The 144179-nt window shown below is 48.1% G+C and overlaps 3 protein-coding genes across 3 annotated transcripts; all 3 read right to left on the reverse strand.

The window, feature by feature from the left end:
• Positions 1-28038: 28038 nt before the first annotated feature.
• LOC146340955 (vomeronasal type-2 receptor 26-like) lies at positions 28039-108408 on the reverse strand. Its single transcript, XM_084807284.1, has 5 exons — positions 108371-108408; positions 108203-108219; positions 106395-107264; positions 30005-30044; positions 28039-28207 (listed from the first exon to the last, which is right to left on the reverse strand). The coding sequence occupies exons 1-5, from the start codon at positions 108406-108408 to the stop codon at positions 28039-28041; spliced, it is 1134 nt and encodes a 377-aa protein (XP_084663410.1).
• Positions 108409-125726: 17318 nt separating this feature from the next.
• LOC146340956 (vomeronasal type-2 receptor 26-like) lies at positions 125727-126656 on the reverse strand. The gene has a single exon (XM_084807285.1). It carries the CDS (start codon positions 126654-126656, stop codon positions 125727-125729), a length of 930 nt encoding a protein of 309 aa, XP_084663411.1.
• A 135-nt stretch (positions 126657-126791) lies between these two features.
• On the reverse strand, positions 126792-143497 carry LOC146340957 (vomeronasal type-2 receptor 26-like). Its single transcript, XM_084804547.1, has 8 exons — positions 143397-143497; positions 142190-142259; positions 139412-139507; positions 137747-137983; positions 136366-136657; positions 133655-133872; positions 127960-128169; positions 126792-127143 (listed from the first exon to the last, which is right to left on the reverse strand). Exons 3-6 carry the CDS (start codon positions 139480-139482, stop codon positions 133696-133698), a joined length of 777 nt encoding a protein of 258 aa, XP_084660673.1. The 5' UTR covers positions 139483-139507; positions 142190-142259; positions 143397-143497; the 3' UTR covers positions 126792-127143; positions 127960-128169; positions 133655-133695.
• Between the last annotated feature and the right edge of the window lie 682 nt (positions 143498-144179).

Below are 144179 nucleotides of genomic sequence, written 5' to 3' on the forward strand. Positions count from 1 at the left end.
TGTGTAGGATAGCCCACGCCAGTAGATCCGTGTTCAATATTTTGCAAGAAGAAAAACCTCAAGTCTGTAACTAGAAAATATAAACTGTTGAGGGTAAGAACATCACCACAGCCTGTCACCTACAGTGCCTTCCGAATGGGCAATAAATACATAAATAACTCTCTGTCATTTGCTTCAGATGACGCACTTTCTTCAGCGGAGATGTTTTGGTGTAGAGGCTAGGGATGTCAGAGAATTTCGCCACCAGTCTCGGGGAGGTCAAATGCCAGCGCATTCGTCCACCCGAAGTCAGTGGTGAAACGGTCTGCCCCCCCGGGATGGGATTTACCTTGGGCGAATCTCCCTGGAGGCAGTGGCTGTGGCGGCGGTTAGGCGGCAGTGGCGGCTGCGGCGGCTGGTCTTCCAACCAGCTGCTGCCGCCATTTCCAAGTTAAAAAAAAAAGTGATAGGCCACGTAAAGATTTATGTAGCCTATCACGGCTAGATTTTTTAAAAATACTGTGATAGGCTACGTAAATGTTTACATAGACTATCATGGCTGAGTTAAAAAAAAAAACAACACCGACGCGTACGCAAATGGCGGCGCCCATGGTTACCGCCATTTGCGTTCCTTATTTTGGCACGTCTAGTCTATGTAAACATTTACGTAGACTATGGCGAAAATAAGGGGAACGCAAATAGCGTAGCATCTACGCTATTTGCATTCCCCTTATTTTCGCCATAGTCTACGTAAATGTTTACGTAGACTAGATGTTCCAAAATAGGGAACGCAAATGGCGGCACCCATGGGCGCCGCCATTTGTGTACGCGTCGGTGTTTTTTTTTTAAACTCAGCTGTGATAGGCTACGTAAACATTTACGTAGCCTATCACGGCTGACTGCAGGGACGCAAACGGTGGCGGCTATGGCCGGCGCCATTTGCAGACCCGGCCGGCCAGGATTCGCGGCAGGAGGGATGGGTCGCCTCCCCCCCAGCCAGAATTTCGTGGGGGAGGGATGGGGTGCCTCCACCCTGGCCAGAATTTCAGGGGGGAGGGATGGGACGCCTCCCCCCCAGCCAGAATTTTGGGGGGAGGGACAGAGCGCCTCCCCCCTACGAATCGAATTTCATAAAAGGTAAGTGACTTTCATAGCTCCCTAGTAGAGGCTGGGAAATGGGTGACAGAAATCAATCTAGTTTAAACAGCAGTTTCCTTGACATTGGAGTATCATGCTCCAGTCGCTACAACAACTGATCACCGCTCAGCTTCATGTCTAATGCCCATACAACCGAGATTGGAAACATGGTGTTTAAAACACTGTGCATGGAAAGGTGAGCCAATGCAAGTATCTAAGGATAATATTATGATTTATTATTTCAATAGGTTTCTTCAGGAAATTGTGAATACTCTGCAAAACAGTAAACCACCAAGTTATGCAACCCCCAATGGTTTTTATGGAGAAAATATGCATAGGTTAAATGGCCATGTCTTCTCCTTGCCCATGATCTTCCCATGCGAACCCCAGTTTGCTCTCCAATTTGACAAGGCTCTCAATGCTTGAGCTACCTGTCCGGTTAGAAATCGTCCCTTCTGGGCAACAATCACATCTGTAGCAGCAAACAGGCTTCCCCTCTGGAACTTTTCTCTGGTGCCCTGGAGAGCACCATTCCACACACCTCGCAGAGAGAGGCCCCTAAAAGGGAAGAGGGAAATAGTTGAGGGTTTACATGCAATGGATATTGCACAAGATAGGACAGGGTTACCCAACAGAGTTTCCCATTACACAATGGATAGGATCACTAGTTGAGAAAGTCTGAATCTTTTCTGGATTTCTGCAGGTTACTTAGAATCATCATAATGATTCTCAAGTTGTAGAACTATAATATTCTTTGTTCCCTTCATGACATTCCTTCATACCCACCTCTGTAGCCCACACGATTGCATCAGAGTGAATGGTGAAGCCCTGGTCAGGCAGAGCTTCCAGATCCACCTGTCCAACTTTGGTGTGAGCAAAAGATTTATTTGGGAAGAAAACCCAGTTCACAATATCGTATCTCTCTCCCTTTTTAAAGAAAGAGACTTCATCTCCAGCACTGTTGTTAAACTGGACATTCCTCAAAGAGGCAAGAATCTGAAATGGAAGAGAGAATTCTAACCAGGGTAATGGTCAGGGAGGTCTGGTGTCTTCTGACATTCTGTGACTGCCATCAAGTTAGAGACGTCTTCTTTTCTTTACTCCATTGTTTTGATGAACACTGAAGACGCATTAAGAAGGGCTCATAGGCACTAATTGCTCACATGTGCTTGCCCAGTGGTTTGGCCTTTCTTCTTTGGTGTCTACTTGCTGCAAGAGACCCTCATATCCTTGCCTGTGTGCCAGAGGAAGAAGGGTGGTGCCATCAAGGTGAACAACACCTGAGGAGTTCTCACGGTGCCTGGCAAGAAGGAACGTGGGGCAGGGAGGGGGGAGGAGCGGCCTGTTGTTTCTTCCTGGAGATGGGGTGTGTGGAGGAGAATACTATGCTTTTAAGGTGAGAGCTTGCTTGATTCTTCCTCCTCAGTAGGCACAGTTTTAAATACATGATCATCACAGAAGCACCATTGGTCTCCACTGCCTTTTACTCACTTTCTAGTGCTCTTTAAGGGAGCTGATGGGCATGGGAGAATATCTTCGTGTAATGTCTCTATGGGGATCTTTAGACTGGACCAACAGCCCTTCTCCTAGGCTCGACGAGGACATTACCTGCCATGGCTGAAGATTCAGCAGCCTCTTGCCTCCCCCTGCCAATGTATGTTTGGATCCAGATGAGGACACAGCATGTAACATGTGTGCCATGAAATAGACAGCATTGTAGAAGCTGTAGCTGTAACTGGACATGGTCATTTCCAGCATATGGCTCGGCAGGTCCCGTACCTTCTCCTCCCCAGTACAGTTCCTCCATCTGCTCGGAGAGATTTCTCCTGATTTCAGAAACTGGCAGTCAAATGCGAATTCCCACCATTTTTGGAGAAAGATATACCCTTGTGGTCAGTGTGGATTTAAGGCCCAGGGAAAATGTCTGGATTCTAGCACATCCCTGCAGTGGACTCTGAAGTGCAAAGCACCATGGAAGTATTTGGCCTGGTTTAAATTTTGGCATTTCGCAGAAGTTTCCCAACAGGCTGTCAGGATCCAAACCTTCCTAAAGGGGGTCTTGGTCTTTTCTTCATGAATAGCCAAGAACACTCTTAATATGTGTAAAACATTGGTGTTCCCAAAGACAATAATCACTTGGGGTTCAAACCAAGCACTAGGATAGATCCAGATAGTGCTTATTGTAGAAGAAGAGGGTTTGTTGGCTCAAACATGTCAGTGAAGGACACACAGATGTCCTGCTGCCTGAGCGCTGGTGTCAGTGTCTGGATGAAATTTTCACCACTTTCCTCATTTAAGGCAACCAGACCAATCCAGTTCCAATGGAAACGCAGGAGCAGCTGGACAGGGCCCACATATTGAGCAATTTCATTAGTATCAATCTGGTAGAAGAAAGGAAATTATGTTTTTTCTCCCTGAACAAGGTCAACCAAACCAGAACCGAGCTGAAAGACAGATTGTCTTTTTAGTCTACTGCGGTGAATTTTGTGCTGCTTTGAAGGCTGACACATTTTTCATGGCATAATCTTCCATGGACTACTACAGTTGACTTCAGATGCAAGAAGTGCTATCCAGAAGGCAGACATCCATTAGGAACATAGGCATCTAATATGAAATGAAGCTCTCTTTAAGGTTCCCCACTAGTGTGGATATCAACCCAAAAGACAGGGCTGCCCTGAGGTAACCTTGACACAGTTTATAGCCATCATCCTGAAGAGGCTCATGTTGCTATACTGAAGCAATAGGACCCTTTCTAAGTGTGGTGGGGATTTAGGGCCCCTGCCCAAATAGGATAGTTTGGTCAAACAGTTCCATTTTGTGTCAAAATCCATTAGGACACACGGAATGGAAAACGTGACATAATGGTAGTGGGTCTTAATCAGAAAGCCCATACGTTCCAAGGGTCCATCTAGCCCACCATTCTTTTCACACAGTAGCCAACCGGCTGTCACCTGGGTCTATGTAGGAATACTGCCTCTGGTACTGGAGGGAGCACATAGCCATCAGGACTAGTAGCCATCGATTGCCTTGTCCTCTAGGAATCTGTCCAACCCCCTCATAAAGCCATCCAAATTGGTGGCCATCACTACATGTTGTGGTAGCAAATTCCATAGTTTGACTATGTGCTGTGTAAAGAAGCCCTTCCTTTGATCTGTCTTGAATCTCCCACCAATCAGCCTTTTGAGAGAGGAAGAAAAATATCTCCCCATCCAACCTTCCTCATGGGGGAGATGCTCCAGCCCCTTGATCATTTTAGTTGCCCTTTCCTGCACTTTTCCCAGCTCTACAATATCCCTTAATGGCAGTTTTATTCCCTATTCCTTGTCTAATTATGCCAGACATAGAGTTTGCCTTTTTTACAGCGGCCACACACTGGGCTGACACTTTCATCAAGCTGTCCACCTCAACCCCAGCATCTTTTTGTTGGTTGGTCACTGCTAGCTCAGAGCCCATCAGGTTATACTTGAAGTTGGGATTTTTTGTCCCAACATGCATCACTTTGCATTTGCCTACATTGAACCTCATTTGCCTTTTGGATGCCCATTCTCCCAGTCTGGAGAGACCCTTTTGGAGCTCCTCTCAATGCTTTTTTGTTTTAACCACCCTAAATAAGTTGGTGTCATCGGCAAACATGGACAGTTCACTGCACACTCCTTCTTCCAGATTCTTTATGAACAACTCAAAAAGCATTGGTCCCAGTACAGAACCTTGTGAGACCCCACTACTTGCATGCCTTCAATGCAGAAGTTACCATTTATTCCTACTCTCTGCTTTCTGTTCTTTAACCAGCTGCTGATCCATATGAAGAGCTGTCCTTTTATTCCATGACTGCTAATTTTGTGCAGGAGTCTTTCATGCGAGACTTTGTCAAAAGCTTTTTGCAAGTACATGGAGACAATGTCGACTGGATCACTTCTGTCTACATGTCTATTGAAACTCTCGAAGAACTCTAAAAGGTTGGAGATAGGACTTACCTTTTCAGAAGATGTAATGATTCTCTTCCAGCAGGGCATGACCTTCTATATGCTCACTAATTTTATCTTCCATAATGCTTTCAACCATTTTACCCAGAATAAACATTAAGCAAGCGGGCCTGAGATTTCCCGGATCCCCCTTAGATCCAGTTTTAAAAATTGGTGTTACATTGTCCATCTTCCTGTCCTCTGGTACAGAGGCTGATCTTAGGGACATGTGGCATATTCTGGCTAGAAGATCAGCAATTTCATATATGGGGTTTTTGAGAATGTTAGGATGGATACCATCAGGGCCTGGTGATTCATTTGCTTTGAATTTATCAATAAAGTTGAGAGCATCACCTTCTGTCACCACTATTTGCCTCAGTTCCTCAGACATTCTTCCTGGAAACCTCAGTTCAGGCACAGGCATCTATCCTATATCTTCTGCAGTGAAGACAGACAAAATGAATTCATGCAGCTTCTCTGCAATTGCCTTGTCCTCATTTATTCTCCTTTAGGAGGAGGTTTGTTTGTGAATCTTTAAGGTGCTGCAAGACTCCATTTTGTTCTCCCAATCCAAAGCTTTTTCTTATGTAATGGACCCATTGCTGATTGGGACTAGTCAAACAATAGCCCCCTGGGATTCCTGGCTATGACTGTGGTTATCCCAGGGCAGGTTAGCCAAGGTCAGAAGGCCTCCTACTCCTACCATCCAAAATCAAGGCAGCACACCCAGTGCATGGGGGGAAATGGTTTTAGAGATTGGCCTCTCCAGCTGAGAGTTCTTGAGTTCTGCAGATCCCCCACATCTCTCCCCAAATGAATCCCCTTACCTGTGGGATCTTGAAGATGCCCATTACAGAAGCAATCTCCCATGAGGATTTGGAATCGAGACCCCCAATAATGGAGAGCAGTTGATCATGTCTGTGACATTTATAATTAGGAAACATTTGCCCCGACGTGGAGAGCAGAGACAGACTGTTCAAGTGGATCCATCTTGTGATGTTGCTGTGGTCATAGATGCAAAAGCCAAGGGTGTGGTTGGGGAGGAGAATTGTATCCTTGTGGATCTCCTTCATGGCAAACGCCAAGGCCAGGACTTGCTGGTAGTGCTTGAATATTGTCCTGCAATGATGGGAGTTATGTTGGGAGGTGAGTGAAGATATAATGTAATATCAGGTGGGAGGGAGACTTTTGTTGCTGCTATGTTTACAAAAATGTGAGTCAGAAATGTTTGCTCATCTACTTCAGCTCACCCAGAAATCAACGTTCCCCTCCCCTTCCTTACATGAAGTCTGAGGGGGGTGGAAAGGTGGGCATTTCTAGGTCATTATGAAACTCTTAACATGAAGCCCACCCTTTGTTTCGCTCTGCCAACCCTCCTTGCATCAAGCAGCCTCTAGGGGCAGGTCACCTGTTCTCCCAGTTTGCGAGGAAGTGGATATATGTTGGCCAACCCTCCCCAGGTCACCCTGCGTTCAGCTCGATTCAGAGGAGGAGACTGCAAAGCCAGGTTCTGAAAATTATTTATTCCACACTCAGGTACAAGGAGAACACAATCCTGCAACTTCAATGTTAGTGAATCAAAGTATGAAGTGTCCTCCCAACGAATAGGTTGAATGCACAAATCCCAGCTTCCAAGCGCCCCTTCTCTGCCTTACACACACACACACAGAGACACACACCCCTTTCCACATATTTCACCTTGCAGCAGTAGATGCAACAGCAGAGCTTGGCTCCCCCAGTCTCTGGACATTATAGTTCCCAGGGCGTCTGTGTCACTACCATAGTACCATTGATCTTGACAGAAATGGAAAGAGGAATTATGCTCTGGCTTAGAATGGGGCCATACATAGCTCAGTGCCACAAAGCACATACTCTGCATTCTTTGCATGCAGGAGGTCCCAGGATCAATGCCTGGCTTCTCCAAAAGAGGCAGGAAAGCTTCCTGACTGAAACCCTGGAGAGCCATTGCTGCCAGTCAGTGCTGACAATACTGGGCTAGATGGACCAAGTGTCTGACTCAATATACTGCAGCTTCCTATGTTGCTATCCCACTGGAGAAGGACCCCCAAGTCTCTGCTTCTCATTAGAGGTTGACGCCAAATTAGGATCAGCCTGGAAGGAGCCCTCTAACCTGAAAGCAAAGCAGTCAAACATCGGTCCCAGATCCCTCCTGTGGACACTTACAAACCAGAATTGCAGAGTTCTGGTGGTGCTAAATGAACTGGGCATGTTTAGCCTTGAGAAGAGAAGATTGAGGGAGATCTGATAGTGCTCTTCAAGGACTTGAAAGGTTGTCACAGAGAGGAAGGCCAGCATCTCTTCTCGATCATCCCAGAGTGCAGGACACGGAAGAATGGGCTCAAGTTGCAGGAAGCCAGATTCTGGCTGAACATCAGGAAAAACTTCCTGACTGTTAGAGTAATATGACAATGGAGCCCATTACCTGGGGAGGTGGGGCGCTCTCCCATGCTGGAGGCCTTCAAGACGAGGCTGGACAGCCATCTGTCAGGGATGCTCTGACTTGGATTCCTGCACTGAGCTGGGGGTTGGACTCAATGGCCTTGTAAGCCCCTTCCAATCCTACTATTCTATGATTCTATGATTTCCAAGGCTTTGATTTCATTTACCCTAATAAAGCATACAGATGCAAATTGGTAGAGATTCAAAGACTACAAAGGAAACAGCCTTCAAGAAGTTTAAAGAGAAACTGTAACATGAGTTTCCGTTTAGAAGAAAAAGGGGCAGCAAATTCTCCTATGAGGTGAGAGGTAAAGATCCCTCCCACTCTCCCATGATACCTCTAAGCCACCTGTGCTTCTGAAGCCTGAGAAAGTTCCTGTTCCATGTGTTCCAGCTCATTCTCACAATCTGAACTGTTCTGATGTTCCATTTGCTCAGAGGCAAACCTGACACTCTGCCAAAACTCATGCAGCATAGAGTTGCTGATGCAAAAATGGTGGCTTTGAACTCTTTGCTTGTATGAGAATGCCCTTCCCTTGATTTTGATGGGCCCCGACCATGCAGTCAGAGGAGCAGTATAATTGTTAGATCTGTTCCACCATGCCCTATGATCCAAAACAAATGTTTTCCAGTCATGGTGTTGGATTTTAATGATATGAAAATGGTATAAAAGAAGGCAGAAGAAAGTAGCAGACAAAAAGGCTTAAAGAAGAAAGAGAGCTTATCCCAAATGTGTGTTGTCGAGATTAGTAAGAAGGTCTAAGCAAGTGAGTTTCTGTCAAAGCAATGGCAAACAGCCTAACTTGCGGAGAAGGCAAATAAAGAGTTAAAGCTGGTGCATGGCATAGAGAGTTTGAAACATGATCTGCAAAACAGGCAAGCCAAAAGATAAGTGTGCCTGTTACAAGAGGGGGGCTATAGTAGCCATAAAAAGGGGCAAAGCCCCCATATGAAGCTGTAACAAAACTATTACCCACTAGAAGTGGACAATTAAAATAAGAAAGGCTTTTCTTAAATTGAAGCAAGCCTCAATGTCATCCCCTGCTTTAGCCTTATCAGACCCCGGCCAGATCATGAAATTTTTAGATGCCTTGATGAAGCCAAAAGAAGTAGCTATGGTGCACGTGAGAGCACATGAAAAGAGTGCCATTCCTGAAAAAAGGAAAAGGCAATGCTGGCAGCCCCCATGGGCGGAAAGATAAACCGCGGCTTGAGAGCACAGAAGTGACGGGGGGCTGGAAAAGGAAAGGGCCGACCGGGGCTCGATAAATGTGTGTATTGTTGAGAGAAGATACATTGGAAGAAGGATTGTCCAGAGTTGAAGGAGAAGAGAAAGGAGACTCACCCCAAAGGCCGCCAAATGTGGGCAGAGTCCTCTGGGGGGGAGTCTCGCTGAAGGGGACCAGAATCTAAGGCCACCACCCTACGAGCAAACGCTCAGGAGGATCCCATGGTAAAGTTAAGGGTTGGTGGCAGAGACTGTGAGGCCCTAATAGATACTGGAGCCATGTTTTCTATGATCCCTATGAAACCTCCTCTGCCTAAAGAAAGTGGAAAGCACGTGACTGTAGAAGGAATTAAAAAAGAAGAACTAGATTGCCTGTATGTAATCCATAATATGGATTATGTTGACGGTGGGGGGGGCATTCTGTCCCACCCCCCAGAATCCTGGCCGGCCGGCTCCTCTCCACAGGGATTCTGCGGAGCCGCCAGCCGGCTCTGCCAGCAGCCGGACATCCAGCCACTGGCTAGCAGCGACGCAAATGGCAGTGGCCATAGCCACCACCATTTGCATCCCTGCAGTCAGCTGTGATAGGCTACATAAATGTTCATGTAGCCTATCACGGCTGACTTAAAAACAACAACAACAACGCGCGTACGCAAATGGCAGCGGCCATGGCCACCGCCATTTGCGTTCCTTATTTTGGCCTTAATTAGAGAACCACAGGTAACTCTACAGAAAGAGGGCACTCTCATTTCAAGGGTTCCTGATGAACTGAACAAACTGAGTTCCAAAAGTTCAAATTCCAGACTTACACCCAAAAATGTGTTTTTGTTGTCAACATTCTAGTAGCTAGAACAAAGGCGTTCTAGGCCTCACTTGCTGTTTAGAGAAGACCATCAATGCCACAGCAATAATAGTTTGCGCCTTTAAGTAGGGATGTCAGAGAATTTCTCCATGAATCTCTGGGGGGCTGAATGCCAACGCATTCAGCCCCCCGAAATTGGTGGAGAAATGGTCTGCCACACCCTCCCAAGGATGGGACTTACCTTCGGCGAATGTCCCTCGCGGCGGCGGGTCCCGGCGGCGGTTTGGCGGCGTGGTGGCGGCGGTGGCGGCAGCAGCCGGTCTTCCAACCGGCTGGCGCCGCCGCCATTTCCAAGTGAAAAAAACAAACAAACCAACAAACGTGATAGGCTACGTAAAGATTTACGTAGCCTATCATGGCTAGATTTTCAAAAAACACCGTGATAAGCTACGTAAATGTTTACGTAGCCTATCACGACTGACTTTGCAAATCTAGCCGTGATAGGCTACGTGAATCATCATGTAGCCTATCAGGGGGCATTTTTTTTTTCTTTCATTGCAATGGCGGCGGCGGCAGCCGGTCGAAAGACCGGCTGCCACTCCTGCCCCGCTCGAACACCCGCCGAACCGCCGGCCGGACCCGCCGCCGGGAGGGACATTCGGCGAAGGTAAGTCCCGTCCCGGGGAGGGTGCGGGGGGCGGGGGGGGGCGGTGGATTTCTCCCCAAAACTTGTTCGGGGGGCCGAACACGTTGGTGCTCGGCCCCCCGAAGTTTCGGGGAGAAATTCTCCGCCAACCCTAGTCTTGAACACCTCCAGTGTGGGAGAGCTCACTGCCTCCCTAGGGAATTGGTTCCATTGTCATATTGCTCTAACAGTCAGGAAGTTTTTCCTGCTGTTCAGCTGGAATCTGGCTGCCTGTCACTTGAGCCCATTACTCCTTGTCCTGCATTCTGGGATGACTGAGAAGACATCCTTGCCTTCCTTTCTGTGACGACCTTTGAAGTACTTTAAGGGTACTTTCTTTGTTGCCCTCCTCTGAACCCTCTCCAGTTTGTCTGCATCCTTCTTGAAGTGTGGTGCCCAGAACTGGACACAGGACTCCAGATGAGGCCTAACCAGTGCTGAGTGGAGGTGAACGAGTACTTCCCTGGATTTGGAAGCTATACTTCTGTTAATGCAGCCCAAAATAGCATTTGCCCTTTTTGCAACCACATCACATTGTTGGCTCATATTCAGTTTGTGACCTACCACAGTTCCAAGATCCTTCTCGCTTGTAGTATTGTTGAGCCAAGTATCCCCCATTTTGTAACTGTGCATTTGGTTTCTTTTTCCTAGGTGCAGAACTTGGCATTTCTCCCTATTAAATGTCATCCTGTTGTTTTCTGCCCAGTGCTCCAGCCTATCAAGATCCATTTGAATTTTGTATCTGCCTTCCAGGGTATTAGCTATTCCGCCTGATTTTGTGTCATCTGCAAATTTGATCAGCATTCCCTACACCTCCTCATCCAAGTCATTAATAAAAATGTTGAAGAACACTGGGCCCAGGACTGAGCCCCACGGTACCCCACTCATTACCTCTCCCCAGTTTGAGAAGATCCCATTGAGAAGCACTCTTTGAGTCCGACTCTGTGGCCAGCTGTGGATCCCTCTCATGGATAAATCCTCATCAAACATGAATTGAAACAAATTTCTCATATAACCCCACAAGATGGAGATTGGGAGGAGATTACGGATGTCAGAGAATTCCGCCATGGATCTTGGTGAGTCCGAATGCCAGTGCATTTGGCCCCCCAAAATCCATGGCAGAATGAAGCCCCTGGCCCCCAACCCACAAAAGGTGCACGAAACGGAGCACTTACCTACTGCCGTCCACGCTGACGAGCGAACGGCGGCCACCCTGCGCTTCTTCATCATAGCCGTGATAGGCTACGTAAATACTTATGTTGCCTATCACAGCTAATGCAGGGACACCATTTGCGTCACTGTGGAGGCCGTGATAGGCTACATAAGTATTTACGTAGCCTACCACAGCAAAGCAAAACAAACAAAAACAAACCGCGTACGCAAATGGCGGCGGCTACGGCCGCCGCCATTTGTGTTCCCTTTTTTTCACAGTTTTAGCTATTACAGCGAGAATAAAGGGGAACGCAAATAGCATAGTGGGTGTTATTTGCGTTCCTTTATTTTTCGCCATAATATTTACGTAAGCTAAAACTGCAAAAAAAAGGGAACGCAAATGGCGGCCGCCGTAGCCGCTGCCATTTGCATACGCAGTTTTTGTTTTTTGTTTTTTACCTTGCCATGATAGGCTACGTAAATATTTACATAGCCTATCACAGTTAAATACAGGGATGCAAACGGCAGCAGCTATGGCAGCTGCCATTTACGTCCCTGCTGCCCAGTGGCCAGTTGTCCAGCTGCGGGTTGAGCTGGCTGGCGGCTCCGTGGAATCCCCGTGAAGCGGAGCCAGCCATCGAGGATTCCTGGGAGGAGGGATGGAGCGACTCCCCCCCTTCGCGGATTCTGGGGGAAGGGACAGAGCGCCTCCCCCCCTTCTCGAAAGATTCTGTGAAATGGTAAGTGACTTTCGTACATCCCTAGAGGAGATAGTAGACTTATTTGATGAATTAAAACAGGGGGAGACAGTTACAGGAGGTCTGGGGGTATTTTCAAATCTCCTCAAACCATTTTGGTAAAGAACAGTCTGGCTGGGTCAGATATGTCAGAACGTGATCTGCAGACAATGTGGCTTTCATCTGATTCGTATTTATCTTGGTACCGTGTGTGTGAGGTAAGAGGCAGCATGCAATAGCAGGTGGTCTGATGCCCAGGGAAAGCAATAATGGTAAAAGGGGACAATCCTTTCTTCCCATTGGTTCTTTGTTCATTAAAATATCTGGTGCTGAATATGCAGCTTTAACAAATTGGGATGCAGTTCCCATAACATGAAATAAACCAACAAAGAAACACACAAAGAAACACACAAGGCAACAAGAAAATATTCCACTCAGTCAAATGCCTTAAATTGTCTTTTAACAATTTGTCTATTAATAAAACATTCTAGCAAGTGGTTAATCCATGTAACAATTTGGGCTGCAGCATTTTTATGTGCAGCCACCTCAACTCTGAACAGTGAGAAGTTTCAGGGGTTCCAGCACTTTAGGCATGGTTCATTTTCCACAGAAGGAGACCTCTGTGACTGACATTTTATTTCTGCATAAATGCATGGTGAGCATAAGGTGATGAATCATAGAATCATAGGATAGCAGGGTTGGAAGGGACCTACAAGGCCATCCCTGACAGATGGCTCTCCAGCCTCGTCTTGAATGCCTCCAATGTGGGAGAGCCCACTACCTCCCTAGGCAATTGGTTCCATTGTCGTATTGCTCTAACAGTCAGGACGTTCTTCCTGATGTTCAGCCGGAATCTGGCTTCCTGTTACTTGAGCCCATTATTCCATGACCTGTACTCTGGGATGCTCCACGGGGATTCCGCGGAGCCGCCGGTCGGCTCCACCAGCAGCCGGACATCCGGCCGCTGGGTAGCAGGGACGCAAATGGCGGCAGCTGTAGCCGCCACCATTTGCGTCCCTGTATTCAACCATGATAGGCTACATAAAGTCTTACGTAATCACGTCTGGATTAAAAAAAACAACAAATATTTACGAAGGCTAAAACGGCGAATGAAAAAGGAACGCAAATAGCGCCCACTACACTATTTGTGTTCCCCTTTATTTTTGCCGTACTAGTCTACATAAATATTACGTAGACTAAGACGGTGAAAAATAAGGAACGCACATGGCGGCCACCGTAGTTGCCGCCATTTGCATACGTGTTTTGTTTTTTTTTAACCCAGACATGATAGGCTACGTAAGTCTTTACGTAGCCTATCACGGTTGAATACAGGGACGCAAACGGCTATCATGTCTATGTAAAAAAAAACCAAAAAACAAAAGACCAGACTGCAAATGGCGGCGGCAGCCGGTCGGAAGACCAGCCGCTGCCGCTGCCACCAAAGCCGCCACTGGAGCTGCCGCCGTCTGGAACATCCGCCCCAAGTAAGTCTCGTCCTGAGGGAGATCCATGGGGGTGCGAGGGGTGTGGCAGGCCGTTCCGCCCCAGATTTTGGGGGGCTGAATGCCAGTGCATTCAGCCTCACTGAAATCCATGGCGGAATTCTCCACCATCCCTACTATTTGGGGTTTTTTTACTCTCAACCTGCAATTAGGGATGTCAGAGAATTTCTCCACGAATCTCGGGGAGGCCGAATGCCAGCACATTCGGCCCCCCGAAATTGGTGGAGAAACAGTCTGCCACCCCCCTGCCACCCCCCGGGATGGGACTTACCTTGTGCGATTGTCCCTGACGGGGTCGGCTCCGGCGGCAGTTCGGCGGCACCGGCTGCGGTGGCCGGTCTTCCGACCAGCTGCCACCGCCGCCATTTCCAAGTTAAAAAAAACCCAACATGATAGGCTACATAAAGATTTACGTAGACTATCACGGCTAGATTTTTAAAAAACACTGTGATAGGCTCCGTAAATGTTTACGTAGCCTATCACGGCTGACTCTGAAAAAAAACAAAGCAAGTACGCAAATGGCAGCGCCCATAGGCGCCGCCATTTGCGTTCCTTATTTTGGCATGTGTAGTCTATATAAACATTTACGTAGACTACGGCAAAAATAAGGGGAATGTTATTTGCTTTTTTTTTTTTTTCAAAGTCAGCCGTGATAGGCTACATAAACATTTACGTAGCCTATCACGGCTGACTGCTGGGACGCAAACGGTGGCGGCTAAAGCTGCCGCCATTTGCGTCCCGGCAGGAGAGGAGGTTTTGCAGCTGGAGGGATGGGGCGCCTCCCCCCTGGCCAGACTTTCAGAGGGGAGCAACAGGGTTCCTCCCCCCGGCCAGAATTTCAGGGGGAGGGACGGAGCACCTCCCCCCCACCGTGAATCAAGCTTTGGGATCAGGTGAGTGACTTTCGTACATCCCTATCTGCAATGAGCAGCAAGAAAAAGAGGCAGAGAAGCCACCTAGAGTCCCCAACACTCCCTGTTTCAAAGCAATCTAAAATTGATAACTTCATGCTTGGCAGCTCTGATATCCCAGGTGAACTTCCAATTTTCACTACCAACCGATATTCAATCCTGGCTTCCCCTTTGGAGGAAAATGATGAGTACCATGAAAGAAAAAAGGAGGAGCCCCAGGAATGGAGAAAGGAGGAGATGCAAGCAATTACCGGGCTGAACCCAGAAGAGGTGAACACAGCAGCCACTGAAACCATGGCAGAACAGTTGCCAAAACCTGAAATAATATTTTTTGGATCAATTGGAGCTATAGATGAGAAACAAACCCCGATTGCTAGATATACAAAACAACTTGATGAGATTATACAACTCCTTAAGGAGCAGGAAACCAGAACAAAACAAGAAGTGGAATTGGAAGCAAAGCAGAAAGATATTACACCTCCAGCCCTACGACCTTCTCAGGTTTTGGCCCCTTCAACTGTATTTAAACATCAGAACCTCCTGAACTCTGCAGATTGTGGAGAACTTGTAGAGCTGAAAAACTGGGACATCAAGGGGAACTTAATTTTAGCCCCAGACCAGGTGGCTTTTGAAATGTCACCATTATCAAATTGGGTCCTGCCAAGTTGGTGGGGGAAAAACAGAGTTGTGCATAATCTTAATCTATATTGCTGAACTTAAGAGTCCATGTAAGAAATATTAGATCTGTGCATACGCTCCCAGGCTCTCTTTATTTACAGAGGTGTATAACAACTTTTAAATCAACCCTGACTGCTCATTGGAAGGACAGATACTGAAGCTCCAATATTTTGGCCACCTAATGTGAAGAGAAAAGTCACTGGAAAAGACCCTGATGCTGGGAAAGATGGAAGGCAAAAGGAGAAGGGGATGGCAGAGGATGAGATGGCTAGATAGCATCCCCGATGCAATGAATATGAACTTGAGCACGCTCTGGGAGAGAGTGCAGGACAGGAAGGCCTGGTGTGCTATGGTCCATGGGTCACAAAGAGTCGGACACGACTGAACGACTGAACAACAACAATAACAACTTTTAACTCGCCAATGTTGGTTAAAGAAATTTTTGCTGTGTGGTCCCAACAGGGTAAATATGGAGTAAGGGTTAGAAGGGTTTTTTTAAAAAACCCTCTTTAACACCACTATTTAAACAGATACCCAGAAGGAAACCCATAGACCAGTATGTCCCAGAAATAAGCGGACTACATAACCTTCCGAAACAGTCTAAAAATGAAATGCTTAATGACTGTAATTCAGGAGACAGATGCCAGAACTACTGATAAGGATCCTGTTGATCAGGACGCACAGAGAACAAACAAACTGTAGGACTTTATGCTTGCCTAGCTCTCCACTCAAAAGTGATGTTTTGCTAGAACCTGAAATCCCTTTAACCAATACTTTAACCAATACTGTAACTAATCCTAGTATTGATAATTTTAAGTTGATACTGAAAAAAACCCAGAAAACAGTGGTGGCTGAAATCAACACTACAGTAGTCCCAATAGCAAAAAAATTTCAAAGGAAACACATGACTCAGGACCCCATTTTCCGCCTAAATGGCGCCGAGCAGTTTGACCCCTCAATAGATCGAATTATACCTGAATGCTCTCCCTGACAAAATAAGGTTTCGAGGAGCTCACTTAAGTGTGTCTCCTGGAACATTTCTGGATGGTCCAATAAAAGGGCAGGTAACTCATTCAGAAGATACCTTAGATCCTTTGACATCATGTTTCTACAGGAAACATGGTGTACCGGGGAAATACTTCTGAGTGATTATAAAAACTATGAAATCCCTGTGAGCAAACTTAGAGGCACGGGGCGCCCGTGAGGGGGATTAGCCCGCTGTATATCAACCTCACTAGAAGGGGAAAGTTACCTTATTAGCAAATTGCAGTCTTGGGCTCTGGCTGTATTCTTCAAAACCAATTTAACATCATATATTATGGTAAATGTGTATATTCCTCCCTGGAAATCAACCTATCACTGCAAAAATGTTTGGGAAAGCCTCGCAGATTATATACTCGGCCTCCAGACCAAACTACCAGAAGCTCACTTGATATTAGTGGGGGATTTTAATGCCCAGATTGGCCCAAACTGGGATGCAATAGAGCCAGTAGCCACTATTTCCTTGGGTGACTTCCCACTGATAGAGGACAGACAGTCAAAGGACCACACAATTAACATCCAAGGGAAGTTGTTTATTCAAATCATTTGTCAATCTGGACTTTTCATTCTCAATGGCTCTATGCCTGTGGATCTGACAGGGGAATGCACCTTCATCCACCATCTTGGGGCTAGTGTAGTTGATTATATTGCAATATCTCCTACTGCACTTGGGCTGATTATGCTTTTTAGGGTGGATTCATATCCATGTAGTGATCATCAACCTTTGACTGTACAGCTGGAAGGTTTTAAAAATGTCTGGGTAAATCAAGAAAATAAGTTCCTAGTCCCAAGCACGAGGGATGCAACATACTGTTGCAAATGGGCAAATGTGGATCTAAATGCCCTGAAATGCTTATGGCGTTCTGAGAATGTTCAACTTTTGTTGAATACTCTGTCCTTTTCCAAAGAGCCGGAAGTAATGTTAGAATGTTATGCCCAGATTATAGTAGCAGTCAAACCTCTTTTATTTTAGAAAAGTCATTCAAGGAACCAGGGGCCAAAAGATGGCAACCCATGGTTCGACATGGACTGCAGGAAACTTAAGAAGGAAATTAAAAGACAACATAAATCTCTAAGAGGTATAGTCCCTCTACCGCAGTCCTACTTGGCACTGCGTAAACTCTACAAAAAAACAATCAAAGAAAAAAAGCATTTTTTGCACCCATTGCAAAAAATGCAATGGGTGGAATTAACATTAGCACTTGAAAGGAAAGATAGATCCAGATTTTGGTGCCTGACCTCAGATTTAAGATACTCCGGGATCCCATACATAGATTCTGCTATTGCGACATGTGAATGGGAACGGCATTTTCATTCCCTTTTCTATGATGAGAGGGCTTGTCTTCCCCCACTGCAGGAGGATGACCTAGAATCACCTAGTTGGCCCCCAGTTACCTGTGAGGAAGTAGCAATGCTGATACAGACGATGAAGCATGGAAAGGCCCCTGGAAGGAGTGGCATTCCACCAGACTTCTTGATGGATTATCCTCAATGGTGGATTCCAATGTTAGCAGCCTTATTTACATTTATTGACAGAACAGGGAAATTTCCCCAAGATTTGACAGTGGCTATTGTAGTTGTTGTTGTTCAGTCGTTCAGTCATGTCCGACTCTTTGTGACCCCATGGACCATAGCACGCCAGGCCCTCCTGTCCTGCGCTCTCTCCCGGAGCATGCTCAAGTTCATATTCATTGCATCGGTGATGCTATCTAGCCATCTCATCCTCTGCTGTCCCCTTCTCCTTTTGCCTTCAGTCTTTCCCAGCATCAGGGTCTTTTCCAGAGAGTTTTCTCTTCGCATTAGGTGGCCAAAATATTTGAGCTTCAGCTTCAGTATCTGTCCTTCCAATGAGCACTCAGGGTTGATTTCCTTTAGGATGGACTGATTTGACCTCCTTGCAGTCCAGGGGACTCGTAAGAGTCTTCTCCAGCACCACAGTTCGAAAGCATCAATTCTTCGGCGCACCACCTTCCTTATAGTCCACCTCTCACAGCCATACGTTACCACTGGGAAAACCATAGCTTTGATTAGATGCTTCTTACTATGCTGTCTTGCCGACAAAGGTCCGTATAATCAAAGCTATGGTTTTCCCAGTAGTAATGTATGGCTGTGAGAGCTGGACTATAAGGAAGGCTGAGCACTGAAGAATAATCTGGATAATCACCTGCTTGATCAGCTTAACAAACAGAAAAACCTAGGAGTGACATCTCAAAGTTTAGGATCTTGGTCTGAACATTTGAAGGAAATAGTTTGGACAACTAATCTAACAAGTAATACTATACTTCAGTTTGCTGCAGGACCAGGTGATAAGATGGTGGCCCCTTTAATAGAGCTACATAAGGGTAAAATACTTCCCCAAATATTATATGGGGCACCTGCCTGGACCCCTGCAAATACAGCTTCACTGGAGTAGGGATGTCAGAGACTTCCGTGACGGATCTCGGTGAGGCTGAATGCCAGTGCATTCGGGCCCCTGAAATCCGTCATGAAATGAAGCCCCACCCCCCCAACCTACAAAAGGCGCGCGGGACAATGTACCTGCCACCCCCACCTCATGAAAGGCATGCGAAACGGAGCACTTACCTGCTCCCGTCCACGCTGCTGTGCGAATGGCAGCCATCCTGCAGCCACCATTCGCTTCCTCCTCTTCATAGCCGTGATAGGCTATGTAAATACTTACGTGGCCTATCACGGCTAACAGAGGGATGCCATTTGCATCCCTGCAGAGGCCATGATAGGCTACATAAGTATTTACGTAGCCTATCATGGTGGGGGGGGGGAACCCCAGCGTACGCAAATGGCGGCGGCTACCGCCATTTGCGTACGCTGGTTCCCCCCCCCTGCCATGATAGGCTACGTAAGTATTTACGTAGTCTATCACGGAGTGCCTCCCCCCCACCGCGGATGCCCCTGCGTGGAGCCAGGTAAGGGATTTGTACATCCCTACACTGGAGTCATTGCAGCATACATTTCTTTCTAGAGTACTCGGGGTTCCTAGATCTACATCTAGGACCATTGTACAACTAGAACCAGCTTGTCACTCAGTGGGAATGCTTGTCCAAAAAGCTGCCATCTTCTTCTGGTTGAAGATAATGTTTCAACTCCCCCCCCCCCCCGGTTCTATTAGCATATGAAGCAATGGGAAGGAGATCGTGGGCAGATACGATAATTACATCTATCTCTGAGTTGGGTTTTTCACAATCATATTTGCTCACAAGGGGATATGATGGAGCTAGGGATGTGATCTTAAAGAGATTACAAGATGTGGATATCCAAATAGCAATGGCTGGTGCTGCTGAAAGCCGCTCAAATAAAATCTATAAAAGTATCATGACCTCTCGGGGGAAGATTCCCTCGTATCTAATATCTATCACCTCACATGAATTGAGATGGCTCATGACTAGGTGCAGCCTGAACTCACTCCAATTGATGGAGGTGAAGGTACGTTACAAGACCAATCATGGTATGAGTGCAGAATGCCCAGCTGGCTGCCCCAAGAAAGAGGACATGATACACTTCCTAACAGAATGCCCACTGTACACTGATTTGAGGAAGCAATACCTTGAACCTCTATTAGCTGTGCCTGAGGATACCTCCAGCGTAAGCATAACCTGATTATAATTAGCTGGAACAGATCATTATATATCATATAGGACTGCTAAGTTTGTCAGCCGAGCCCTGCAAAGATGAAAGAGATTAACTGTTATAAAAGAACAAAATCTGTAAATATGGTAGCAACATGCCGGCAAATGTAGTTTTAGGAGTTTAATATTGTTTGTAATTTGTTTTTATTAGCTATTTATTAACAATTTGCATCCTGGTTTTCCCTCTGGATGGTATGGGAAATTCTGCCTGTTCTCCATGCAGATGGCCTGGTTGGCTAAAAAGCAATAAACTATGTATGTATGTATGTATGTATGTATAAAAAATATTAAAGCCTTCCATAACTTTAAGCTAACAAACAAAACACCATTCCCCTGAGTCAGTATAAAAATATACAGCAATACAGAAGTGAACAAGGAAGTTTTATTTTAAAATAAAACAAATGGGGATCACAATAAATCCCATAAGAACAAATAGCAAGCTGAATTGTGATTGATGGACTGGAAAAGGAATTAGCAGGGATTTTGTAAGCAATGTACTGTAATCACAGGCTCCTCTCCTTCTTAGGTGATCTTTACAATTGAGACTGGGCCCCAGAGACCAGCCCCAGAGGCCAAGATGGAGAAGATCTCCACAGCCACCATGGACTTCCCCTTGGTACTTAGGTAGGTGGGCACAAAGGAGGCCCAAACACTGCAAAACACCAGCATGCTGAAGGTGATAAACTTGGCTTCATTGAAGCTGTCAGGCAGTTTCCTTGCTAAGAAAGCCACCATGAAGCTGACAAGAGACAGGAAACCCATGTAACCCAAGACAATGTAAAACATGGTGACTGAGCCTTCACTGCATTCCACAATGATCTCTCCAGGCAGGGAATGGAAGTTGAAGTTTAGGAATGGTGGAGAGGTCATCAGCCAGAAAATGCAGGTCACAGCTTGGATGGGGGGAAAGACCAGGACAATGGCGTTTGTCAGTTGTCTCCCCAAGAGTTTTCTGGCCATGTTTCCTGGCTTGGTGGCCATGAAGGCCAGAACTACTGTGACAGTTTTTGCCAAAATGGAAGAAATCACAACAGAGAAGATGATGCTGAAAACACTTTGTCGCAGAAGACAGGTGAGCTTTGTGGGCTGGCCAATAAACAGGAAGGAGCGGAGGAAGCAGAGCAGGAGGGAGATGAGGAGGACATAAGTGAGCTCTCGGTTGTTGGCTTTGACGATTGGTGTGTTACGGTGTTGAATGAAGGTTGCCAGTACTAGAGACGTGATCAAGGAGAGGAAAAGAGCTAGGGAAGCTAAAATTTGCCCAGTGTCTCTTCATAGGAAAGGAAGTGGATCTTCTTGGAGATACACTGGTCTTGGTTCTTGTTTGGGTGTTGACCTTTTGGGCATGGGGCACAGCGAGCTGCATCTGGAATGAGCAACAATGATTGAAATATCACAATCATGACACGATGTTCATTATGTGGAGCCTTGTTCAGCCCTCAAAGACAGGGATAGAAATAGCCATTCTCTACCTTACTTTAAAACTTTGATCATTTCCTGTTTAAGCTTTGGCCATCAGAACACCAGAAACAGAAAAGGTACAAAATGCTACTTTTTCTCCTCATATGATCCCACCCCCATCTCCCACCCGCGGCCCTGTGGCATATGCCCTGGTTCAGACGTTCTCTCAATATATGTTACCAGCATGAAGGCAATGCTGTGTTACCTGATGAGCCATACATATAGAGAACACTCTCAAAACCATCTTAGAGCAAGCTTAATCCCTCATTCTCCAGATGGGTGATACCAGACTCTATTTCTTAAAAAACATCTCAGACAAGATTTGTCTTTTTTTGTCTTTTTACTCCAAAGGTATCAGCATAACATCACTAAATACAGGAGGTTCTGCATGCATGAATTCAAACATTTTCAGTATCCAACATCATGGGCACTACAGACCAGTCAGCCCCATATCAATCCCTGCGAAAATTCAGAAGCAGTTGATAAAACAATCCAGCTGTAAGCACCTTGAAAACAATGACTACTTGAAAACAGTGATTACTTGAAGCCAACATGGATGTGTCGAGAGCAAATCCTGCCAGACAACTCTGATCTCATTTTTTGATCAAGTTACCTCCTTTGTGGACTGTGGGAATGCTGTGGACATCATATACCTTGACTTCAGTAAAGCTTTCGACAAAGTGCTGCATGATATCCTAAAGAGCAAACTAGCTCAAAGCGAGCTAGATGAAAGAACTCTCAGGTGGATCCACAGCTGGGTACAGAATCAGACTCAAGGAGTGCTTCTCAATGGGATTTTCTGGGGAGATCTGGGGAGACATAACGAGTGGGGTACCACAGGGCTCAATCCTGAGCCAAGTGTTCTTCAACATTGTCATTAATGACTTGGAGAAGGAGGTGCAGGGAATGCTGATCAAATTTGCAGATGACAGAAAATTGGGCCGGATAGGTAATGACCTGGAAGACAGGGACAGAATTCAAAGTGATCTTAGAAGATTTCATGGATATCATCCTGTCCTGTGAGCTTGTCTCCTTATTAAACGTCTTGCTGTATTTACATCTGGCCTAGGGATGGGGGGGAATTTCTCCCCGAAACTTCGGGGGGCCGAGCGCCAACGCATTCAGTCCTCCGAAGGTTGTTTGGGGAGAACTTCTCCGCCCCCCCGCCCCCCCCCAGGATGGGACTTACCTTTCACGAATGTCCCTCCCAGCGGCGGGTCCCGGCGGCAGTTTGGCAGGTCTTCGTCAGGGGCGGGGGCGGCAGCCGGTTTTTCGACCGGCTGCCGCCGCCGCCATTAGAAGCAAAGTAAAAAAAAAACAAAACGCCCCTGTGATAGGCTACGTAACGATTAACGTAGCCTATCATGGCTAGATTTGCAAAGTCAGCCATGATAGGCTACGTTAATCGTCACGTAGCCTATCACGGGTGACTTTAAAAAAAAAAAGCGCGTACGGCTAATGGAGGCCCCCATAGGGAGCCGCCATTCGCATTCCTTATTTGGTCCCTGTGGTCTACGTAAAGATTTACGTAGACTATGGCGAAAATAAGGACAACGCAAATAGCGGCCTGAACTTCGAGGGGAGCAGCGAAGCACCTCCCCCCCACTGCGAAGCAAGATGCGAGACCAGGTAAGTGACTTTCGTGCACCCCTAATCTGGCCCAGTTATGCAGCTAATTGTTTTACAGTACTCTCTTGAATGATGCTAATGAAACCCACGACTATATTTTTAACACGGACACCTCCTTATTTGGATTCCTTCTTAATCATTAAAAGGTTCTAATGATTCCTCTCTAATTGCCTGGCACTGCTGTCTCTCATCTGGCAAACCCCAGAGATGAGACCCCTTCACTACTCATGAGCCAGAACGCCTCAGTTGTGTTGCATTAGCCATTGGGATCTCATTTGTAATTCCAGAATTCTCTTGGAGGCATCAGATTACAGAACTTCCTAACTGGGCAGCAGGGCTGAGACGATGCAGATAGGAAAGTTTTGCCTGGTCTGCCACAGTACCAGACTTGTGCTCAATATTCGGCAAGGAAGAAAATCACAAATTCTCTAACTAGAAATGAAAACCTGGCAAATTTAAGAACTCAGTCATGCTCAGTCACCTGCAGTATCTTCTGAATGGCCGAAGATATAGGGAAAGTCCTATCCCTCATCATCTTAATATGACAACATGTCCTCTGAGGAGCTGTGTTGGTGCAGAGGCTGGGGAACAGATTGCAAAAATCACTACAGATAAAAAGGGGAAACCGTCTGACACTGCAGTAGGGGCGGATGGACTCACCCGAGTCTGAGGTTGCTGGCTGTGTGAGGGGCTGCCCCTGCTGCCCACCCACCCAAGCCTGGCCATACAAGCCCTGGTCCAGGAGTGCCCTGCAGCTGCCCACTCCCCCATGTGAGCCACCATTTTGATGCAGGACAGGGGCTCTAGTTTCCATATATCTAGTGTTGTGCACAACGGAGCCTGTAAAGGGCCATTTCCACAACATGACAGGCATCTAATGCTGTGGAAATGGCCATTTCCAGCCATCACTGTGCACAACATTAGATATCTGAAAGACTAGCCCCCCCATCTTGCACTAAAATGGCAGTTCGCTTGGAGGACAGGAAGCCCCCAGGCACAAGAAGATGGGTCCAGCACATCCCAGGGGCTCGCCAAGGCAGGTTGGGGGCAAGTGGTGGTGGGGGACTACAACAGACTCTCGGACCCAGTTGGGCACCCACAGTATCCCTGCATTGGAGTAACATCCTCCAGTTGATATAAGGATGACCAACCACCTACCCTAATCAATGTTCTGTCCGAAACCGATTTTGTACTTTTGAGTATTAGTAATTTCCTGGGAGTCCTTATTTTACTATTTGAATAGGTTTCTTGAGGATGTCATGAATACTTTGCACGGAAGTAAACAACAGAGATACGCCATCCAAAATGGTATTTATAGAGAAAACATTCCTAGGGCAAATGGCACACGTCCCCTTGTCTATGACCTCCCCCTGTCCCCACTTCATTCTTACTCCAGTATGACCCACACTTTTATATGGCTCTCAAAGTCAGAGGTACCTGTGGAGTTAGAAATCGTCCCTTCTGGACAACGGTCACATCTGTAGCAGCAAACCGGCTTCCCCTCTGCAACTCTTCTCTGGTGCCCTGGAGAGCAACGCTCCACACACCTAGCGATGGGCACCTTCTAAAAGGGAAAAGGCAAATGGTAGGGGATTTCCACATGGCGACAACTGCACTGAATGTAGCTACACAACAGAGCCTCCCGTTGCATGATGGAGGGGATTATGAGTTCAGGAGGTGATGGGAATTACGTGGTATCACTGCCTCTTATTAGAAAGGCAGTTAAGACAGAGAGAGGCAAAACAGAATGCAGGTTTGCCAGTCCCACATTCACATGAAGGCTAAAGAACATACAGCGGCCATACTCTACTTTTAGTTAAGAAATAAGACAGCTTTGCTCAGACGTCATCTTGCATATAATGCATGCACAGCTTCCAGTTTCAAACCAAGAGATTGTTCAGTCAATTTCTCTGTGTTCAGGCAGGAGGGAGAGCAAGTCAGGTGCACTCCCAGCAATGAAGAAAGGCGGGGGGGGGGGGAGGAAGAAACAGGAGGCCACTGTGAGCTATAGAGTCCTAAGGCCAGCTATGTCGATGCTTTGACTAGCTAAATGCCAAACTGCCCCCTTCTTTTAACTTGCAGAAGAGGTTGCAATATCCCCAACAGGAGGGCCAAATCTCTCAGAACCATCATAAAAGAGGCTCCTCTGGGAGACACCAATCCTAACGCCAGAACCACCTGTATCCTGATTAGGCTAAGGGGACAGGGAGCCTCCACCCAGCAAATCCCTTCCCCTTCCCATTATATCAGCAAGTTCGGGTCATCCACTTTCCCTCTCAGTGCAGAGAGAGAGAGAGAGCGATGGTGCTCTATACCTCTCTCTGCACAGAGAAGGCGACCTCTGTCCTGCCACGTTCATGTTCCAACTGGGGTGAAAGGTGAACCCCTGAACATTCCCTTCAACCCCACCTCTGTCGCCCATGCAATCGTATCAGGGTGAATGGTGAAGTCTTGGCCTGGGGGAGCCCCTGAATCCACTCCCCCAACTTTCACAGAATAGAAAGACCCATTTGGGAAGAAGATCCAGTTCAGGATTTCCCATCTCTTGCCATTTTCCGAGAAAGAGACTTCATCTCCAGCGCGGTTGTTAAAGTGGATGCTCCTCAAAGAGGTAAGAATCTGAAATGCAAGAGACACTCAGAAAATGAGGGAAATTGTGAATGAGTTCTGGCATCTTCTAACACTCTGTAACTGCCATTAAGTTACGAGGCTGGGTTTTTTTCCTGGACTCCATTAGTAAACTAATGCTTAAGATGTATCTTATTTTGGCATCTCTGCTCGGCTATGCTTGTGCAATGCTTCGGGCTTTTTTGGCTGGTGCCTACTTGCTACAACACACCCTCCTATCTTTGAGTGGGAGCTGGAGGGGTTTTACTCATAGCAGTAAAGAGAGCCGCATCTGGGGTTCTTCAGCTGGCTGTCAAGATGGAACCAGGATGGGGCGGGGGGAGCTGCCTGCTGTTTGCTTTGCAGGGGTGTGCTTGGGAACAGTGACACTTCATGCATAATAACTATATGTCTGGCTGGGGCCTCACAGCCTTCCTCCCTCCTCACTAGTCATAGTTGCAACTGAAAAATTATTCTGGAAGTTCCATGAATCTCCTCTATCCCGGACTCACTTCCCAGTGCTTTTTAAGGGAAAGGATGGCCATGGAAGCATTTCCATGGGGACATGTCCTTCTTCAGAGCTTAAGAAAGGCTAATGCCCCTTCTCCCCGGCCCCCCATTTGCTTCAAGGATCACACCACTGAGAACCAACTGAGGTGCTTTGATACGCTTGCCCAGGGTGAAGGAGGATGTTACCTGCCACGGCTGGATGTCCAGGAGCCTCTTGCCTCCCCCCGTCAGTCCACGTTTGGATCCAGACACAGCATGCAACGCGTGTGCCACAGAATAAACACCATTGTAGATCCTGTAGCTGTGACTTGTCATGCTCATTTCAAACTTGTAGTGTGGCAGGTCCTTTGCTTTCTCCTTCCCAGTACAGGCTCTCTCTCCTCCTGGAGAGGTTTGGCCTGATTTCAGAAACTGACAGCTAAATGCCTTTTCCCACCAGAAACGGAGAGGGACGACTCCTTGTGGTTGGAGTGGATCTAAAGCCCCAAGAAAATGCTTGAATTCTGGCACATCCCTTGTGTGGACTTTGAAGTGCAAAGCACCATACAAGATTTTTAGATACCACCCACCTGAGGGGGCTCCTGCCGCAGCCATTTCCCAATAGGATGTCATGATCCAAACCTTCCTAAATGGGGTCCCGGTCTTTCTTTCATGATTCCTCAAGAACAGTGTTAATTGTGACATAGCACTGGAGTCCCCAAAGAAAATCGTATCTATGATCGTGTCTATGACACTGAAGGGAGCATACAGGCATCAGGACTAGCAGCCAGTAATAGCCTTCTCCTCCAGGAATGTGTCCAATCCCCTTTTAAAGCCATCCCAATTGGTGGCCATCACTGCATGTTGCGGAAGTGAGTTCCATGGTTCAACTATGCGCTGTGTGAGGAGGTCCTTCTTTTTATCTGTCCTGAATCTCCCACTATTCATCCTCATGGGATGACCCCAGGTTCAAGTATTATGAGAGATGGAGAAAATGCCACCCTAGCCACTTTCTCCACACCATGCGTCATTGTGTACACCTCTATCGTTTCTCCACTTACTCGCCTTTTTTTCCAAGATAAACAATCCCAGATATTGTAACTTTCCTGATAGGGAGTTGTTCCAGCCCCTTGATCATTTCAGTTGCCCTTTTCTGCACTTTTCCCACCTCTGCAATGTCCTTCCTTGATGTGGTGACCAGAACTGGACACATTATTCTAAGAGTGGTTGCACCCTAGATTTGTATAAGTGGAGTTTGATTATGGAAGTTTTATTTCCATCTCCTTTGCTAATTATGCCACACATGGAATTTTCCTTTTTCACAGCAGCCACACACTGGGATGACATTTTCATTGAGCTGTCCACTGCAACCCCGAGATCTCTTTCATGGTCAGTCACTGCTGGCTCAGATCACATCAGCTTGTAGGTGAAGTTGGGATTTTTTGCCCCAACATGCATTACATTACACTTGCTTACACTGATCACAGCAAGAACAACAAGAAGTCTTGAGGCGCCTTGTTCTTTATGACTCTTGAAGGTGTCAAGAGAATCTTTCTGATTTCTCCCAGTCCACACACTTTTTCTGACAGAACAGGTCCTCTGCTGGGTGGGATTAGTCATGCAGTAGCCATCTGGGTTTCCTGGCTACCACCAAGGAATGCCAGCTTAGCCAGGGCCCCCGACCCCTCCAATCCAGAATACAGGCAACTCAGGCACTGCAGGGGCAAATCTGTTTCAGAGATCGCCTTTGCATCTTAGTGCTCCTGAGCTCTGCAGGCCCCTCAGATCTATCCCCTGATGGATCCTCTTACCTGTGGGACCTTGTAGATGCCTGTTAGAGATGCTATTTCTCTGGAAGATTTGGAGTCAAGACCCCCAAGAATGGAGAGCAGTTTATCCTGCCGGTCACATTTATAATTGGGCATCATTCGCCCCTAAGTGGAAAGCAGAGAGAGGCTGTTCTGATGCATCCATCTGGCAAGGTCGTTGTGTTCATACATGCGGAAGCCCAGCGTTGTGTTGGGAAGGAGAGCCGGATCCTTGTTGACCTCTGTGATGGCAAATGCCAAGGCCAGGAAGTGCTGGTAGTTCTTGACTCTCTGCCTGTAGTGGAGAGAGAGACATTGGGAGGTGGGTGAGGATCCCAACGGAACTGGTGAGAAGTGCAGTGTTAAAACAGCTTCTGCTTTAAATGTGCCCATTATTTGGAACCATGAGGACTCAAACATTGTTTTATTCTTAGAGGAAGGAGCATAGAATGCCTCCTCTGAAGGTTTCTGGTCCCAGGATCCATCCTTGGCATATACAGGCTATCCTGGGAGAGACAGAGAGAGACACCCTGTCTAACACCCTGGAGAGCTGTTGCTACCTCTGAAAATGGGAAAAATCACAGCCATCACTTTTGGGAAAAATTGCAACGATTAAAATGAATGTATTACCTAGAATGTTATTTTTGTTTCAAATGATACCCATTATTACATTGGATTTACCTTTTAAGCAGTGGCGGAGAGATACAACAGAGTTGATATGGTAAGCAAAAAAACCAAGAGTTCAAATACAAATTTTCCAAGATGCAAAGGAAAGAGATGGCTTGGGATTGCCAGATTTGAAAACCGATTTTTCTGCCTGCTGCTTGATGTGGATGACGGAATGGGTCTTTAGCTCAAAGAATATTACAGAAGACTATAGAATAAAATCTTTCATTGGGACTAACAGATAAACATGTAAAAGAGAAGGAGGAAACCCTCTTTCTCTACATGACAATGGATGCACGGTTATTGTATGCACAGAAGTGGCAGAATGAAACAAGACCAACTGTAGGGATGCACGAAAGTCACCTACCTGGTCTCACAGCTTGCTTCGCGGTGGGGGGGAGGCGCTTCGCTTCTCCCCCCGAAGTTCAGGCCGGGGGGGGAGGCTTCCTGCCTCACCTGGCCAAAATTCAGGCCGGGGAGAAGCACCCCGTCTCCCCGGCCGCGAACTTCAAAAGAAAAGTAAAAAAAAAAAAAAAAAAAGCCCCGTGATAGGCTACATAACGATTTACGTAGCCTATCATGGCTAGATCTGCTAAGTCACCCATGATAGGCTACGTTAATCGTCACGTAGCCTATCACGGGTGACTTAAAAAAAAAAAAAGCACGTGCGCAAATGGCGGCCCCCATAGGGAGCCGCCATTCGCGTTCCTTATTTGGTCCCTGTAGTCTACGTAAAGATTTACGTAGACTACAGCGACCAAATAAGGAACGCGAATGGCGGTTTCCTATGGGGGCCGCCATTAGCGTACGCGCTTTTATTTATTTATTTATTTAAAGTCACCCGTGATAGGTTATGTGACGATTAACGTAGCCTATCACAGCTGACTTTGCAAATCTAACTGTGATAGGCTACGTTAATCGTTACGTAGCCTATCACAGGGGTGTTTTTTTTTTTACTTTTCTTGTAATGGTGGCCCATGGGTGCCGCCATTTGCATATGTGCTTTTTTTTTTTTCAAAGTCAGCTGTGATAGGCTACATAAACATTTATGTAGCCTATCACAGTGTTTTTTAAAAATCTAGCCGTGATAGGCTACGTAAATCTTTACGTAGCCTATCACGTTTTTTTGTTTTTGTTTTTGTTTTACTTGGAAATGGTGGTGGCGGCAGCCGGTCAGAAGACCAGACGCCGCCGCCGCCACCGCCGAACCGCCTGCAAACCGCCACTGAACCGCCGCAGGAGCCGCCGCTGCCACGGACATTCGACCAAGGTAAGTCCCGTCCCAGGGGGGTGGGGGGGCAGACCGTTTCTCCACCAATTTCAGGGGGCCGAATGCGCTGGCATTCGGCCTCCCTGAGATTCATGGAGAAATTCTCTGACATCCCTACATGTCAGTCAGTCCAAGATGGGGGGAAGGGGGCTTTACCTCAGGACATCAAGAGGTGTCATGACACACCTCTCCCCACCTGAGAAACAGAAGGGGTGGTAAACTTAACAGTGAGGAAGAGAAAGAGTTCCAGTACTTATTTTTGATGAGACTATTAGACTCCCTCATCCCTCAGAAAAAAGAAGGGCTGAGTTTCCTCTGTGGAGAGTTTCCTACACACAGACTTCGGCCACCCGAAACCCATGGTGGAACATCCTCCCACCCCCCGCAGAATCCCCCCCCCCTCGACGAAGCTCACCTGGGGCGGATGTTCCGGCTCCAGCGGCGGCGGCAGCAGCTGTGGACTCAAATGGCAGCCACCATAGCAACCGCCATTTGCATCCTTCCAGGCTGCCATGATAGGCTACGTAAGTATTTACGTAGCCTTTCATGGCAAGCAAAAAAAAAAAACATTAAAAACCACATACGCAAATGGCGGCGGCTACAGCGGCTGCCATTTTCGTTCCCTATTTTTCGCCGTTTTAGCCTACATAAATATTTATGTAAGCTATTACGACGGAAAAAAAAGGGAATGCAAATAGCATAGTGGGCGCCATTTGCATTCCCTTCCCCCCCCCCAATAGCTTACTTAAATAGTTACATAGGCAAAAACAGTGGAAAATAGGGAACGCAAATGGCGGCCACCGTAGCCACCGCCATTTGCGTACACTGTGTTGTTTTGGGGTTTTTTTGCTTGCTGTGATAGGCTACGTAAATACTTATGTAGCCTATCATGGCAAACAGCAGACGCAAATGGCAGCCGCAGCAGCCGTCAAAGGACCAGCCGCTGCTGCCGCCGCCGGTGGAACATCTGCCCCAGGTAAGCTTCGTCCCGCGGGGGATTCCACGGGTGGCGGGGGGTGGGAGGCTGTTCCACCACAAGTTTCAGGGGGCTGAATGCCAGTGCATTCAGCCTCACTGAAATCCATAGAGGAATTCTCCGCCATCAGTACCTTAAGGCTTTCTCCTTATTAGATCATCTTTACCATTGAGACTGGGCCTCAGCACTATAATGCAGAATTTGAGGAGGAAGATGCAACCCAGGAGACCAGCCCCAGAGGCCAAGATGGAGAAGACCTCCACAGCCACCATGGGCTTCCCCTTGGTGCTCACGTAGGTGGGCACAAAGGACACCCAAACACTGCAAAACACCAGCATGCTGAAGGTGACAAACTTGGCTTCATTGAAGGTGTCAGGCAGTATTCTTGCTATGAAAGACACCATAAAGCTTACAACAGCCAGAAAACCCATGTAACCCAGGACAGTGTAAAACATAGTGACTGAGCCTTCATTACATTCTACGATGATTTCTCCAGCCAGGGAATGGAAGTCCAAGACTGGGAATGGGGGAGAGGTCACCAGCCAGCAAGCACAGATATTAGCTTGGATGAGGGGACAGTCCGCTGCGCTATTTGCGTTCCCCTTATTTTCGCCATCTTAGTCTACATAAATCTTGACGTACACTAAGATGTGCGAAAATAAGGAACGCAAATGGCGGCGGCCGTGGCCACCATTTGCACACGCGTGTTGTGTGTGTTTTTTTTTTAAGTCAGCCGTGATAGGCTACGTAAACATTTACGTAGCCTATCACAGCTGACTGCAGGGATGCAAACAGTGGCAGCTACAGCCGCCGCCATTTGCATCCCTGCTAGCCAGCGGTTGGATGTCCGGCTGCTGGCAGAGCCGGCTGGCGGCTCCACAGAATCCCTGTGGAGCACAGCCGGCCGGCCAGGATTCCGGGGGTGGGGGAGGAATGGAGCACCTCCCCCCCATCCAGGATTCCAGGGAGAGGGACGGAGCACCTCCCCCCCCACCATCAACATAATCCACGAAAGGTAAGTGCCTTTCGTACATCCCTACACTTGTACAAATGCAGCATGAAGGGAAAGATCAGCAACCTTCTCTTTGTTTGAATAAAAAGCTCACTCTGTACATGCTCAGGGAATGGAGAAAATGAGGAATAAACATACCAGGGAATATGAAGAACTATATTCTTCGTGTGTGTGTGTGTGTGTGTGTGTGTGTGTGTGTAATCTCCCACCATCCATCTGTTCCCTGGAAACACCCCCCCCCCATTCACCCAATGGTCTTCTGAGATAACTAACAGGAGGTTTGATAATGAGCTGGATGTGGAATTACAAAGCTGAGCTGGGGGCAAGTGGGGTGCTGACATGTGTAGGAGTAAGTTGCATTGAACTCAGTAAGTCTTACTTCTGAGTAGACATGCACAGAGTTGGTTCTCCTCTCCGCTATGATCTCTCCAGGCAGGAGATCTCTATGATTGGTTCTCCTCTCCGCTATGATCTCTCCAGGCAGGGAATGGAAGTTGACGTTTAGGAATGGTGGAGAGGTCATCAGCCAGAAAGTGCAGCTCACAGCTTGGATGAGGGGGCAGGCCAGGCCAATGGCATTTGTCAGTTGTCTCCCCAAGAGTTTTCTGGCCATGTTTCCTGGCTTGGTGGCCATGAAGGCCAGAAGCACTGTCACAGTTTTTGCCAACATGGAAGAAATGGCAACTGAGAAGATGATGCCAAAAGCAGTTTGATGTATAAGACACGTGACCTTTGTGGGGTGACGAATGAACAGAAAGCAGCAGAAGAATCAGAGCAGGAGAGAAAGGAGGAGGACATAGGTGAGGTCTCGGTTGTTGGCTTTGACGATGGGCATATCACGGTGCATAACAAAGGTTGCCAACACTACAGATGTAATCAGAGAGAGGAAAAGAGCCAGAGAAGCTAAAATGAACCCCAGTGTCCCTTGATAGGAAAGGAAGTGGGTCTTCTTGGGGAAACAGTGGTCTTGGTTCCTGTTTGGATGTAGGGGTGTACAAAACCCCACTTACCTGGCTCCCCTGGGTTCCGCAGGTGGGGGGAGGCAATCCGTTCCTCCCTCCCGGAATCCTGCCCGGCTGGCTCTGCTCTGCAGCCAGGCCGCGGAGCCACCGGCCAACCCGCAGCAGGGCTACCAGCCGCTGCCAGGCTGGTGCGGATGCAAATGGCTTCGTGTGTAGGGGAATACATTTGCTTCCCTACGCCAGCCATGATAGTCTATGTAAATATTCACATAGCCTATCATGGCAAAACTAAGAGAACACAAATGGTGGCAGCTACGGCAGCCGCTGTTTGCATTCCCTTTTTTTCCCACCATGATAGGTAATGTAAGTATTTATGTAGCCTATCACGGCTAATGGAGGCCCCCGTAGGGAGCCGCCATTCGCATTCCTTATTTGGTCCCTGTAGTCTACGTAAAGATTTATGTAGACTACGGCGAAAATAAGGACAACGCAAATAGCGTAGTCTTTACGTAGACTACAGGGGTCAAATAAGGAACGCGAATGGCGGCTCCCTATGGGGGCTGCCATTTGCGTACGCGCTTTTTTTTTTTTTTCCAAAGTCACCCGTGATAGGCTATGTGACGATTAACGTAGCCTTTCACGGCTGACTTTGCAGATCTAGCCGTGATAGGCTACGTTAATCGTTACGTAGCCTATCACAGGGGCGGTTTTTTTCTTTTTTTTTTCTTTTGAAGTTCGCGGCAGGGTAGACGGGGAGCTTCGTAGACATTTACATAGACTATGGCGAAAATAAGGGGAACACAAATAGCGTAGACGCTAAGCTATTTGTGTTCCTCTTATTTTCACCATAGCTTACGTAAATGTTTACGTAGACTAGACTTGCCAAAATAAGGAACGCAAATGGCAGTGCCCATGGGCGCTGCCATTTCCGTACACATGTTGTTGTTGTTTTTAACTCAGCCGTGATAGGCTACGTAAAGATTTACGTAGCCTATCACGGTATTTTTTAAAAATCTAGCCGTGATAGGCTACGTAAATCTTTACGTAGCCTATCGCGTTTTTTTTAAAAAAAAATCTTGGAAATGGCGGTGGTAACAGCTGGTCAGAAGACCGGCTGCTGCAGCCGCCGCAGCCGCCACCGCCGAACCGCCGCCGAACCTCCGCCGCAGCTGCCGCCGCCAGGGAGATTCGCCCAAGGTAAGTCCCGTCCCGGGGTGGGTCAGGGGGGCAGACCATTTCGCCACCGATTTCGGCGGGCCGAATGCACTGGCATTCGGCCTCCCTGAGATTCGTGGTGAATTCTCTGACATCCCTAATAGGTTCCCTTGAAATGGTCTGTAGACTTACTGAGTAATGTCATCCATTTATTCATATGAGGTTCTCTTCCCTTCTCAGTTCTGTTGTGAGGAAACACAAGAGCACATTCCTTTTCCAAATGGTTGAGGGATCACCCAAGCAGCAGTCCTGGATCCAACTATAAGCGGGGTGGGAGACCTCTAAGTAAACCCCAAGTGTAACTTTTCCAGTACAAACTCCATAATTTGAGAGTCAAGTGAGGTGATGAAACTGTTGACTAAGCTGTCAAAAGAGGTGATAAAAATGTCAAAATTAATTTATGAGTTAAAACAACTGGCAGCACCCAGAAAGAATGCTGCTACTCATGGCGCCATCTTGTTTTCTAACCAGCTCTCTCTCACACAATGAACCGAACGCAGGCTGATCTTCCCCTCCTCCATCACTGTCACTGATCAGAGGCTGCTGGGTTACGTTCAGCTCCAATTTGGCAGCTAGAGCCTGAGGCAGTGAATTGTTGTCCAAAATATGGGTGTTTGAATACTGCCTTATATCTCTTAGTTAGATGCATCTCTGGCAAAAATATGACCTCTGGAGAGTGCTTTGTAATTTTTGTTGTAACCCTTTTCCTTTTAACATCTGTGCCACTTGACCACATTCACACACACACAGAGGTCCCAGAAACGCATCACTTAGAATATGCTGCTGGTTGGGCTTCTCCTCCACACGGCAGTGATTCCCCTGCCCACCACACCCGCACATTCCGAGGTCCAAGTGATGAGACACCCGCAGAATTGCATTATGCTAATAAAAAATATTTTTAAAATAAGGAAATTGCATTTTTAAAAATCAATTCCATCGACAACAGTAGAAAGGAATAGGAAAACATCCATCTTTAAAATAAGGAGCCTATAGTTTTGTTCACAAATGATGGGCACCAAAGGGAGCCAACAAAGGCTTTGAGGAACACTTTTGCATGACTTAGTTTTTTCTTCTTTTTTCTTTTAACTGCCCTTTCCCCCTCAATATTTAACCAATCTCCCTGAAATTTTCCGGTGATGTAAAAGAAACATTTATTTCTGGCACCTGCAAATTTCAGGAGGGTTGGCAAAATCTTCTCAATTTTATACAGCTTAGAACAACCCACCTGCCTGATTTCCATTTAACCTTACAGGACCCTGATTTTATGGATGCGTTATCCAACAGGAGACACAACCATGCTCCCTATATCAAAGAAGTGCATTGTTATTTTTCTAATATTTAATAAAAGGTCCCTTATTTGGAAGGAATCTATTACATTGTTCTCTCAACCTAATTTCCCATTTTTCCACAACAGCATATTCATACATTTTATATTCAAACTCTGAAAATATGGGTGTCACTGACACTCTTCATGATTGAACATAATGTATCCTTGCTGCTAGTATCACTCCTTCTAATAGTGAGCTCACGTGGCAAGTGCCAACAACAACCAAGCCACAACAGGGCTCCTGAGAAACAAGAGAGAAGGATGAACATTCTGGAAGGAAACAGGTTTGCAGAAGTACTGAAACAGGAACACAATTTATTCTATTCATTTTTATTTAGTATTACTTTTATACCCCACCATGTTTCCTCTTGGAAGGAACTCAAGTTCCAAATGCTTTAACAGTGGGCAATTAACAGTAGGCTGGCACAAAGGAGACCCAAACATTGCAAAACACCAGCATGCTGAAGGTGATAAACTTGGCTTTAGGGATGTACGAAAGTGACTTACCATTCTGCGGATTATGCTGATGCTGGGGGGGAGGCGCTCCGTTCCTCCCCCCAGAATCCTGGCTGGCCAGGTGTGCTCCGCAGGGATTCTGTGGAGCCACCGGCTGGCTCTGCCAGCAGCCGGACATCCGGCCGCTGGCTAGCAGGGACGCAAATGGCAGCAGCCGTAGCCGCCAACGTTTGCTTCCCTACAGTCAGCTGTGATAGGCTACATAAATGTTTATGTAGCCTATCACGGCTGATTTAAAAAAAAAAAAAAACACGCATACACAAATGGTGGCGGCAATGGCCACCACCATTTGTGTTCTTTATTTTGGCACATCTTAGTCTACGTAAACATTTACGTAGACTAAGACGACGAAAATAAGGGGAACGTAAATAGCGTAGCGTCTATGCTATTTGCGTTCCCCTTATTTTGGCCGTCGTAGTCTACGTAAATGTTTACGTAGACTAAGATGTGCCAAAATAAGGAAAGCAAATGGCGGCAGCCATGGCCACCACCATTTCCATACACACGGGGTTTTTTGTTTGTTTTTAAGTCAGCTGTGATAGGCTACATAAAGATTTACATAGCCTATCACGGTGGTTTTTTAAAATCTAGCCGTGATAGGCTACGTAAATCTTTACGTAGCCTATCACATCTTTTTGTTGTTGTTGTTTTTTAACTGGAAATGGCGGCGACGGCAGCCAGTCAGAAGGCCAGCCACCGCTGCCGCCAAACCACTGACGGACCCGCCCAAGAGCCGCCGCCGCCAGGAAGATCAGGCCCAGGTAAGTCTCGTCCCGGGGGGGCGGGGGGGCAGACCGTTCTGCCACCGATTTGGGGGGGCCGAATGCGCTGGTATTCGGCTTCCCCGAGATCTGTGGAGGAATTCTCTGACATCCCTACTTGGCTTCGTTGAAGGTGTCAGGCAGTTTTCTGGCCAGGAAAGCCACCATGAAGCTGACGACAGCCAGAAAACTCATGTAACCCAGGACAGTGTAAAACATAGTGACTGAGCCTTCATTACATTCGACGATGATTTCTCCAGCCAGGGAATGAAAATCCAAGACTGGGAATGGGGGAGAGGTCACCAGCCAGAAAGCACAGATAATAGCTTGGGTGAGGGGACAGACCAAGACAATGGAGTTCGTTAGTTGTCCCCCAAGAGTTTTCTGGCCATGTTTTCTGGTTTAGTGGCCATGAAGGCCAGAACCACTGTGACAGTTTTTGCAAGTACAGAAGAAATGGCAATGGAGAGATGATGGCAAATGCAGTTTGGCATAGAAGACATGTGCCCTTCGTGGGGCGACCGATGAACAGAAAGCAGCTGAAGAAAAAGAGCAGGAGAGAAAGAAGGAGGACATAGATGAGGTCTCAGTTGTTGGCTTTGACGATGGGCGTGTCATGGTGTAGAATGAAGGTAGCCAACACTACAGATGTAGTCAGAGAGAGGAAAAGAGCCAGAGAAGCTAAAATGAACCCCAGTGTCTCCTGATAGGAAAGGAAGTGGGTCTTCTTGGGGAAACAGTGGTCTTGGTTGCTGTTTGGATGTTGATCTTTTTGGCATGGGTCACAGTGATCTGCATCTGGAATGAGCAAAAGTGTCTCAAACATAACATAGGTGTTCTTTACATGGGGACGGTGCAGCCCACAAAGAAGGAGATGGAGATATCAATTCCCTAGCTTACTGTACATATAAGCATGCAACGTCCCTTTTAGTATTTTCTCTTTAAGATTCACCAACATAGTACATAAGAGTCAAGAATGGTACAATAGTGCTCCTTTTCACCTATGTAGGATAGCCCATGCTAGCAGACCCATCTTCAATATTCTGCAAGAAGAAAAACCTCAAGTCTGTAACCAGAACTTAAAAACTATTAAGTAAGGATGGACGAAAGGGACTTACCTTGTCCTGCAGCTTGCTTCGCGATGGGGAGGAGGCGCTTCGTTTCTCCCCCCGAAGTTCAGGCGAGGGGGGGAGGCGCCCTGCCACGCCCAGCCAAAATTCAGGCCAGGGGGGGAGGCACCCCATCCCTCGCCGGCGAAATTCAGGCTGGGGAGGAGCGCCCCGTCTCCCCGGCCATGAAAAAAAAAAGTACAATTAAAAAAAACCTCACCCGTGATAGGCTATGTGACGATTTACATAGCCTATCATGGCTAGATTTCCAAAGTCAGCCATGATAGGCTACGTAAATCGTCACGTAGCCTATCACGGGTGACTTTGAAAAAAAAAAGCGCGTACGCAAATGGCGGCTCCCATGTGGACTGCCATTTGCGTTCCTTATTTTGGCACGTCTAGTCTATGTAAAGATTTACGTAGACTACGGCGAAAATAAGGGCAACGCATATAGCGTTCCCTTTTTCTTGCCATAGGCTACGTAAATCGTCATATAGACTACCCCTGTCCAAATAAAGAACGTAAATGGAGGCGCCCATGGGGCGCCGCCATTTGCGTACGCGCTTTTTTCCCCCCAAAGTCACCCGTGATAGGCTACGTGACGATTTACGTAGCCTATCACGGCTGACTTTGGAAATCTAGCCATGATAGGCTACGTAAATCGTCATGTAGCCTATCACGGGTGTTTTTTTTTTTTACTGTACTTTTTTTTTTTGTAATGGCGGTGGCGGCAGCCGATTGGGAGACCGGCCGCCGCCCCCGCCCCTGCCAAAACGCCACCGAAACGCTGCTGGGACCCGCCGCCGAGAGGGACATTCGCCGAAGGTAAGTCCCATCCCGGGGGGGGGGGCAGCGGAGAATTTCCCCACCAATTTCGGGGGGCCGAATGCGTTGGCACTCGGCCTCCCGAAGATTCGTGGAGAAATTCTCCACCATCCCTACTATTAAGTGTAAGAACTAGGGATGGTGGAGAATTCTGTCATGGACTCCAATGAGGCTGGATTCTAAGGATCCGGTGGCCTGGAGTCCGCGGCGGAATGAAAGACTCACCTCTGCCACCCAGGGGATTCCACACTGGCCGGATCTTACCTGCCTCCATCCATCTGCTGCCAGCCGCTGCCAGCCACTGCTGCCTGTCTTCAGACGCAAATGGCATCTGGCATAGCAGACGCCATTTGCGTCCATGCCTTTTGCCATGATAGGCTATATAATGATTTACGTAGCCTATCACAGCAAAGAACAGGGACACAAATAATGTCTGCTACACAATTTGCGTCCCTGCCATTTGCCATTATAGGCTACATAAAGATTTACATAGCTTATCATGGCAAAAGGCAGGGACGCAAATGGCATCCGCTAAGCCAGACGCCATTTGTGTCTGCAGACCAGCTGCGGCCAGAAGTCCAGCAGCGGCCAGAGCCAGACGGCGGTTCCGCGGACCCGCTGCAGAGAGGAGCCGGATGGCGAGGATTCCAAGGGGAGGACTGGATTGCCTCCTCCCCCGGGAACCCACGGGCAAACAAGGGTGACTAAAATCTGTACATCCCTAGTAAGAACATCACCACAGCCTGTTACCTGCAGTGCCTTCCGAATGGGCAAATAAATAAATAAATAAATAAATAACTCTCTGTCATTTGCTTCAGATGATGCACTTTCCTCAGAGGAGATGTGTGGTGCAGAGGCTGGGAAATGGGTGACAGAAATCAATCTTGATTAAACAGCAGTTTCCTTGACATTGGACTATCATGCTCCAGTCACTACTACAACTGATCACAGCTCAGCTTCATCTCTAATGCCCAAACAACCAAGATTGGAACCTAGGGATGGCGGAGAATTCTGCCATGGATTTCAGTGAGACCGAATGCACTGGCATTTGGCCCCCAAAACCTGTGGCAGAATGGCCTCTCACCCCCCGCCCCCCCACAGATTCCCCCCTGGGACGAAGCTTACCTGGGGCAGATGTTCTGGTGGCGGCAGCTCCGGCGGCGGCGGCTCCGGCAGCGGCAGCGGCAGCGGCTGGTCTTTTGAATGGCTGTCACGGCCGCTTTTTGCATCTGCTGTTTATCGTGATAGGCTATGTAGGTCTTTACGTAGCCTATCACGGCAAGCAAAAAAAAAAAAAACAGTGTACACAAATGGCGGCTGCTATGGCGGCCACCATTTGCATTCCATTTTTTTCACTGTTTAACCTACGTAAATATTTATGTAGGTTATTATGGTGGAAAAAAAGGGAAACGCAAATAGCGTAGTGGGAGGTATTTGCATCCCTTTTTGATTCACCGTTTTAGCCCACGTAAATCTTTAGGCTAAAACGTAGGCTAAATTGGCAAATCAAAAAGGGATGCAAATACCACCCGCTACGCTATTTGCATTCCCCTTTATTTTTGCCATCATAGTCTACGTAAATATTTACGTAGGCTAAGATGGCCAGAAATAAGGAACGCAAATGGCAGCGGCCGTAGCCACCGCCATTTGCGTATACGGGTTGTTGGTTTTTTTTAACCCAGCCATGATAGGCTACGTAAAGATTTATGGAGCCTATCATATCATTGTTTTTTTTTTTAACCCAGCCATGATAGCCTACCTAAATCTTTCCGTAGCCTATCACGTCTTTTTTTGTTTTTTGGTTATTTACAGGTCAAATGACAGCGGCGACAGTTGGTCGGAAGACTAGGATGTCAGAGAATTCCGCCACGAATCTCAGGGAGGCTGAAAGCCAGCGCATTCGGCCTCCCGAAATCGGTGATGGAACAGTCTGCCAGCCCCCCGCTACCCCTGGGACGGCACTTACCTTGGGCGGATCTTCCTGGCGGCGGCGGCTCCAGTGGCGGTTTGGCAGAGGCGGCTGCAGCAGCCGGTCTTCTGACCGGCTGCCGCTGCTGCCATTTCCAGTTTAAAAAAAAAATAACAAAAAAAAAGTGATAGGCTACGTAAAGATTTACGTAGGCTATCATGGCTAGATTTTAAAAAAACACCGTGATAGGCTACGTAAATGTTTCCGGAGCCTATCATGGCTGAGTTAAAAGAAAAAAAACAAATGCACGTATGCAAATGGCGGCGCCCATGGGTGCCCGCCATTGCGTTCCTTATTTTTGCCCTCTTAGTCTACGTAAATGTTTACAAAGACTAAGACGGCAAAAATAAGCGGAACACAAATAGCGTAGCGTCTACGGTATTTGCGTTCTGCTTATTTTTGCCGTCTTAGTCTACGTAAATGTTTATGTAGACTAAGAAATCCCAAAATAAGGAATGCAAATGGCGGCACCCATGGGCGCCCCCATTTGCGTACGCACGTTTTTTTTTTCTTTTAAGTCACCCATGATAGGCTACATAAACATTTACGTAGCTTATCACGGCTGACTGCAGGGACGCAAACGGCGGTGGCTACGGCCGCTGGAGCCGCCTCCGCCCGGACGATCCGCCCCAGTTAAGTCTCGTCCTGGGGGGATCTGCGGGGGGGGCAGGCCTTTCCACCACAGATTATGGGGGGGTAAATGCCAGCATTCCTCCTGCCAGCATTCCTGGGGGAGATAGTGACCCTGGCAGTGAGAGAGCGCTGGAGGGGGGCTTGCTGGATGCTTGGCACAGACACAGGGAGCGACAACAGATGAAGGGCGCGGAAAGGAGGCGTAGCGCTTGTTTGGCTCACCAACAATGGTCACGTCCTGAGGACCCAAGGGAAAGAGGGAGGACCTCTCCCTTGCCCATGAGTTCAGGGTCTTCCCATGATTCTCCTTCAGATGGGGACCAACTGCCTTCCCTGGAGCTTAGGCTACTCTGCTATCTTTCCCCAGTGCTGTTCTTTGCTTTGTTGCTAGGGACTTATAATCTGAAAGAGCCATAAAGGTAGGGATGTTGGAGAATTTCTCCACGAATCTCCAGGAGGCCGAATGCCAATGCATTCGGCCCCCCGAAATTGGTGGAGAAATGGTCCGCCACCCCCCCACCACCCCCGGGATGGGACTTACCTTGGTTGAATGTCCCTGGTGGCGGCGGCTCCCGGCGGCGGTGCAGCGGCGGTGCGGCGGCGGCGGCCAGTCTTCCGACCGGCTGCCGCCGCCGCCATTTCCAATTAAAAAACCCAAACAAACATGATAGGCTACGTAAAGATTTACATAGCCTATCACGGCTAGATTTTCATAAAACACCGTGATAGGCTACGTAAATGTTTATGTAACCTATCAGAGCTGACTTTGGGGGGGGAAAGCACATGCGCAAATGGCGGCACCCATGGGCGCCACCATTTGCATTCCTTATTTGGAACACTATTTGCGTTGCCCTTATTTTCGCCGTAGTCTACGTAAATGTCTACGTAGACTACACGTGCCCAAATAAGAAACGCAAATGGTGGCGCCCATGGGCATACGCACTTTTTTTTCCCACAAAGTCAGCTACATTTAAGTAGCCTATCACGGCTGACTGCAGGGACGCAAACAGCGGTGGCTACGGCCGCCGCCATTTGCGTCCTGGCAGGAGAAGAAGTTTCGCGACCGTAGGGACGGGGCACCTCCCTCCCAGCCAGAATTAGTGGTGGTGCTTGCTTATTATTGGATTTCCTGTTGTTTGTTCATTGTTGTGGTTTTGTCTGGTCTGTGTGTGTGTGTATAGTTGTGCATTGTGGTGTTTTTGTCTAGTTTGGTCTGTGTATGTGTGTAGTTAATTTATTTTTATTTATTTATTTATTTATTTCTATACTGCCCAATAGCTGAAGCTCTCTGGGCGGTTCACAAAAATTAAATCCAAACAACACACAATAAAGCAATTTAAAATATACAGAACATTAAAACCACAATATAACAATACAACCATAATAAAACCTAGCAGCAGTGCAGGAGTTTAAAATACAGATTTAAAACAGCAAAGATAAAAATTTACAAAGCTAAAATGCTAAAATGCCTGGGAAAATAAAAAGGTCTTCACCTGGCGCCGAACGGAGTACAATGTAGGCGCCAGGCGAACCTCACTAGAGAGCTCATTCCAGAGCCGGGGTGCCACAACAGAAAAAGCCCTCCTCCTAGTAGCCTCCTGCCTCACTTCCTTTGGCAGGGGCTCAAGGAGAAGGGCTGCTAATGATGATCTTAAGGTCTGGGCAGGCACATATGGGAGGAGGCGATCCTTCAGGTAACCTGGCCCCAAGCCGTTAAGGGCTTTGAATCTTAACACCAGCACTTTGAATCGGGCCCGGAAATGGACTGGCAGCCAGTGCAGCTGGAAAAGTACTGGCGTAATATGAGCTCGCAGGCCAGTCCCCGTTAACAATCTTGCTGCCCTATTTTGGACCAGCTGAAGTTTCCGGACCGTTTTCAAAGGCAGCCCCATGTTAGGGTTGGCGGAGAATTTCTCCCCGAAACTTCGGGGGGCCGAGGGCCAACGTGTTCGGCCCCCCGAACAAGTTTCGGGGAGAAATCCTCCGAACCCCCCCGCCCCCCGCACCCCCCCCGGGACGGGACTTACCTTCACCAAATGTCCCTCCCGGTGGCTGGTCCGGCCGGTGGTCCGGCGGGTGTTCGAGCGAGGCGGGAGCGGCAGCCGGTCTTTTGACCAGCTGCCGCCACCGCCATTGCAATGAAAGAAAAAAAAGAAAACACCCCCTGATTCATGTGGCCAATCACGGCTAGATTTGCAAAGTCAGCCGTGATAGGCTACGTCAATCGTCACGTAGCCTATCACGGGTGACTTAAAAAAAAAAAAAAAAGTGTGTAGGGATAATGGCGGCCCCCATAGGGAGCCGCCATTCCACTTCCTTATTTGGTCGCTGTAGTCTACGTAAACATTTATTTAGTCGACTACAGCGACTAAATAAGGAACGCGACTGGCGGCTCCCTATGGGGGCCGCCATTAGCGTACACGCTTTTTTTTTTTTAAAGTCACCCGTGATAGGCTACATGACGATTGACATAGCCTATCATGGCTGACTTTGCAGATCTAGCCGTGATAGGCTACATGAATCGTCACGTAGCCTATCAGGGGGCGTTTTTTTTTTTTTTAAGTTTTGCGTTCGCGGCCGGGCGAGGCGGGAAGCCTCCCCCCCCCGGCCTGAAGTTCGCGGGGGGACCAGCGAAGTGCCTCCCCCCCACCGCAAACGTCCTTCAAGGACAGGTAAGTGACTTTCGTCCACCCCTACCCCACGTATAATGCATTGCAGTAATTCAGACGAGAAGTTATCAGAGCATGGATAACTGTAGCTAGGCTGTCTCTGTCCCGATAAGGGCATAGTTGGTATACCAGCCTAAGCTGATAAAAAGTGCTCCGTGCCACTGAGTTCACCTGTGCCTCAAGTGACAGTTCTGGATCCAAGAGCACCCCCAAACAACGAACCTGATCCTTTAGGGGGAGTGCAACCCCCTCCAGAACAGGTTGAATATCACCTAGCCGGGCAGACAAACCACCCACTAACAGTACCTCCGTCTTGTCTGGATTGAGTTTCAGTTTATTAGCCCTCATCCAGTCCATTACCATGCCCAGGCACTGATTCAGAACAGTCACTGCCTCACCTGGTTTTGATGAGAAAGAGGTAGAGCTGGGTGTCATCTACATATTGATGGCACCTCAGCCCACACTTCCGGATAACCTCCCCCAGCGGTTTCATGTAGATGTTAAACAGCATGTGGGATAAAATAGAGCCCTGTGGAACCCCATGGCACAATTCCCATGGCACAGAGAAGTAATCCCCCAGCACCACCTTCTGGAATTGGCCATCCAAGTAGGAGCGAAACCACTGTAGTGCAGTGCCTCCTACTCCCAACCCAGACAACCTATCCAGAAGGATACCATGGTCGATGGTATCGAAAGCCACTGAGAGGTCCAGGAGAATCAACAGGGTCGCTCTCCCCCTGTCCCTCTCCCGGCAGAGGTCATCCCACAGGGCGACCAACGCAGTTTCCGTTCCAAAACCTGGCCTCAAGTCCGATTGAAATGGATCTAGATAATCCATTTCATTCAACAGTGCCTGGAACTGTCCTACAACCACCCGTTCAAGCACCTTGCCCAGGGAGGGGATGTTGTCCACTGGCCTATAATTGTTAACATCCTCTGGGTCCAGGTTAGGCTTTTTCAGGAGTGGTCTAATTACTGCCTCTTTTAAAGCGGCAGGCACCACTCCCTCTCTCAAGGAGGAATATACAACCTCTTGAACCCAGCCGGACAACCCCTCCTTGTTTGATTTAATAAGCCATGAAGGGCAAGGGTCAAGCATACAAGTGGTCGATCGGACTTGGCCAAGCACCTTGTCCGCATCCTCAGGCCTCAGTAACTGAAACTCATCCAATAAAACTGGACCAGATGGTGCTCTGAACACCTCTACCAATGGAACTGCATTAATGGTGGTGTCCAATTCATGATGAATCTGAGCGATTTTATCCTCAAAGTGCCGTGCAAACACGTCACAGCGTGCTACCGAGGGTTCCACCATCTCTCTCCCTGGCCCAGAATGTAACAGGCCGCGAACCACTTGGAAAAGCTCCACTGGATGACACTGAGAAGATGCAATGCTGGTGGAAAAGAACTATCTCTTTGCCACCCTCACTGCCACAGAGTGGGCTCGATAGTGGGCTCTTACCTGTGTTCGGTCAGACTCAGCACGAGTAGTTAAGTGGTGGTTGTGTACGTGGCTGTCTTGGTGTGTGCGTGTTTGGGTGCAAAATGGCTACACCAGTGCGTGGCAGGAGGTGGGACCATGAGGAGACCAATGCCCTCCTCACCAACATTAAGCGCAGCGAGGAGGTGGCAGTGCTGTTTGGCAGCTCCTCCTGCCGCAATGAACTTTATTGGGCCCAGATAAAGAGGAGGATGGAGTGAGCAGGCCACCATCGCACAGTTGGGCAATTGAGGTCAAAATGGAAGGCACTCAGGCAGTCCTTCGTCAGAGAGGGGATTGCTGCTGCCGAGCAGAGGGCACCGCTGTCTAACCCCCCTGCCTACTACTGGCGCATCCACAGAGTGTGGGTCAAAGCAGGCTGGCCCCCATTTTTACAGAGGTATATGCCTGGTAAGTTATAGTTATCCCATCCCATCATCAAGCTCAACTAAATATAAAGACAAGGATGTGTACCGAAAATGAAGCTATCTCTTTGTGGTCTCATGCAGAAACAAACAAATCCTGACATTTAGCCTGCAATCCTATGCTTGCTGAACATGGACAGAAAAAGGTCCCATCATCTTCCAGCCACTTTGGCTGGTTGAAGGGATGCTGGGAACTGCATTGTTTTTTCCTGTACAACCACATGCATAGGATTATGTGGGCCTGGCTACATATTACACACTGACACGCTGTCCATTTCCAGGGAAATGCTGCTGCTGCCGTCTCTGCAGCGCACACAAGGGGAATGGCACCAGCCCAGCAGCCAGCAAGAGGGCCAGCCATTCAGTGTGTCTTCCTTCTTCATGTAGTGATTGCTGAATTTTTGCACCCCACCCACCCCACCTTTCTACCAAGACATTGGCACTCAAGTCAACTCATGAGCAAGTGTTCATCGGAGAGCTTGGAGATCTGGGTATAGTCCACTCAGCCATGGAAGCTCACTGGGTGACTTTGGCACAGTCAGAAAGCCCCAGCCTACCTGAGTGTTGTCGTTGTGAGCATTAAATGGAGAGGAAGAGGCTAATGTGAGCCGCCTTGGGTTCCTTGCGCTAGGAAAAAAGGTGGCATTTATGCAATGCATCAATAGAATAAACAGATACCATGGCATTGCAAATGTAAAAATGGGGTGACTAGAAGTGCAATCCTGTGCAAGTTTACAGAAGTCCAACAGTCCCCATCACACCAAAACTGTCAGTACTGTATAATCTGCCTCCCTAATTATCCCCTCATCATTAGACCTTGTGGTGGAAGGACAGAATCAGTGGTTCTTATGGTAGTGGGGATGGTGATAGACAGATCAATGAATGACTGTGGTTTTGTTCACTTGCCACATATATAAATGCATTCATTCTGTTACTGTGACATCCCACAGCTGTGCATCGTGCCTTGCTGGTGGAGGAGGCACTGAGGGCCGCAGAGAGGGAGAGGATAGAGGAGGAGGAGGAGGGGGAAGAGGAAGAGCCAGCAGCAAGAGGAGCAGCATCTGTGGAGCAAGGCCACCCTTCTTCCACAGATGAAGCCTATCCTCTTGTGATCCTGATGCGTCTGATGAGAGACGTCCGGATGCTCAGGAGGACCTGTAAGTACTGCTACAGAATGGCACCTGAGCTGAGCTAACAACTCTGCCTACAAGATGCATATTACCATTGTGCTTTATTCTTCTCTTTCTACACACAGGTGACGACCTTCAAAGAAGGGTGGAGGCCCTGGAGCAGGAAAGGCATCCTCCTACGAGCTGAGGCCTGCAGCCAGCCAGCCCAATGTTGCAATTGTTTCTGTATTTTGTTTTGATCTGTTCTGTTTGTCTTTAAAGTTCTTTCTAAAAATAAGGTAACAATTCCTTGGTTCAAGTCCACAGATATAATTTTTTTAAATCTAGATCATTGTACACAATGATCTCTGTGTTTGCTTACTGTTAACCACAACAAGAATGCCTCCCCAGAATCCCAGCCAAACAAGAACAGCTGCTGTAAGCTTCCCTCATAGGGAGATGGTCAGTCAGCATCCCTGATGTTATGAATGAATGCATTCAAGACGAGGCAGAACAGCCATCTGTCAGGGATGCTCTGACTTGGATTCCTGCATTGAGCTAGGGATGGGGGAGAATTTCTCCCTGAAACTTCGGGGGGCCGAGTGCCAACAAATTCAGCCCCCGAAATCGGCGATGAAATTCTCCGTCCCCCCCGCCCCCCCAGGATAGGTCTTACCTTTCACGAATGTCCCTCCCGGCGGCGGGTCCCAGCGGCGGTTTGTCGGGTGTTCATCAGGGGCGGGGGCGGCAGCCGGTCTTTCGACCGGCTGCCGCCGCCACCATTACAAGTGCAGTAAAAAAAAAAACACAAACCGTGATAGGCTACGTAACGATTAACGTAGCCTATCATGGCTAGATCTCCAAAGTCAGCCATGATAGGCTACGTTAATCGTCACGTAGCCTATCACGGGTGAATTTTAAAAAAAAAAAGCGCATATGGCTAATGGCTGCCCCCATAGGGAGCTGCCATTCATGTTCCTTATTTGGTCCCTGTAGTCTACGTAAATCTTTACGTAGACTACAGGGACCAAATAAGGAACGAGAATGGCGGCTCCCTATGGGGGCTGCCATTTGCATTCACACTTTTTTTTTTCCCAAAGTCACCCGTGATAGGCTATGTGACGACTTTGCAGATCTAGCCGTGATAGGCTACGTAAATCATTACGTAGCCTATCACAGGGGCTTTTTTTTTTTTTTACTTTTCTTTTCAAGTTTGGATGTGTGCTGTTCCAGCGTTTGCACACATCCAAAATGAATTTGTGTTCTGGAAGGCCACGGCTATGTTGGATGGCGCCGATTGCCTCCATTGCTAAGCAGGACTGCCTGAACTGGGTGCAAATGGATCGGGCCACCTTAAGTAGCTTGCCTATTTTAGGAGAGGCGTTGGTCAATCCAGAACGCACCACAAGGTTCAAACAATGCGCAACGCACGGAACGTGGTTTAGCCATGCGATGCGGGCTGCTTTTAGGTAGTTTGAGGCATTGCCTATTGCTACACAGCCCACTGTTAGATTTAAGGGGGCCAACCAGGACTGAACAACACCACTGCTGCTGCTGCTGATGTTTTCTGCTGTGTGTGTCCCTGAGAGCATTGTGAGGGCCAATGTCGCTGTTCTCCAAGTCCGTCGGCTGCTCGCACTGATGGATACCCAGTGCGCGGTGACACACAGATAAGACTTTGTTTGGTTACTTGTCCATGTGTCACTCGTTAAATGTACACTTCCTCCAACTGCACATTTCAAATCCTGTTGGAGCACCCTTCTGATTTCAGAAGCCAGGGCTGGAATGGCTATGCCACTAATGTAGTGACGAGAGGGGACATCCCACCGAGGGCTAGGGTTGGCGGAGAATTTCTCCATGAAACTTCGGGGGGTCGAGTGCCAACGTGTTCGGACCCCCGAACAAGTTTCGGGGAGAAATCCTCCGAACCCCCCCGCCCCCACCCCCACCCCGGGACAGGACTTACCTTCACCGAATGTCCCTCCCGGCGGTGGGTCCAGCCGGCGGTTCGGCGGGTGTTCGAGCGAGGCGGGAGCGGCAGCCGGTCGAAAGACCGGCTTTCTTTCACCGCCGCCATTGCAATGAAAGAAAAAAAAAACACCCCCTGATAGGCTACGTGACGATTCACGTAGCCTATCACGGCTAGATTTGCAAAGTCAGCCATGATAGGCTACGTCAATCGTCACGTAGCCTATCATGGGTGACTTTAAAAAAAAAAAAAAAAAAAGTGTATACGGATAATGGCGGCCCCCATAGGGAGCCGCCATTCGCGTTCCTTATTTGGTCGCTGTAGTCTACGTAAAGATTTACGTAGACTACGGTGAAAATAAGGGCTAAAATAAGGGCAACGCCTGAATTTAAGTGACTTTCGTCCACCCCTACCGAGGGCATATGCTCTTAATGAAGGCCCAAAATGTCTTCATCTTCCACCAGGGAGAAGGGAAGCATACGTGCTGCAATGGCCACTGTCAGGTGGTGGGTCCACATTCGTGCCTGGGCACTGTCAGAATTTCTGTGTCAGCGCAAGGCATTTCTCCAGTGACACCTGCCTCTTAGTGAAGCTGCCTTCTGTGCCCTTCTCACCCAGACCACTTTGCGTGAGGTCTTTGGAAGATGAGGCAAAGAAGGCGGTACTGTTCTTTTTGGATGGTTGTGGCTTCCCGTTGCTATCTTTGGACACAAGAAGCGGATGATGCACCTCCATGTGTCCCCTCATGGCAGATGTGCCCACTCGTCCACAGCCCCATTCTTTTCCTAGCCGCACACGGCTTCTACAAATATTGCAAATCACGACATAGCAGTCGTTCTCTGCATATTTGAAGAAGCGCCACACATAGGAGCTCACCCTGCCACCACCATTTCTTCTTTGGGGAATGGGGGTATCGGTTCCAGATGAGGTGGCATCTGGAGCTGCACGTTTCCGCTCATCTGTGGATGGTGTTGTTGTTGGTGTTGTTGATGGCGCTGACCAGTGCTTAGCAGGGGACGTTTGTTCCTGAGTTTTGGGATTGCTCCCACAGAACCCAGAAGGTTGGAAGTGGAGAACAGTGTCAGACCCAGTCTCAGGAGGGACATCAGTGATATAGAAGAGCTCCTCATCGTCTTCGCTGTCCGGATCACTGATGACGCTAAGTCCTCCGGCCTTTTTTTCAAAATCACATGAGCCGCCGCCCACAAGGTGATCATCAGCAGGCAGCTGTGGACCTGGTTCACCTGTCCCACTTCCGCTGTCTGATGCAGGGAGGATGGTTGTGGGCGTCTCTGTAAAGATTCAAAATAGATAGAAGCAGAGTTTCATGAGAAATGCGACTTTTTCACATTAGTAATAGCCAAGAGAATAAAACTGTGTAGTTGTAGAAATCTATGAAACATAGCTTGGAGGAATTGCAATCAATCAACATGACACAAGGTGCAGATGTAAGCTACTCCTGCACTAGCGAGCACTGAGAAAACACATTAGGTGCAAAAAAAATTTACTGTACAGACTTGGAAACTCAACGAGAGTTATCTAAACGTGTCCTCACTGGTGAGAGTCTGAAAAGCATGGGGTAGGAGATATCTGGCTCCCTTGCAAGGTCCACTCCTTTCATCAGCTCTATTATACCATTGTGTGGGACTCATCACCCACAGGGCTGGCCCAACGCGTTTTGCTTCCTGAGGCAAAGGGTAAAATGGCACCCCTCCATCCTACATAGAGCGATAGCTGAATCTTACTTGAACAGTGACAATGGGAGAGCCTCTTCCACCACACCAGAGGACAACAAGCTGGCTGAGGAGCTACAAGGAAGTCTTACGAGCACCCCGAGTTCTGTGCCCCAACACCTCGCTGCTACCTAATGAAAAGGCTGGTCCTGACCTGAGCACATACTTGGCAAATCCCACTGCCTTTTTCAAGGGTGCATTTGTGGTCCCCCGGGAGCAGTGCCTGATTAGTCAGGCCCTCTTTTTGTAGTAGCCATATCAGGGGTCAGACTAAAGAGACCAAATAAGTCTCTGACTCAGATTTCTGCAACATTTTAAAAACCATCCTCAGAAATGTAATTGCTTAATCAATTCACATTGCAGCTCTAGTTGAAAGAGATCAAGCCCAAACAAGACAGCAAACTATGATGAATGGCTTTGGAAACAAAGCAAGCACAAAACACTGAAGTGTTTTCTTCAGTGAACAACTTTTCACCAAAAAGGTGTATCGTTTGAGAAAGTATTGCAGTTCTTTTAAAGACTTGGGGTTTTCTTTCATACTGGAGCACCATGTAACATTTAAATAATATGAACTATGTTCACAGCAATGAATATGAATGAATTTAAAACAGTCGTGTATGTTTTGTGGTGTTGAAGAAGAAGATCCCTTCCCCAAATGGTCCCCTCCAAAGGTTTTGGACTTCAACTCCCACCAGGCCCAGCCGGCATGACCAATGGTCACTAATGCTGGGAGTTGTAGCACAAAACATCTGGAAGGCTGCAGGTTGCAGAAGGCTAATGTAGGGACTATTCAAATATTCGAAGATATTTATTTGTATCCAGATATTTACAAGCACCTGTGATGACAGAGTCCTACCAGATTCATCCTTTGGAATGAGGTAGATATCTTGACTTTCATCCCGCTACTGTAGAGTCTCCTTGGGAACATTTTCATCCGCTTTGGGTTTGGAGACACTGCCCTTCCGCTCACCATCCAAGAACTTCCTTCCTCTTCATCTGGAGTTGTGGCCGGCTGTGCCTGTGCCACTTTCTGTAGCGGAAATTGGTGGTGTGTGCTGCTTACAGGTGTGGGGTGGACTGGGGCTGGGGCTGCTGGTCACACCTTGGGCTTCCTCCACTTCCATCTCATTCTTAAAATACCACTGAAATGCAACCTCAGCGGTGTATGTTCTTGCCAGGCGTCCATGCCTCTTTTGAGTGCTGGATTGACCACGGGTTCCTCTTTTCTCCATGTTCATGTCTCTGGGCAGGAGACATAAAGGCATGTGGCAAAGCTGAAATCATGTGAACAGCCTACAATCGCAGATATAGTACAGTGTAGAAGTAGATACCCACCAATCCAGCCATTCAATGCTAACTAAATAGGGGTATATTGTACAGCAGACCAGGCTGAAAAGCTCAGGACAGAGGATGTTGTCCATCCATGCCCAGGAGGATGGGGGATGGAATCCTTGCCTTGCAGACTAGACTAGCAATAGCAATGGCCGCTGGAGCATGCCTTCCCCCCCTCCCAGGCCAGTCCCCCCCTCCCCCCGCCCCAGTCCACTCAGAAATACATAGGCAGGCACATGGATTAATCCTGGAAAGCCCAGGAGGATGGGGGATGGAATCCATGCCTTGCCTTGCAGACTAGACTAGCAATAGCAATGGCTGCTGGAGCATGCCTTCCCCCCCCTCCCAGGCCAGTCCCCCCCTCCCCCCACCCCAGCCCACATAGGCAGGCACATGGATTAATCCTGGAAAGCCCAGGAGGATGGAGGATGGAGTCCTTGCAGGATGCCTTCCCACCCAGTTCCCCCTGCTCCTCCATCTCACCCCAAAATCACTAAGCATAGGGGCACATTCAGGTAAAGTAAACATACCTTCACTGTAATAAAGGTTGAACTGCAGTGCCGTAGAACGCGGGGATGCAGAGAAACACACTCCTTGCAGCAGCTGGGACAGACACTCTGTCTGCAGCAGCAGCGCCTGTTCTCGTCTGTCTGGACTCTGCAGTCCCTGGCCTGGAGCAAGTGAGGCTGCTGGACATACACGACCGCCGTCCTATGTGAATTGAAGGTGGGAAATCCACAGGATAAATGGTCAATGATTTCCCTCCCCTCAATGATGTCATCTTCCTGGTGGGGTGGGGGGGTGGCCTGGAGGGATCTCGCTCACCTGACCTCACCTTACCTGAACCTGACCTCACACAGACAATAAAACAAAAGATGAGGGGTCATGACTCAGCCTCAGGGCAAGCAGGCTATGTGCACTTCGTGACCCCGTCCCTCCCAGCGAAAGAAAGCCGCGTTGTTGTAGCAGGAAACTGCTTGTTTATTAAATAGTTTCGTAAAATCCCTTTCACCATCTTTTGTCCAAATTTGCAAAGTTTCCTTCGTAAATACCTTCGTAAAATTTTTGACAGTGAAAAAAAAAAGTGCCGCGTGAGCTCCGGTTCAGGTAGACCGGGGCGCCCCATCCCGGGAGAGGGTTCAGCAGGCCGAATGTGTTTGATTTCGGGTCCATTTCACTTTCAACAGAATTTCTCTGACATCCCTAGTCCTGAGTTGGCTATTGGAGGGGACTGCAAGAGGCAGCTAGGGCACTCCTGACACATAAGCACTAATTGCTCGCATGTGCTTGCCCAGTGGTTTGGCCTTTCTTCTTTGGTGTCTACTTGCTGCAAGCGACCCTCATATCCTTGCTTGTGTGCCAGAGGAAGAAGGGTGGTGCCATCAAGGCGAACAACACCTGAGGTGTTCTCATGCTGCCTGGCAAGAATGAGTGTAGGGCATGGAGGGGGGAGGAATGGCCTGTTGTTTCCTCGGGGAGATGGGGGGTGGGGAGAAGGATACTATGCATTTGGGGTGAGAGCTTGCTTGATTCTTCCTCCTCAGTAGGCACAGTTTTAAATACATGATCATCACAAAAGCACCATTGTTCTCCATTGCCTTTTACTCACTTCCTAGTGCTCTTTAGGGGAAATGATGGACATGGAAGAATATCTTTGTGGATTTTGTCTCTATGGAGATCTTTAGACTGGACCAACAGCCCTTCTCCTAGGCTCAACGAGGACAATACCTGCCATGGCTGAAGATTCAGCAGCCTTTGGCCTCCCCCTGTCAATGCATGTTTGGATCCAGGTGAGGACACAGCATGTAATGTGTGTGCCATGGAATAGACAGCATTGTAGATGCTGTAGCTGTAACTGGACATGGTTGTTTCAAGCATATGGCTTGGCAGGTCCCATACCTTCTCCTCCCCAGTGCAGTTGCCCCATCCCCTTGGAGAGATTTCTCCTGATTTCAGAACCTGACAGTCAAATGCAAATTCCCACCATTTTTGGAGAAAGACATATCCTTGTGGTCGGTGTGGATTTAAGGCACAGAGAAAATGTATGAATTCTGGCACATCCCTGCTGTGGACTCTGAAGTGCAAAGCACCATGGGAGAATTTGGCCTGGTTTAAATTTTGTCCTTTAGCAGATGTTTCCCAATGGGCTGTCAGGATCCAAACCATCCTAAATGGGGTCTTGGTCTTTGCTTCATGGATAGCCAAGAACACTCTTAATATGTGTAAAACATTGGTGTTCCCAAAGACAATAATCACTTGGAGTTGAAACCAAGCACTAGGAATAGATCCAGATAGTGCTTGTTGTAGAAGGAGAGGTTTTGTTGGCTTAAACATTTCAGTGAAGGCCACACAGATGTCCTTCTTCCTGTGCATTGGTGTCAGTGGCTGGATGAAATGTTCACCAGTCTCCTCAGTTAAGGCAACCAGCCCAATCCAGGTCCAATGGAAATGCAGGAGCAGCCGGACAAGGCCCATATATTGAGAAAGTTCATTAGTATCAATCCAGTAGAAGGAAGGAAATTCTGTTTTTTCTCCCTGAACAGGGTCAGCGAAACCATACCCAAGCTGAAAGAATTATTTTCTTGTTAGTCCACTGCAGTGAATTTTGTGCTGCTTTGAAGGCTGACACATTTTTCATGGCATAATCTTCCATGGACTACTACAGCTGACTTCAGATGCATGAAGTGCTATCCAGAAGGCAGACATCCATTTGGAACATAGGCATCTAATATGAAATGAATCTCTCTTTAAGGTCCCCCCTACTGTGGATATCAGCCCAAAAGTCAGGGCTGCCCTGGAGGTAACCTTGGCACAGTTTATAGCCATCATCCTGAAGAGGCCCATGTTGCTATACTGAAGCAAAAGGACCCTTTGTAAGTCTGGTGGGAATTAGGGCCCCTCCCCAAATAGGATAGTTTGGTCAAGCAGTTCCATTGTGTGTCAAATCCATTAGGACAAACAAAATGGGAAACATGACATAATGTTAGTGGCTCTTAATCAGAAAGCCTGTACATTTCAAGGGTCCATCTAGCCCACCATTCTTTTCACACAGTGGCCAACTGGCTGTCACCTGGGTCTATGTAGGAATACTGCCTCTGGTACTGGAGGCAGAACATAGCCATCAGGACTAGTAGCCATTGATTGCCTTGTCCTCCAGGAATTTGTCCAACCCCCTCATAAAGCCATCCAAATTGGTGGCCATCACTACATGTTGTGGTAGCAAATTCAATAGTTTGACTATGTGCTGTGTAAAGAAGCCCTTCCTTTGATCTGTCTTGAATTTCTCACCAATCAGCCTTTTGAGAGAGGAAGAAAAATATCTCCCCATCCAACCTTCCCTCATGGGGGAGATGCTCCAGCCTCTTGATCATCTTAGTTGCCTTTTCCTGCACTTTTCCCAGCTCTACAATATCCCTTATTGGCAGTTTTATTCTCAGTTCCTTGTCTAATTATGCCAAACATAGAGTTTGCCTTTCTTAAAGTGGCCACACACTGGGCTGACACTTTCATCAAGCTGTCCACCTCAACCCCACCATCTTTTTGTTGGTTGGTCACCACTACCTCAGAGCCCATCAGGTTATACTTGAAGCTGGGCTTTTTTGTCCCAACATCCATCACTTTGCATTTGCCTACACTGAACCTCATTTGCCATTTGGATGCCCATTCTCCCAGTCTGGAGAGATCCTTTTGGAGCTCCTCCCAATCCCTTTTTGTTTTAACCACCCTAAATAAGTTGGTGTCATCGGCAAACATGGACAGTTCACTGAACACTCCTTCTTCCAGATCCTTTAAGAACAATTCAAAAAGCATTGGTCCCAGTTCAGAACCTTGTGGGACCCTACTACTTACATGCCTCCAATGGCAGAAGTTACCATTTATTCCCACTCTCTGCTTTCTGTTCTTTAACCAGCTACTGATCCATAAGAAGAGCTGTCCTTTTATTCCATGACTGCTAAGTTTGCGCAGGAGTCTTTTGTGAGGTGCTGCGTCAAAAGCTTTTCGGAAGTACATGTACACAGTGTCTACTGGATCACTCCTGTCTACATGTCTATTGAAACTCTCAAAGCACTCTAAAAGGTTACTGAGTCAGGACTTCCCTTTGCAGAATCCATGTTGATTCTTTTCCAGCAGGGCATGACCTTCTAGATTCTTGCTAATTTTATCTTCCATAATGCTTTCAACCAATTTACCCAGAATAAATGTTCAGCAAGTGGGCCTGAGCTTTCCCGGATCCTCCCTAGATCCAGTTTTAAAAATTGGTTGTACATTGTCCATCTTCCAGTCCTCTGGTACAGAGGCTGATCTTAGGGACAGGTGGCATGTTCTGGTTAGAAGATCATCAATTATATATATGGGGGTTTTGAGAATGCTAGGATGGATACCATCAGGGCCTAGTGATTCATTTGCTTTGAATTTATCAATAAAGTTGAGAGCATCACCTTCTGTCACCACTATTTGCCTCAGTTCCTCAGACATCCTTCCTGGAAACATCAGTTCAGGCACAGGCATCTATCCTATATCTTCTGCAGTGAAGACAGATGAAAAGAATTCATGCAGCTTCTCTGCAATTGCCTTGTCCTCATTTATTTCTCCTTTAGGAGGAGGTTTGTTTTAGGGGTGGACGAAAGTCCCTTACTTGTAGCCTATCATGGCTGATTAAAAAAAACCAACGCGTGTACATAAATGGTGGTGCCCATTGGCGCCGCCATTTACGTTCCTTATTTTGGCACGTCTTAGTCTACGTAAACATATACATAGACGACAGCGAAAATAAGGGGAACAAAAATAGCGTAGACGCTACGCTATTTGCGTTCTCCTTATTTTCGCCATAGTCTACGTAAATGTTTAGGTAGACTAAAACGTGCCAAAATAAGGAACGCAAATGGCGGCGCCCATGGGCGCCGCCATTTGCATACGCGTTTTTTTTGTTTTTTGTTTTTATCAGCCGTGATAGGCTATGTAAACATTTGCGTAGCCTATCATGGCTGACTGGAGGGACGCAAACGGTGGCAGCTACAGCCACCACCATTTGCGTCCCTGCTAGCCAGCAGCCGGATGTCCGGCCGCTGGCAGTCAGCCGGCGGCTCCGCAGAATCCCTGCGGAGTGGAGCCGGCCGGCCAGGATTCGGGGGGGCAGGGACAGAGCGCCTCCCCCCCGGCCAGAATTTCGGGGGGAGGGACGGAGCGCCTCCCCCCCAGCATCATCATAATCCGTGAACAGGTGAGTGACTTTCGTACATCCCTACATTATAGTTCCCAGGGCTTCTGTGTCACTAGCATTGCACCAGTGATCTTGCCAGAGAAGGAAAGAGGAATCATGCTCCAGCTTAGAATGGGACCATACACAGCCCAGTGCCACAGAGCACATGCTTTGCATACTTCGCATGCACGACGTCCCAGGTTCAATGCCTGGCTTCTCCAGAAAAGGCAGGAAAGCTTCCTGCCTGAAACCCTGGAGAGCCGCTGCTGCCAGTTAGTGCTGACAATACCGGGCTAGATGGACCAAGCATCTGACTCGGTATACTGCAGCTTCCTGTGTTGCTATGCAGCTGGAGAACGACCCCCAAGTCTCTGCTTCTCATTACAGGTTGATGCCAAATTAGGATCAGCCTGGAAGGAGCCCTCTAACCAGCAAGCAAAGCAGGCAAACATCGGTCCCAGAACCCTCTTGTGGACACTTACACACCAGAAGTGCAGAGTTCTGGTGGTGCTAAACCACTGAAGTCCTGAGTCTCTTTATAATAATTCATGCCAACCGGTAAATTCCCACCGACAAGGAGGTCTCCAAGGCTGTGATAGGCTTGCAGTTCCTTAGGCCTGGTCAAGAGGCAGGTGGTCCTCAGCATCCTCTGGGTGGCCTGAGGCACCATCCAGAGCAGCAGCAGTGGAATCATCAGCAGAACAGAGCGATCTTCCCTCCTAGTTCAGCGACCAGGCAGAACCGGAAGAAGAGCTGAATATACAGGCCCCAGCAGGGGAATTTGAGCGTGGCCAGAAATGATCAGCCTTCAAGTCATCAGACACCGCCCCACCCCACATGGAAGGTCTCAGGACATATTTATATGAAGTATGTTTTCTCCTGGATTTTGTTGTTCTTGGTTGGGTGGGAGGAAATCCATGGGGGTTCATCAGAAATTACTGTCGTTTCCACAATTCCAGAGTGGGAAAATAGCCACAGCCCCACAGCACTGAGCTCCCTTTGCACAGTGGAGGGTGGATTTTAACTGCTTCTCTTTGGGGCAGACAGGCTCTGAGATTGGATCTGAGTTGTCAAGTTCCAGCCTTGGGCCTGTGTGGAGCTGAGGACCTGAATTAATCTTAAATTCTCTTGTAGGCCAGATGGAAGTTTCTGCGTTAGCTGAACAGTCCATCAGCTAGGTTCTTTTGACAGTTTATATATGATCATGCATTTGACATATTGCTGGCTTGGGATTGATCTTTTCCCTCCCTGTTAAAAGTTTGTCAAGTTCATTAGTAATATTTTCTCATGCCTACTTCAGCTTCCTGTTCAAGTTACTGGCTCACAAGAAACAGCATGTAGGCAATTTGGAGCTCCATTTTCCTTTTAACTCCCTTCGGCTGGGTTGAAAATAGCCAGTAAAGAACCATCAAGGGCGTTTGTCAAGCAAAGCACACATACATAGAGTCCATTAGGGACAGACTCTGAGGGCATCTCTACACCAGCCTAAAATCCTTCCTTTAAAATGGGGCTATCTGCTTCTGTTTTAAATGCAGGATCACAGCTGGCCCCCTTTACACGTGCTTTCTTTACCTCCTCCCTTTTCCCCTCCTTCTTCCCGTGTCTGTCTTCCATGATCTTTCATTGATCTCGCTCCTCTTCTTGCCACTTTTCCTCTTTTCATGGAGGGAACTGATGTGGAGCACAATGTGGTAATTTGATAGCTCATGATCTGAGACCTGTTTAAAATTGGAACAAAGGACATTTAGTGCAGGAGACGCTGTAGTAAAAATGTAACCTAAAAGCCACTGTATGTGCCTTAAGCATCACGTAGTATTGTAAGAGCTGCTCATGCCTGTAATGAGTGAGCAGTAACCCTAAGATAAGGTAGCCAGGCTAGCAACCAATCAAAGTGACACGCTAGCTAAGGAATGCAAGCTGAAGTGATAAAAATGTAGCGCAGGAGTTGCCCAGGGTCGACTTTGCTTTGAGCATAAGCTCCTTTGTCGAACTGTTTGCAAACAATGAAATCGAGTTGGACCCAGCCTGAAGTTGACTCTCCTCTTTGGGGCAAATTGGACTAGCCTCCATGGGGCGACACTAGCAATTTGTGCAACAATCTGGCGAGCAAGTCAGGAGTCCCCTTGGATCACCTTGGAGTCAAACAACAAGACCGGCGAAGGTGCCGGTGGGGTGCGCCGGACCATCTTTGAGGTCTGCCACGGCACCGGAGAACAGGGAACGGGACACCCGTGAGGTTAAAGGTGTGGACTCCATTGATTTAATCAACCAGACTGAACGGATCCGAAGGGATGGTGCCAGGGTTAGGGATGTACGAAAGTCACTTACCTTTTTGAAGGGTGACATTCGCAGTGGGGGGAGGTGCTCTGACCCTCCCCCCCAAATTCTCTCTGGCCGGCTCCGCTCTGCAGAGATTCCGCAGATCCTCCAGCCAGGGCCGCCCGCAGCTGGACATCCGGCCACTGGGCAGCCTGCAGGGATGCAAATGGCAGCTGCCGTAACTGCCGCCATTTGCATCCCTGTATTTTGCCGTGATAGGCTACGTAAATATTTATGTAGCCTATCACAGCAAAAAAAAAAAAAAAACAGCGGACGCAAATGGCGGCGGCTATGGCGGCGGCCATTTGCGTTCCCTTTTTTTGCCATTTTAGCCTACGTAAATATTTACATAGGCTAAAATGGCAAAAAAAAAGGGAACGCAAATGGCGGCCGCCGTAGCCGCCGCCATTTGCGTTCCCTTAGTTAAGCCGTGATAGGCTATGTAAATACTTACATAACCTATCACGGCTTCCGCAGGGATGCAAATGCTTCCGCAGGGCCATGATAGGCTACGTAAGTATTTACATAGCCTATCATGGCTACATGGAAGAAGCGAATGGCGGCCGCAGATGCAGCCGCCATTTGCAAGTCTGTGCAGACGGCAGCAGGTAGGTGCTTCATTCCGGGCCCATTTCGCGGGGTGGGGGGTGGGGGGGCTTTGTTCCGCCATGGATTTTGGGGGGGGCTGAATGCACTGGCATTCGGCCTCTCTGAGATCCGTGGCAGAATTTTCTGAAATCCCTAGCCAGGGTGCTGGGCGGAGTAAGTACTTGATTTCCCTTGTGTCTTTCTGTTTGAGTTGCCTTCAGAGTGTCTGAGGTTTGTCAGTTTCCGTGTATGGTTCTGGATAGAGGTAGGCACAATGGGGTTGGGTAGCTCACAGCAAGACCTCCGCAACCCCATTGGGATGCATGTTTACGAACTTTAGGAATTTCAAAGGAGATTTTGGAGTCAAAATGATTAAAGGCAGACTGATAACTCTTTGCCAATTAGAAGGGCCATCATTCAGTGTTAATTGGCCAGATATAGGATCCTTTCATGTAAATCTTATAAATGCTGTATATAAGATTGTGGTGAATGATGGGCATTGGGATCAATTCCCATATATTGATTGTTAGTTGAATTTGTGCAGAAAGAATCCCCCTTAGTTACAGAAGTATAAAAGTAAAATGTGTAAATGTGTTACTGGCAAAGGACCACAGGGGCAAGAGACCCCGGGTGCTGTCTGAATCAAGTAGTGAGATAGATTTGACTCAGGGAAAATGAGGTTATCGGCATTTGGATAAGTACTGACCAAAATCCACTGAAGGTGAGAAAAGGTGAAATATAAAGTTCAATATTATAAAGTCATTATGGATGCTCTGAGGTGAAGCCAAAGCCCCTGTTCTCCCCAATTCAAGCCCCACAGAAGGAGCTTGAAGATTTGGGAGACCCTGCCCAAGGTGCCCTGAGCTCCCCCCCCCCACCTTATTCAGTCTGTTAGGATGGGAGGAGAGTTTGTTGGGGGAGGGAGGGGGCCCTCCAGAGACTGTTTATCTGCCACTGTATCCAAGTTCGTTAGAAAAAGCAAAAGGAGTTGAAAAAGTTGCAACTTCTGAAGAAAGAGATTTGTTAGTTTTAAAGACTGTTGCAAAATCAAGAAACAAAACCAGAGCAAGTTCTTAAAATATCAGGGTCTGTGTAAGCTTATCTCTGTCAGCCTGCTCAGAGCAGAGCCAAGGGGGAGCTACCTAACCCCCCTCGCCGCTGCTGGTTTAGCCTTAGCAAACAGCAAGGCTGGAAGGTGTCTGTAAGGACCTGACAAAAGAGTGAGATTTGCACATGCACACACACAAAAAGCACCACAGCTGGAAAGCTGAGCAGCACTGCTCTGCTCTTGTCTGTGGAGGAATCTAGAAGGGGTGTAAGATTGCACCTTCCCTATTTGAACTGATGAAGAGACAGAGAGCTTTTGTTTAAAATATCCCATCTTTATGGCTCAAAGCCTTCTTTGTTTAGATCTATCATTGTTCAGACTTTTGAGAGGCACTCTGCACATGGACTGGGACTTTGGACAGTTAAAGGCTTGCCGTAAAAAGTACTCTGAGGCTTGTCATAGCCTTAAGCTCCCTTTATTGTAGATTGTGTGTTTGTTTGTGATCAGCTCAGTGTACAGTTTGATTTGTGATTTCAACACTCAGCTAAAAAGCTGCCTTTGACTGAAAAAACTGGGCATATTTAGCCTTGAGAAGAGAAGACTGAGGGGAGATAGGATAGCACTCTTCAAGTCCTTGACAGGTTGTCCCAGAGAGGAAGAGCAGGATCTCTTCTCGATCATCCCAGAGTGCAGGACGTGGAAAAATGGGCTCGAGTTGCAGGAAGCCAGATTCTGACTGAGCATCAGGAGAAACTTCCTGACTGTTAGAGCAATAATACAATGGAGCCCATTACCTGGGAGGTGGTGGGCTCTCACATGCTGGAGGCCTTCAAGATGAGGCTGGACAACCATCTGTCAGGGATGCTCTGACTTGGATTCCTGCACTGAGCTGGGGGTTGGACTCAATGGCCTTGTAGGCCCCTTCCAACCCTACTATTCTATGATTCTATGATTTCCAAGGCTTTGATTTCATTTACCCTAATAAAGCATACAGATGCAAATTGGTAGAGATTCACAGACTACAAAGGAAACAGCCTTCAAGAAGTTTAAAGAGAAACTGTAACATGAGTTTCCATTTAGAAGAAAAAGGGGCAGCAAATTCTCTTAAGACGTGAGAGGGAAAGATCCCTCCCACTCTCCCGTGATACCTGTAAGCCCAGCTGTGCTTCTGATAGGGATGGGGGAGAATTTCTTGCCGAAACTTCGGGGGGCTGAGTGCCAACGTATTCGGCCCCCCGAAGTAGTTTCAGGGAGAAATTCTCCACACACCCCCGCGCCCCCCCGGGATGGGACTTACCTTTCCCGAATGTCGCTCCTGGTGGCGGGTCGCAGCGGCGGTTCGGTAGGGCTTCGACAGGGGCAGGGGCGGCAATACAGATGCAAATTGGTAGAGATTCACAGACTACAAAGGAAACAGACTACAAAGGAAATTACGTAGACTATGGCGAAAATAAGGGCAACGCTATTTGCGTTGCCCTTATTTTCGCCGTAGTCTACGTAAAGATTTACGTAGACTACAGGGACCAAATAAGGAACACGAATGGCGGCTCCCTATGGGGGCCGCCATTTGCGTACACGCTTTTTTTTTTAAGTCACCCGTGATAGGCTACGTGACGATTAATGTAGCCTATCATGGCTGACTTTGCAGATCTAGCCATGATAGGCTACGTAAATCGTCACATAGCCTATCACGGGGGAGTGTTTTTTTTAACTTTTTATTTCGCGGCCGGGCGAGACGAGGCGCCTCCTTCCCGGCCTGAATTTCAGCCGGGCGCAGCAGGAAGCCTCCCCACCCAGCCTGAATTTTGGCTGGGCGAGGCGGGAAGCCTCCCCCCCGGGCCTGAACTTCAGGCGGAGCAGCGAAGCGCCTCCCCCCCACCGCGAAGCAAGCTGCGAGACCAGGTAAGTGACTTTCATACACTCCTAGCTTCTGAAGCCTGAGAAAGTTCCTGTGCACATTTGTTCCAGCTCTTTCTCAAAATCTGAACTGTTCTGATGTTCCATTTGCTCGGAGGCAAACCTGACAATCTGCCAAAACTCATGCAGCATAGAGTTGCTGATGCAAAAATGGTGGCTTAGAACTCTTTGCATATATGAGAATGCCCTTTCCTTGATCTTGATGGGCCCTGACCATGCAGTCAGAGGAGCAGTATAATTGTTAGATCTGCTTCACCATGCCCTATGATGCAAAACAAATGTTTTCCAGTGATGGTGTTAGATTTTAATGATATGAAAATGGTATAAAAGAAGGCAGAAGAAAGTAGCAGACAAAAAGGCTTAAAAAAGAAAGAGAGCTTATCCCAAATGTGTGTCGTTGAGATTAGTAAGGTCTAAGCAAGTGAGTTTCTGTCGAAGCAAACAGCCTAAGTTTCAGAGAAGACAAATAAAGAGTTAAAGCTGGTGCATGGCACAGAGACTTTGAAACATGATCTGCAGAATAGGAAAGCCAAAAGATAAGTGTGCCTGTTACAAGAGGGGGGCTATAGTAGCCATAGAAAGGGGCAAATCCCCCTATGAAGCTTTAACAAAAATATTACCCACTAGAAGTGGACAATTAAAATAAGAAAGGCTTTTCTTAAATTGAAGCAAGCCTCAATGTCATCCCCTGCTTTAGCCTTATCAGACCCCGGCCAGATCATGAAATTTTTAGATGCCTTGATGAAGCCAAAAGAAGTAGCTATGGTGCATGTGAGAGCACATGAAAAGAGTGCCATTTCTGAAAAAAGGAAAAGGCAATGCTGGCAGCCACCATGGGCAGAAATACAAACTGCGGCTTGAGAGCACAGAAGTGATGGGGGGGTGGAAAAGGAAATGGCCATCTGGGGCTTGATAAATGTGCATATTGTCAAGAGAAGAGACATTGGAAGAAGGATTGTCCAGAGTTGAAGGAGAACAGAAAGGAGACTCATCCCGAAGGCCTCCAAATGTGGGCAGAGTTTTCTGGGGGGGAGTCTCACTGAAGGGGACCAGAATCTAAGGCCACCACCCTATGAGCAAACGCTCAGGAGGATCCCATGGTAAAGTTAAGGGTTGGTGGCAGAGACTGTGAGGCCCTAATAGATACTGGAGCCATGTTTTCTATGATCCCTATGAAACCTCCTCTGCCTAAAGAAAGTGGAAAGCACGTGACTGTAGAAGGAATTAAAAAAGAAGAACTAGATTGCCTGTATGTAAGCCCCTCCTCAGGAAGATTGGAAATAACATACTGGAACATGTCTTTGTAGTTTCATCTGCATGCCCGGTTGCCCTCTTGGGGAGGGACTTGTTAACAAAACTGCAAGCTAAAATCTTCTTCTGTGATAATCAGATTGTAGTACAGCTGCCAATAAAGCAGGGCTCAAATTATCAGATGGCCCTTCAAGCAATCACGATTGTGACAGAGGCCAAAGGGACTGAGATTTTAGAAAATGTTGATCCATGTGTGTGGGCAGACAGAACCCCTGCCCAAGCAAATGCATAACACTAGTTAAAATCTTCTTTAGAAAGGGAGAGAGCCCTGTGTGCATGAGGCAGTATCCTCTGAAGAAAGCCACCTATGCAGGCTTGAACCCACTCATTGAGAAGTTCAAAAAATTATGGTTGGCTAATAAAGGGCTCATCTCCTTTTAACACCCCTATTTTGGATGCGCTTGAGGCAGATAGCACCTCCTTCAGGTTGGTGCAAGATTTGAGAGCAGTGGTTAATTGCCCTTTGTGCCTCAAAAATGATCCAAAGACGTTTGAGCCCCCAGCTCAAATGAAAAGTCGCCCATGGGCCTCCTATCCTTTCCAGAGACTTCAAATTGATTTTTCAGAGTTGCCCCAGACTCATGGCTATCAGTACCTGCTAGTAATAATAAAAACAATTGACTGCACCGCAAAGACAGTAGCCAAGATCCTGCTAAAAAGTAATCCCTAGGTTCTTGTTACCTTAAGAGACTGAATCAAATCAGGGGCCCCATTTTGTTGGACAAGTGACTCAAGTAGTGGCCCAGGCATAACAAATTAACTAGAAGCTACACCCCCCTTGGAAACCTCAATCCACAAGTCAAGTTGAGAGGATGAACCAAACCCTAAAGTCAATGCTTACAAAAATTTGTTCAAAGATTAAGTTGAAATGGCCACAGACCTTGCCAATCGTCTTGACTCAAGTACAGTGTACCCCCAAGGGAAGTATTAAATTGACACCCTTTAAATGTTATATAAGCACCCACCTCGGATAGTACCTATGGCTGATAGCTTAAATGTGAATGTAGAAGTAAGAGTTTTAAGGTTCAAGATTATGTTACGGCCTTGCAGTCTGTTTTGTTTTCACAAGTTTGTGACACCTCATCAATCCTGGCCTTTAGATGTTCCAGTGCATAATCTCAATCCCGGTGATTGGGTGCTGATCTAGTCCTAGAAAGATGAACCTCCTACCTAGGGATGTACAAAAGTCACTTACCTGTTCATGGATTATGTTGTTCCAAAAGTTCAAATTCCAGACTTACACCAAAAAATGTGTTTTTGTTGTCAACATTCTAGTAGCTAGAACAAAGGCATCCTAGGCCTCACTTGCAGTTTAGAGAAAACCGTCAATGCCATAGCAATAATAGTTTGCGCCTTTAAGTGTATAGTCCACCGCTGGACCAAAGAGAGTATAAATTTGAGAAAAGCCTTTTGAGGGGGGAATTGTAGTAAAAATGTAACCTAAAAGCCAGTGTATGTGCCTTAAGCAGCACGTAGTATTGCAAGAGCTGCGCATGTAGGGAAGTCGGAGAATTTCTGCACGAATCTCCAGGAGGCCAAATGCCAACGCATTCGGCCCCCCGAAATTGGTGGGGAAATTCTCTGACACCCCCCACCCCCCCGGGATGGGACTTAACTTGTGTGAATGTCCCTCGCAGCAGGGGGTCTCGGCGGCGGTTCGGCGGCGGTTCGGCAGCGGCCAGTCTTCCGACCAGCTGCCACTGCCACCATTTACAAGTAAAGTAAAAAAAAAAGTGATAGGCTACATAAAGATTTACGTAGCCTATCACGGCCTGATTTTCAAAGCTATTTGTGTTGCCCTTATTTTCGCCGTAGTCTACGTAAATCTTTACATAGACTACCCGTGCCCAAATAAGGAACACAAATGGCGGCGCCCATGGGCGCCGCCATTTGTGTACGCGCTTTTTTTTTTCAGTCAGCCATGATAGACTACGTAAAGATTTACATAGCCTATCACGGCTGACTTTGAAAATCTAGCCATGATAGGCTATGTAAATCTTTACGTAGCCAATCACTTTTTTTTTTTTACACTTTACTTTTTTCTTTTGCGGCTGGGGAGATGGGGCACTCCCCACCCGCCAAGAATTTCGGGGGGAGAACCGGAGCACCTCCCCCTGAAAACAGCTGAGGGAACAAGTAAGGGACTCTCGTCCATCCCTATGCGCATGCTTGGAATGAGTAAGCAGTAACCCTAAGATAAGGTAGCCAGGCAAACATCTAGCAACCAATAAAAGTGACACTCTGGCTAAGGAATGCAAGCTGAAGTGATAAAACTGTAGTGAAGGAGTTGCCCAGGGTCGACTCTGCTTTGAGCGTGAGCTCCTTTGTCGAACTGTTTGCAAACAATAAAATCGAGTTGGAGCCACCCTGAAGTTGACTCTCCTCTTTGGGGCAAATTGGACTAGCCTCCAGGGGGCGACACTAGCAATTTGTACAACAACGCCCTGAAGGGTCACAGCAGGGTCCTGGCATCATGTGAAGAGCCCACAAACTTCCGTGAAGGAGCCATCTCAACCCCAGGATAAAAGCCCAGTGTGAAGGAGCCCTGTGATGGGCCCCCTCAGTGCCAGGGGGAAGGGGACACCAGAGGGGAGAGCCAGTCTCCTGTCTGAGGAGAAACCATTCTGAGATAAACTCTGAGGGGGATTATGGAAGGCCACTGCAGGACGCTAATTCACATACAGAAGAGGCCTCAGCACTGAGACACCGAAGGCCTAGTGCTACTCTTCCACCTCTCCTTAACGGATCTCCCTCAGACGGAGCAGTGGGAAAATACTGGAGGGTTGCAAGATAAAGACAATGATGTCTGGACCCCCTGTAAAAATTCACAGTCTGAGGCAGGATGAGGGCACAAGGAAAGCCTCATCTGGGAGCCCACCTTCTTTGTTTTGTCTGGATTTTTTTAAAAGGGGACTGGCACACCTCATGTTCTTCTGCCCCATAGGGGAAGATCTTAGATTTCAAAATGAAGAGATGGGGGAGGCCTTTGTGGTGCAATTTGCACAGAATGACATGTTACAGATGAAGGCACAGAGCTGTTGGCTCTCTTCACACCTGGCAGTTTATCCCACTACAAACGGTCCTTTGGATCCCAGATCCTTCCCGGGATTTGGACTGGCCCTGTATATGGGCATCTCTCCTAGCGTGTCCCTCTGCTCTGTTCCTTTCCATGACTGCATGGAAAAATCAGAACAGAAGACTGATTTGTGGATCCTTTGGATTCCACAGCAGGAGGGAAGTCGGAAGCCCTTCTCGTGACCTTGAAAGTGGAGGGAGCCCTCCTTCCAGATACTCATGGTGCTGCCACAGGAGGCTTCCCATCTGCTGGTTTTCTCCCCGCCCCACTTCCCCTTTATTCTGGCTTCCAAGTGACCCTGCAAGGTGGGCCCAGAGAAGAGATAGTGGCTGGCTGGCTTCCCCATCTTACGGATATTTTCACAGGCATGAGTCCAAATCCATTCAATGGCTGTGTGCGTGTACATGCCAACCCTGTCCAGATGTCTGCCCCACCTTCTTCCCTGCCATCTGAGATGGTGGCCACTCAGAAGACACAGTTTGAATCAGAGGAGTGCCGCCCTCCCTCCCTGCCATGAGTACAAAAGGGCAGGGCGGGAGGAGTCTTGTTTTCATCTCTTAATTTGCACTTACTGTTTCTTCGCAGCCCCCAGGAAAGCTATGACTTACTTCTGAGTAGACATAAGAGTGGGCTGTAAGTCTGCAACCCTCGGCACACTTACTTGGAAGTAAGCCCCATTGAAATTAATGGGGTGCTCTGAATCAACAGGGGACCTTGATTCTGAGCTCAGTGTGGTGCGGGATCAGATCTGTCTCCCTCTGTTGCAGGGCGGAATTTGACCCTCTTCTCCCTCCCGTCGAGAAATGTGCTCAAGCATTTACGTTGCGGAGACGTGGTTTGAATCCAGGGAAGTCCCTCCTCGGCAAGCCCAGACACAGCGGGTTTTTCCTCTCTTGGAGCAATTCAGAGTGTGATCATGGTGCTCCTGTTCCATCAGCTGGAGAAAATACCACATTCTTTGCGGCTGGGGAAAACCCCGGATAGGCTGGGGGGAGAGGCGGGAGATGCCCTAGAGGTTCCCGACATCACCTAAAGAGGCCGCAACCGTCCGTGGGGGAGCCATCTCAGTAGCAGGATAAAAGCTCTGTGTGAAGAAGCCCTTCTGCTCCCCCTGCCTCCCCGTGACATGTCTTTGCCTCCTATGATGTGAGATGGGCACAGGAGAACATTCGCTCTCAATGGAGACCCACACGCTGGCAGCTGCACTACCCAACGCTGTGGAGCTGCCTTCCCCACACTGGCAGCCTCTACTTGTGTTGGACTACAGCGCCCATCAGCCCCTGCACAGTCCGCATTGTCTCTCTGGATGATTTTACATGTGTGTTGTCAACTTCTCTTCAGGCCAACCCAAGACTGGCAATCCCCCTGCTGGTGCTGGTGAAGGGAGTGGAGCAAAGAAAACTAGCCGTGATAGGCTACGTAAATCGTTACATAGCCTATCACGTGTGTGCGTTTGTTTTTTACATTTACTTTGTAATGGTGGCGGTGGCAGCCAGTCGGAAGACCAGCCGCCGCCCCCGCCCCCGCCGAACCGCTGCCGAACCGCCGCCGGGACCCGCCGCCAAGTGGGACATTCGAAGGAGGTAAGTCCCATCCCAGCGGGGGTGGAGGGGTGGTGGAGAATTTCACCGCCAATTTCGGGGGGCCGAATGCATTGGCATTCGGCCTCCCCAAGATTCGTGGAGAAATTATCCGCCATCCCTAGAAGGCTCTGTCACGGAAGTTTGCGGTCCCTTTAGATGATGCCGTTACCCTCCAGGGTATATCCCACTATTTCTACCAGCCGATCCTGTGTTTTCCCCAAATACAAAAAATGCAGTATTTTTTCCAGCCCATGGAACATCATGACCTCCACGTGAAATTCTCCCATAGCGAAAGAAACCACTCTGTCTGTTTTCTGTTGGCATTTCTTTTTAGTTGTTGGGGACGTCATTAGGATGACAAAGGCATTAAGGATGGGAGCGGAGTTGCAGGGAAGGAGACCCGAACAGATTTGATGGGGGGGCAAGAATCTCCTGCCGATTGCATCTCCTGCCAATTGCATCTCCTACCTCTGCATTTCTCAGTCGGAGGGAGAAGAGGGTGAAATGCCTCCCTGCAATGAAGGGAGACACATCTGATCCTCCATCACACCAAGCTCAGAAGCCATGTCCTCTGTTGTTTCAGAGCACCTTATTAAGTTCAGTGGGGCTTACCCCCAAGTAAGTGTGCCAAGGGTTGCGGACTCACAGGGCGATCTTAGGTCTACTCAGAAGTAAGTCCCATTGAGTTCAATGTGGCTTACTCTGAAGTAAGTCTGCTCAGGATTGCAGACTTAAAGCGTGGTATTATCTCTGCACAAAAGTATGTCAGAGGTTTCCTGGGGGCTGCGAGCTATGAAAACAAGACTCCCTGCCCTCCATTGCACACATGCCAGGGAGGGAGGGAGGCACTCCCTCAGTTCAGACCATATGGCTGCCATGTAAAGAAGCCTTTCCTATTCCTGCCAAGAAACTGAAAGGAAAGGATGTGGGGTTTTGCCAGGCGATTGCTTAATGTAGAAACACCCTTAAACACCGATTCTCTTCCTTAAGTCAGGTTCTCCACAGTATATTTATTGTATGCCACAACCCTCTCATTTTCCTTGGGTACGCTAGCCCTTCCCAGGGATGTGCCTTTCACCGTGACCTCGGTCAAAGGTTGTTTCCTGTGTATCCCATCCCTGAAGCAGTTTGACCAAACCATTGTTCTTGGGGATGGTCCCTAAAGCCTGAAAGCCACACAGTTGCTTATGAAGACTCATATATCTAGCACAGAGACAGAAGGGCCCATTCATTGCAATAGGAAGAAATTGTGTGAGGGTTACCTGCATGGCAGCCCTGACCTCTGTTGTGATATACATACTGGAGGTGGGGTGGTGGTATTAAGACCTCACAGAGCTTCACTGTATATTTGGATATCTTTTTTTAAAAGTGGGCATCTTCCTCCTGGACAGCCCTTCAGGCATCTAAAGTCAGGCATAGGAGTCCATGAAAGCAGGAATAGGTTAGTTTTGAACATGCCACAACATTTTTGTGCAAGGCATTAGCAGGAAATTCCTTCCTTCAGCTCGGTTACAGCTTTTTCAACCATGTTGAGGGAGAGAAAAGGGAATTTCCTCCTTCCACCAGATCAATCCCAGTAAAGTTCCTCATTATGTGGGCCTAGTCCTGCTGCGCCTGCATTTCCATTGGAACTGGATTGGGCTGGTTGTTCACAGTGATGACAGAGGTGAAAATTTCATCCAGACACTGACAGCAATGCTCAAGCAGAAGGATCTTGGTGGTCGCCAGAAATCTCAGGTGGCTCTTGTGTGAAATATATCCATCCAGCAATGGGTCTGTTAAGGAAGAAAAAGTTTTGGCTTGGGAGAAATACAATGGAGTCTTGCAACACTTTAAAGATTCACAAAAAAGTCTCCTCCTAAGGGAGAAATAAATGAAAACAAGGAGATTGCAGAGAAGCTGCATGAATTCTTTCCATCTGTCTTCCCTGCAGAAGATAAAGGATAGATACCTGTGCCTGAACTGATCTTTTCAAGAATGGAGTCTTTGAGACAAATAGTGGTGACCAGAAATGAAGTTCTCAATCTTATTGATAAATTGAGAGCAAATAAATTCACTGGTCAAAGATGCTATCCATCCTAGAGTTCTCAAAGAATTCAGATATGAAATTGCTGATCTTCTAGCCAAAATATGCAACATGCCCCTAAGATCAGCCTCTGCACCACAGGACTGGAAGATGGACAATGTAACAACAATTTTTAAAAAGGGATCCAGGTGCGATCTGGGAAATTTCAGGCCAGTTAGCGTTATTTATTTATTTATTTATTTATTTCTATACCGCCCAATAGCCGAAGCTCTCTGGGTGGTTCACAAAAATTAAAACCAAACAACACACAATAAAACAATTTAAAATATATAGAACATTAAAACCACAATATAACAATTGTTGTTGTTGTTCAGTCGTTCAGTCGTGTCCGACTCTTCGTGACCCCATGGACCATAGCACGCCAGGCCTTCCTGTCCTGCGCTCTCTCCCGGAGTGTGCTCAAGTTCATATTCATTGCATCAGTGATGCTATCTAGCCATCTCATCCTCTGCCGTCCCCTTCTCCTTTTGCCTTCAGTCTTTCCCAGCATCAGGGTCTTTTCCAGGGAGTTTTCTCTTCGCATTAGGTGGCCAAAATATTGGAGCTTCAGCTTCAGTATCTGTCCTTCCAATGAGCACTCAGGGTTGATTTCCTTTAGGATGGACTGATTTGACCTCCTTGCAGTCCAGGGGACTCGTAAGAGTCTTCTCCAGCACCACAGTTCGAAAGCATCAATTCTTCGGCGCTCAGCCTTCCTTATAGTCCAGCTCTCACAGCCATACATTACTACTGGGAAAACCATAGCTTTGATTAGACGGACCTTTGTCGGCAAGGTGATGTCTCTGCTTCTTACTATGCTGTCTAGGTTTGCCATAGCTTTCCTCCCAAGGAGCAAGCGTCTTTTAATTTCATGGCTACAGTCACCGTCTGCGGTGATCTTGGAGCCCAAGAAAGTAAAATCTGTCACTGCTTCCATTTCTTCCCCTTCTATATGGCAGGAAGTGATAGGGCCAGATGCCATGATCATAGTTTTTTTAATGTTGAGTTTCAAACCAGCTTTTGCATTCTCCTCTATCACCCTCAACAAGAGGCTCTTGAGATCCTCTTCGCTTTCTGCCATTAGGGTGGTATCGTCTGCATATCGGAGGTTGTTGATAATTCTCCCAGCAATCTTAATTCCGACCTGTGATTCATCCAACCCGGCGTTTCTCATGATGTACTCTGCATATAAGTTAAATAAGCAGGGTGACAATATGCAGCCTTGTTGTACTCCTTTCCCAATTTTGAACCAATCGGTTTTTCCATCTCTGGTTCTTACTGTTGCTTCTTGACCCTCGTACAGGTTTCTCAGGAGACAGGTAAGGTGGTCTGGTACTCCCATCGCTTTAAGAATTTGCCACAGTTTGTTGTGATCCACACAATCAAAGGCTTTAGCGTAGTCAATGAAGCAGAAATAGACATTTTTCTGGAATTCTCTTGCTTTCTCCATGATGCAGTGAATGTTGACAATTTGATCTCTAGTTCCTCTGCCTCTTCGAAACCCAGCTTGTACTTCTGGTAGTTCTCGGTTCGCATACTGCTGAAGCCTAGCTTGTAGGATTTTGAGCAGCACCTTGCTGGCATGTGAAATGAGCGCAATTGTGCGGTAGTTTGAACACTCTTTGGCATTGCCCTTCTTTGGAATTGGAATGTAAACGGACCTTTTCCAGTCTTGTGGCCACTGCTGAGTGTTCCAGATTTGTTGGCATATTGAATGCAGCATTTTAACAGCATCATCTTTTAGGATTTTAAATAGCTCAGCTGGAATACTGTCATCTCCGCTAGCTTTGTTGTTACTAATGCTTCCTAAGGCCCACTTGACTTCACTCTCTAGGATGTCCGGCTCAAGTTCAGTGACCGCACTATCATGGCTATCAGGGACATTCAGATCTTTCCTGTATAGTTCTTCTGTGTATTCTTGCCACCTCTTCTTAATCTCATCTGCTTCTGTTAGGTCCCTGCCTTCTTTGTCCTTTATCATGCCCGTCTTTGCACAAAACGTTCCCTTGAGATCTCCGATTTTCTTGAAGAGATCACTAGTCTTTCCCATTCTGTTGTTTTCCTCGATTTCTTTGCATTGTTCATTTAAGAAGGCCTTCTTGTCTCTCCTTGCTATTCTCTGGAACTCTGCATTCAGTTGGCTATATCTTCCCCTTTCTCCCTTGCTTTTCGCTTCCCTTCTTTCGTGAGCTACTTGTAAAGCCTCCTCAGACAGCCACTTGGCTTTCTTGCATTTCTTTTTCTTTGGGATGGATTGAGTTGCTTCCTCCTGAAAAATGTTACGGACCTCCATCCATAGTTCCTCAGGCACTCTGTCTATCAGGTCTAATCCCTTAAATCTATTCCTCACCTCCACTGTATATTCATCAGGGATATGATTTAGGTCATACCTGAACGGTTTAGTGGTTTTCCCTACGTTCTTCAATTTAAGCCGAAATTTTACAAGAAGCAGCTCATGATCTGAGCCACAGTCAGCTCCAGGTCTTGTTTTTACTGACTGTATGGAGCTTCTCCATCTTTGGCTGCAAAGGACATAATCAATCTGATTTCGATATTGACCATCTGGTGATGTCCATGTGTAGAGTCGCCTCTTGTGCTGTTGGAAAAGAGTGTTTGCTATGATCAGCATGTTCTCTTGGCAAAACTCTATTAGCTTTTGTCCTGCTTCATTTTGTACACCAAGGCCATGCCTGCCTGTTATCCCGGTGATTTCTTGACTTCCTACTTTAGCATTCCAATCCCCTATGATGAAGAGGACATCTTTTTTTGGTTTTAGTTCTAGAAGGTGTTGGAGGTCTTCATAGAACTGATCAACCTCAGCTTCTTCGGCCTCAGTGGTTGGGGCATAGACTTGAATTACTGTGATGTTGAATGGTTTGTCTTGGATTCGTACTGAGATCATTCTATCATTTTTAAGATTGTACCCCAGTACTGCTTTTCCCACCCTTTTGTTGACTATGAGTGCTGCTCCATTTCTTCTAAGGGATTCTTGCCCACAATAGTAGATATGATGGTCACCTGAATTAAATTCGCCCATGCCTGTCCATTTTAGTTCGCTGATTCCCAAGATGTCGATATTCAATCTTGCCATCTCATGTTTGACCACCTCCAGCTTACCTTGATTCATTGATCTGACATTCCAGTTTCCTAAACAATATTGCTCTTTACAGCATCGGATTTTCTTTTCACCACCAGACACATCCACAGCTGAGTGTCCTTTCGGCTTTGGCCCAGCCGCTTCACTCTTTCTGGCGCTACTTGGAAATACCCTCTGCTCTTCCCCAGTAGCATATTGGACACCTTCCGACCTGAGGGGCTTATCTTCCGGCGTCATATCTTTTAGCCTTGTGATACGTTCCATGGGGTTTTCTTGGCAAGAATACTGGAGTGGGTTGCCATTTCCTTCTCCAGTGGACCACATTTTGTCAGAACTCTCTGCCATGACCTGTCCGTCTTGGGTGGCCCTGCACGGCATAGCTTATGGCTTCACTGAGTTATGCAAGCCCCTTCGCCACAACAAGGCAGTGATCCATGAAGGGGTATAACAATACAACCACAATAAAACCTAGCAGCAGTACAGGAGTTTAAAATACAGATTTAAAACTGCAAAGATAAAAATTTAGAAAGCTAAAATGCTAAAATGCCTGGGAAAACAAAAAGGTCTTCACCTGGCGCCGAAAGGAATACAATGTAGGTGCCAGGCGAACCTCACTAGGGAGCTCATGCCAGAGCCGGGGTGCCACAACAGAAAAAGCCCTCCTCCTAATAGTCACCCGCCTCACTTCCTTTGGCAGGGGCTCATGGAGAAGGGCCGCTGATGATGATCTTAAGGTCTGGGCAGGCACATATGGGAGGAGCCGATCCTTCAGGTAACCTGGCCCCAAACCGTTAAGGGCTTTGAATGTTAACACCAGCACTTTGAATCGGGCCCGGAAATGGACTGGCAGCCAGTGCAGCTGGAGAAGTACTGGCGTAATATGAGCTCGCAGGCCAGTCCCTGTTAACAATCTTGCTGCCCTATTTTGGACCAGCTGAAGTTTCCGGACCATTTTCAAAGGCAGCCCCATGTATAACGCATTGCAGTAATCTAGACGAGAAGTTATCAGAGCATGGATAACTGTAGCTAGGCTATCTCTGTCCAGATAAGGGCGTAGTTGGTATACCAGCCTAAGCTGATAAAAAGTGCTCCGTGCCACTGAGTTCACCTGTGCCTCAAGTGACAGTTCTGGATCCAAGAGCACCCCCAAACTACGAACCTGATCCTTTAGGGGGAGTGCAACCCCCTCCAGAACAGGTTGAATATCACCTAGCCGGGCAGACGAACCACCCACTAACAGTACCTCCGTCTTGTCTGGATTGAGTTTCAGTTTATTAGCCCTCATCCAGTCCATTACTGTGCCCAGGCACTGATTCAGAACAGCCACTGCCTCACCTGGTTTTGATGAGAAATAGAGGTAGAGCTGGGTGTCATCCGCATATTGATGGCACCTCAGCCCACACCTCCGGGTAACCTCCCCCAGCGGTTTCATGTAGATGTTAAACAGCATGGGGGATAAAATAGAGCCCTGTGGAACCCCATGGCACAATTGCCATGGCACAGAGCAATAATCCCCCAGCACCACCTTCTGGAATCGGCCATCCAAATAGGAGTGGAACCACTGTAGTGCAGTGCCTCCAACTCCTAACCCAGACAACCTATCCAGAAGGATACCATGGTCGATGGTATCGAAAACCGCTGAGAGGTCCAGGAGAATCAACAGGGTCGCACTCCCCCTGTCCCTCTCCGGGCAGAGGTCATCCCACAGGGCAACCAAGGCAGTTTCCATTCCAAAACCAGGCCTGAAGCCCGATTGAAATGGATCTAGATAATCCATTTCATTCAAGAGTGCCTGGAGCTGTCCTACAACCAGCCGCTCATGCACCTTGCCCAGGAAGGGGATGTTGGCCACTGGCCTATAATTGTTAACATCCTCTGGGTCCAGGTTAGGCTTTTTCAGGAGTGGTCTATTTACTGCCTCTTTTAGAGCGGCAGGCACCACTCCCTCTCTCAAGGAGGAATTTACAACCTCCTGGACCCAGCTGGACAACCCCTCCTTGTTTCATTTAATAAGCCATGAAGTTCAAGGGTCAAGCACACAAGAGGTCAATCGGACTTGGCCAAGCACCTTGTCTGCATCCTCAGGCCTCAGTAACTGAAACTCATCCAATAAAACTGGACCAGACGGTGCTCTGAACGCCTCTACCAATGGAACTGCATTAATGGTGGTGTCCAATTCATGATGAATCTGAGCGACTTTATCCTCAAACTCATCACAGCGTGCTACCGAGAGTTCCACCGTCTCTCTCCCTGGCCCAGAATGTAACAGGCCACGAACCACTCGGAAAAGCTCCGCTGGACGACACTGAGAAGATGCAGTGCTGGTGGAAAAGAACTGTCTCTTTGCCACCCTCACCACCACAGAGTAGGCTTGATAGTGGGCTCTTACCTGTGTTCGGTCAGACTCAGCACAAGTTTTCCTCCACCTGCGTTCTAGCCGTCTCCCCTCTTGCTTCATTGCCCTCAGCTCAGGTGTATACCAAGGAGCTGGCCGGGCTCTGCTCAGAGGGAGAGGATAAATCGGTTGAAAGCATTATTAAAGTTATAATTAGCAAGCATCTAAAAGGACAAGCCCTGCTGGAAAAGAATCAACACGGCTTCTACAAAGGTAAGTCCTGTCTCACTATCCTTTAGAGTTCTTTAAGAGTGTCAATAGACATGTAGACTGGGGTGATCCAAGAGAAATCAACTAAATGGACTAACAAAAAGTTTCTACAAAGTCTCTCATCAAAGACTCTTGAGCAAACTTAGCAGTCACAGAACAAGAGGACAGTTTTTCTAATAGATCAGTAACTGGTTAAAGAACAGAAAACAGCAAGTAGGAATAAATGGTGAATTCTGCCAATGGAGGGATGAAAATAGTGGGGTCCCACAGGGATCTGTATTGGGACCAGTGCTTTTCAACTTGTTCATGAATGATCTGCAATTAGGAGTGTGCAGTGAAGTGGCCATGTTTGTCAATGACACCAAATTATTTAGGGTGGCTAAAACAAAAAGGGATTGTGAGGAGCTCCAAAAGGATCTCTCCAAACTGGGAGAATGGGTATCCAAATGGCAAATGAGGTTCAATGTAGGCAAATGCAAAGTGATGCACTTTGGCACTGAAAATCCCAACTTCAAGTATAACCTGATGGGATCTGAGCTAGTGGTGACTGACCAAGAAAACGTTCTTGGGGTTGTGGTGGACAGCTTGATGAAAATGTCAACCTAGTGTGCGGCCAGTTTAAATAAGCCAAACTCCATGTTTGGCATAAATAAAAAAAGGAATGGAGAATAAAACTGCCAATAAATGATAGTGTACAGGTGGAAAAAGTGCAGAAAAGGCCAACTAAAGAGATCAAGGGGCTGGAACATCTCCCCTATGAGGGAAGGTTACAACAGCTGGGATTGTTTAGCTTGGAAAAAAGAGGAGTAAGGGGAGACATGATAGAGGTGTACAGAATTATGCAGGGTGTGGAGAATGTGGATAGGGAGATGTTTTTCTCCCTCTCTCAAAATACTAGAACCTGGGGTCATGCCATGAAGCTGATTGGTGGGAGATTCAGAAGAGATAAAAGGAAGTAGTTCTTCACACAGTGCATAGTTGAACTATGGAATTTGCATTTTTAGTCTTAAACTAAACAATGGAGCTCACTCAAACTTATCCCATTTTCCAAATTTCTCTTCCATTTCAGATTCTTCCCACTTTGAGGAATGTACAGTTTTGGAGATGAAATCTCTTTCATTACGAAGGGAGAGAGATATGATATTGTGAACTGGATTTTCTTCCCAAATGAATCCTTTGCTCACACCAAGGTTGGACAGGAGGATCCGGAAGCTGCTCCTGGGAAAGATTTATCATTCACTCTGATACAAATGTGTGGGCTGCAGAGGTGGGGTTGAAGTGAATGCCATGGGAGAACTGAAGAACATTGTAGTTCTATGGCTTGAGAACAGAAGGTGTCTTTCTAGATGAGACCAAAGGCCTATTGAGTCCAGGGAAGGGTCCTTGTCCATTGACAAAGAACCATCTTTGCATGCAATAGTCCCAGGTTCAGTCTTTGGCATCTCCAGGTATGGCTGGAAAAAGACCCCTGCCTGAAACCCTGGAGAGGCAGAAAATATTCAGACTTTCTTAACTGGTGATCCTATCCATTGTGTAATGGGAAACGCTGTGTCAAGTAACTACAAGTCCTTTTTAGTGCACTATCCGTCACATGTTAAACCTCTCTCTCCCCTTTTAGGTGTCACCCCCTGCGAGGTGTGTGGATGGGCTCTCCCCAGGGCACCTGAGAAAAGTTCCAAAGGGGAAGCCGGTTTGCTGCTACAGATGTGATCGTTGTCCAGATAGGACGATTTCTACCTGTCCGGGAAACTCAAGCATTCAGAGCCTTGAACAAGAGCAGAGCAAACTGGGGTTAGCATGGGGTGTGAAGATCATGGGCAAGGAGAAGAGACAGACATTTCACCTACGAATATTTGCTGCATAAAAATCATTGAGGATTGCACAATTTGGTGGTTTATTAGTTTTCAGACTATTCACCATTTCCTGAAGAAACTTTCTATTGGAATAATAGAAGAAGAAGAATGTATGTACTTTGATGTTTGCATTGGCTCACCTTTCTATGCATAGTTTTTTAAACAACATGTTTCCAACCTCGATCGGTTTGGCATTAGACATGAAGCTGAACATTCATCAGTTGTTGTAGCAATTGGAGCATGATACTCCAAAGTCAAAGAAAATGTGTTTTAATGTTTAGTGATTTCTGTCACCTATACATCTCCATTGAAGAAAGTGCATAATCTGAAAAAATGACCGTAGAATCATAGAACTCTTCCCTTCTAACTCCATACTCACCGTAAGTAAATCTAAATGAATAACTGTAAATAATTTCCTCACCTTCTCATAGGAAACAACTAAGTTTTCAAGGGAAAACACACTGAAATAGTGAAAAGAAACCCAGTTATAAAGGTAGAAAGCCAGAAGAGGGGAGGAGGCTATCCAGTGTATTGCACTTATTGCCACATGTCCGACTACCTCCCTGCTGGACGGAAGTCATGGAAACATAGAATAGTAGGGTTGGAAGGGGCCTACAGGACTATTGAGTCCAACCCCCTGCTCAGTGCAGGAATCCAAGTCAGAGCATCCCTGACAGATGGCTGTCCAGCCTCGTCTTGAACGCCTCCAGTGTGGCAGAGGCCTTTCTTCTCTAGGGAATTGGCTCCATTGTCATATTGCTCTAACAGTCAGGAAGTTTTTCCTGCTGTTCAGCTGCAATCTGGCTTCCTTTCACTTGAGCCCATTATTCCGTGTTCTGCATACTGGGATGACTAAGAAGAGATCCTTGCCTTCCTCTCTGTGACAACTTTTGAAGTACTTCAAGAGTACTTTTTTTGTTGCCCTCCTCTGAACCCTCTCCAGTTTGTCTGCATGCTTCTTGAAGTGTGGTGCCCAGAACTGGACACAGGACTCCAGATGAGGCCTAAGCAGTGCTGAGTAGAGGAGAACAAGTACTTCCCTGGATTTGGAAGTTATACTTCTGTTAATGCAGCCCAAAATAGCATTTGCCCTTTTTGCAACCACATCACATTGTTGGCTCATATTCAGTTTGTGATCTACCACAGTTCCAAGATCCTTCTCGCTTGTAGTATTATTGAGCCAAGTATCCCCCATTTTGTAACTGTGCCTTTGGTTTCTTTTTCCTAGGTGCAGAACTTGGCATTTCTCCCTATTAAATGTCATCCTGTTGTTTTCTGCCCAGTGCTCCAGCCTATCAAGATCCATTTGAATTTTGAATCTGCCTTCCAGGGTATTAGCTATTCCACTCAATTTTGTGTCATCTGCAGATTTGATCAGCATTCCCTGCACCTCCTCATCCAAGTCATTAATAAAAATGTTGAAGAGCACCAGGCCCAGGACTGAACCCCATGGTACCCCACTCATTACCTCTCCCCAGTTTGAGAAGATCCCATTGAGAAGCACTCTTTGAGTCCGACTCTGTGGCCAGCTGTGGATCCCTGTCATAGATAAATCCTCATCAAACATGAATTGAAACAAATTTCTCATATAACCCTACAAGATGGAGATTGGGAGGAGACAGCAGACTTATTTGCATGAATTAAAACAGGGGAAGGCAGTTACAGGAGGTCTGGGGGCCATTGTCATGCTCAGAACAGCCCCCCCATCTGCTCTGGGAGGGGAAACAACTCACATTAAAAGAAAATTGCAGGGCTGTCATCGAAACGTGATGTCAAATGGCTGTGTGGTCCTCAGCAGTGACAAAAGTGCTAAAGTTAGCTTGCTATCAAGCTATGTTTGTCGATTTTAGCACTCTATGGACTCTACAGGGTTTCATTTTGTTTCTTAAAAAATCCTGGGGTGGCATTGGTGGATGTGTGTGGCAGGGTCTGCATGTTGCAAACCCTGATTTTAAAAAGAAAGCATAAAATAAAATGACTAATTTATTATGGCATAAGCTTTTCTGGACTGTAGATCACTTCAGTCCATGGAAGCTTATGAGGGAGCAAATTTAATAGCAAGGTCCCATGAGATGCTTCGCTGTTTTTCCTGCAACAGACTAACACCACTGACAGCCCTCTGGATGAGGCCTTACTTGCTGTCAGGCGGAACCCAAGACTGCTGGGCAGAGGACCATAATGGCTGATCCAGCTCTCCCAGTCAAAGCCTGTTCCTCCATTTCTTTGGGTGGGGACATGGCTGCCCCACTGACTCGAAGATGAGGATGTGTCCTGCAGGATGCCTCCATCATCACTCAGCCTCCCAGGGAAATCCAGGGGTGGCGAAGTGCTTGCAAGGGTAGTCCAGCGACTGAAGACAAATTAGGATGCGTAGGAGGGGCCTCAGCCACCCAACAAGCAACCTGGGAAGAAGAACGCTGTGGTTTTATTGTTAAGATGGCTGATCATCTCCTGGCCTCAACTGCGTTTTCCACTCACGTGAACTAAGGGAGAAAGAAACAACAGGGAAGGCAACAATCACACACATCAGAATTCCCAGTAAAATAAGAAGTCTAACTTATGGAGTCGTATTCTCTATTTGAGTACAGCCTTGAGTCTTAGAGCTGAGTTTATTGTAGAGAGGATGCTCTGAGACAGTGAGAGAACATCTGGCTTCCCATTAGATTGTATATAGGAAAGCTCTAGAAGCACTGAGGGGGTCTTTTTTATGGGGGATCTCAATTCAGTAAAAACCAACCCCTTAGAAGAGACGGAAGGCTGGTGTGTCCGATAATGTGAGAGCCTCCATTTCTGATGTCAGTGGTCTCTCCAGCAAATAATGAAATTACCTAGTGCCTGGTCATTCCCTGGACCCAAGTTTTAAATGACTGTAACTTCCATCTCAAAAGCCCAAGGTGTATGAAACCAGTCAGTCTATTCAAGAAAAGGGATTAAAGTGTTGTTCACATTTTGGGGGACAAAGAAGAGAGATACGATCATAAGAACATAAGAAGAACCATGTTGGATCAGACCAAGGGTTCATCTAGTCCAGCATTCTGTTCACATAGTGGCCATCCAGCTGTCGACCAGGAACCCACAAACAGGACACGAGTGCAACAGCACCCTCCCACCAATGTTCCCAGCCACTGGTGTACATAGGCTCACTGCCTCTGGTTCTGGTGGTAGCACATAGCCCTCAAGACTGGTAGCCATTGCTAGCCTTCCCTCCAGGAAGTTCTCTAACCTTCTTTTAAAGCCATCCAACTTGACGGCTATTGCTACATCCTGCGCTAGCAAATTCCATAGCTGAACTATGTGCTGTGTGAAGAAGTCCTTCCTTCTATCTACCCTGAATCTCCCACCAGTCAGCTTCACAGGATGACCCCGGGTTCTAGTATTTCGGGAGAGGGAGAAAAATATCTCACTATCCACATCCTCCACACCATGCGCCATTGTGTACACCTCTATCATGTTTCCCCTTACTCCCCCTTTTTCCAAGCTAAATGATCCCAGCTACTGGAACCTTCTCTCACAGAGGCGAAGGTCCAGCCCTTGGACCATTTTAGTTCCCCTTTTCTGCACTTTTTCCAGCTCTACCGTATCTTTTTTAGGTGTGGTGACCAGAACAGTATTCCAAGTATGGTTTGGCTACAGGTAGATAAAACCATTCAGGTTGCCTGGCAGGGTGACAACTGACCAGATGCTCGAGGGGACACTGTGCACCTATATCAGTAGTAGGGGTTTGCATACATTTCTTCACCTGCCCCTCATTGCTCCACCATCCACATGTTAGATGACGTGGTTTCACCCGCTGGCAGGATAGGGTGTGCTCTCCAGATGGACAGCTCCTGGCACTATCAGTCCAAGGGCCTTGTGCAGCTACTTGGTTCTTTCCTGCAGAATGGGATTTTGTGGAGGGAAAAACAAGACAGATGCAGCGCTGGGAAACACAAGAGGGTTACAAGTTGCAGATGGCGATGTTTGAAAACCTTCTCAAACCCTGTGAATGAGGCCTGGCAATTGCGTACTGAAAGGCTTCTTGGGCGGCAGTTTGAAGACCTGGATTCAAAAGAATTTGGTTCTCTTCATGGTCCTATCACATTATAGAGATAAGTCCTGTTGCTGATCTGTTCATTTGAAAATATAAGATGGAGCTGTATTTTCAAATCTCCTCAAACCATTTTAATAAAGAGCAGTCTGGCTGGTTCAGATAGCAGGTGGTCTGATGCCCAGGGAAACCAACAATGGTAAAGGGGGACAATCCTGTCTTCCCATCGGTTCTTTGTTCATTAAAATACCTGGTGCTGAATATGCAGCTTTAACAAATTGGGATGCAGTTCCCATAACATGAAATAAACCAACAACGAAACAAGAAAACATTCCACTCAGTCAAATGCCTTAAATTGTCTTTTAACAATTTGTCTATTAACAAAACATTCTAGCAAGTGGTTAATCCACGTAACAAATTGGGCTGCAGCATTTTTTTTGTGCAGGCCCCCCAACTCTGAACAGTGAGAAATTTCAGGGGTTCCAGTATGTAGGCATGGTTCATTTTCCATAGAAGGAGACCTCTGTGATTGACATTTTAATTCTGCCTAAATACTAGGGATGTATGAAAATCACTTACCTTCTGGGGATTATGCTGATGGTGGGGGGGGAGGCGCACCATCCCTCCCCCCAGAATCCTGGACAGGGGGGGAGGCGCTCCGTTCCTCCTCCCCCGGAATCCTGGCTGGCCGGCTGTGCTTCTCAGCGATTCTACGGAGCCGCCGGCCGGCTCCGCCAGCAGCCGAACATCTGGCTGCTGGCTAGCAGGGACGCAAATGGAGGCGGCCATAGCCACCGCTGTTTGCGTCCCTGCAGTCAGCCATGATACGCTATGTAAATGTTTACGTATCCTATCATGGCTGACCTTAAAAAAACAACAACAACAACAACGCGCGTATGCAAATGGCAGCGGCCATGGCCGCCGCCATTTGCGTTCCTTATTTTGGCACGTCTTAGTCTATGTAAACATTTACGTAGACTAAGATGGCGGAAATAAGGGGAACGCAAATAGCGTAGCATCTACGCTATCTGCATTACCCTTATTTTCACCGTCTTAGTCTACATAAAGGTTTACGTACACTAAGACATGCCAAAATAAGGAAAGCAAATGGCGGCGCCCATGGCTGCCGCCATTTGCATATGCGCATTTATTTATTTTTTTTAAGTCAGCCGTGATAGGCTACGTAAATCTTTACGTAGCCTATCACGTGTTTTTTTTTAAAACTGGAAATGGCAGCGGCGGCAGCTGGTCAGAAGACTGGCTGCCGCTGCCACCGCCGCTGAACCACTTCTGGAGCTGCCACCGGAGCCACCGCCGCCAGGAAGATCCGCCCAAGGTAAGTCTCGTCCCGGGGGGGCGGGAGGGCCATTCCACCACTGATTTCGGGGGGCCGAATGCTCTGGCATTTGGCCTCACCAAGATCCATGGCGGTACTTTCGTACATCTCTACTAAATACAAGGTGAGCATAAGGTGATGAACCACAACATTACCACTCCAACAGGGCCCTGTTCCCCTTCCAATGTCCAGGGGAACCCCTGAGTCCAACAGGATTTACTGCAGAGAGCAAAGTCAACCCTCTAGGGATGGCAAAGAATTTCTCCCCGAATCTTCAGGGGGCCGTGCGCCAACGCATTCGGCCCCCCGAAATCGGCGGTGAAATTCTCCGCCACCCTCCCACCACCACCCCGGGATGGGACTTACCTTTGGAGAATGTCCCTTCCAGCAGCGGGTCCCGGTGGCGGTTCGTCGGCCTTTCGTCGGGGGCGGGAGCGGCAGCCGGTCTTCCGACCAGCTGCTGCTGCCGCCATTACAAAGTGTAAAAAAAAAAAAACCACCCCGTGATAGGCTACGTAACGATTAACGTAGCCTATCACGGCTAGATTTCCAAAGTCAGCCATGATAGGCTACGTAAATCGTTACGTAGCCTATCACGGGTGACTTTGGAAAAAAAAAAAGCGCGTACGCAAATGGCGGCGCCCTATAGGTGCCACCATTTGTGTTCCTTATTTGGTGCCAGTAGTCTACGTAAATCTTTACGTAGACTACCGGGACCAAATAAGGAACGCAAATGGCAGTTAATCGTTACGTTAACGTTAGTTAATCGTTACGTAGCCTATCACGGGTTTTTGTTTGTTTGTTTGTTTTACACTTTGTTTCGCGGCCGGGGAGACGGGGCGCTTCTCCCCGGCCTGAATTTCGGCCGGGCGAGGCAGGAAGCCTCCCCCCCGGCCTGAATTTCGGCCAGCCGAGGTGGGACGGCTCCCCCCCCTCGCCTGAACTTCGGGGGGAGAAGTGAAGCACCTCTCCCCCACCGCAAAGCACCCCTGTGAAGGTAAGTGACTTTCATACATCCCTACAACCCTCTACCTCCTTTTTGGAACCACTTATGGCACAGACTGTCCAAGACACACAGGAGCTTCGCTGGTTTCTATTCTCACACCAAAGGCAATCAGGATATTCCACAGGGAGGGGGAAAGAGAACAGTCACCCTCCTCCAGAAGAGTCCAATGAGGGGAAAGAAAAGATGAGTTGCATCACCTCTGCCCACCAACCATGTACTGACCCATCCCATCTCCCATTGAAACACACCAACAGAAAGCTGCGATCTATCATCTGTCTCTTGTTGTGTCATTAAAAGGGGGTGCCTCCAGACATCTCCTCTGCCTACCTAAATCTTAGAACCAAGACGTACACAGTTGGGAGGGATTTTGAACCTCTTTGCACTCAAAGGTACCCCCTAAGGTCATTTAGACCAACCCCAACCCTATAAGTAATTTTAAAGCCTTCCAGAACTTTAAGCTAACAAAGAAAACACAATTCCTCCCAGTCAATATAAAAATATACAGTAATAAGAAGTGAAATAGAAGGTTTTATTTTAAAATAAATCAAATTGGAATCACAATAAATCCTGTAAGAATGAATAGCCAGCTGAATTGTGATTGATTGACTGGAAAATGAATGAGCAGAGATTTATTTTAACAATGTATTGTAATCACAGGCTCCTCTCCTTATTAGGTGATCTTTACAATTGAGACTGGGCCTCCGGAGAATAATGTAACGTTTGGGAAGGAAAATGCAACTGAAGAGACCAGCCCCAGAGGCCAAGATGGAGAAGATATCCACAGTCACCATGGACTTCCCCTGGTGCTCAGGTAGGTGGGCACAGAGGAGACCCACACGCTGCAAAACATGAGCATGCTGAAGGTGATAACCTTGGCTTCATTGAAGCTGTCGGGCAGTTTCCTTGCTAGGAAAGCCACCATGAAGCTAACAAGAGACAGGAAACCCATGTAACCCAAGACAGTGTAAAACATGGTGACGGAGCCTTTGTTGCATTCCACTACCAGCTCTCCAGGCAGGGAATGGAAGTTGACGTTTAGGAATGGTGGAGAGGTCATCAGCCAGAAAGTGCAGATCAAAGCTTGGATGAGGGGGCAGGCCAGGACAATGGAGTTTGTCAGTTGTCTCCCCAAGAGTTTTCTGGCCATGTTTCCTGGCTTGGTGGCCATGAAGGCCAGAACTACCATGACAGTTTTTGCCAAAATGGAAGAAATCGCAACAGAGAAGATGATGCTGAAAACAGTGTGTCGCAGAAGACAGATGAGCTTTGTGGGTTGGCCAATGAACAGGAAGGAGCAGAGGAAGCAGAGCAGGAGGGAGATGAGGAGGACATAAGTGAGGTCACGGTTGTTGGCTTTGATGACTGGTGTGTTACGATGTTTAATGAAGGTTGCCAGTACTAGAGACGTGATCAAGGAGAGGAAAAGAGCTAGAGAAGCTAAGATTTGCCCCAATGTCTCTTGAAAGGAAAGGAAGTGGATCTTCTTGGAGATACACTGGTCTTGGTTCTTGTTTGGGTGTTGATCTTCTGGGCATGGGGCACAGTGAGCTGCATCTGGAATGAGCAACAACGTTTGAAATATCGCAATCACGACACGATGTTCATTATGTGAATCCTTGTTCAGCCCTCAAAGACAGGGATGGAAATAGCCATTCTCTACCTTACTGTACACCTTTCATAATTTTCTGTTTAAGCTGTGGCCATCAGAATACCAGGAACAGAAAAGGTACAAAATGCTACTTTTTCTCCCCAAACGATCCTACCCGCCACCCCCACCCCTCCCCCAGTGCTGTGGCATATGCCGTGGTTTAGTGGTTCTTTAAAGATATGTTACCAGTATGAAAGCAATGCTGTGTTACCTGATGAACCACACATACAGAGAACCCTCTCAAAACCATCTTAGAGCAAGCTTTATCCATCACTCTCAAGATGGGTGATACCAGATTCTATTTATAAATACAATATTCCAAGGGGAAATGGCACACGTCCCCTTGTCTAGGATCTACCCTTGTCCCCACTTCACTCTTACCTAGGGGTGTTTGAAACATACTCACCAGTCCACTGGGGGTGTCTGCGGGGGTGGGGGGAGGCTATCCATCCCTCCTCCCAGAATCCTCCCTGGCCGGTTCCGCTCTGCGGCGAGTCTGCAGAGCCGCCAACTGGGCCTGTCCGCAGCTGGACTTGATTCTGCTGCAGGGCTGCGGAAGCAAATCGCGTCTGGTGTAGCTGACGCCATTTGCGTCCCTGCACTTTTCAGATTCTAAAGAATCCGCCCACACTGGAGTCCATGGCGGATTTCTCCGTCATCCCTACTCTTACTCTAGTATGGTCTGCACTTTTATATGGCTCTCAAAGTCGGAGGTACCTGTGGAGTTAGAAATCGTCCCTTCTGGACAACGGTCACATCTGTAGGAGCAAACCGGCTTCCCCTCTGGAACTCTTCTCCGGTGCCCTGGAAGGCACCGCTCCACATGCCTAGGGATGTACGAAAGTCACTTACCTTTTCGCAGCTTGGCTTCGCGGTGCGGGGGAGGCGCTTCGGTTCTCCCCCCAAAGTTCAGGTGAGGGGGGGGAGGCTTCCCGCCTTGCCCGGCCGAAATTCAGGCTGGGGGGAGGCTTCCCGCCTCGCCCGGCCGAAATTCAGGCCGGGGAGAAGCGCCCCATCTCCCCGGCCGCGAAACAAAAAGTAAAAAAAAAAAAAAAAGACCCCGTGATAGGCTACGTGACGATTTACGTAGCCTATCACGGCTAGATTTCCAAAGTCAGCCATGATAGGCTACATAAATCGTCACGTAGCCTATCACGGGTGACTTTGGGGAAAGAAAAAAAAGCACGTACGCAAATGGCGTCTCCCATGGGGACCGCCATTTGCGGTCCTTATTTTGGCACGTCTAGTCTACGTAAAGATTTACGTAGACTACGGCGAAAATAAGGGCACGCCATTTGCGTTGCCCTTATTTTCGCCGTAGTCTACGTAAATCTTTACGTAGACTAGACGTGCCAAAATAAGGAAAACAAATGGCGGTCCCCATGGGAGCCACCATTTGCATTTGCGCTTTTTTTTTTTTTCAAAGTCACCCGTGATAGGCTACGTGACGATTTACGTAGCCTATCACGGCTGACTTTGGAAATCTAGCCGTGATAGGCTACGTAAATTGTTATGTAGCCTATGCATGGGTGTGTTGTTGTTGTTTTACTTTAATTTTTTTTTTTGCAATGGTGGCGGTGGCAGCCAGTCGGGAGACTGGCCGCCGCCCCCGCCCGCGACGAACCGCCGCCAAACTGCCGCCGGGACCCGCCGCCGAGAGGGACATTCGCCAAAGGTAAGTCCCGTCCCGGAGGGGCAGGGGGGCGGAGAATTTCACCGCCGATTTTGGGGGGCCGAATGCGTTGGCGCTCGGCCCCCCAAAGTTTCTGGGAGAAATTCTCTGCCATCCCTACATACCTCGTGACGGGCACCTTCTGAAAGGGGAAAGGCAAACAACAGAGGATTTCCATTTGGCAACAACTGCACTGAAAGTAGCTACTCAACAGAGTCTCCCATTGTATGACGGGGGGATTACAAGGTGATGGGAAATACGTGGTACCGCTGCCTCTTATTAGAAAGGCAGTTTAGCAGAGAGAGGCAAAGCAGAGTGCAGGTTTGCCAGTGCCACAGTCACATGAAGGCTAAAGAACATATAGCAGCAATACTCTTCTTTTAGTTAAGAAATAAGACAGCTTTGCTCACACATCATCTTGCATATAATGCAAGCAAAGCTTGCAGTTTCAAAACAAGAGTTTGTTCCGTCAGTTTCTCTGTGTTCAAGCAGGAGAGAGAGCAAGACAGGTGCTCTCCCAGCATTAGGGATGTCAGAGAATTCCGCCACGGATCTCAGGGAGGATGTATGTCAGCGCATTTGGCCCCCCGAAATCGGTGGCAGAATGGTCTGCCACCCCCCCGCCACCCCGGGACAAGACTTACCTGGGGCGGATGTTCCTGGCAGCGGTGGCGGCTCCAGCAGCAGCTCCGGCGGCAGTGAGGCAGCGGCGGCCGGTCTTCCGACAGGCTGCTGCTGCCGCCATTTCCAGTAAAAAAAAAAAAGTGATAGGCGACGTAAAGATTTACATAGGCTATCACAGCTAAGTTTTTAAAAAACCATGATAGGCTACGTAAATGTTTACGTAGCCTATCACGGCTGACTTTAAAACAAAAACAAAAATGCGCGTATGCAAATGGCGGCGGCCCATGGGCGCCGCCATTTGTGTTCCTTATTTTGGCACGTCTAGTCTACGTAAACATGTACGTAGACTACGGGGAAAATAAGGGAACGTTATTTGCATTGCCCTTATTTTCGCCGTAGTCTACGTAAATCTTTACGTAGACTAGACGTGTCAAAATAAGGAACGCAAATGGCGGTCCCCATGGGAGCCGCCATTTGCATATGCGCGTCTTCTTCTTTTTTTCAAAGTCACCCGTGATAGGCCACGTGATGATTTACATAGCCTATCACGGCTGACTTTGGAAATCTAGCCGTGATAGGCTACGTAAATTGTTACGTAGCCTATCACGGGGGTGTGTGTGTGTTTTACTTTTTTTTCGCTGCCGGGTAGATGGGGCGCTCCTACCCGGCCTGAATTTTGCCGGCGAGGGAAGGGGCGCCTCCCCCCCGGCCTAAATTTCGGCTGGGCGAGGTGGGGCACCTCCCCCCTTTCTCTTGAACTTCAAGGGGAGAACCGAAGCGCCTCCCCCACACCGAGAAGTAAGCTTCGAGAACGGGTAAGGGACTTTCGTCCATCCCTAAAAATGATAGAATGATCTCAGTACAAATCCAAAGCAAACCAATCAACATTACAGTAATTCAAGTCTATGCCTCAGCCACTGAGGCCGAAGAAGCTGAGGTTGATCGGTTCTATGAACACCTACAACACCTTCTAGAACTAACACCAAAAAAAGATGTCCTTTTCAAAATAGGGGATTGGAATGCTAAAGTAGGAAGTCAAGAAATCACCGGGATAACAGGCAAGCATGGCCTTGGTGTACAAAATGAAGCAGGACAAAGGCTAATACAGTTTTGCCAGGTGAACCTGCTGATCATAGCAAACACTCTTTTCCAACAGCACAAGAGGCGACTCTACACATGGACATCACCAGATGGTCAATATCGAAATCAGATTGATTATGTCCTTTGCAGCCAAAGATGGAGAAGCTCCATACAGTCAGTAAAAACAAGACCTGGAGCTGACTGTGGCTCAGATCAAGAGCTGCTTCTTGCAAAACTTCGGCTTAAATTGAAGAATGTAGGGAAAACCACTAAAGCATTCAGGTATGACCTAAATCATATCCCTTATGAATATACAGTGGAAGTGATGAATAGATTTAAGGGATATGACATGATAGACAGAGTGCCTGAGGAACTATGGACAGAGGTCCGTAACATTGTTCAGGAGGCAGCAACTCAATCCATCCCAAAGAAAAAGAAAGGCAAGAAAGCAAAGTGGCTGTCTGATCATGCTTTAAAAGTAGGTCACGAAGGAAGGGAAGCGAAAAGCAAGGGAGAAAGGGGAAAATCTATCCAACTGAATGCAGAGTTCCAGAGAACAGCAAGTAGAGACAAGAAGGCCTTCTTAAATGAACAGTGCAAAGAAACCGAGGAAAACAACAGAATGGGAAAGACTAGAGATCTCTTCAAGAAAATTGGAGATCTCAAGGGAACGTTTTGTGCAAAGACGGGCATGATAAAGGACAAAGAAGGCAGGGACCTAACAGAGGCAGATGAGATTAAGAAGAGGTGGAAAGGATACACACAAGAACAATACAGGAATAGGGGTGGATGAAAGTCACTTACCTGTCCTCGAAGCTTGTTTGCGGCGGGGGGGAGGTGCTTCGCTGCTCCCCCCACGAAGTTCAGGCCGGGGGGGGAGGCTTCCCGCCTCGCCCAGCCGAAATTCAGGCCAGGGAGGAGGCACCTCGTCTCGCCCGGCCGCGAACTCCAAAGTTAAAAAAAACAACAACAACCCCGTGATAGGCTACGTGATGATTAACATAGCCTATCACAGCTAGATCTGCAAAGTCAGCCGTGATAGGCTACGTTAATTGTCACATAGCCTATCACGGGTGACTTAAAAAAAAAAAAAGCACGTACACAAATGGCGGCCCCCATAGGGAGCCGCCATTCGCGTTCCTTATTTGGTCGCTGTAGTCTACGTAAATCTTTACGTAGACTACAGCGAAAATAAGGGCAACACAAATAGCGTTGCCCTTATTTTCGCCGTAGTCTACGTAAATCTTTACGTAGACTACAGCAACCAAATAAGGAAAGGGAATGGCGGCTCCCTATGGGGGCCGCCATTATCCGTACGCACTTTTTTTTTTTTAAGTCACCCGTGATAGGCTACGTGACGATTTACGTAGCCTATCACGGCTGACTTTGCAGATCTAGCCATGATAGGCTACGTTAATCGTCACGTAGCCTATCACGGGGGCGTTTTTTTTCTTTTATTGGAATGGAGGGGGCGGCAGCTGGTCAAAAGACCGGCTGCTGCTCCCTCCCCGGACGAACACCCGCCAAACCACCGGCCGGACCCGCCACCGGGAGGGACATTCGGCAAAGGTAAGTCCCGTCCCGGGGGGGGGGTGTGCGGAGAATTTCTCCCTGAAACTTGTTCGGGGGGTCAAACACGTTGGCGCTCGGCCCCCCGAAGTTTCGGGGAGAAATTCTCTGCCATCCCTATTAACAGGAAAGATCTTAATGTCCCTGATAGACATGAGACTGCGGTCACTGAACTTGAGCTGGACATCCAAGAGAGTGAAGTCAAGTGGGCCTTAGGAAGCATTAGTAACAACAAAGCTAGTGGAGCTGACAGTATTCCAGCTGAGCTATTGAAAATCCTAAAAGATGATGCTGTTCAAGTGCTGCACTCAATATGCCAACACATTTGGAACACTCAACAGTGGCCATAAGACTGGAAAAGGTCAGTTTACATTCCAGTTCCAAAGAAGTGCAATGCCAAAGAGTGTTCAAACTACCATACAATTGCTCTCATTTCACATGCCAGCAAGGTTATGCTCAAAATCCTACAAGCTAGGCTTCAGCAGTATGTGAACCGAGAACTATTGGAAGTATAAGTTGGGTTTTGAAGAAGCAGAGGAACTAGAGATCAAATTGCCAATATTCGCTGGATCATGGAGAAAGCAAGAGAATTCCAGAAAAGTGTCTATTTCTGCTTCATTGACTATGCTAAAGCCTTTGATTGTGTGGATCACAACAAACTGTGGCAAATTCTTAAAGAGATGGGAGTACCAGACCACCTTACCTGTCTCCTGAGAAACTTGTACGGGGGTAAAGAAGCAACAGTAAGAGCCGAACATGGATCAACCGCTTGGTTCAAAATTGGGAAAGGAGTGCGACAAGGCTGCATATTGTCACCCCACTTATTTAACTTATATGCAGAGTACATCATGAGAAATGCCGGTTTGAATGAATCACAGGTCAGAAATAAGATTGCTGGGAGAATTATCAACAACCTCAGATACGCAGAGGATACCACTCTTATGGCAGAAAGCGAAGAGGATCTAAAGAGCCTCTTGTTGAGGGTGAACGAGGAGAGTGCAAAAGCTGGTCTGAAACTCAACATTAGAAAAACTAAGGTCATGGCATCTGGCCCCATCACTTCCTGGCCTATAGAAGGGGAAGAAATGGAAGCAGTGACAGATTTTATTTTCTTGGGCTCCAAGATCACTGCAGGCGGTGACTGTAGCCATGAAATTAAAAGTCGTTTGCTCCTTGGGAGGAAAGCTATGGCAAACCTAGACAGCATAGTAAGAAGCAGAGACATCACCTTGCCGACAAAGATTTGTATAATCACAGCTATGGTTTTCCCAGTAGCAACGTATGGTAGGGATGTACGAACATTCCGCCAAGGATCTCGGGGAGGCTGAATGTCAGCACATTCAGCCCTCCGAAATCTGTGGCAGAACGTCCCCCCACCCCCCACCACCCCCGGGACAAGACTTACCTTGGGTGGATCTTCCTGACAGCATAGGCTCATGCGGCAGCTCCGGCGGCGGGGCGGCGGGGCGGCGGCTGCGGCTGCGGCAGCTGGTCTTCCGACCGGCTGCTGCCGCCGCCTTTTCTAGGTTAAAAAAACAAAAAAACAAAAAAAAAGTGATATGCTACGTAAAGATTTACGTAGCCTATCACGGCTAGATTTTTAAGAAAACACCGTGATAGGCTACGTAAATCTTTACGTAACCTATCACAGCTGACTTAAAAAAATTTTTAAAAAGCGCGCACGCAAATGGTGGTGGCCATGGCTGCCACCATTTGCGTTCTTTATTTTGGCACGTCTTAGTCTACATAAACATTCACGTAGACTAAGACGGCGAAAATAAAGGGAACTACGGATGTACAAAAGTCACTTACCTTTTAACAAAATTGATTCACAGTGGGGGGGAGGCACTCCGTCCCTCCCCCCAAAATTCTGGCCAGGGGGGGAGGTGCTCCGACTCTCCCCCCCGAATCCTGGCCGGCCGGGACTGCAAATGGCGGCGGCCGTAGCCGCTGCCGTTTGCGTCCCTGCAGTCAGCCATGATAGGCTATGTAAATGTTTACGTAGCCTATCACGGCTGATTTAAAAGAAAAAAAATGCACGTACGCAAATAGCGGCGCCCATGGATGCCACCATTTGCGTTCCTTATTTTGACACGTCTTAGTCTACGTAAACATTTAGACTCTACGCTATTTGTGTTCCCCTTATTTTCGCCGTCTTAGTCTACGTAAATGTTTATGGGCACCGCCATTTGCGTACGTGCATATTTTTCTTTTTCTTTTAAACATTTATATAGCCCATCACGGTATTTTTTTAAAAATGTAGCTGTGATAGGCTACGTAAATCTTTACGTAGACTATCAATTTTTTTGTTTTTGTTTTTTTTTAATGGAAATGGCGGTGGCGGCATTTCCAAGGTAAGTCCCAACCCGCGGGGGGCGGCGGGGCAGACCATTTCACCACTGATTTCGGGGCGCCAAATGCGCTGGCATTCGGCCTCCCCGAGATTCGTGGCAAAATTGTCTGACATCCCTAGGGGGAACGCAAATAGCGTAGATGCTATGCTTTTTGCGTTCCCCTTATTTTCACCGTCTTAGTCTACGTAAATGTTTATGTAGACTAAGACATGCCAAAATAAAGAACGCAAATGGCAGCGGCCATGGCCTCCGCCATTTGCGTACACACTTTTTTGTTTTTGTTTTTAAATCAGCCGTCATAGGATATGTAAACATTTACTTAGCCTATCACGGCTGACCGCAGGGACGCAAACAGCGGTGGCTACGGCCACCACCATTTGCATCCCTGTTAGCCAGCGGCCGGATGTCTGGCTGCTGGCAGAGCCGGCCGCCAGCTCCGCAGAATCGCTCCGGAGCACAACCGGCCAGCCAGGATTCTGGGGGGAAGGAACGGAGCGCCTCCCCCCCCGGCCAGGATTCCAGGGGGAGGGATGGAACGCCTCCCCCCCACCATAAACATAATCCGTGGAAAGGTAAGTCACTTTCGTACATCCCTAACGTATGGCTGTGAGAGGTTGACTATAAGGAATGCTGAGCGCCAAAGAATCGATACTTTCGAACTGTGGTGCTGGAGAAGACTCTTATGAGTCCCCTGGACTGCAAGGAGGTCCAATCATTCAATCCTAAAGTAAATCAACCCTGAGTGCTCATTGGAAGGACAGATACTGAAGCTGAAGCTCAAATATTTTGGCCACCTAATGCTCAGAGTAGGGATGGACAAAGGTCCCTTACCTGGTCCCGCAGCTTGCTTTGTGGTGGGGGGGAGGCGCTTCAGTTCTCCCCCCGAGGTTCCGGCCGGGGAGGAGGTGCCCTGCCTCGCCCGGCCGAAATTAAGGCTGGGGGGGAGGCGCCCCGCCTCACCTGGCCGAAATTCAGGCCGGGGAGAAGCGCCCCGTCTCCCCGGCTGCGAAATACAAAGGTAAAGTTAAAAAAAAAACCACACACACACGTGATAGGCTACGTAACGATTTACGTAGCCTATTACTGCTAGATTTTCAGTCAGCCGTGATAGGCTATATAAATCGTTGCGTAGCCTATCACTGCTGACTTTGGGGGGAAAAAAAAGCGCGTACGCAAATGGCGGCGCCCATGGGTGCCGCCATTTGTGTTCCTTGTTTAGGCACGGGTAGTCTACGTAAATATTTACGTAGACTACGGCGAAAATAAGGGCAATGCTATTTGTGTTGCCCTTATTTTCTCTGTAGTCTACGTAAATATTTACAATCACAACGTAATGGTAAATATTACATTGTGATTGCTTACATATTTCCTCCGTAGGGGGGAATCCCCCGGTAGCTTCCACCATACTCTCGCCATTGTGGATTGCCTTGGCCAGAACTTTCCCACTATTTTCGTAATTATTTACGTATTTTTTTTCATTGCTGCCCGAAATATGTTTCCCGCCTTCTGTGTGCTCCCCCACTGTCTTGTTTTCTCGGACAGGGATAGGGACTGTGTTTTTATTAATTTCTGTGTATTTGTGCTTGATGATCCTCGCATTTACTGGTCTTGTTAACCTAACCGCCTCACAATAAAAAAAAGGGGCTGCAGCTCCGCTTCCGCAAAATCTGTTGTCAACTTCCTGCTAACTTCCTGAATGTCGTCTGCATTTGCGCTTTCGTCTGCGTGGGGATTTGTGGGTGGAGTTCTGTTGTGTGGTGGTGGTGGTGCGTTAGTGGTGGTGCTTAGTGGATTTCCTGTTGTTTGTTCATTGTTGTGGTTTTGTCTGGTCTGTGTGTGTGTGTGTGTGTGTAGTTGTGCATTGTGGTGTTTTGTCCAGTTTGGTCTGTGTGTGTGTAGTTATGTGGTGGTTGTGCGTGGCTTTCTTGGTGTGTGTGTGTTTTTGTGCAGTAGTGGTGTGGCTGCTCTAAAATGGCTGCACCAGTGCGTGGCTTGAGATGGGACCATGAGGAGACCAAGGCCCTCCTCATCAACATAAAGAGCAGCGAGGCGGTGGCAGTGCTGTTTGTCAGCTCCTCCTGCCGCAATGAACTTTATTGGGCCCAGATAAAGAGGAGGATGGAGCAAGCGGGCCACCATCGCACAGTTGGGCAATTGAGGTCAAAATGGAAGGCACTCAAGCAGTCCTTCATCAGAGAGGGGATTGCTGCTGCAGAGAGGAGGGCACTGCTGTCCAACCCCCCTGCCTACTACTGGCGCATCCACAGAGTGTGGGTCAAAGCAGGCCAGCCCCCATTTTCGCAGAGGCATATGCCTGGTAAGTTATTAGTTATCCCATCCCATTATCAAGCTCAACTAAATATGAAGACAAGGATGTGTACCGAAAATGAAGCGATCTCTTTGTGGTCTCATGCGGAAACAAACAAATCCTGACATTTAGCCTGCAATCCTATGCTTGCTGAACTTGGACAGAAAAAGGTCCCAGCATCTTCCGGCCACTTTGGCTGGTTGAAGAAGGGATGCTGGGAACTGCCTTGCTTTTTCCTGTACAACCACATGCATAGGATTATGCGGGCCTGGCTACTACAACTCATATTACACACTGACACGCTGTCCATTTCCAGGGAAATGCTGCTGCTGCCGGTCTCTGCAGTGCACACAGGGGGACTGGCACAAGCCCAGCAGCCAGCAACAGGGCCAGCCTCTCGGTGTCGTCTTCCTTCTTCATGTAGTGATTGCTGAATTTTTGCACCCCACCCACCCCACCTTTCTACCAAGACATTGGCACTCAAGTCAACTCATGAGCAAGTGTTCATCGGAGAGCTTGGAGATCTGGGTATAGTCCACTCAGCCATGGAAGCTCGCTGGGTGACTTTGGCCCAGTCAGAAAACCCCAGCCTACTTCAGTGTTGTTGTTGTGAGTGTTAAATGGAGAGGAAGAGGCTAATGTGAGCCGCTTTGGGTTCCTTGAGCTAGGAAAAAGGTGGCATTTATGCAATGCATCAATAGAATAACTAAATATCATGACATTGCAAATGTAGAAATGGGGTGACTAGAAGTGCAATCCTGTGCATGTTTACAGAAGTCCAACAGTCCCCATCACACCAAAACTGTCAGTACTGTATAATCTGCCTCCCTAATTATCCCCTCATCATTAGACCTTGTGGTGGGAGGACAGAATCAGTGGTCCTTATGGTAGTGGGGATGGTGATAGACAGATCAATCAGTGACTGTGGTTTTGTTCACTCACCACACATATAAATGCATTCATTCTGTTCCTGTGACATCCCACAGCTGCACATCATGCCTTGCTGGCGGAGGAGGCACTGAGGGCCGTGGAGAGGGAGAGGACAGAGGAGGAGGAGGAAGAGGAAGAGGAGGAAGAGGAAGAGGAAGAGGAGGAGGAGGAAGAGCCAGCAGCAAGAGGAGCAGCATCTGTGGAGGAAGGCCACCCTTTTTCCACAGATTCTGCTCCTGCAGAAGGAATTCAGCAAGCCTAACTGCAGGATTGGGGACCTGACTGCCTACACCACTGGTGCACTCGCAAAGCTCAGCATGGCGTTTTCTCAGCACCCCCTCTATGATCTTCAGCACAGGTAGTACTTGGCCCAGTGTGGCATAGTCTGCACTCAGTACCGCTGTGCATTCATCAAAATTTTTTAAAATGTCCACCAGGACTTGCATCCAGAGCCACTGATGTGGTGTGACAAAAAATTTGGAGTGGTGTTGTTTCTCAGTGATGTAGTCGTTTATAGCTCTGAGTCTCTGAAGCATATGCAATGGGCTGTTCCAGCATGTGCACACATCCAAAATGAATTTGTGTTCTGGAAGGCCACGGCTACGTTGGATGGTGCCGATTGCCTCCATTGCTGAGCAGGACTGCCTGAAGTGGGTGCAAATGGATTGGGCCACCTTAAGTAGCTTGCCTATTTTAGGGGATACATTGCTCAATCCAGAATGCACCACAAGGTTCAAACAGTGCGCAACACACTGAACGTGGTTTAGCTGTGCGATGTGGGCTGCTTTTAGGTAGTTGGAGGCACTGTCTGTTGCTACACAGCCCACTGTTAGATTTAAGGGGGCCAACCAGGACTGAACAACACCACTGATGCTGCTGCTGACGTTTTCCGCTGTGTGTGTCACTGAGAGCATTGTGAGGGACAATGTCGCTGTTCTACGAGTCAGTTGGCTGCTTGCACTGATGGATACCCAGTGCGCGGTGACACACAGATAAGACTTTGTTTGGTTACTTGTCCATGTGTCACTCATTAAATGTACACTTCCTCCAACTGCACATTTCAAATCCTGTTGGAGCACCCGTCTGATTGCAGAAGCCAGGGCTGGAATGGCTACGCCACTAATGTAGTGACGAGAGGGGACATCCCACCGTGGGCACATTCTCTTAATGAAGCACACAAAGTCTTCATCTTCCACCAGGGAGAAGGGAAGCACACATTTTGCAATGACCACTGTCAGGTCCTGGATCAACCTTCGTGCCTGGATGCTGTCAGAGGGGAATTTCTGTGTCAGCGTGAGGCATTTCTCCATTGACGCCTGCCTCTTAGCGAAGCTGCCTTCTGTGCCCTTCTCACCCAGACCACTTTGCGTGAGGTCCTTGGAAGATGAGGCAAAGGCGGTACTGTTCTTTTTGGATGGTTGTGGCTTCCCATTGCTATCTTTGGGCACAAGAAGCGGATGATGCACCTCCATGTGTCCCCTCATGGCAGACGTGCCCACTCGTGCACAGCCCCCTTCTTTTCCTAGCCGCACATGGCTTCTACAAATATCGCAAATCATGACATAGCGGTTGTTCTCTGCATATTTGGAGAAGCGCCACACATAGGAGCTCACCCTGCCACCACCATTTCTTCTTTGGGGAATGGGGGTATCGGTTCCAGATGAGGTGGCATCTGGAGCTGCACGTTTCCGCTCATCTGTGGATGGTGTTGTTGTTGGTGTTCTTGATGGTGCTGACCAGTGCTTAGCAGGGGACGTTTGTTCCTGAGGTTAGGGATTGCTCCCACAGAACCCAGAAGGCTGGAAGTGGAGAACAGAGTCAGACCTAGTCTCAGCAGGGGCATCATTGATATAGAAGAGCTCCTCATCATCTTCGCTGTCCGGATCACTGATGACGCTAAGTCCTCCAGCCTTTTTTTCAAAATCACATGAGCCGCCGCCCACGAGGTGATCATCAGCAGGCAGCTGTGGACCTGGTTCACCTGTCCCACTTCCGCTGTCTGATGCAGGGAGGACGGTTGTGGGCGTCTCTGTAAATATTCAAAATAGATAGAAGCAGAGTTTCATGAGAAATGCACCTTTTACACATTAGTAATAGCCAAGAGAATAAAACTGTGTAGTTGTAGAAATCTATGAAACATAGCTTGGAATTGCGATCAATCAACATGACACAAGGTGCAGTTGTAAGCTACTCCTGCACTAGCTAGCACTGAGAAAACACATTAGGTGAAAAAAAAATGTACTGTACAGACTTGGAAACTCCACGAGAGTTATCTAAACGTGTCCTCACTGGTGAGAGTCTGAAAAGCATGGGGGAGGAGATATCTGGCTCCCTTGCAAGGTCCACTCCTTTCATCAGCTCTATTATACCATTGTGTGGGACTCATCACCTACATGGCTGGCCTGAAGCATTTTGCTCCTGAGGCAAAGGGTAAAATGGCAGCCCTCCATCCTACATAGAGCGATAGCTGAATCTTACTTGAACAGTGACAATGGGAGAGCCTCTTCCACCACACCAGAGGACAACAAGCTGGCTGAGGAGGTACAAGGCAGTCTGAGGAGCACCCCCAGTTCTGTGCCCCAACACCTCGCTGCTCCCTAATGATAGGGCTGGTCCTGAGCACATACTTGGCAAATCTCATCGCCTTTTTCAGTGGTGCATTTGTGGTCCTCCGGGAGCAGTGCCTGATTAGTCAGGCCTTCTTTTAAAAACCGTCCTCAGAAATGTAATTGCTTAATCCATTCACATTGCAGCTCTAGTTAAAAGAGATCAAGGCCAAACAAGACAGCAAACCATGATGAATGGCTTTGGAAACAAAGCAAGCAGAAAACACTGAAGTGTTTTCCCACCGAAACGGTGTATCGTTTGAGAAAGTATTGCAGTTCTTTTAAAGAGTTGGGGTTTTCTTTAGTACTGGAGTACCATGTAACATTTAAATAATATGAAATATGTTCACAGCAATGAATATGAATGAATGTAAAGCAGTCGTGTATGTTTTGGAGTGTTGAAGAAGAAGATCCCTTCCCCAAATGCTCCCCTCCAAAGGTTTTGGACTTCAACTCCCATCAGAACCAGCCGGCATGACCAGTGGTCAATAATGCTGGGAGTTGTAGCCCAAAACATCTGGAAGGCTGCAGGTTGCAGAAGGCTAATGTAGGGACTATTCAAATATTCAAAGATATTTATTTGTATCCAGATATTTACAAGCACCTGTGATGACAGAGTCTTACCAGATTCATCCTTTGGAATGAGGTAGATATTTTGACTTTCATCCCGCCGCTGTAGAGTCTCCTTGGGAACATTTTCATCCGCTTTGGGTTTGGAGACACTGCCCTTCCGCTCACCATCCACAAACTTTCTTCCTCTTCCTCTGGAGTTGTGGCCGGCTGTGCCTGTGCCACTCTCTGTAGCGGAAAGTGGTGGTGTGCGCTGCTTACGGGTGCGGGGTGGACTGGGGCTGGGGCCGCTGTCGCTGCTGGTCACACCTTGGGCTTCCTCCACTTCCATCTCATTCTTAAAATACCTCTGAAATGCAACCTCAGTGGTGTATGTTCTCGCCGGGCGTGCACGCCTCTTTTGAGTGCTGGATTGACCACGGGTTCCTCTTTTCTCCATGTTCATGTCTCTGGGCAGAAGGAGACATAAATGCATGTGACAAAGCTGAAATCATGTGAACAGCCTACAATCGCAGATATAGTGCAGTGTAGAAGTAGTTACCCACCAATCCAGCCATTCAATGCTAACTAAATAGGGGCATATTGTACAGCAGATTAGGCTGAAATGCCCAGGATGGAGGATGTGGTCCATCCATGTGGCCTGAAAAACACAGGCCTACAGTAGACACAGCATGCTGGAGGATGGAGTCCTTCCTGGGCCAAGGAGACTAACAATGGCCGCTCATGCATTCCCCACCACCACATTCCCCCCCTCCCCCTGCCCCAACCCCCTCAGAAATACATAGGCAGGCACATGGGTTAATCCTGGAAAGCCCAGGAGGATGGGGGATGGAATCCTTGCCTTGCAGACTAGCAATGGCTGCTGCCTGAAGCATGGTTTCCCCCCCACCCAGGCCAGTCCAGTTCCCCCCTCCCCCCTCCCAGAGAGAAATACATAGGCAGGCACATGTGTTAATCCTGGAAAGCCCAGGAGGGTGGGGGATGGAATCCTTGCCTTGCAGACTAGCAATGGCTGCTGCCTGGAGCATGGCTTCCCCCCCACCCAGGCCAGGCCAGTTCCCCCCCTCCCCCCACCCCAGAAAGAAATACATATGCAGGCACATGGGTTAATCCTGGAAAGCCCAGGAGGATGGGGGATGGAATCCTTGCCTTGCAGACTAGCAATGGCTGCTGGCTGGAGCATGGCTTCCCCCCCACCCAGGCCAGGCCAGTTCCACCCCTCCCCCCGCCCCAGAAAGAAATACATAGGCAGGCACATGTGTTAATCCTGGAATGCCCAGGAGGATGGGGGATGGAATCATTGCCTTGCAGACTAGCAATGGCTGCTGCCTGGAGCATGGCTTCCCCCCCACCCAGGCTAGGCCAATTCCCCCCCTCCCCCCACCCCAGAAAGAAATACATAGGCAGGCACATGGGTGAATCCTGGGAGGCCCAGGAGGATGGGGGATGGAATCCTTGCAGGATGCCTTCCCCCCCATTTCCCCCTGCTCCTCCATCTCACCCCAAAATCACTAAGCATAGGGGCACATTCAGGTAAAGTAAACATACCTTCACTGTAATAAAGGTTGAATTGCAGTGCCATAGAGCGGGGGGATGCAGAGAAACACACTCCTTGCAGCAGCTGGGACAGACACTCTGCAGCAGCAGTGCCTCTGTTCTAGTCTGGACTCTGGAGTCTGGCCTGGAGCAAGTGAGGCTGCTGGACATACACGACCGCTGTCCTATGTGAACTGAAGGCAGGAATCCGTGCGATAAATGGTCAAGGATGAGTTCCCTCCCCTCAATGACCTTATCTTCCTGGGGGGGTGGGGGGGTGGCCTGGAGGGATCTCGCTCACCTGACCTCACCTGACCTGAACCTGACCTCACACAGACAATAAAACAAAAGATGAGGCTACGTGCAGGTCGTGACTCAGCCTCAGGCAGGCTACGTGCACTTTGTGACCCCGTCCCTCCCAGCAAAAGAAAGCCGCGTCGTAGCAGGAAACTGCATATTTATTAAATAGTTTTGTAAAATCTCTTTCGCCATCTTTCGTCCAAATTTGCAGTTTCCTTCGTAAATAACTTCATAATATCTTCGGCGAAGAAAAAAAAAAAGTACCACATGAGCTCCGGTTCGGGTAGACGGGGGCGCCCCGTCTCAGGGGAGGGTTCGGGGGGCCGAATGTGTTTGAGTTCAGGCCCATTTGACTTTCGAGCGGATTTCTCTGACATCCCTAGCTAAGAGAAACCTCCCTGGAAAAGACCCTGATACTGGGAAAGATTGAAGGCAAAAGGAGAAGAGGACAGCAGAGGATGAGATGGCTAGACAGCACCACCGATGCAATGAATATGAACTTGAGGACACTCGGGGAGAGACTGGAGGTCAGGAAGGCCTGGCATGCTATGGTCCATGGGGTCACGAAAAGTTGGAAATGTCTTAACAACTGAACAACAACAACTTCCATCTCAAAAACCCAAGGTGTTTGAAGTCAGTCAGTCTATTCAAGAAAAGGGATTAAACTCCTGTTCACATTTTGGAGGACAAAGAAGTGAAATAAGACCATAAGAACAAAAGAAGAGCCATGTTGGATCAGACCAAGGGTTCATCTAGTCCAGCATTCTGTTCACATAGCGGCCATCCAGCTGTTGACCAGGAACACACAAACAGGACAGGAGCGCAACAGCACCCTCCTGCCCATGTACCCAGCCACTGGTGTACATAGGCTCACTGCCTCTCGTTCCAGAGGTAGCACATAGCCCTCCAGACTGGTAGCCATTGATAGCCTTCCCTCCAGGAATTTCTCTAACCCCCTTTTAAAGCCATCCAACATGTCGGCCATCACTACATCCTGTGGTAGCGAATTCCATAGCTGAACTATGTGCTGTCTGAAGAAGGCCTTCCTTCTATCTATCCCGAGTCTCCCACCAATCATCTTCACAGGATGACCCCGGGTTTTAGTATTTTGAGAGCGGGAGAGAAATATCTCGCTATCCACATTCTCTAGACCATGGGTCATTTTGTACACCTTTATCATGTCTCCCCTTACTCCCCTTTCTTTCAAAGCTACACAGTCCCAAATGTCGTAAGTTTCCTCATAAGTTCCATTCTTTATGGAAAGGCCTCGAGACACGCAAGATGCTCTGGGGGGGCACTGTACATCCGGATCAGCGGAGGGCTTGTCACAGACACACTGTTCTCCACCTGCCCCTAATCGGTCCACCATCCAGATATTAGAGGAAGTGGTTTCACCCGCTGGCAGGATAGGGTGTGATCTTCAGATGGACAGCTCCTGGCACTATCAGTCCAAAGGCCTTGTGCAGCTACTTGGTTCTTTCCTCCAGAATGGGTGTTTGTGGAGGGAAAAACAAGACATACACAGTGCTGGGAAACACAAGAGAGTGACAAGTGGAAGCTGGTGATGTCAAAAACCCTTCTCAGACCCTGTGAATGAGGCCTGGCAATTGCGTACTGAAAGCCTCCTTTGGTGGCAGTTTGGAGACCCTGATTCTCAGCTTGGAGACCTTGCCTCCTCTATCAGTAGAGGAGGCAAGTGCCCCATTTGAACCCATACAATGGATCTTCCTTTTTAAATATATATTCTCTTTGGGGGGCAGTATGTTAATTGCTGCCTGTAGCTGCCTAGTGTTAGGACCTACTGACAAGGGGTTCTACCCAATCCTGAGTGACTAAATCCACTTCAGCCTTCATTAATGCTGTGCTACGTCGGTGTTTCAGGAGAAAAAGATTCATTTAAATTTAAATACCTAAAGACCTGCCAGTCTTCAGGGCTTTGCTTTGGTAGCAACTAAGCAGAGGGCTGAGGGGTGTTTTGGAGCATAACCAGTTGACAGCTTCAAATTAACTAGCTCCTTGGAGGACTGAAAGGTCTCCTGGTCTTGAATGTCAACGGAATGGCTTGGAGACATGGAGAGTGCCTAGCAGAAGGCAGAAATTGACAAACAACTACCGTTCGAAGCTTATTCTCCAGTGGTGAAAAAGAACTCACAATCTTACTCTGTTTGGAGGTGGGCAAGAGATCATGATCTCCAGGATGACTGATTCATTTAGCTTTTCTCATTTAAAGATAAGACAAGTTATCTGTCAAGCTAGAATTGTAAAATGATACAACTAGCTGGAAAACGATGTTTCTAGAATGTCAAGACAATTATCAATATCAATAATGAGTAAATATTGAAAACAAAAGAAAAACTAAAAGTCAGTATCTAAAAGCTCAGAATAAAATTATTTTTCCCAGCCCACCTCAAACACCACTAGGAGATTCCTTTCCCACAACGATAAAAATTGAGAGTCCAATATCCAATGTAAAGATTTTAATCCCCTCTCGTTGAGCCCGAGTCGGGCTTCGTTAGTCACATTCTCTGCATTTTTTTCTCTCTTTGCAAAAATAAAAATCGCATGCAGTGATGTGTTGATACTATGACAATGTCAGAAGACTTAGTCAGTAATGTCATCCATTCATTCATATGCGGTTCGTTCTCTTCTCTTCTCAGTGCTGTTGTGAGGAAACACAAGAGCACGTTTCTTTTCAAAATGGTTGAGGGATCATCCAAGCAGCAGTACGGGATCCAACCTGTAAGCAGGGTGGGGGACCTCTAAGTAAACCCCAAGTGTAACTTTTCCAATACAAACTCCATAATTTGTGAGTCAAGTGAGGTGATGAAACTAGGGATGTACAAAAATCACCTACATTTTGTGGATGTGATTCTCAGTGGGGGGGAGGTGCTCCATCCCTCCCCCCAGAATCCTCGATGGGGGGTGAGGCAATCTGGTCCTTCCACCCTGGAATCCATTTGCGTCCCACCAGGCTGCCGTTATAGGGTACATAATAATTTACTTATCCTATCACAGCAGGAAAAAAAAAAAACAGCGTACGCAAATGGCGGCGGAGTACTGCAAGTCTCTGTTGTACCTACAATGCATGATATGTAACACTAATTCCTGACAGCATGATGGCGTAATTTTTTAAAAAATATTATGTGGTTGAAAGATATCTAGGAGCAATATAATGCCATACAGACAACCACTTCGAGTAGAGTGAGAAAGAGCAAAAGCCCAGTGAGGAAAGGATCCCGTAGCTTAAGGAATAACTCAGCACTTTCAACAATGTTATTGGCCTTCTTACTAGGGATGGCAGAGAATTTCTCCCTGAATCTCCGGGAGGCTGAGGGCCGACGCATTCCGCCCCCCAAAGTTGGTTGGGAAATTCTCCGCCGGCCCCCCGCCCCCCTCGGGACGGGACTTACCTTCGGCGGATGTCCTTCTCAGCGGCGGGTCCCGGCAACAGTTCGGCGGCGGTTCGTCACGGGCGGGGGCGGCGGCCAGTCTCCCAACTGGCGGCCGCCGCCACCATTGCAAAAAAAAAAAGTAAAAAAAACACAAACACCCATAATAGGCTACGTAACGATTTACGTAGCCTATCACTGCTAGATTTCCAAAGTCAGCCATGATAGACTACGTAAATCGTCACATAGCCTAGCAAGGGAGACTTTGGGGGGAAAAAAGCGTGTACGCAAATGGAGCGCCCATGGGGCGCCGCCATTTGTGTTCCTTATTTTGGCACATCTAGTCTACGTAAAGATTTACATAGACTACGGCAAAAATAAGGGCAAACTATTTGTGTTGCCCTTATTTTCGCTGTAGTCTACGTAAATCTTTACGTAGACTAGACGTGCCAAAATAAGGAACGCAAATGGCGGCGCCCCATGGGTGCCGCCATTTGCATACGTGCTTTTTTTTTTTCCAAAAATACCCATGATAGGCTACGTGACGATTTACGTAGCCTATCACAGCTGACTTTGGAAATCTAGCCATGATAGGCTACGTAAATCGTCACGTAGCCTATCACGGGGTCTTCTTTTTTTTTTACTTTTTGTTTCGCGGCCAGGGAGACGGGGCTTCTCCCCGGCCTGAATTTCGTCCGTGTGACGTGGGATGCCTCCCCCCCTTGCCTGAGCTTCGAGGGGAGAAGCGAAGTGCCTCCCCACCACCGTGAAGCCAAGCTGCGAAAAGGTAAGTGACTTTTGTACATCCCTACTTCTTACACATGTACTTGAGAGGAAACTAGAGTAGCAGGGCATGTTTCAAAGTGATAGACACCCTAAGTCCTTCTCCTGATTACATGATCTTTACAGTTGAGACTGGGCCTCAACACTATAATGTAGCATTTGGGGAGGAAGATGAAAGCCAGGAGACCAGCCGCAGAGGCCAAGATGGAGAAGACCTCCACAGCCACCATGGACTTCCCCTTGGTGCTCAGGTAGGTGGGCACAAAGGAGACCCAAACACTGCAAAACACCAGCATGCTGAAGGTGATGAACTTGGCTTCGTTGAAGGTGTCAGGCAGTTTTCTGGCTAGGAAAGCCACCATGAAGCTGACGAAAGCCAAAAAACCCATGTAACCCAGGACAGAGTAAAACATAATGACTGAGCCTTCATTACATTCGACGATGATTTCTCCAGCCAGGGAATGGAAGTCCAAGACTGGGAATGGGGGAGAGGTCACCAGCCAGAAAGCACAGATAATAGCTTGGATGAGGGGACAGGCCAGGACAATGGAGTTTGGTAGTTGTCTTCCCAAGAGTTTTCTGGCCATGTTTCCTGGCTTAATGGCCATGAAGGCCAGAACCACTGTGACAGTTTTTGCAAGCACAGAAGAAATGGCAATGGAAAAAATGATGCCAAAAGCAGTTTGATGTAGAAGACATGTGACCTTCGTGGGGCGACCGATGAACAGAAAGCAGCTGAAGAAACAGAGCAAGAGAGAAAGAAGGAGGACATAGGTGAGGTCTCGGTTGTTGGCTTTGACGATGGGCGTGTCACGGTGTAGAATGAAGGTGGCCAGCACTACAGATGTAATCAGAGATAGGAAAAGAGCCAGAGAAGCTAAAATGAACCCCAGTGTCTCCTGATAGGAAAGGAAGTGAGTCTTCTTGGGGAAACAGTGGTCTTGGTTGCTGTTTGGATGTTGATCTTCCGGGCATGGGTCACAGTGATCTGCATCTGGAATGAGCAAAAGTATCTCAAACATGGCATAGATGTTCTTTTTGTACAGACAGTGCAGGCCACAAAGAAGGAGACGGAAATGTCAGTTCCCTAGCTTACTGTCCATATAAACGTGCAGCCTCCCTTTTCATATTTTCTCTTTCCATTTCAACAACATATTGCATAAGAGCAGAGTCAGGAAGGGTACAAAAAACTCCTTTTCACCTGTGTAGGATAGCCCACGCTTGCAGACCCATGTTCCATATTCTGCAAGAAGAAAAACCTGAAGTGTTTAACTAGAAATTGAAAACTGTTAAGGGTAAGAGCATCACCACAGCCTGTCACGTGCAGTGCCTTCCGAATTGGCAAATAAATAAATAAATGTATATGGCATTTGCTTCAGATGACGCACTTTCTTCAGAGGAGATGTTTCAGTGCAGAAGCTGGAAAATAGCTGACAGTAATCAATATATATTAAACAGCAGTTGCCTTGACATTGGGGTATCATGCTCCAATTGCTAGAACCACTAATCACCTCTCAGCTTCATGTCTAATGCCCAGACAACCGATATTGGAAACATGGTGTTGAAAACACTATGCATGGAAAGGTGAGCCAAGGCAAGTATTTCAGGATATTATTATTCTTTATTTTTTAAATAGAAGATGTCTTCAGGAAATTGTGAATAGTTTGCAAAACAGGAAACCACCGAGTTATGCAATCCCCAATGGTTTTTTTGGAGAAACTGTTCATAGGTTAAATGGCCATGTCTTCTCCTTCCGCATGATCTTTCCATGCTAATCCCGGTATGCTCTGCAACTGAACAAGGCTCTCAATGCTTGAGCTACCTGTCCGGTTAGAAATCGTCCCTTCTGGGCAACGGTCACATCTGTAGCAGCAAACCGGCTTCCCCTCTGGAACTTTTCTCTGGTGCCCTGGAGAGCACCGTTCCACACACCTCGCAGAGGGAGGCACCTAAAAGGGGAGACAGAAATAGTTGAGGTTTTACATGCAAGGGACGTTGCACCGAAATAGGACAGAGTTACTCAACAGAGTTTCCCAATACACAATGGATAGGATCACCAGTTGTGAAAGTCTGAATCTTTTCTGGATTTCTGCAGGTTACTTAGAATCATCGTAATGGAAGCTGATGGAGATATACATGCTCAAACAGATGCAAAAACATGAAGCTGCCTCCTATTGCATCAGACCCTTTCTCTGCCTCTCTAGGGATGCTGGAGAAATCTTCCACAGACCCCAGTGAGGGGTCCGCTACACTGCTTGCGTCCCTGCTATTTGACGTGAAAGGCGATGTACATCTTACGTAGCCTATGGTGTGAAAAAACAGAGACACAAACGGCGTATTTGCGTCCCAGCTCCAACTTCCCCGCTGTTGCTTTGGAGCTGGCTGGCGGCTCCCAAGAGTCGACGCAGAGTGAGGCAGCTGGCGAGGATTCTGGTGGGGGAGGAATGGATCAATTACCCCCAGTGCCCCCCCCATAGATAGCAAGGTAAGGGATTCGTACATCCCTATACCTCACCCACTATTGTCTGCACTGAGTGGAAGTCGCTCTCCAAACTTTAAGACCGGGGCCTTTTTGCAGCCATACCTGGAGATGCCAAGGACTCAAATTGGGAATTTGCATGCAAAGATGGTTCTTTCTCTCTGGACAAGGACCCCTTTCTGCACTCAATAGGCCTTTGGTCTCATCTAGAAAGTAGGAATGGCAGAGAATTCCGCCATGGATCATGGTGAGGCCAAATGCCAGTGCATTCGGCCCCCCGAACTCCGTGGAGGAACAGCCTGCCACCCCTCTGCCCACCCGTGGATCCCCCCAGGACAAGACTCACCTGGGGTGGATCTTATGGGCAGCGTCAGCTGCGGTGGCGGCTTCAGGGGCAGCGGCTGCTGTGGCTGGTCTTCCAACTAGGGACGTACGAAAATTCTGCCACTGATCTCGGGGAGGCCGAATGCCAGCGCATTCGGCCCCCCAAAATTGGTGGCAGAATGGCCTGCCACCCCACTGCCCCCCTGGGACGAGACGTACCTTGGCCGGATGTTCCTGGTGGCGGCGGCTCCGGCGGCGGTTCTGCGGCGGTGGCAGCGGCAGCGGCGGGTCTTCTGACTGGCTGCCACCGCCACCATTTCCAGTTTTTAAAAAAAAATGTCATAGGCTACGTAAAGATTTACATAGCCTATCCTGGCTAGGTTTTTTAAAAAATTTGATAGGATACATAAATGTTTACGTAGCCTATCACGGCTGACTTAAAAAAACAAGAACGTGCATATGCAAATGGTGGCGGCCACGGCCGCCGCCATTTGCGTTCCTTATTTTGTCACGTCATAGTTTACGTAAACATTTACATAGACTATGATGGTGAAAATAAGGTGAACTCAAATAGTGTAGACGCTATGCTATTTGCGTTCCCCTTATTTTCGCCGTCTTAGTCTACGTAAATGTTTACATAGGCTAAGACGTGGCAAAATAAGGAATGCAAATGGCGGCGGCCGTAGCTGCCACCATTTGCGTACGCACGTGTTTTTTTTTAAGTCAGCCATGATAGGCTACGTAAACATTTACGTAGCCTATCACGGCTGACTGCAGGGACGCAAATGGCGGCAGCTACTGCCGCCCCCATTTGCGTCGCTGCGAGCCAGCGGCCGGATGTCCGGCTGCTGGCGGAGCCGGCCGGCGGCTCCGCAGAATCGCTGCAGAGCACAGCTGGCCGGCCAGGATTCCGGTGGGGGGAGGAATGGAGCACCTCCCCCCCAGCGAGGATTCCGGGGGGAGGGACAGAACGCCTCCCCCCAACCATAAACATAATTCGCGAAAGGTAAGTACCTTTCGTACATCCCTACTTCCGACAGGCTGCCGCCACCGCCATTTCCACTCAGGGGGGGGGAAAAAGAAAGAAAGAAAGAAAGAAAGAAAGAAAGAAAGAAAGAAAAAGACGTGATAGCTACCTAAAGATTTACGTAGCCTACCTACATCAGTAGGTTTAAAAGAAAAAAAACATGACGTGATAGGCTATGTAAATCTTTATGTAGCCTATCATGGCTGGGTGGGTTAAAAGAAAAACAAAAACAGCGTACTCAAATGTAAATATTTATGTTGGCTAAAACGGGGAATCAAAAAGGGACGCAAATAGCGCATGCTACGTTATTTGCGTTCCCCTTTATTTTTGCCCTCATAGTCTACGTAAATATTTACGTAGATTAAGAGGGCAAAAATAAGGAACGCAAATGGCGGCGGCCGTAGCCACCGCCATTTTCGTACGCGATTTTGTTTTGTTTTTTTACCGAGAGCCCTCCGTGGCCGGAAATCCGGCTGCGGATGGCTCTGGCCTGGCCAGGCCTGGCCGGCTGCTCTGTGCTGCCGCAGAGCACAGCCGGCCACAGAGGATTCCAGGGGGGAGGAACGGAGCACCTCCCCCGCCACCACCAACATAATCCATGAACAGGTAAGTGACTTTCGTACATCCCTACAAAAGACACCTTCCATTCTCAAGCCATAGAACTGCAACATTCTTCATGGCCCCCATGACATTCACTTCAAACCCACCTCTGTAGCCCACACAATTGCATCAGCATGAATGGTGAAGTCCTGGTCAGGCAGAGCTTCCGGATCCACCTGTCCAACTTTGGTGTGAGCTAAAGATTCATTTGGGAAGAAAATCACATTCACAATATCGTATCTCTTTCCCTTTTGAAAGAAAGAGACTACATCTCCAGCACTGTTGTTACACCGGACATTCCTCAAAGGGGCAAGAATCTGAAATGGAAGAGAGAATTATAAACAGGGTAATGGTGAGTGAGTTCTGGTGTCTTCTGACATTCTGTGACTGCCATCAAGTTAGGAGACTTCTTTTCTTTACTGCATTGTTTTGATGAACACTGAAGGTGCATTCAGATGGCTTCATTGGGCAATTGCTCAAATATGCTTGCCCAGTGGTTTGACCATTTTTCTTTGTTGTCTACTTGCTACAAGCCGTGTTCCTGTCCTTGTGTGTGTACCAGAAGTAGTAGGGTGGTGCCATCAAGGCACACAACACCTGAGGTGTTCTCATGCTGCCTGGCAAGAATGAACAAGGGGTAAGGAGGGGGGAGTAGCTGCCTTTTTTTTGCTTCTGGAGATGAGGGGTGGGGAGAAGAATGCTATGTATTTGGGGTTACAGCTTGCTTGACTCTTCCTCTCAGTAGCCTCAGTTTTAAATACATGATTATCACAGAAGCACCATTGCTCTCCACTGCCTTTTACTCACTTCCTAGTGCTCTTTAAGGGAGCTGATGGGCATGGAAGAATATCTTTGTGGAATGTCTCTATTGGGATCTTTAGACTGGACCAACAGCCCTTCTCCTAGGTTCACCCTTTGCTTCCAGGATCAGACCACCGAGAAACCACCAAGGAACCTTTGATAAGATTGCCAACTCTCGCTGAGGACATTACCTGCCATGGCTGAAGATTCAGCAGCCTCTTGCCTCCCCCTCTCAAAGCATGTTTGGATCCAGAGGAGGACACAGCATGTAACGTGTGTGCAATGGAATAGACAGCATTGTAGATACTGTAGCTGTAACTGGACATGGTCATTGCAAGGATACGGCTCTGCAGGTCCGGTACCTTCTCCTCCCCAGTGCAGTTCCTCCATCCCCACGGAGAGATTTCTCCTGATTTCAGAAAGTCACAGTTAAATGTGAGTCCCCACCATTTTTGAAGAAAGACATCTCCTTGTGGTCGGTGTGGATTTAAGGCCAAGAGAAAATGTGGGAATAATGGCACATCCTTCCTGTGGACTCTGAAGTGCAAAGCACCATGGAAGTCTTTGCCCTTGTATAAATTTTGTCCTTCCGCAGAAGTTTCCCAATGGGCTGTCAGGATCCAAACCTTCCTAAATGGGATCTTGGTCTTTTCTTCATGAATAGCCAAGAATGCTCTTAATATGAGTACAACGTTGGTGTCCCCAAAGACAATAATCACTTGGGGTTCAAACCAAGCACTAGGAATAGATCCAAGATATGCTTGTTGTACAAGGAGAGGGTTTGTTGGGTCAAACATGTCAGTGAAGGCCACACAGATGTCCTTCTGCTTGAGCATTGGTGTCAGTGTCTGGATGAAATTTTCACCTGTCTCCTGAGTCAAGGCAACCAGCCCAATCCAGTTCCAATGGAAATGCAGAAGCAGCCGGACAAGGCCCACATATTGAGCAACTTCATTAGTATCAATCCGGAAGAAGGAAGGAAATTCTGTTTTTTCTCCCTCAACAGGGTCAGCCAAACCATAACCAAGCTGAAAGACAATATTCTTGTTAGTCTACTGCAGTGAATTTTGTGCTCCTTTGAAGGCTGACATGTTTTTAATGGCATAAACTTCCATGGACTGCTACAGCCAGCTTCAGATGCATGAAGTGCTATCTAGAAGGAAGACATCCACTTGAAACATAGACGTCTAATATGAAATGAAGCTCTCTTTAAGGTCCCCCCTACTGTGGATATCAACCCAAAAGTCAGGGCTGCCCTGGAGGCAACCTTGGCACAGTTTCTTGCCATTGTCCTGAAGAGGCCCATGTCACTATACTGAAGCAATAGGACTCTTTGTCAGTGTGTTGGGGATTTAGGGTCCCCCCCCCCAGGATAGTTTGGTCAAACAGTTCCATTGTGTGTCAAAATCCATTAGGACACACAAAAGGGAAAATGAGACATAATGGTAGTGGGTCTTAATCAGAAACCTCATATGTTCCTCTACTCGGAACACTTTTTGTTTTCATCCCAAGATGTGTGGCTGAAACACAAGCTCTTTTATATGGAAATGTGTCCCAATACATAAAGCACTGACAAATTTAATATTGTTGTGGGTTCAGGTTCCCACAATCACTGGAGGAATTAATGAAATGCATTAAGTGACTGCAGCAAAATCAAGAAGGAGTCTTGTGTCACCTTGTTCAAGAACACACGTACAGAAGAAGAGCCATGCTGCCTCACACCAAGGGTCCATCAAGCCCACCATTCTTTTCCCACAGTGGCCAACTAGCTGTCAACCGGGAAGCCTCCAGGAGGACAGAAGTGCAACAGCACCGTCCTGCCCATGTTTCCCAGCAACAGGTCTACTTAGGCATACTGCCTCTGGTTCTGGACGTAGCACATAGCCATTGAGAGCCTTTTCCTCCAGGAATTCATCTAAGCCCCTTTTAAAGCCATCCAAGTTGGTGGCCATCACTACATGTTGTGGTAGCAAATTCCATAGTTTCACTATGCACTCTGCGAAAAGGTCTTCCTTTTCTCTGTCCTGAGTCTCCAACCAACCAGCTTCATGGGATGACCCCAGGTTCTAATATTTTGAGAGAGGCAGAAAAATAGCTCCCTATCCACGTTCTCCACACCATGCATAATTTTGTACACCTCTATCATGTCTCCCCTTACTCTCCTTTTTTTCCAAGCTAAACAATCCCAGCTGTTGTATCCTTCCCTCATTGGGGACAGGGGGAGATGCTCCAGCCCCTTAATCATCTTAGTTGCCCTTTTCTGCACTTTTCCCAGCTCTACAATATCCTTTATTGGCAGTTTTATTCTCAATTCCTTGTCCAAATATGGCAAACATGGAGTTTGCCTTTTTTACAGCGGCCACACACTGGGTTGGCATTTTCATCAAGCTGTCCACCACAAGCCCAAAACCATTTCCATGTTCAGTCACCACCAGCTCAGATCCCATCAGGTTATATTTGAAGTTGGGATTTTTTATCCCTGTGTGCATCACTTTGCATTTGCCTACATTGAACCTCATTTGCCATTTGGATGCCCATTCTCCCATTTTTGAGAGATCCTTTTCGAGCTCCTCACAATCCCACTTCGATTTAACCACCCTAAATAATTTGCTGTCATTGGCAAGGATGGACACTGCACTGCACACTACTCATTCCAGACCATTTATGAACATGTCGAAGAGCATGGGTCTCAGTAGAGAACCTTGTGGGACCCCACTATTTACATCCCTCCATTGGCAGAATTTACCATTTATTCCTATTCTTGGCTTCCTGTTATTAAACCAATTACTCATCCATAAGAAGAGCCGTCTTCTTCCATGACTGCTAAGTTTGCTCAGGAGTCTTTGATGAGGGACTTTGTCAAAAGCTTTTTGGAAGTACATGCAGTTGATGTCTAATGGGTCACTCTTGTCTACACGTCTATTGAAACTCTCAAAGAACTCTAAAATGTTACTGAGACAGGACTTACCTTTGCAGCAGCCATGCTGATTCTTTTCCATCAGGGCTTGTCCTATTAGAGGTTTGCTAATTTTATCTTTCATAATGCTTTCACCCAATTTACCCAGAATAAACCTTAAGCTAACTGGCCTGAGATTTCCCGGATTGCCCCTGGATCCCGTTTTAAAAACTGGTGTTACATTGGCCATCGTCCAGTCCTCTGGTACAAAGGCTGATCTTAGGGACATGTTGCATACTTTGGCTAGAAAAAGAGCCATTTCATATTTCAATTCTTTGAGAACTCTAGGATGGATACCATCTGGGCCCGGTGAATTTATTTGCTTTCAATTTATCAATAAGGTTGAGAACTTCATCTCTGGTCACCACTATTTGTGTCAGTTCCTCAGATTCCATTCTTGAAAACATCCATTCAGGCACAGGTGTCTGTCCTATATCTTCTGCAGTGAAGACAGATGAAAAGAATTCATGCAGCTTCTCTGCAATCTCCTTATCCTTCTTTAGCAGGAGGTTTGTTTGTGAATCTTTAAGGTGTTGCAAGACTCGATTTTTTTCTCCCCATCCAAAGCATTTTCTTATGTAACAGACCCAGTGCTGATTGGGACTAGTCAAACAATATCCACCTGAGACTCCTGAATACAACCGAGGTTATGACGGGGCAGGTTAGCCAAGGTCAGAAGGCCTCCTTCTCTTACCATCCACAATCAAGGCAACACACCCACTGCATGGTGGGAAATGGCTTCAGAGATTGGCCTCTCCAGCTCAGAGTTCCTGAGGTCTACAGATCCCCCACATCTCTCCCCAAATGAATCCTCTTACCTGTGGGATCTTGAAGATGCCCATTACAGAAGCAATCTCCCTCGAGGATTTGGAATCGAGACCCCCAATAATGGAGAGCAGTTGATCATGTCTGTGACATTTATAATTAGGAAACATTTGCCCCGACATGGAGAGCAGAGACAGACTGTTCAAGTGGATCCATCTTGCGATGTTGCTGTGGTCATAGATGTGAAAGCCAAGGGTGTGGTTGGGGAGGAGAATTCTGTCCTTGTGGATCTCCTTCATGGCGAACGCCAAGGCCAGGACTTGCTGGTAGTGCTTGAATATCCTGCAGTGATGGGAGTTATGACGGGAGGCGAGTGAAGATACAATATAGTTGGAGGTGGGAGGGAGACATTTGTTGCTGCTATGATTACCCAACTGTGAGTCAGAAATGTTTGCTCATCTACTTCAGCTCACCCAGAAATCAGCCTTCCCTACCCCTGTCTTACATGACGTCTGCGGGGGGTAGAAGGGTGGGCATTTCTAGGTCATTATGAAACTCTTCACATGAAGCCCAACCATTGTTTGCTCTGCCTTCCCTCCTTGCACCAAGCAGCCTCTAGGGGCAGGTCACCTGTTCTCCAGTTCGCAAGGAAGCAGAGATATGATGGCCAGCCCTCCCCAGGTCACCCCCACCCTCAGCTCGATTCAGAAGAGAAGGAGACTGCAAAGCCAGCTTCTGGCTCAAGACTCTGAAAATTATTTATTCTAGACTCAGTTACAAGGAGGACACAATCCAGTGACTTCAGTGTTGGTGGAACAAAGTATGAGGTGTCCTCCCAACCTATTGGTTGAATGCACAAATCCCAGTTTCCAAGTTCCCCTTCTCCGCGTTATACACACACACACACACACACACACACACACCTTTGATATTTTGCCTTGCAGCAGTAGATGCAACAGCAGAGCTTGGCTCCCCCATTCTCTGGACATTATAGTTCCCAGGGTTTCTGTGTCACTACCATAGCCAGAGAAGGAAAGAGGAATCGTGCTCCGGCTTAGAATGGGACCATACATAGCTCAGAGCCACAGAGCACAGGCTTTGCATCCTTTGCATGCAGGAGGTCTCAGGTTCAATGCCCAGGTTCTCCAGAAAAGGCAGGAAAGCTTCCTGACTGAAACCCTGGATAGCTGCTGCTGCCAGCCAGTGCTGACAACTCCGGGCTGGATGGACCGAGGGTCTGGCTCGGTATACTACAGCTTCCTGTGTTGCCATGCAGCTGGAGAAGAACCTCCAGGTCTCTGCTTCTCATTACAGGTTGATGCCAAATTAGGATCAGCCTGGAAGTAGGCCTCTAACCTGCAAGCAAAGAAGGCAAACATCTGTCCCAGATCCCTCTTGTGGACACTTACAAAGCAGAAGTGCTGATTTTTGGTGGTGCTAAACCACTGAAGTCCTGAGTCTCTTTATAATAATTCATGCCAACCGGCAAATTCCCTCCGACAATGAGGTCTCCTGGGCTGTGATAGGCTTGCAGTTCCTTAGGCCTGGTCAAGAGGCAGGTGGTTCTCAGCATCCTCTGGGTGGCCTGAGGCACCATCCAGAGCAGCAGCAGCGAAATCATCAGCGGCATAGAGAGACCTTCCCTCCTAGGTCAGCGACCAGGCAGAACTGGAAGAAGAGCTGAATATACAGGCCCTGGAAGGGAATTGGAGCGTAGCCAGAAATGATCAGCCCTCAAGTCATCAGACACTGCCCCGCCCCACATGGAAGGGGCCAGGACATATTTATATGAAGCATGTTTTCTCCTGGATGTCTTTGTTCTTCGTTGGGTGGGCAGAAATCCATGGGGGTTCATCAGAAATTACTGTCATTTCCACAATTCCAGAGTGGCAAAATAGCCACAGCCCCACAGCACTGAGCTCCCTTTGCACAGTGGAGGGAGGTGGGAAAAGTTTCAACTGCTTCTCTGTGGGGCAGATGGGCTCCGAGATTGGACTTGAGTTGTCAAGTTCTGACCTTGGGCCTGTGTGGAGCTGAGGACCTAAATCCAAGATGGAGTCCGAGCTTGTGCCAAAGTTCATTAGCCCAGATAGGTGATTGGGGAAAGGGAGGAGCTGGGTGTGGCAGAGCCATGCTCAGTGATGCTTGGAGCAACCATAATATGTGAGCTGTGTGTCTAAGCTTAAATGCATGTTTGTTTCTCTTGCAGGCCGGATGGAAGTTTCTGGGTTAGCTGAAAAGTCCATCTGCTAGTTTCTTTGACAGTTTATATATGATCGTTCAGATAACATATTGCTGTCTCGGGATTGATCTTTTCCCTCCCTGTTAAAAGATTGTCAAGTTCATTACTAACATTTTCTTGTGCCTACTTCAGCTGCCTGTTCAAGTTACTGGCCCTCAAGAAACAGCATGCAGCCAATTTGGAGCTCCATTTTCCATTTAAATCCTTGTAGCTATGGGGAAGATAGCCAGTAAAGAACCATCAAGGGAGTGTGTCAAGCAAAGCATACAGATATAGAGTACATTAGGGACAGACTCTGAGATGGGCCCCCTCAGGGCCAGGGGGAAGGAGAGACGGGAGGAGAGAGCCAGTCTCCTGTCTGAGGAGGAACCGTTCTGAGAGAGACTCTGAGGGGGATTACGGAAGGCCACTGAAGCGTGCTAATTCACCTGTAGAAGAGGCCTCAGCGCTGAGACACCGAAGGCCTAGTGCTACTCTTCCGCCTCTCCTTAATGGATCTCCCTCAGAGGGAGCAGTGGGAAAATACTGGGGGGTTTCAAGATAAAGACAACAATGTCTGGACTCCTTGTAAAAATTCAGGGACTGAGGCAGGATGAGGACGCAAGGGAAGCCTCATCTGGAAGCCCCCCTTCTCTCTTTTGCTTGGATTTTTTAAACAGGGGACCGGCCCCCCTCACGTTCTTCTGCCCCAAGTAGGAGGATTTTCCAGCTTAAAATGGAGAGACGGGGGAGCTCTTGGTGGCGCAATTAGCGCAGAATAACCTGTCATAGGTGAAGGCACAGAGCTGTCGGCTCTCTTGGCAGTTCATCCCACTACAAACCGGTCCTTTGGATCCCAGATCCTTTCCGGGATTTGGACTGGCCCTGTATACAGGCATCTCTCCTAGCGTGTCCCTCTGCTCTGTCCCTTTTCATGGCTGCACAGAAAAATCAGGACAGAAGGCTGATCATCGGATCCTTTGGATTCTGCAGCAGGAGGGAAGTCGGGAGCCCTTCTCGTGGCCTTGACAGTGGAGGGAGCCCCCCTTCCAGACGCATTTCCTCGGGTCCTCATGGTGCTTCCACAGGAGGCTTCCCATCTACTGGTTCCCCCCCTTCCCCTTTATTCTGGCTTCCCAATGACCCTGCAAGGTGGGCCAGGAGAAGAGATAGCGGCTGGCTGGCTTCCCCATCCTATGGATGTTTTCACAGGCATGAGTGCAAGTCCACTCAAAGGCTGTGTGCACGTACACGCCAACCCTGCACAGGTGTCTGCCTCACCTTCTTCCCTGCCCTCTGAGATGGTGGCCACTCAGAAGACATGGTTTGAATCCGAGGAGCACCTCCCCTCCCTGGCACGTGTGCAAAGGAGCAGGGGCATCTTTTTTCCTTGCTTAACTAGTGCCATACTGTTTCCTCACAGGCCCCAGGAAAGCTATGACTTACTTCTGAGTAGACATAAGAGCAGGCTGTAGGTCTGCAATGCTCAGCACACTTATTTGGAAGTGAGCCCCATTGAACTCCATGGGGTGCTCTGAATCAACAGGGGACCTTGATTCTGAGCTCAGTGGGGCGCGGGATCAGATCTGTCTCCCTTCATTGCAGGACGGAATTTGACCCTCTTCTCCCTCCCGTCGAGAAATGTGCTCAAGCATTTACATGGCAGACATGTGGTTTGAATCTAGGAAGTCCCTCCTCAGCAAGCCCAGATGCAGCGGGTTTTTCCTCCCTTGGAGAATTTCAGAGTGTGATCATGGTTCTCCTGTTCCATCGGCTGGAGAAAATACCACATTTTTTGCAGTTGGGGAAAACCCCGGATAGGCTGGGGGGAAAGGCGGGAGATGCCCTAGAGGTTCCCGACATCACCTAAAGAGCCCGCGACCATCCGTGAGGAAGCCATCTCAGTAGCAGGATAAAAGCTCTGTGTGAAGAAGCCTGTCTGCTCTCCCTGCCACCCCGTAACATGTGTTCGCCTCCTGTGATGTGATATGGGCACAGGAGAACATTCGCTCTCCACGCAGACCCACACGCTGGCAGCAGCACTAACCAATGCTGTCGTATGCCTTCCCCACACTGGCAGCCTCTACTTGTGTTGGACTACAGCTCCCATCAGCCCCTGCACGGTCCGCATTGTCTCTCTGGATGGTTTTACATGTGTGTTGTTAACTTCTCTTCAGGCCAACCCAAGACTGGCAATCCCCCTGCCAGTGCTGGTGAAGGGAGTGGAGCAAAAGACAACGAGCCAGCTCAGAAGCCATCTTCTTCCCAGGCAGAGCATCGAATTCCCATGACACTTTTTGACACGGACTGGCAATGTTTCCCCGGGTTTCGGGAAGCAGCTTTTTCCCAGCCCTGCCTGGAGATTGGGGACTGAACTGTGAGGCCTTCTGTGCAACGCGGGGCCTCTCCCATGGAGCTACAGCCCATCTCGGTCAGTGGTTAATTGAGCAGTGCCTGGATGTTGCTTCCATGCTTAAAAATCAGGAAAACAGTATCGGCTTGTGCTCTGTATTCCCGTGAGGGAGAGGAAGGCCTTCACCAACCAAATGTCCCTGAGCATTCTCCCTCCCCCTGGGCAGAGGGGCTCTCGTCTCAGCTGTGCACTGGGAAAGAGGAGGGGAGGAATCCAGATGCTATTAAGAGCAGGACAGCATCTCATTGAATGCCTTCCCAACTTTGGTTGAAGGCTCAGGAGGCTGGCAGGGGTTGGAGGTTCTAGTCTCAGCTGCATAAGGGCCTGTTTCCATGAATGATTTCCTCTGAACTGGCTGCATCTGGAGATCATTAGGGATACATGATGTCGTGGCCATCCAGCTGCCATCCCGGAGCTGATCAGGGAAGAAACGGATTTCCGAAAACTGCTTAGGGGTTCATCACACAGAGCTTTTATCTCGCTATTGAGATGGCTCTGTCACGGAAGTTTGCAGGCCCTTTAGATGACGCCATTACCCTCCAGGGTGTATCCCACCATTTCCACCAGCCTATCCCGTGTTTTCCCAACATGCAAGAAATGCAGTATGTTTCCAGCCCATGGAACAGGAGCATCATGACCTCCACGTGAAATTCTCCCATAGTGGAAGAAATCACTCTGTCTGCTTTCTGTGGGCATTTGTTTTTGATGGTTGGGGGCACCATCAGGATGACCGAGGCATTGAGGATGGCAGCGGAGTTGCAGGGAAGGAGACCTGAACAGATGTGACAGGTGGGAGGGCAAGAATCGCCTTCCAATTGCGTCTCCTGCCTCTGCATTTCTCAGTCGGAGGGAGAAGAGGGTAAAATGCCTCCCTGCAATGAAGGGAGACACATCTGAATTTTGATGGTCAGCTGGCTGCTGGACACTGTCATGAGACTGGGAGAGGGGATAACTTTTCCTCTTCTTTATGTGGGTTCCCCAGGAAAAGAATATCTGACAGGCTGCCACCAGTCAAGAAACACTTCCTCACACACCCTAGTCTTTCCATCTGCTTCGGAGCCCTATTGCCAAGGACCCTTTCTTCAGCCCAGACCTGGGAAAGAAGAAAGAAAGGTACTTTGGTCTTTCCTTTCCAAAGCACAGAAACAGTGAACGTTCCATAACCCATCAAAAACTTTTGAAAGACAAATGGTAACTTCGTAACCTTGTGGGGAAGAGCTCCGTGAGAAATCCCTTTTAAAACAACACAGCCACATGTCCGAATATAAAAAGCAGTTATTTAGGGGGGAGGGCAGGGAGAGAAAGAATGGAGAGAGAAACAACAGGGAAGGCAACAATCACACAAATACTCAGAATTCCCAATAAAATGAGAAGTCTACCTTATGTAGTAATATTCCCTATTTGAGTACAGCCTCGAGTCTTAGGGCATGTGCTGAGTTTATTGCAGAGAGGATGCCCTGCGAGAGAGCATCTGGCTTCCTGTTAGATGGTATATAGGAAAGCTCTAGAAGCACTGAGGGGGTCTTCTTTATGGGGGATCTCCATTCAGTAAAAGCCAGCCCCTTAGAAGAGACTGATGGCTGGTGTGTGTGTGAGAGGCTCCATTTCTGTTGTTAGTGGCCTCGCCAGCAAATCATGAAATGACCTCGTGCCTGGTAATTCCCTGGACCCATGTTTTAAAAGACGGTAACTTCCATCTCAAAAGCCCAAGATGTTTGAAACCAGTCAGTCTATTCAAGAAAAGGGATTAAAGAGTTGTTCACATTTTGGAGGACAGAGAAGTGAGATAAGACTAGGGATGGTGGAGAATTCCTCCACGGATCTCGGTGAAGACGAATGCCAGTGCATTCGGCCCCCTGAAATCCGTGGCGGAATGAAGCCCCCCCCACCACCTCACAAAATGGGCCCAGAATGGAGCCCCCAACCCACTACAGGTGCGTGAAATGGAGCACTTACCTACTGCCATCTGTGCTGACTAGTGAATGGTTCACATTTTGGAGGACAAAGACTGAGATAAGATCATAAGAACATAAGAAGAGCCATGCTGGATCAGACCAAGGGTTCATCTAGTCTAGAATTCTGTTCAAATAGTGGCCATCCAGCTGTCGACCAGGAAGCCATCCAACTTAGTGCCATCACTACATCCTGTGCTAGCAAATTCCATAGCTGAACTATGTGCTATGTGAAGAAGGCCTTCCTTCTATCTGTCCTGAATCTCCCACCAATCAGCTTCCAGGATGACCCCGGGTTCTAGAATTTTGAGAGACAGAGAAAAATGTCTCACCATCCATACTCTCCACACCATGCATAATTTGATAGACCTCCATCATGTCTCTCCTTACCCTTCTTTTTCCCAAGCTAAACAATCCCAGCTACTGGAACCTTCTCTCACAGGGACGATGCTCCAGCCTCTTGATCATGTTAGCTGCCCTTTTCTGCACTTTTTCCAGCACTACCATATCTTTCTTTAGGTGTGGTGACCAGAACTGTACACAGTATTCCATGTGTGGTTTAGCCAAGGCTAGATAAAACTATTCAGGTTGCCTGGCAGGGTGCCAACTGACCAGATGCTCTAGGGGCACTGTGCATCTGTATCAGTGGAGGGTTTGTCACAGGCACACTATTCTTCACCTGCCCCTCATTGCTCCACCATCCACATATTAGACAAAGTGGTTTCACCCGCTGGCAGGATTGGGTGTGCTCTCCAGATGGCCTCATGCAGCTACTTGGTTCTTTCCTCCAGAATGGGTTTTTGTGGAGGGAAAAACAAGACAGACGCAGTGCTGGGAAACCTTCTCAGACCCTGTGAATGAGGCCTGGCAATTGCGTACTGAAAGCCTTCTTGGGTGGCACTTTGGAGACCCTGATTCAATAGAATTGGTTCTCTTCATGGTCCTATCACTATATAGAGATAAGTCCTGTTATTGATCTGTTCATCTGATTATATAAGATGGAGATGTATTTTCAAATCTCCTCAAACCATTTTGATAAAGAACGGACAGGCTGGGTCAGATATGTCAGAACATGATCTGCAGACAACATGGCATTTATCTGACTCGTACTTATCTTGGTACCGTGTATGTGGGGTAAGCGGTGGAATGCAATAGCAGGTGGTCTGATGCCGAGGGAAACCAATAATGGTAAAAGGGAACAATCGTGTCTTCTCATTGGTTCTTTGTTCATTAAAATATCTGGTGCTGAATATACAGTTTTAACAAATTGGTATGCAGTTCCCATAACATGAAATAAACCAACAAAGAAACAAGAAAACATTCCACTCAGTCAAATGCCTTAAATTGTCTTTTAACAATTTGTATATTTAAAAAAAAATTCTAGCAAGTGGTTAATCCATGTAATAAATTGGGCTGCAGCATTTTTATGTGCAGCCACCCCAACTCTGAACAGTGAGACGTTTCAGGGGTTCCAGCACTTAGGCATGGTTCATTTTCCGTAGAAGGAGACCTCTGTGATTGACATGTTATTTCTGCCTAAATTAGGGGTGCACGAAAGCCACTTACCTGGTCTCGCAGCTTGTTTGCGGTGGGGGGGAGGCGCTTCGCTGCTCCCCCCGAAGTTCAGACTGGGGGGGGAGGCTTCCTGCCTCGCCCGGCCGAAATTCAGGCCGGGGAAAAGGCTTCCCGCCTCGCCCGGCCAAAATTCAGGCCGGGGAGGAGGCGCCTCGCCTCACCCGGCCGCAAAATAAAAAGTAAACAAAAACAAAAACGCCCCCATGATAGGCTACGTGACAATTAACGTAGCCTATGACAGCTAGGTCTGCAAAGTCAGCTGTGATAGGCTACGTTAATCATCACGTAGCCTATCACTGGGTTTTTTGTTTTTTTTTTACTTTTATTGGAATGGTGGCGGCAGCAGCCAGTCGAAAGCCGGGACCCGCCGCCGGGAGGGACATTCGGGAAAGGTAAGTCCCATCCTGGGGGGGGGGTGGGGGTTGGGGGGTGGGGGGGTGCGGATAATTTCTCCCTGAAACTACTTCGGGGGGCCAAACACTTTCCCGAAAGAAATTCTCCCCCATCCCTAGCCTAAATACAGGGTGAGTATAAGGTGATGAACCACAACATTAGCACTCCAACAGGGCCCTGTTCCCCTTCCAATGTCCAGGGGAACCCCTGAGTCCAACAGGATTTACTGCAGAGAGCAAAGTCAACCCTCTACCTCCTTTTCGGACCTACTTACAGCACAGACTGTCCAAGACACACAGGAGCTTCGCTGGTTTCTATTCTCACACCAAAGGCAATCAGGATATTCCTCAGGGAGAGAGAAAGAGAACAGTCACCCTCCTCCAGAAGAGTTCAGTGAGGGGAAAGAAAAGATGAGCCATGCCACCTCTGCCCACCAACAATGTCTTCGCCCATCCCATCTCCCATTGAAACACACCAACAGTAGGCTGCAGACTATCATCTGTCCCTTGTCGTGTCATTAAGAGCGCTTGCCTCCAGACATCTACTCTGCCTAAGGAAATCTTAGAACCAAGACTTACACAGTTGGGAGGGAGTTTCTCTTTGCGCTCAGAGTCTTTGGGCGAAAAAGTATCCCCAAAGGTCATTCAGACCAACCCCAACCCCAAAAATAATACTAAACCCTTCCAGAACTTTAAGCTAACAAACAAAACACCATTCCTTCCAGTCAGTATAAAAATATACAGCAATACAGAAGTGAACTAGAAGGTTTTATTTTAAAATAAAAAAAATTGGGATCACAATAAATCCTGTGGGAACAAATAGGAAGCTGAATTGTGAGTGATTGACTGGAAAATGAATTAGCAGGGAGTTTTTTAAAAAAACTATGTATTGTAATCACAGGTTCCTCTCCTTAAAACAAACATGTCTTTCTGGCACCTGCAAATTTCAGGAAGGATGGTGAAATCTTTTAGATTTTATAAAGCTTAGAACAACCCAGCTGCCTGATTTCCATTCCACATTACGGGACCCTGTTTTGTCCCTGACACCTTATCTAACAGGAGCCACAACCGGGCCTGCTATAACAAAGTGGAGCATTGTTATTTTTCCAATGTTCAATAAAAGAGCCCTGATTTTGAAGGAATCTGTTACTGTTGTCTCCTCTCTCACCCTAACTTTCCATTTTTCCACAACAGCATATTCATACATTTTACATTCCAGCTCTGCAAATATGGGTGTCACTGACATTGACCATAATGTGTTCTTGCTGCTAGTATCACTCCCTCTAAAAGTGAGCTCAGGGGGCAAGTGCCAACAACAACCAAGCCACAATGGGGCTCCTGAGAAACAAAGGAGAAGTATGAGCATTCTGGAAGGAAACAGGTTTGGAGAAGTACTGAAACATGAACACAATTTATTTTATTCATTTTCATTTAGTATCACATTTATATACCGCCATGTTTCCTCTTTGAAGGAACTCAAGTTTCAAATGCCTCAACAGTGGCCAATAAAATGAAATGAAACCTATCCTACCGAATACCAATCCAGTGAGCAGAACGGAGAATGGCATGGAGGAGAGAAGAATGTTCTCCTAATAGTGGAAGTCAGATCCGTACAATTTAGAGTATCTCGGAAGTGAGCCTAACCCTCAATCATACTGCAACTCTCTGTTGTACCTATAATTCATGATATGTAACACTAATTCCTGATAATGTGATGGCATGATTTTTTAAAAAAAAAATATGGTTGAAAGATATCTAGGAGCAATATAATGCCATACAGACAACCTTTAAGTCCACTTCCAGTTGAGTGGGAAAGAGCAAAAGCCCAGTGTGGAAAGGATCCCGTAGCTTAAGGAATAACTCAGCACTTTCAACAATGTTATTGGCCTTCTTACACGTGTACTTGACAGGAAACTATAGTAGCAGGGCATGTTTCAAAGTGATAGACACCCTAAATCCTTCTCCTGATTACATGATCTTTACAGTTGAGACTGGGCCTCAACACTATAATGTAGCATTTGGGGAGGAAGATGAAAGCCAGGAGACCAGCCCCAGAGGCCAAGATGGAGAAGACCTCCACAGCCACCATGGACTTCCCCTTGGTGCTCAGGTAGGTGGGCACAAAGGACACCCAAACACTGCAAAACACCAGCATGCTGAAGGTGATAAACTTGGCTTCATTGAAGGCGTCAGGCAGTTTTCTGGCTAGGAAAGCCACCATGAAGCTGACGACAGCCAGAAAACCCATGTAACCCAGGACAGTGTAAAACATAGTGACTGAGCCTTCATTACATTCGACGATGATTTCTCCAGCCAGGGAATGGAAGTCCAAGACTGGGAATGGGGGAGAGGTCACCAGCCAGAAAGCACAGATAATTGCTTGGATGAGGGCACAGGCCAGGACAATGGAATTTGGTAGTTGTGTTCCCAAGAGTTTTCTGGCCATGTTTCCTGGCTTGGTGGCCATGAAGGCCAGAACCACTGTGACAGTTTTTGCAAGCACAGAAGAAATGGCAATGGAGAAAATGATGCCAAAAGCAGTTTGACGTAGAAGACACGTGACCTTCGTGGGGCGACCGATGAACAGAAAGCAGCTGAAGAAACAGAGCAGGAGAGAAAGAAGGAAGACATAGGTGAGGTCTCGGTTGTTGGCTTTGACGATGGGTGTGTCACGGTGTAGAATGAAGGTGGCCAGCACTACAGATGTAATGAGAGAGAGGAAAAGAGCCAGAGAAGCTAAAATGAACCCCAGTGTCTCCTGATAGGAAAGGAAGTGGGTCTTCTTGGGAAAACAGTGGCCTTGGTTGCTGTTTGGGTGTTGATCTTCCGGGCACGGGTCACAGTGATCTGCATCTGGAATGAGGAAAAGTATCTCAAACATGGCATAGATGTTCTTTTTGTACAGACAGTGCAAACTAATCCCTGTTCAGCTTCATGTTTAATGCCCAAACAACCAAGACTGGAAACATGGTGTTGAAAACACTATGCATGGAAAGGTGAGCCAAGGCAAGTATTTCAGGATATTATTATTCTTTATTGTTTAAATAGAAGGTGTCTTCAGGAAATTGTGAATAGTTTGCAAAACAGGAAACCACCGAGTTATTCAATCCCCATTCCCCAATGGTTTTTATGGAGAAACTGTTCATAGGTTAAATGGCTGTGTCTTCTCTTTGCTCATGATCTTCCCATGCTAACCCCGGTATGCTCTGCAATTGAACAAGGCTCTCAATGCTTGAGCTACCTGTCCAGTTAGAAATCGTCCCTTCTGGGCAACGGTCACATCTGTAGCAGCAAACCGGCTTCCCCTCTGGAACTTTTCTCTGGTGCCCTGGAGAGCACCGTTCCACACACCTCGCAGAGGGAGGCACCTAAAAGGGGAGACAGAAATAGTTGAGTTTTTACATGCAATGGAAGTTGCACCAAAATAGGACAGAGTTACTCAACAGAGTTTCCCAATACACAATGGATAGGATCACCAGTTGAGAAAGTCTGAATCTTTTCTGGATTTCTGCAGGTTACTTAGAATCATCGTAATGGAAGCTGATGGAGATATACATGCTCATACAGATGCAAAAACATGAAGCTGCCTCCTACTGCATCAGACCCTTTCTCTGCCTTCTAGGGATGCTGGAGAAATCCTCCACAGACCCCAGCGAGGAGTCTGCTACACCACTTTCGTCCCAGCTATTTGACGTAATAGGATATGTACATCTTACATAGCCTATTGTGTGAAAAAACAGGGACACAAACGGCGTATTTGCGTCCCAGCTCCAAAGTCCCTGCTGCGGTTTTGGAGCTGGCCGGCGGCTCCCCGAAGTCAATGCAGAGTGGGGCAGCCGGCGAGGATTCTGGCAGGGGAGGAACAGATCGCTTCCCCCCCCGGCGCCCCCCCCACGGACAGCAAGGTAAGGGATTCGTACATCCCTATACCTCGCCTACTATTGTCTGCACTGAGTGGAAGTCGCTCTCCAAGCTTCAAGAACGGGGCCTTTTTCCAGCCATATCTGGAGATGCCAAGGACTCAAACTGGGAATTTGCATGCAAAGATGGCTCTTTCTCACTGGAGAAGGACCCCTTCCTGCACTCAATAGGCCTTTGGTCTCATCAAGAAAGGTACCTTCTGTTCTCAAGCCATAGAAGTGCAGCATTCTTTATGGCCCCCATGACATTCACTTCAAACCCACCTCTGTAGCCCACACGATTGCATCAGCGTGAATGGTGAAATCCTGGTCAGTCACAGCTTCCGGATCCATCTGTCCAACTTTGGTGTGAGCTAAAGATTCATTTGGGAAGAAAATCCAATTCACAATATCGTATCTCTCTCCCTTTTGAAAGAAAGAGACTTCATCTCCAGCACTGTTGTTAAACCGAACATTCCTCAAAGAGGCAAGAATCTGAAATGGAAGTGAGAATTATAAACACGGTAATGGTGAGTGAGTTCTGGTGTATTCTGACATTCTGTGACTGCCATCAAGTTAGAGACTTCTTTTCTTTACTCCATTGTTTTGATGAACACTGAAGGTGCATTCAGATGGCTTCACTGGGCAATTGCTCAAATTTTATTTATTTATTTATTATTATTATTAAATTTATTAATCACCCATCTGGCTGGTCACCCAGCCACTCTGGGCGATGTACAACATACAATAAAAACAGTTTAAAACAATAAAATTCTACAATAAAAACATTTCTAAAATACCCTAACCCACCCCAAATGCCTGCCTGAACAACAACGTTTTTAATGCACAACGGAAGCTCATTAAAGTGGGGGCATGACGGAGTTCCCTAGGGAGGGAGTTCTACAGAGTGGGGGCCACCACAGAAAAGGCCCTCTCCCTTGTCCCCACCAGTCTAGCTGTCCTGGCTGATGGGACAGAGAGAAGGCCATCTGAGGCTGATCTTGTTAAGCGGCCTGTCTGGTGTTGCTGGAGGCACTCCTTAATATAGGCTGGGCCAGAACCATATAGGGTTTTAATGGTCAAAATCAACACCTTGAATTTGGCCCGGAAAACAACTGGTAACAAGTGCAACTCCTTCAGCACTGGAGTGATGTGATCACGCCAGTGGCTGCCTTTAATCAGGCGAGCCGCCGCGTTCTGTACCAGCTGCAGTTTCCGAACCGTCTTCAAGGGTAACCCCACATAGAGCGCATTACAGTAGTCTAAACGAGAGGAGACCAGGGCATGTACTACCGATGGGAGCAGATGGTCGGGAAGGAAGGGGCGCAGCCGCCGTATCAGATGGAGTTGATACAGCGCTGTCCGGCTCACAGCTGATACCTGAGCCTCCATGGACAGCTGGGAGTCCAAAATGACCCCCAGGCTGCGGACCTGGTCTTTCAAGGGTAGCCGTACCCCATTCAACACCAGGTCAACATCCCCCAGCCTCCTCTTGTCTCCCACCAAAAGTACCTCAGTCTTGTCAGGGTTCAGCTTCAGCCTATTCCTCCCCATCCAGCCACTCACCGTCTACAGACATTTGGACAGGGATTCTACAGCCAACCTTGGTGAAGATTTAAACGAGAGGTAGAGCTGCGTGTCATCCGCATATTGATGACACTGCACCCCAAACCTCCTGATGATAGCCCCCAGCGGCTTCACATAGATGTTAAATAGCATCGGGGAGAGGATGGAACCCTGTGGCACCCCACAAGTAAGTGGCCATGGGTCTGAAACCTCCTCTCCCAGTGCTACCCTCTGGTACCTGCCGGAGAGGAAGGACCGGAACCACCACAATACGGTGTCCCCAATGCCCAACCCCTCCAGGCGGTCCAGGAGGATACCGTGGTCAATGGTATCGAAAGCCGCTGAGAGGTCGAGGAGAACAAGGAAGGAGCATTCACCCCTATCCAGAGCCCTCCTCATATCATCCACCAAGGCGACCAAGGCCGTTTCTGTCCCATGCCCAGGCCTGAAGCCCGACTGAAATGGGTCTAGATAATCAGTTTCTTCCAAGTGTGCCTTCAACTGCACCGCCACCACCCGCTCAATCACCTTGCCCAAAAATGGCAGATTTGAGACTGGGCGAAAGTTGTTCAAAACTTGAGGATCCAAGGAGAGCTTCTTTAAGAGCGGTCTTATCACTGCCTCCTTGAGGGCTGATGGCATCACTCCCTCCTCAAGGGAGGCGTTCACCACCGCCTTGATCCCCTCACCCAGTCTCTCTCTGCAGCTCATAATGAGCCAAGATGGGCAAGGATCAAGTAAGCAGGTGGTCAGCTGGACCGATGAAAGCACCTTGTCCACTTCATCAGGAGGAAGAAGCTGGAACCAATCCCACAAAACCGGTTTGCCACAGGCCGCCTCTTGCTCACTAACTGTATCTACAGCGTGCAGAGTAACACACCTAATCTGATCAATTTTATCTGCAAAGTGCCTTGCCAAGTCCTCACAGGAGGCCTTAGAATGCTCCAGTGGTTCTGGAGCCACAGGACCGACCAGGCTCCGGACCACTTGGAACAGCCTCCTGGGGCAGCACTCTGCAGATGCGATGGAGGCAGCATAATATTCCTTTTTTGCTGCCTTCACCGCCACGTGATAGGCTGAAGATACAGCTCTAGCCCGTGGCTGATCGTCTTTGGAGCTAGACTTCCACCACCAGCGCTCTAGCTGTCTCACCACCTGTTTCAGAGCTCGTAACCGCGGATTGAACCATGGTGCAGTCCGAGCCCTGTTCTAGGGGAGAGGGTGTTTCGGAGCCACCTGATCTAATGCCCCAGCAATTGCGGCATTCCAGCCACCCACCAGGGTCTTGACCAAGTGGCTGTTGGCGTGCCCCAGAGAATCCCCAAGCATGTTCAGGAATCCATTTGGATCCATAAGACGCCTGGGGCGGACCATTTTAATGGATCCTCCACCCCTGCGGAGAGGTTGTGGAACCGAGAAGTCCAACGTCACCAGATAGTGATCTGACTATGACAAGGGGGTGGTGGATAAACCCTTGACTTCCAGATCACTCCCCGCTTCTCCAGAAACAAACACAAGGTCTAGTGCATGACCGGCTACATGGGTGGGCCCAGTTAGAATATGGTGCAGCTCCCAGGAGGCCATGGTCTCCATGAAGTCCCGAGGTGCTCCTGTGACGTTGGCCTCCGAATGTACATTGAAGTCCCCCAACACCAGTAAGTTAGGGGACTGTACACGCACATAAGAGACTACCTCAAGCACCTCGGCCAGGGAGTCAGTCGTGCAGCGGGGTGGACGGTACATGAGCAGAATCCCCAGACTGCCCTTCGGGCCCAACCTCCAGTACATGCACTCAGCAAGCTTGGTCTGCACCCTCATCCAGGATCATGTCATGGTTGAGGGAGGTTTTCTGGGTAACAGACCTGGCATTGCAGAGCAGCAAACGAAGGCCAGAAGATGGGGTCATGCCTCCCCCAGCCATCCTTTGGCTCTGGACAGGCCCAGAGCAGGGGACAGATATTTTCACATCTCTCCCTTGCTCCCCTTACCTGGCATGGCCTGCCCCTAGCACTCCGCCAGCGCCTGCCACCCAGCCTCGGTATCTTCTGGCCTCCAACACTCCCCCCACTGCCTCCATCAGGTGGACACATGCCCCCTTGCTCCCGCCTATGAGGTGGACACATGCCCCTAAAACCACAACAAAATCCCCCAGGAAAAAGAAAACACACACACACACAAAACAATTAAAAATCCCCTTAAAAATAATGCCAGGCCAGAGTCCACAGGGAAGGCCAGGTGGTGGTGGTGGTGGTGGTGGTGGTGGCGGTGGTGGCAGCCGCAGCCGCAGCAGCAGCAGCAGCAGCAGCCGCCGCCGCCGCAGGCCCAGCAGCAGCAGGCCCGCCTCAGCCTGCCAGCTTATGTAGCCCCTCCAGGGAGGGCAGGTGGAGCAGCACAGCTGGCTCGGTACCTGGGGGCCTGGTCCTTCAGGGACTGGCAGTCTGCCAAGCAGAAGTCTCCAGGGAAGGCCTGGTGGTGGTGGTGGTGGTGGTGGTGGTGGCGGCGGCGGCAGCAGGCCCGGCGGCAGCAGGCCCGGCGGCAGCAGGCCCACCTCTTCCCCGGTGGTGGTGGTGGTGGCCTCTCCTGCAGGCCCTGGCTCTCCCAGGCCACCTCAGCCAGCCAGCTTATGTAGCCCCTCCAGGGAGGGCAGGTGGAGCAGCACAGCTGGCGCGGTACCTGGGTGCCTGGTCCTGCAGGGACTGGCGGTCCTCCAGGCAGAAGTCTCCAGGGAAGGCCTGGTGATGGCGGCGGCGGCAGCAGGCCCGGCGGCAGCAGGCCCGGCTCTACCCCGGTGGTGGTGGTGGCCTCTCCTGCAGGCCCTGGCTCTGCAGGCCCTGGCAAATATGCTTGCCCAGTGGTTTGCTCATTTTTCTTTGGTGTCTACTTGCTACAAGCCATGTTCCTATCTTTGTGTGTATACTAGGGGTGTCAGAGAATTTCTCGCCGAAACTTCGGGGGACGAGTGCCAACGTATTCAGCCCCCCGAAGTAGTTTCTGGGAGAAATTCTCCCCCCCGCCCTCCCGGGATGGGACTTACCTTTCCCGAATGTCGCTCCCGGTGGCGGGTCGCAGCGGCGGTTCAGTAGGGCTTTGACAGGGGCGGGGGCGGCAACCGGTCTTTCGACCGGCTGCCGCCGCCGCCATTCCAAGAAAAGTAAAAAAAAAAAAACGCCCCCGTGATAGGCTATGTGACGATTAACATAGCCTGTCACGGCTAGATCTGCAAAGTCAGCCGTGATAGGCTACGTTAATCGTCATGTAGCCTATCACGGCGGCGTTTTTTTTTTAACTTTTTAGTTCGCAGCCGGGCGAGGCGCGTCCTCCCCGGCCTGAATTTCGGCCGGGCGAGGCGGGAAGCCTCTCCCCCCGGCCTGAACTTAGCGGGGGGAGCAGCGAAGCGCCTCCCCCCACCACAAAAAGCTCGAGGACAGGTAAGTGACTTTCGTGCACCCCTAAGCCGTGATAGGCTACGTAAATCGTCACGTAGCCTATCATGGGTGACTTAAAAAAAAATAAAATAAAACCACGTACGGCTAATGGCGGCCCCCATAGGGAGCCGCCATTCCAGTTCCTTATTTGGTTGCTGTAGTCTACGTAAAGATTTACGTAGACTACGGCGAAAAATAAGGAACACGAATGGCGGCTCCCTATGGGGGCAGCCATTTGCATACGCGCTTTTTTTTTTTTTAAGTCACCTGTGATAGGCTACGTGACGATTAACGTAGCCTATCACGGCTGACTTTGCAGATCTAGCCATGATAGGCTACGTTAATCGTCACGTAGCCTATCACGGGGGCTTTTTTTTTTTTAACTTTTGAGTTCACGGCCAGGCGAGGCGAGGCGCCTCCTCCCCGGCCTGAATTTCGGCCGGGCGAGGTGGGAAGCCTCCTCCCCAGCCTGAATTTCAGCCGGGCGAGGCGGGAAGACACCCCCCGCTCGCATGAACTTCAGGGAGAGAAGCGAAGCGCCTCCCACCCACTGCGAAAAAAGCTGCGGGACAAGGTAAGTCCCTTTCTTACATCCCTAGTGTATACCAGAAGTAGTAGGGTGGTGCCGTCAAGGCGCACAAGACCTGAGGTGTCCTTATGCTGACTGGCAAGAATGAACATGGGGCAGCGGGGTCCCGAGAAGCTGCCTGTTTTTTGCTCCTGGAGTTGAGGGGTGGGGAGAAGAATACTATGTATTGGGTGACAGCTTGCTTGATTTGTCCTCCTCCACTGCTTTTTATTCACTTCCTCGTGCTCTTTAAGGGAAATGATGGCCATGAAAGAATATCTATGGGGAATGTCTCTATTGGGACCTTTAGAATGGACAAACAACCCTTCTCCTAGGCTCATCCTTTGCTTCCAGGTTCAGACCACCAAGAAACAACCAAGGAACCTATTATAAGATTGTCAACTCTCAACGAGGACATTACCTGCCATGGCTGAAGATTCAGCAGCCTCTTGCCTCCCCCTCTCAATGCATGTTTGGATCCAGATGAGGACACAGCATGTAACGTGTGTGCAATGGAATAGACAGCATTGTAGATACTGTAGCTGTAACTGGACATGGTCCTTGCAAGGATATGGCTCTGCAGGTCCCGTGCCTTCTCCTCCCCAGTGCAGTTCCTCCATCCCCACGGAGAGATTTCTCCTGGTTTCAGAAAGTCACAGTTAAAGGTGAGTCCCCACCATTGTTGGAGAAATACATCTCCTTGTGGTCGGTGTGGATTTAAGGCCCAGAGGAAATGTGGGAATAATGGCACATCCCTGCTGTGGATTCTGAAGTGCAAAGCACCATGGAAGTCTTTGGCCTCGTATAAATTTTGTCCTTCTGCAGAAGTTTCCCAATGGGCTGTCAGGATCCAAACCTTTCTAAATGGGGTCTTGGTCTTTTCTTCATGAATAGCCAAGAACACTCTTAATATGTGTAAAACGTTGGTGTCCCCAAAGACAATAATCACTTGGGGTTCAAACCAAGCACTAGGAATAGATCCAAGATATGCTTGTTGTACAAGGAGAGGGTTTGTTGGGTCGAACATGTCAGTGAAGGCCACACAGATGTCCTTCTGGTTGAGCATTGGTGTCAGGGTCTGGATGAAATTTTCACCTCTCTCCTGAGTCAAGGCAACCAGCCCAATCCAGTTCCAATGGAAATACAGAAGCAGCCGGACAAGGCCCACATATTGAGCAAGTTCGTTAGTATCAATCCGGTAGAAGGAAGGAAATTCTGTTTTTTCTTCCTGAACAGGGTCAGCCAAACCATAACCGAGCTGAAAGAAGAATTTTTAGGGATGTACAAAAGTCACTTACCTGTGACAAAATTTGATTCACGGTGGGAAGGAGGCGCTCCGTCCCTCCCCCCAAAATTCTGGCCGGGGGGGAGGCGTCCCATCCTTCCCCCCTGAAATTCTGGCTGGGGGGGAGGTGCCCCGTCCGTCCCCCCAAAAATTCTGGCTGGGGGGAGGCGCCCCATCCCTCCCGCCGTGAATCCTGTCCTGCTGGGACTGCAAATGTATCTGGGACAGCTGGGACTGCGTTTGTATCCATGCAGTCAGCCATGATAGGCTACGTAAATGTTTACGTAGCCTATCATGGCTGAGTGAAAGAAAGAAAAAACCACGCATACGCAAATAGCGTTGCCCTTATTTTCACCGTAGTCTACGTAAATCTTTACGTAGACTACAGGGACCAAATAAGAAACGCGAATGGCGGCTCCCTATGGGGGCCACCATTTGCGTACACGCTTTTTTTTTTTTTTAAGTCATCCGTGATAGGCTACGTGACGATTCAGGTAGCCTATCACAGCTGACTTTGCAGATCTAGCCATGATAGGCTACGTAAATCATTATGTAGCCTATCACGGGGCTTTTTTTTTTTCTTTATTTTTCTTTTGAAGTTCGCGGCCGGGGAGACGGGGCGCTTCTCCCCGGCCTGAATTTCGGCCGGGCGAGGCGGGAAGACACCCTCCCCTCGCATGAACTTCGGGGGGAGAAGCGAAGCACCTCCCCCCCACCGCGAAAAAAGCTGTGGGACAAGGTAAGTCCCTTTTGTACATCCCTAGTGGGTCTCCACTATTTACATCCATCCATTGGCGGAATTTACCATTTATTCCTATTCTCTGCTTCCTGTTATTAAACAAGGTACTGATCCATAAGAAGAGCCGTCCTCTTCTTCCATGACAGCTAAGTTTGCGCAGGAGTCTTTCATGAGGGACTTTGTCAAAATCTTTTTGGAAGTACATGCAGATGATGTCTAATGGGTCACTCTTGTCTACACGTCTATTGAAACTCTCAAAGAACTCTAAATGGTTACTGAGACAGGACTTACCTTTGCAGCAGCCGTGCTGATTCTTTTCCAGTAGGGCTTGTCCTACTAGAGGCTTGCTAATTTTATCTTTCATAATGCTTTCAACCAATTTACCCAGAATAAGCCTTAAGCTAACTGGCCTGAGATTTCCCAGATTGCCCCTGGATCCCGTTTTAAAAATTGGTGTTACATTGGCCATCTTCCAGTCCTCTGGTACAAAGGCTGATCTTAGGGAGATGTTGCATACTTTGGCTAGAAAATGAGCCATTTCATATTTCAATTCTTTGAGAACTCTAGGATGGATACCACCTGGGCCCTATGAATTTATTTGCTTTCAATTTATCAATAAGGTTGAGAACTTCCTCTCTGGTCACCACTATTTGTCTCAGTTCCTCAGACCCCATTCTTGAAAACATCCGTTCAGGCACAGGTATCTGTCCTATATCTTCTGCAGTGAAGACAGATGAAAAGAATTCATGCAGCTTCTCTGAAATCTCCTTGTCCTCAGTTATTTCTCCTTTAGGAGGAGGTTTGTTTGTGAATCTTTAAGGTATTGCAAGACTCCATTTTTTACTCCCAATCCAAAGATTTTTCTGAAGTAACAGACCCATTGCTGATTGGGAAAAGTCAAACAATAGCCCCCTGAGATTCCTGGATACGACCAAGGTAATCTTTGGGCAGGTTAGCCAAAGTCAGAATGCCTCCTACTCCACCCATCCAAAATCAAGGCAACACACCTGCTGCATGGGGGAAAATGGTTTCAGAGATTGGCCTCTGCAGCTCAGAGTTCCTGAGTTCTGCAGATCCCCCACATCTCTTCCCAAACGAATCCCCTTACCTGTGGGATCTTGAAGGTGCCCATTAAGGAAGCAATCTCCCTTGAGGATTTGGAATCGAGACCCCCAATAACGGAGAGCAGCTCATCTTGCTTGTCACATTTATAATTAGGAGACATTTGCCCCCGTGTGGACAGCAGAGACAGGCTGTTCAAGTGGATCCATCTTGCGATGTTGCTGTGGTCATAGATGCGAAAGCCAAGGGTGTGGTTGGGGAGGAGAATTCTGTCCTTGTGGATCTCCTTCATGGCGAACGCCAAGGCCAGGACTTGGTGGTAGTGTTTTATTATCGTCCTGCAATGATGGAGTTATGTTGGGAGGAGAGTGAAGATACACAATAATTTAATATCAGGTGGGGAGGAGAGATTTGTTGCTGCTATGATTACCCAACTGCGAGTCTGAAATGTTTGCTCATCTACTTCAGCTCACCCAGAAATCAACCTTCCCCACCACTGTCTTACATTAAGTCTGCGGGGGGTGGAAAGGTGGGCATTTCTTGGTCATTATGAAACTCTTAACATGAAGCCCAACCATTTTTTCACTATGCCTACCCTCCTCTCACCAAGCAGCCTCTAGGGGCAGGTCGCCTGTTCTCCCAGTTCGCAAGGAAGCGGAGATATGATGGCCAACCCTCCCCAGGTCACCTCCACCTTCAGCTCGATTCAGAGGAGGAGGAGACTGCAAAGCCAGCTTCTGGCTCAAGACTCTGAAAATTATTTATTCCAAACTCAGTTACATGGAGGACACAATCCAGCGACTTCAGTGTTGGTGGAACAAAGTATGAAGTGTCCTCCCAACCTATTGGTTGAATGCACAAAATCCAACTTCCAAGTGCCCCTTCTCTGCCTTACACACACACACACACACACACACACACGCCTTTCCACATATTTCACCTTGCAGCAGTAGATGCAACAGCAGAGCTTGGCTCCCCCAATCTCTGGAAATTATAGTCCCCAGGGTTTCTGTGTCACTACCATCACACCATCCATCTTGCCAGAAAGGGAAAGAGGAATCATACTCCAGCTTAGAATGGGGCCATACATAGGTCAGTGCGACACAGCACAAGCTTTGCATCCCTTGCATGCAGAGGGTCCCAGGTTCAATGCCCAGCTTCTCCAAAAAAAGGCAGGAAAGTTTCCTGACTGAAACCCTGGAGAGCCGCTGCTGCCAGTCAGTGCTGACAACTTTGGGCTGGATGGACCGAGGGTCTGACTCGATATACTGCAGCTTCCTGTGTTACTATGCAGCTGAAGAAGGACCCCCAATTCTCTGCTTCTCATTACAGGTTGATGCCAAATTAGGATCAGCCTGGAAGGAGCCCTCTCACCTGAGAGCAAAGCAGGCAAACATCTGTCCCATAACCCTCTTGTGGACACTTACAAAGCAGAAGTGCGGAGTTCTGGTGGTGCTAAACCACTAAAGTCCTCAGTCTCTTCATAATAATTCATGCCAACCGGTAAATTCCCACCGACAATGAGGTCTCCGGGGCTGTAATAGGCTTGTAGTTCCTTAGGCCTGGTCAAGAGGCAGGTGGTCCTCAGCATCCTCTGGGTGGCCTGAGGCACCATCCAGAGCAGCAGCAGCGAAATCATCAGTGGCACAGAGAGCACTTCCCTCCTAGGTCAGTGACCAGGCAGAACCGGAGGAAGAGCTGAATATACAGGCCCCAGCAGGGGAATTTGAACGTAGCCAGAAATGATCAGCCCTCAATTGATCAGACACCACCCCACCCCACATGGAAGGGCTCAGGACATATTTATATGAAGCATGTTTTCTCCTTGATGTCTTTGTTCTTGGTTGGGTGGGCGGAAATCCATGGGGGTTCCTCAGAAATTACTGTCATTTCAACAGTTCCAGAGTGGCAGAATAGCCACAGCCCCACAGCACTGAGCTCCCTTTGCACAGTGGGTGGGGGGGAGATTTAATTGTTTCTCTGTTGGGCACACAGGCTCTGAGATTGGACTTGAGTTGTCAAGTTCTGGCCTTGAGCCTGTGTGGAGCTGAGGACCTAAATCCAAGATGGCGTCTGATCTTGTGCCAAAGTTCATTAGCCCAGATAGGTTGGGCTATCTGGGGAAAGGGAGGAGCTGGGTGTGGCAGAGTCATGCTCAGTGATGCTTGGAGCAACCGTAGTATGTGAGCTGTGTGTCTAAGCTTAAATGCATATTTGTTTCTCTTGCAGGCCAGATGGAAGTTTCCAGGGTTAGCTGAACAGTCCATCTGCTAATTTCTTTTGACAGTTTATATATGTTCGTTCAGATAACATTTTGCTATCTTGGGATTGATCTTTTCCCTCCCGGTTAAAAGATTGTCAAGTTCATTACTAAAGTTTTCTTTTCTCTACTTCAGCTGTCTTTTCAAGTTACTGGCCCACAACAAAAAGCATGCAGCCAATTTAGAGCTCCATTTTCCATTTAAGTCCTATCGGCTATGGGGTGAATAGCCAGTAAACAACTATCAAGGGAGTTTGTCAAGCAAGGCATACATACATAGGGTCCATTAGTGACAGACTCTGAGATGGGCCCCTCAGGGCCAGGGGGAAGGAGAGACCGGAGGAGAAAGCCAGTCTCCTGTCTGAGGAGAAACCGTTCTGAGAGAGACTCTGAGGGAAGATTACGGAAGGCCCCTGAAGCGCACTAATTCACCTGTAGAAGAGGCCTCAGCGCTGAGACACCAAAGGCCTAGTGCTACTCTTCCGCCTCTCCTTAATGGATCTCCCTCAGATGGAGCAGTGGGAAAACAGTGGGAGGTTGCAAGATAAAGACAACGATGTCTGCACCCCCTGTAAAAATTCAGGGACTGGGGCAGGATGAGGACACAAGGGAAGCCTCATCTGGAAGCCCCCCTTCTCTGGTTTGCTTGGATTTTTTAAAAAGGGGACTGGCTCCCCTCATGTTCTTCTGCCCCAAAGAGGAGGATTTTCCAGCTTAAAATGGAGAGACAGGGGAGATATTTGTGACACAATTAGTGCAGAATGTCCTGTTACAGGTGAAGGCACAGAGCTGTCGGCTCTCTTCACACCTGGCAATTCATCCCACTACATACCGATCCTTTGGATTCCGGATCCTTTCCAGGATTTGGACTGGCCCTGTATACGGGCATCTCTCCGAGCACATCCCTCCACTCTGCCCTTTTTCATGGCTGCATGGAAAAATCAGGACAGAAGACCGATCGGTGGATCCTTTGGATTCCGCAGCAGGAGGGAAGTCGGAAGCCCTTCTCTTAACTTGACGGTGGAGGGAGCCCCCCTTCCAGACACATCTGCTTGGGTCCTCATTGTGCTGCCACAGGAGGCTTCCCATCTACTGGTTCCCCCCCACTTCCCCTTTATTCTGGGCTCCCAATGACCCTGCAAGGTGGGCTAGGAGAAGAGATAGCAGCTGTCTGGCTTCCCCATCGTACGGTTGTTTTCACAGGCATGAGTGCAAGTCCATTCAAAGGCTCTTACAATACTACGTGCTGCTTAAGGCACATACAATGGCTTTTAGGTTACATTTTTACAATTCCTCCCTCAAAAGGCTTTTCTCAAATTTATACTCTCTTTGGTCCAGCAGTGGACTATGCACTTAAAGGCGCAAACTATTATCACTGCAGCATTGACAGTTTTCTCTAAATAGCAAGTGAGGCCTAGGATGCCTTTGTTCTAGCTACTAGAATGTTGACAACAAAAACACATTTTTGGATGTAAGTCTGGAATTTGAACTTTTGGAACTCAGTTTGTTAGGGATGTATGAATTGTGCTCATACCGTCCCACTTGACTTCCTCACTTTGTGTCTTCTGTCCCATTCCGCCGGCCGCAAGCTCCCCAAATCCTCTGGGTTTTTTTCTGCCTCAGAAGTTATGTAAATAAATCTGCAGCAAACATTGAAAAATCCTCCGCGCCCAACAACCGCCCGTCCCGTTCCGCCATTCCGCAAAAGACTATTCTTCCCAAATATCTACGTAGTTTCCGTCGGCCGGAATTGACCGTGTGTAACTTCCGCCGCACTCACCATTGTTTGTTGTGATTGCTTACGTATTTTCTCCCTTGGGGGGAATCCCCCCGTAACTTCCTCCACACTCGCCACTGTTGTGATTGCCTTGGCCGGAACTTTCCCGCTATTTTAGTAATTGTTTACGTATTTTTTTTTACTACGGCCCGGAATGTTTCCCACCCTCTGTGCGCTCCCCCGCTGTCTTGTTTTCTCGGACAGGGACAGGAACTGTGATTTTATTAATTTCTGTGTATTTGTGCTTGATGTTCCTCGCGTTTACTGGTCTTGCTAACCTAAAGGTAAAAGGTAAAGGTGTCCCCAACCAGTCGTGCCCGACTCTAGGGTGTGGTGCTCATATCCATTTCTAAGCCGAAGAGCCAGCGCTGTGCGAAGACGCTTCCGTGGTCATGTGGCCGGCATGACTGAACACCAAGGTGCATGGAACACTGTTACCTTTCCCATCGAGGCGGTACCTATTTATCTACTTGCAATTTCTTGCTTTCGAACTGCTAGGTTGGCAGAAGCTGGGACTGAGACGGGGAGCTCACTCTGTCACGCAGCACTCGGGTCTCGAACTGCTGTCCTGCCAACCTGCAGCTCCGCTTCCACAAAATCTGTCGTCAACATCCTGCTAACTTCCTGAATGTCAGCTGCATCTGTGTCTGCATGGTGATTTGTGGGTGGAGTTCTGTTGTGTAGTGGTGGTTGTGTGTTAGTGGTGGTGCTTATTGGATTTGCTTGTGTCAGTGTTGCTTGTGTATTGTGGTGGTTTTGTCTGGTGTGTGTGTGTGTGTGTGTGCGTAGTTGTGCATTGTGGCAGTTTTATCTGGTTTGGTTTGTGTGTGTGTAGTTAAGTGGTGGTTGTGCATGTCTGTCTGGTGTGTGTGCTTGTGTGTAGTAGTGTGGCTGCACTAAAATGGCTGCACCAGTGCTTGGCAGGAGATGGGACCATGAGGAGACCAAGGCCCTCCTCATCAACATTAGGAGCAGCAAGGTGGTGGGAGCGCTGTTTGGCAGCTGCTCCTGCCTTAAAGAAGTTTATTGGGGCTGCATAAAGAGGAGGATGGAGCAAGCGGGCCACCATCGGACAACGGGACAATTGCGGTCCGAATGGAAAGCGTTGAAGCAGTCCTTCATCGGGGAGGGGGTGGCTGCTGCTGAGAGGAGGGCACCACTGTCGAAACCCCCCCCCCCGTCTACTACTGGCGCATCCACAGAGTGTGGGTCAAGGCAGGCCAGCCCCCATTTTCGCAGAGGCATATGCCTGGTAAGTTGTAGTTATCCCATCCCATCATCAAGCTTAACTAAATATGAAGACAAGGATGTGTACCGAAAATGAAGCGATCTCTTTGTGGTCTCATGCGGAAACAAATAAATCCTGACATTTAGCCTGCAATCCTATGCTTGCTGAACTTGGACAGAAAAAGGTCCCAGCATCTTCCGGCCACTTTGGCTGGTTGAAGAAGGGATGCTGGGAACTGCCTTGCTTTTTCCTGTACAACCACATGCATAGGATTATGCGGGCCTAGCTACAACTCATATTACACACTGACACGCTGTCCATTTCCAGGGAAATGCTGCTGCTGCCGGTCTCTGCAGTGCACACAGGGGGACTGGCACCAGCCCAGCAGCCCTCAACAGGGCCAGCCTCTCGGTGTCGTCTTCCTTCTTCATGTAGTGATTGCTGAATTTTTGCACCCCACCCACCCCACCTTTCTACCAAGACATTGGCACTCAAGTCACCTCATGAGCAAGTGTTCATCGGAGAGCTTGGAGATCTGGGTATAGTCCACTCAGCCATAGAAGCTCGCTGGGTGACTTTGGCCCAGTCAGAAAGCCCCAGCCTACCTCTGTGTTGTTGTTGTGGGCGTTAAATGGAGAGGAAGAGGATAATGTGAGACGCCTTGGGTTCCTTGAGCTAGGAAAAAAGGTGGCATTTATGCAGTGCATCAATAGAATAAATAAATATCATGACATTGCAAATGTAGAAATGGGGTGACTAGAAGTGCAATCCTGTGCATGTTTACAGAAGTCCAACAGTCCCCATCACGCTTAAACTGTCAGTACTGTATAATCTGCCTCCCTAATTATCCCCTCATCATTAGACCTTGTGGTGGGAGGACAGAATCCGTAGTTCTTATGGTAGTGGGGATGGTGATAGACAGATCAATCAATGACTGTGGTTTTGTTCACTCAGCCCATATATAAATGCATTCATTCTTTTACTGTGACATCCCACAGCTGCGCATCGTGCCTTGCTGGAGGAGGAGGCACTGAGGCCCGCAGAGAGGGAGAGGAGAGAGGAGGAGAAAGGAGAGGAGAGGAGAGAGGAGGAGGAGGAGGAGGGAGGAGGAGGAGGAGGAAGAGGAAGAGGAAGAGGAAGAGGAAGAAGAGGAGGAGGAAGAGGAGGAGACCCAGGAGGAGATCCAAGAGCCCCAACTGCAGCCAGAGCCAGCAGCAAAAGGAGCAGCATCTGTGGAGGAAGGCCACCCTTCTTCCACAGATGAAGCCCCTCCTCTTGTGCTCCTGAGGCGTCTCTTGACAGATGTCCGAAGGCTCAGCAGGACCTGTAAGGAGTACTACAGAATGGCACCTGAGCTAACAACTCTGCCTGCAAGATGCATATTACCATTGTGCTTTATTCTTCTCTTTCTACACCCAGGTGATGACCTTCAAAGAAGGGTGGAGGCCATAGAGAGGGAACTGCATCCTCCTCCAAACTGAGCACTGCAGCCAGCCAGTGCCCAGCCCAATGTTACAATTGTTTCTGTGTTTTGTTTTGATTTGTTCTGTTTGTATATAAAGTTCTTTCTAAAAGAAAGTTCACAATTCCTTGATTCAAGTCCACAGATATATTTTTTTTTTAAATCTAGATCATTTTACACAATGATCTCTGTGTTTGCTTACTGTTAACCGCAACAAGAATGCTTTCCCAACCAAACAATCCCAGCATGCTCCCTCATGGGGAGATGGTCAGTCAGCATCCCTGATGATATGAAGTATGTTTTATTTTACGTGGAGATGCATATCACATAAGTGTAAACTAAACACATACCAGAGGGATCTTTTCACATTGAACTCTTGGTGCTCAGGAAAACCCAAAAGCTGAGGGAGTCCAGAGAGAGACCACAACAAGGTCTTTGAAAGCAATTCCTTGATTTATGAAAGAAGAATTTAAAATGAATTAAAAGCACACATCAAGAGAATTAGAACTGTACATACATTTGGGGAATCAGAATCATACTAACATTCAGAGGGGTAAAGATACACATATACAGTCAATTGCGAAGTACACTGGGATGCATAGAAAATTGTGCGTGTGTGTAGTAGGGATGTACGCTGTTGCATAGTCCGCCAGACACAGTCGGGCAGTGCAACTGGACCCTGCATGTGAGTTATTATAAAGCTCCGCCACATATCGCCAGTGCTTTGGGCTCTGCCCAGGCCAGACAGGGACTGCTTGTTTGGACAAAGTTCTGAGGGACACCTCAGTGTGACCACACTCACAATTACATGATTCTGCCCCATTGTCCCTCAGAACATTTCCCCTGCCCGCTCCCGCTTACACCGAGCTCCACTGCCGTTGAGGCGTACAGGCAGAACTTTCCACAAGATGCCCCTGTGTCTGTATCTTGTGTTGGTGGCTCAGCTGCTGTGGCATCATCATCACCCCTCCTACTGGTGATGGTGCTACTGCTAGAGATGTCAGAGAATTCTGTGATGGATCTCGGTGAGGCCGAATGACAGTGCATTCGGCCCCACGAAATCTGTCGCGGAATGACGCCCCCACCCCCCACCCCATGAAAGGCACGCGGGATGAAGTCCCCGCCGCCCCCAC

Source organism: Heloderma suspectum, chromosome 6 (genome assembly GCF_057233095.1).
Source record: "Heloderma suspectum isolate Gila_16-S chromosome 6, 16-S_ref, whole genome shotgun sequence".
Classification (NCBI taxonomy): Eukaryota; Metazoa; Chordata; class Lepidosauria; order Squamata; family Helodermatidae; genus Heloderma; species Heloderma suspectum.

Coding starts and splice junctions, on each gene's coding strand:
- LOC146340957 (XM_084804547.1), bottom strand. CDS start 139,482: ATGTGCTCGGAGAGATGCCCGTATACAGGGCCAGTCCAAATCCTGGAA. Junction 137,984..139,411: donor ATCCGGAATCCAAAGGATCG/GTATGTAGTGGG, acceptor TCACTGACCTAG/GAGGGAAGTGCTCTCTGTGC. Junction 136,658..137,746: donor GAACTCCGCACTTCTGCTTT/GTAAGTGTCCAC, acceptor CCATCATTGCAG/GACGATAATAAAACACTACC.
- LOC146340955 (XM_084807284.1), bottom strand. CDS start 108,408: ATGTATATCTCCATCAGCTTCCATTACGATGATTCTAA. Junction 30,045..106,394: donor GTTGAGGCCCAGTCTCAACT/GTAAAGATCATG, acceptor TCTGTTTCTCAG/GTGGGGAGAGGTGTGTCATG. Junction 28,208..30,004: donor ACACCTCTTGATGTCCTGAG/GTAAAGCCCCCT, acceptor TCTCCACTACAG/GCAGAGAGTCAAGAACTACC.
- LOC146340956 (XM_084807285.1), bottom strand. CDS start 126,656: ATGTTTGAGATACTTTTCCTCATTCCAGATGCAGATCACTGTGACCCG.